A 144,179-nucleotide genomic window follows, 5' to 3' on the forward strand; every position below is an offset into this window, starting at 1 on the left:
GCTGGCCTAGAAAACAAGAGACTGTAAGTTCTAGTCCTATCTTGGGATATGAAAGCCCTTTGAGTCCCATCTCTCTCTGCCAATTTATCTCTCAGATTTGTTGTTGTGGGAGAAATAGGAGGAGGAAGGAGTATTATGCATGTTTACCACCTTGAGTAATAAAGGCAAGATAAAAATCAAACAATACTGCCTTTTTGCATAGTCTTCAAATATTTGCTGCTATATCAAGATTTAAATCCGTTATCTACAATTTTAAACTATTATTTCACAGGTATTTAAAATTATTTTATTATTTCACAGGTATTTAAAATTTTCAACAGTCTGAATCAAGTAGCAGCAGAATAACTTTGAACAATCATCCATCATGAATGTATTTAATGAAGGTTGAAAGACATAAAAGAAGGTAGTATTGTTTCCATATTTGTAATGCATTTATCATTGGTAACATTTTCAATAGCAGCAAGAGTACAAAAATATTTTGTGCCAATTTGATATAATTATGCTTGTATGAAGCTGTTATAATTAAAGGATTAATTTCAGTCTTTTAATTGAGCGCACTACTCTTTTAGCCTTTCTTTTATGTGCACTACTACATGATCGTCAAAATCTTTGAGGATCACCACTTAAGGCTTAGGCTGTGTTCTCCACAGTATGTAGGGACATCTGCAGGGCTCTAAAATTAAATAAAATTATTTTATGTTTTAAAATACTTTTCAATTGCTAAAATGTGGAATCATCAAATCTTGCAAGATTTTGGCAAAGCATATTGACAATGCCATGCTAATGAAAAAAATGGAAAGATCCATATGTTCACAGAGGAAACACTTGTAATACCCTTACTGATTGCCCGTTATTGCTGGAATATATATTGTGTACCATTGTCATAAAATACACAGATCTTGAAAATTATATTAATGTGTGTTTCTATGAAATCATGTGACATTAAGGTCATATTATAATTACTGAACTTTATGAAAAAATTTGGACTCTATTAAACTAGAAAAAGAATTCTATAGGTAGTCTTTATAAACTTAATTGAGCCCAAACTTTCTGTTGCTGAGTGAAACATTTGTTGAGTTTTGCCCTATTTTACAACCTTTCTTGACACAGCTGTTAAGTGAATTTCTGCAGTTATTAAATTAGTAACACAGTTGTTAAGTGAATCTGGCTTCCCTATTGACTTTGCTTCTCAGAAGGTCATAAAATGTGATCACATGATCCCAGGACACTGCAAATGTCATAAATATGAGACAGTTGCCAAGCATCTGAATTTTAATCATGTGACCATGATCACATGCTGCAAAGGTTGTAATTGTAAAAAACGGTCATAAGTCATTTTTTTCAGTGCCGTTGTAACTTCGAACCGACACTAAGTGAACGGTTATAAGTGAAAGACTACCTGTACTTAAAATGTTTTAATTTAATGGTATTACACCGTTAATAAAAGGTTAAGGGTCCTACACATGTCCACAAGTTCCACAATGAGAGCTGGAATAAAGAAAGCACTCTGAATTCCTATCACCAATTAAAATCCAATACTTGAATTAGAGTAGTGAGTATTCTCAAATCCACAAATGTGTTTTTTCAAAGGGAAAGCAAGCATCAATGGTAGGCCTGAGTTTTCCAGTTAGAAGTACTTCGTCAGTCTTGTGTAGTTTAAACTTCATTTTATTCACCCATATTTAGCATATTACTGCAATAAGTCATAGATTTAGAAATTAAGAATAAAATCAATTTAACAGCGAATCTGAGTGAATAGTGTTTTAGTCTGTTGAAGTGTACTTTCAACAACATAGGATACAATATTGATCCTTAGAGAGAGACATCCATGACTTTGAATCTTATGGGATGGTTTATATAATCTGAAATGAAACAGAGTGTTGAGAAACTATAATAGATGAGATGAAATGATGTCTTTTGAGGTTCCTCCAACAACTAAATTGAAACAGGTTTTATTTAAATCAGACACTTGATGTGCATGAGAGATTTTTGAATTTTTCTGTAAAATATATTCTATAGAAATCGAAGGGGGAAATGTAGAATGTGTTATTATTTCCACAAGAGAGGTCAAATAACTTATGATATGTTCTTGCTGTGGATTAGTTGAAGTGGCTTGACTTATTTTATTTGTAACATTGGACTCCTATTGTTCCTTGTTGTTCTTAAAAAAAAACAGTATTTCCCAGAGGCTGAAGATCTATTTCTGTTTTATGACCTGCTGTATCCTTAAGGCCAGGAGGCCCCATTGAGCATTCAGACCCAGTAAAATAAGAGGGTCATTGCCATCATCCAGGTCCTAATTGTTGCTTTCTGATTGCCAGATAGACACCAAGGCAGCTGTGAGAACATCTGGGGCCTAGTAGGGGGAGGGTGCTCCTGGCATTTTGTTTCACCAGGTGCTCAGTGGAAGCGGCCGTCCTCTTTTTGATATGGGAGTTAAGTTCTGTGGTCCCTGAAGTGAAGTTGCAACAATTGCAGAGGTCATAAGACAGCTGAGTGGGGGTCAGACACAGTGGGGTGTATTTTGTTACTTAGTAAAAGAAGGGATATCCTAAAACCTTTAAAGGGTTTTCTTGAAATCTCTGTTGTGAGAAGGTTTTATGAGTCTGATGCAAAAAGTGCTGGTTTAGGTAAGGAATGCTGCTTTTGTCTAAAAGACAACCCTTACCAAATGTTTGCAGCTTTGGTAGTACATTCAGCGAAAGGCAAGGAAACCAAAATTGCTTTTCAGACCTAGGCTTTAAAATAGTTTTTCATTCACTCTCATAATATTTGAACTCTCTTCACTTCAGATTAAGCATTTTAAGTCATTTGTTACTATAAAAAAAATGGAGCAGAATTCACTTGCTTTTTTTTGTCTTAGATGAAATGAGAATGAAAAATCGAAAGCATTTCAGCTTAAGTGAGCTATTTTTAAGTAGACGATGAAAGGAAGGACCTCAGTTTATTAAAGATAACAATTTAGAATGCAAGTCTGCAGCTCCCAAGTCTTCAGTCCCCAAATGTTTTATTTAAACTGGAACTTGGAATCAAATATAGAGGGACATGTGTTCAGATTAAAAATACAAGGAATGAATAAACTTTTGGCATTTGCCCAAAAAATATTGGAATATGCAAACCAATATAACAATGGCTATTTTTGTCTGAGGCAAATTTTCACTTTTTTAATGCTGTTTGCCTGTTCAGATAAGTGAAGAATGCATATATTGTAAAGTTCCAACATTTTCTTTATTTTCTTTAAATAATAAGGTTCCAAATGTACGTGGGCTCTTTTCTTTATTTTCTTTAAATAATAAGGTTCCAAATGATACGTGGGCTCTTTTTGCAAATACATCATTGACATAATCAAGACAGTGATAGGGGTGAGAAAAGGCATTCCTTTTTATGTGTGACAAAGGACATGGAAGAGGCACTTATGCATAAGTATAATGCATTTTGCTGTAGTTAATAAATAGGACCCTAATTTTCACTGTTAACTGAATTGGAAAATAGTAGCACTCGGGAAAAAAGAGAATTGTATAATTTTAAAATGGAATTTCCAATCCTCTGTTGAGAGTATTAAAAAATATTTTGTTTTTGTTGGATTGTTAAAATCTCTTTGTGAACCATAGATATCAAAAGTTGCTAACATATTTTTAATGTCTATGGAGATTCTCAGTCATTCAGTTGCCTCTTGAAAAAGCACCTTTGGGATAACATATTTTTAATGTTTTGCCCTATCTTTAGTTTCAAATATAGAGGAGAGTTAGTTGTGCATTGCTGCATTTTGTTTTCTTCCATATTCTTTCCATTATTATAATTAGATTGTTGGAAAGAAATTGGGGAAATTATCCAAGCATGAGAAAGGCATTATTTCTTTTCTGCTGATGTGGAATATACTGGAATTGGACAGTGAAAGATAGCATCTCTATTGCCATGGCACTGAAACATCATCACCTGTTCCCTTCTTTATCAACTTGTTTTTAAGCTAGAAAAACTGTTCTTTGTTAGAAGGCAATGTAAGTTCATTGGTAATGACCATGGAACTTTTCCAGGGCCTCAGATTTTACTGAGACACCTGCAGGGAGTCCTTGAGAAGTGCAGCACATAAAACTGACTGCAGAAGTTGAGAGTAGAAAGGTGTTTTAAATGGACTGTGTTTAAATGATCAGTATTTGCTAAATTAAAAAGAGCTGTAAAATATAAATGAGAATCCCAATGGATTGGCGTGGGCTGGGAAGGGTGCTCGTGGGCTCCTCCTTCCCTCCCTTCTTTTTCTTCCCAGCAGGCAGGTAACTGGTTGCTGCTGACTTGGGAAGAGAGTGAGGGATTGTGAGATTCATTGGGAAACTGCCACAGATCATTAAAAATGAAAGTTGTGTGACCACAACAGCAGCCATCAGCACTGAAACAGCTACAACTTTCCCAAACTTTATTCCCTTGGGGGTCATGGGTCCCAGATTTTGAAAACATTCTGTAAATTAAGGTACCTTGATTCAAAAATTGTTTCCCTATGATGTCTAGGTAATGGTTATGATAACAAGAATTTTAGTATTGTAGTACTGTATATAGATTGCATTTACACAAATAATGATTTGTTATGGAAGGTAGGATTACTATAAAATTGTGAATTTTTAGAAGATGGATATCAGATAAATATCATAGGTAGCAGTTTTAAGTATTTGAAAGGATTTATAGAATCTGGGAAGATATGGAAAAGAAGATATAAAGCAGATATATCTAAGAAATGTGTTGATTTTCAAAGGGCTTACTATCTTGGTAATTTTAAGAAAGGATAATAGTTTTATAAAGCTACTGCAAATTAAAAAACACTGAATTATATAATGAGATTATGTAGCTACCGTGTTACTGAAAGCATGGGTTAACATTACAGATATGCTGATATTGTAATTTAATACCTTGCATCCTATTAACTCAATTAGGGTTGCTATGGTAGTAAGCTAGAAGAATACTAGGAAAATTTGCTTCAGGCTTACAGTTACAGTATGTGGCTGTAATTCTCATGCCATTTCAATTGCAACGTCAAATGCAATGAATTATATTTAAAGCCATAAGCTTATTTATGTTCCAAAGACTATCTGGACTTAGTTTTTTTCCCCTAAGACCCACATTAATTATGCGGTGAGGTGTGTGCTAGATCGTATCTTCAACTCAACTATTTAGAAATGCATAGCAAAGTCTGTCCTTAACTGAACTTAACACATTTTAATGGAAATGTGCCTTCCATTAAGTAAGTAAGCATCTGCTGAAGTTACTTTAACTTGAACCCTGAGCATTTTCTGAGCTTTTCTTCAGGACTCTCTTTTTCATGACATAATGGTTATAACTTTTTCTTGATAGGCACAGGTTTCCTTTTCAATACTGTTTTTCTTTTATTAAGGTATTTGTTTTTATCCTTAATAAATACCTTTTATTAAGGTATTTGTTTTTATCCTTAATAAATACCTTTTATTAAGGTATTTGTTTTTATCCTTAATAAATACCTTTTATTAAGGTATTTGTTTTCCGTCCACCATTGCATTTTTAAAATCATTTTTCCAGTCATCTGAAGGATTTAACTTTCAACTCTCAAATAGCCATTGGGCTAATCTTAATTCACTGAGAAAGTTCTGCAGAGGACTTTGGGGAAAAGCTGTAAACATGTAGGAAACAAATGTTTATTTTAAGGCTTTTTGTTGTGCTTGCATATATGTGCATTTTAATGTTCTAACTTCATGTGCATAAATTTAATTGAGCTCTGTATGTGTGTATTTTGTACATATGTCTCTCTCTCTCCCTCCCTCTCTCTCTCTCTCTCTCTCTCTCTCTCTCTGTGTGTGTGTGTGTGTGTATGTATGTATGTATGTATGTATGTATGTATGTATAAAAGGATTGCCAGAAAAGAGAAAATTGTCTATTGTAAAGTAATCCAATAGCAATTTTAGAACAGGAAATACTCCAAGTATTTTTAAAACTGATGATTTAAGCAAGTTCTCTGTCTCTTAAAATCAATGTATTTCACTATCAGTTAATTCAGAGCTATTTAACTGGTTTGTTTGAGAATTATGTTCAATTTCTTTGATTTATTTCCACATCCTATTCCATAACCCTACAATATACATACATAATATGTTAATTAGCAATCCCTTGGATTCTTGACAACTGGGAATTCATGATAGTCCTTCATGACAACTAGGAAATTAAACTTGAAACAATAAATTATGGTTTCCCAAGTGGATCTCTGTATGACCTCTATTTCATTGACATTTTGCTGTTGGTTCAGTTGGGAGAAGAAGTCAATCCAGCCAAAACAAAATTGCTATCACATTTCTGTGAAATAGAGTAGAAAGGAAATACTCTTAAAACAGATAATGGTCTTAACTATTTATCTTTGAAGATCTCTACATACTGACTTTTATCTGAACATTCCCTGTGCTGCATCTGAGATCTGTCGTGGTTCATTTTAATTTACACTGATGCTCAGAGACATATTAAGTTAAAGAAAAAGTGACAGAAAAGAACGCTTATCAGTGAAAAGCAGACTGGTAAAATCAAGAAGAAACACTCCTTCTTCAAGATGGTTTTTTAAATAGTTTCTTTACCATTGCTAATACTTTATCCTTGCAATGTGCACTGTTGCAAAACACCGGTTTGTACTTCTGCTTTCCATAATAAAAGAATGAAAAGAATGAAATGAAATGAAATGAAACGAAACGAATTTATTTATTTATTTATTTATTTATTTGTTTGTTTATTTATTTGTTTATTTATTTGTTTATTTATTTGTTTATTTATTTAACAGATCATGGGGAATTCTTATGCAGGGCAACTGAAATCTGCCCGTTTTGAAGAAGCTCTTCATAACTCCATAGAGGCCTCCCTCAGATGTAATAGTGTGGTTCCTCGGCCCATCTTCTCCCAACTCTATCTTGATCCTGAGCAGCCTCCTATTTTGCCGGAAGGTAACCAAGCAAGTATGCCATATTCTAATTGTTCTTATGCTACATACAATGTTTATTTTTTTTTAAAAGATTTTTTTCAGAAGTATATATTTCTATTAGGCATATGTGGTTGACTTTTTTTTTAAATCATGCATTCCAGATGTGAAACCAAAAGTGGAAGAGCTAGACAAAGAATTGATGCATCGTTATACCCAGAATGGAAGTTTGGATTTTTCCACCAGCCAGACTATTAATGAAACAGAAGAAGATGACGAGGAGGAAGACATGTCTGATTCCAACAGTCCGCCAATCCCATATTCACAAAAACCTGCCCCAGAAGGATCTTGCACTACTGATGGTTGGTTTAAATCTTACCTATCTAACATCTCATGTAGAATCAGAGGTGCCCGTGGAAGGGCAGTTATCAATGATGAAAACAGTTTGCCTCCTTTGTATATGTTGTACATTGTTTTGTCACAGGCATACAGGAAAAGGACAGCAATTACTTTGTGATGGTTCTGTTACTTTCACTAAGGATACATTTGTGATATGAATGTATAACCTTTTTTTGTTTGTAACAAAATCTAAAAAAGTTATAAAACTTCTTAAAGACGTTATAATGTCTGTGACTAATTTGAAGCTAGTTCTATTTGATTCAATAGAATTTCTCCAAGTAAGCAGATACAGTATATCAGCTTTCCCTAATAAGTCTGATTTTTGACGTTAAAATATCAAGGGATCCCTTTATGAAATATTTTATTCAGTTAAAATTGGACTTGCTTGCATGCAAACTAAATGCAAGATTAAAATCTGAATCTGTTTATAATGTTATTTGGGCAATAAACAATATTGGAAATAGCTCAAATTGTTGTATTCTTCAAGGGCATTTTAGAAAGTGGTCCAGGAGGAATAGTTTATTTAAATCCTATATCATAAAGATTAATAAAAATTTTAGTTAACATGTTTAAGATCCAAAATATTTCTCATTGTCCTTTATGAAAATTACTTTTTCTTCTAAGTTATCTTCTAAATATCTTGTAATTATCTTCTAAAAATACGGAATAAGTCAGGCAGTATTTTTCTTAACCCAAAAATGGAATGTGGGCTATGTATTTATGGAATAGTACTATTCTGGTTAAGTTTACAATTAAAGTCGGTGGCACCAGACATAAAAATATTTTAACAACTTGTATGAAGAAAATGTTTTGTTCATTAAATAAAGGAATCTCCCTTCCCACTTCTCAAATCTGAAAGTTTCCACATAAAGTGCAGTTCAAATTGCAGAGAGTTCTAAGATAAAAATACACCTGAAGAGAGATTTCTTTACAGAAGTGAGATTCTTGAGAATTACTATGGATGTTGTTTTAGGCAACAAATATATGCTTCTCTTCAGACTGGTTTCATTTTAAACTTCATTTACTTCTGTAACCTTTGTATCTTGCTGCCCTTATTTCTCTTGCCAAAAGATTGACAAATTATTTGCACTGATTAAGATTGCAGTATGAAACATTCTTACCAGGAAACAGATTTCACTGAATTTACAGAGACCAAAATAGCCATATATTGAATGATACATATAAATCATAGCAATTACATTGCTGGGATCAAGACTGTGTGAAAAATTTAAGTTATTGCTATGGCAATTGTGAAAGCTTGTTAAAACAAATGATGCACTGAATGTGTTCAGCAAAAAACTGTTTGATAAGGTTAATATTAATCCTCTCTTGGATGAAAACAGCAAGCACTATGCCCTACATTTCCATGCACACAGCTCTGCTCTCCCTTAAACATCCTGCATTTTGTTTGGTGATATTGTAGCCTGTAGGCAGAAAAATCCAATATGGCAAGTCCAAAATATACAATTGATTTTCAGGAAAAGACTGCAGTACTGGATCAAATGATTTTTGACCTGAAAAAAAACACCAGGAACTTTATGTAGAGACCATAACTATATAGCATGTGATATCCCTCTGGGGCTATTGCAGCAGAATTGATCAGTTAGGTAGTAGATATGGCCCCATCATTGGACAGAATGTCATCTTGGACAACAAATGCTCAGCAACAGCACCAGTCTTCTGGTCTTTCCCCTCTATTAGAGAAGCAAGCTGTGTATTCTGGCAGCCTGCCTTGTAATCTTTGAATTAACGTATTGTCATCAGTTGCAGTGAATGCCGGCCTGTTTCCTGTGTATTGAAGGAATATCAACTGTGGACTTATTTATATTCTGAGGATGGAATGGTGGGATGGGAAAACTTTTTTTCTCTCTTATAATATATACTCATTTCTACATGATTGGTTAGATTGAGCGAGAAACATTGGTTGCTTTGGCACATGATTCTTCCTAATGGATTGCCAAAAAAATAATATGATAATGGTTTGGTAGTAGCATCTTTTGCTGTTTTCATTTTTCAGCTTTATTCAATTCCTCTGGTCTTTTTACTCACCTGTTTAGGGATTTTAATAGAGCCTCAAGAGTATGTGTAAAATAAAAATATTTATTTTAGTTTACATATTGCTTCATTTATAAGATATGATTTCTGTTTTTAATGTTCTTTTTAACAATCAGAGGTATTATTTATTACTGATGGTGTGGTTTGGTTATTAAGTGCAATATGAGAGCCAGAGAGCTAAATTGATGCCTGAGTTACTCACATACTTAATACCAGATCAGCTATTGTGAAAATACCAAATGGAAGTGACTGTGACCTGCATTTTTATGTAAATCTTAGTATGTAATTTCTAATGCAAAATCCTTATCGTAAAATAGCACTAAAACAGGTCTGTACCTCACAAAAGAGATGGTAATTGTTAGTGTTAAAGAAAGGGGAGATGGTGAGGGACAGAGAATTTTTGCTTTACACAGTTTCAAACCTTTTGCTTGTATTTTCACAGCTGTGTTGGCCAAACTCTTTTCTTCTTAGCTGCTTAAAAGATGATGTAGAATACAAAGATCAGTATTTCTGGAAAACGGCAGAAAAATCTTATTGGCAATTTATTAGAGGATATGTTGATTGAATTCTGAAAAGGAGCAAGCTCTTAAACTCCAAATAATGATTTATTGAATGGATACCATTGAAAGTGGAGCCTAATGAATTGCTCTGGGGGATTTGTATTTTGCATTTCTTTGGAATAAGAATGTAAGGGATTTTTTGTTTGTTTTTACTTTAGAGAAGTAAATTTGCATCCCTTAATTATTTGCTGTTTTGAGCCCATGCTGCAGTCCTTAATTCAAAATGCTAATGTCTTTTGCTGAAACAATAGAATTGTAAAGACACTAATTGAGTTCTGGAAAATAATATTGTATTGCCTTAAGACATCAGCTAGTGGCTAATGTTGGTTAAAATGAGCAATCTGCATTTTTATAGAGCTTTTCAATCTTTAATTTCTAGAATCTAATTAATGCTGCTCCTTTGATATTCACTAAATTTCAAAGGATCCAAGGACTCAGCTCTTAACTGTAGTTAACAGAATAATCAAATACAAAAATTATAAATTAAAGAACAGATAGTTAGTGCAGACACCTTGCTCCAGAATCTTTTGGGCTTGTACTCTTTAAAGAGAAAGTTGTTTAATGTCCTTGTTTTTTTCCCTCTATTGCTGATCTAAAATATTTTTAATAAGAAAGAAGAGTAATTTTAAAGACACTGCATCATATTGCAATGATTTCTGTAACCCAGTATATTACAGAATTTAAGGATTTCCAATCCCATAGTATGTATTCCATCCAGTTTTTGCTTAGACAAGAAATGTTTGTTATATTTTAGCTCTATCTGATGCAGTCTGATGCATCTAACAGCAATAATGTATGTGACAGAACTTAACAATGGTGGGGTGAGAAAGGTGAGTGCTAGCTCAGACAGAAATAGCTTACAGAGTGTATGATGGTGAAATGAGTAAGAAAATGCAAATAAGAATATACAATAATGTACTTTTTTAAAAAATCTAGTGTCTTAGAAGTTACATAAATAAAGAACAAAAATACTTATCTTTCCTAAAGGAATGAGCAAATATGGATGAAGAGATTATTTGTTTTATTTTCAGTAAATAATAGATTTTGGTATAGTGAGGTGTTCTTGAATGCATTAATGAAAGCATTAAAATGATTGAATTTTAGGGAACTTCAAAAATGGCTATTCTTCTTTCTCTTATATTCTGCTTTTATGATCAGTTAAATCTGTTAGCTCTTTGTAACACCATTTCGTCAGTTAATACCCCTTCTAACACTTTTCCAGCTAAGGTTGTGGGATACTGTTGGTTGTAATTAAGACCACCCTGCTCTTCCTTATCACTTGTGGTATTTGCTTTCCTTATCTTCATCTCTATGTGCCTCTGGCCATAGCCATTCTTTCTTATATACCATAGCAGTAATTGCTACTGTTCATTGTTCACTGTAATTGTTACTGCTGAGTGTTTGATCCCAAAAGATGATTGCATGCATAAGGAACATTTAGATCATTTGGTCACTAGAAAACTATATGCCCCAAATAGTGTTGGATGAGCACATTTTGGCAAACAAACAATAAGGTATATATGTGTGTAAGGCAATGTGACTTTTTAATTATATTTTATATAAAACAATAGACTCCTCAAAATGTTATTCAATCAAATATTCAAAGCAAAAACAGATTCTGCATGGTTAAAGCTGCAAAGAAGTAAGTTCAAGAAAGACATTGTGAGGAACTTATAAACCAGACATGTCAAACACAAGGCCCGGGGGCCGGATGCGGCCCGCGAAGTGGTTTCATGTGGCCCACGAAGCCATCCTGGAAACAGTGAGGGAACGGTCCCCACTGCCTTGTCCCTGGCCCAGGCCAATTTTGTGGTGGCCATCTATGCTGAAACGCATTCAGTCTTAGCTCCACAAGGCCGTCTGGAAACAGCGAGGAACCAGCCCCTGCCGCGTCGCCCCCTCCCCCTGGGTGCATGCTGGGGAGGTGTCACCCTTTGTGAGGAATGAAGAAATGCACCATGCCTTGGCGCTTGCCCCAGTCCCACCCCCTTCTGCCAGAGACCCTCAGATTTGTCCCACTCCTGCCCAGGCCCCCACAGGCCCCCCTTGATGCGAACGATATAGAGCTGGCCATGCCCACCCAGTAGGCCACACCCACTCCATCCACGCCCACCCAGTAGGCCACACCCACCCTGGCCACACCCACCCGGTCCCCCAAGGGCAACCACAATGCTGATGCGGCCCTCAATGAAATTGAGTTTGACACCCCTGTTATAAACTGTATTGTATGAACTAGGTATCAGCCAGTGAAACAGGTTGTTACATGAATCAGTTCTTCGCTGGAGAAATTCAAAGAGCTGCCTTGCACTAGAATTCCCAAACCCTTCCGCAAATTAACCCAGGCTGAACATTTGGCCATTCCCCCTTTGGTGATGTCACTGTATCAACAATCATATTTCCTACAGTCATAGGGTTCTCCCCCCCCCTCTTTTATATTTGTGATCCAGCTTTAAATTGAGAAGCAAATGGCCCTTGCAGTTTCAAAACTGAAGAGTAAGAAATAGTTTTGGAAAATACTTGTGTTCTGAATAATTCCTCTTCACCAAAATAGTTGCAACAAGCACACTGCTTTCCATCTGCAACAGAAAACAGTGCCGTGTATCTTTCTTTGTAGATGAAAATGTTGTGCATGGTTGTAGACATCTATGAGCCTGTGATTCACACTCGGCTTTCGTAAATGTTCTCCTGATGTATTAAAGCAGAGTTCCCATGAGATGCTATAGACTACTGGTAGTTTAATCCAAACAATCTGGAGCAGCTGGGAAAGCCTATTTGGATTTAGGAATTTAGAGGTGTCTTCCAATTGCTAAAGCAGTTTGCCCGTATTGCATCCAGACATGGCATCCTATTGAAAGTAATGCTGTTTAGGTTGACAGTACACAGTTGCACATTTGAATCACAAAGAGAAAAGGAAGGCGTCTTTTGTATTCCATTGTTCTTCAAGAGCAGGAAGAAGGAAGAGGCAAAATATTATCTTTCTATTTGCAATGACCATTTTTGTGTACCAGAAATAAACTCTATCAAACATATAAAGTGAAAATTACTAGCACAATACACTACTGCTATCTTCTCTCCCTGTAAGGAGCACAACACAGTGCATAAACTCCTAATTTTGTTTCATGAATCTATATTTGTTTTATAACTAATTCATCTAGTTTTCTTTGCCCATGATAAACTAATGAACCAGGTGGCTGTTTTGTGAAAAGGGAAGGGGTTAGAAATATGGAGCCTGGAGTGACCAGTGTACTTGGAAGTTGTTCTAAAACGCTGTTTCATGATGTATCATTTCTTTTCAGGTTTTTGTCAAGCTGGCAAAGATTTGCGATTAGTATCGCTGCGTATGGAACAGATTGATATCCCACCAGGCTTCTTGTTGGTTGGAGCCAAGTCTCCAAATCTTCCTGAGCATATTCTAGTCTGTGCTGTTGATAAAAGATTTCTGCCGGATGACCATGGAAAAAATGCACTTTTAGGTAAATGAGAATTCATTCCTTATTCCTCATAATATGACAGATGTATAGTGGAGTGAATTTATGTTATAGTGCAGGGGTGTCAAACTGCCGGCCCGCAGGTTGGACGCGTCACCAGGAAACCGCGCCCACCCCATTGCCAGCAATGGGAAAAAAGCTCTGATATGACATGTCTGTTATAGTGGATTGATTCACTTCAAAGCTATCTCCCTGTACTATTGTGAGATATATATTTGTCAGTATTAGCAAACCTATTAAGAGCATAATTAAAGAGATAGGCTTGAGATCCAAGGGAATTTCTTTCCTTCAAAGGGAAAGTTTATTAAGGAAATTACAGGCTTTACTAGAATCCTTGAGCTTTCTTTTTCTTCATATGTAGTTTCATAATTTACAACCATTCATTTAGTGACAATTTGAAGTTACAGTGACACTATAAGTGACCTATAACTGCTTTTCACACTGAGTGGATCCAATCTGGGTTGGTCACCCGGACCAGAGGTTTAGTCCTCTGAATTTTCGGACTTGTCAGCATTCCATGCAGGGGATCCAATAAATTACATTAGAAGTATCTTCCACTTCCATTTATGAGTATTGCAGCATCCCTATGATCGATCATCTGATCAAAATTTGGACGCTTGACAACTGGCATGTATTTATGACAGTTGCAGTGTCCCGGGGTTCATGTGATGACCTTTTGTGAACTTCTGTCAAGCAATGTCAATGAAGCCAGCTTCATTGCATGCAGGGTTTTGTTTTTTTTTAGCCAGAGAGAGCAAATACACAATAAATATTATTGTGCAACTGCAGTGATTAACTTAACAATTATGGCAAAGAAGGTCGTAAAATGGGATAAACTCAATATCTTGCTTAGCAATGGAAATGTTGGGCTCAATAGTGATTGTAAGTCGAGGACTACCTGTATACCGTTGTAGCATACATAATAGCTTCTTTTCATTTTTAAGGTGGGAGATGCTGTTTTAATCCATGCAATGAACTGGATCATAGTTTAGTGCAGACATGTCAAACTCGTGACGTCACATGACGTCGCGCAACGTATCAGGCTGGTTTTGCCATTGCCGGCAATGGGGTGGGCGCGGCTTCCAGATGACACGTACGGCCCACAGGCCGGCAGTTTGACACCCCTGGTTTAGTGTGATCAGCTTAGATGGCCTGGTTGAGCATTGTCTGACCGGGCTTGGTTGTAATTATTTTCTCCCTGTTTGGAATATAAATAAAGTGATGTTATGGCTTTTTTCTGTTAAACCACATAAGAGTGTCGTAATATGAGATGTATATTAGCTTGTACAAATTTTGTATAGCTTGGATAATTTTTTAAAGCCTCCAGATGTATTAGATTCTGTAATTTAGAGTTTATGGGAGATGGAACTCCAATAAAAAATGCAAAATATTTGGTTTTGGAAACCTTTAGGAATTAGGAGGTATAGCTGTAACTTTTTTCATCACATTCTTTTTCAGTATCCTGGAAATGATGGTATTTCTACAGGATCAGATCAGAATTATAGCAGTAGCTTAAATATTACTTTGTAAAAGCCTATTTGTGGCAGGAATGCAAGTATATAGGTTAGTCCAAGATCAAAGACAGATAACAGAACAAAGCAAGGACTTTGGAGATTGGCATAAACAATTCAACTGAGACAAGGCCCAACTGGATTATAGTGTTCAAGTTTGCTCACGTTCACATGGAAATTAATGATTCAGGGAAGAGTGAATTCCTCTCATTTGTAACAATCAGTTTCTAATCCTCTAAATCAGTCCTCTGTTCTAAATAAATGCTATTTTAATTCCCAGTTCAGCCATGAATAAGCAGACAATCTGAGGACCTGTAAAAAACATAGGTTTTACAAATACTTTCTTGGAATATCTGAATCTCTATACTGTGTGGGACTTCAACTTTTGAGAAATATTCTGTTCAACTGTCATTTAATTGCTTTGTAATCCAGTGTTCCAGTCTCTTTGTTCCTAGTATTAATGTAAAAATGATGACTTTTTAAAACCCTTTTTAATTTGTACAGTGGAATAAATTTTCAAAGATGTGTAAAGGAAGGAGTCTTCCAAGCATGGGAATGTTCTTTCCTATTTAGAATAACTTAAGATTTTAAAGTTTAAATGGAACCATTGATGATGGCCTTGGAAAGGTTTGAGGCCTAACGTTTAGACATCTAACAATTGGAATATAATCCACAAATTCAAGCAAGGACATCCACATGGGGAGAGTGATGTGTGACAAAACACTACAAACTAAATTCTGCCATTAATATTATGCAAGGTTGTAACAAGTACAAAAGAGTGGGTCTTCTGTCATGATTGCATGTTATACATTTTGCAGAACAGATGCATATGGCTACAAACCAGGGAAGTTTGATGATACTTGGAAAATGTTGATTTCATTATTCTTCTTTGTTCTTTAAACTATCAGTGTACCAGGGGAAATACATTAATAAGCCAAGTAGATTCCAAGAAGAGAACTTGAATAGAAACAAAATTATCAAATATCCAAGAAAAACTGTAAAACTAGCATGCTTTTCTCCAACCCTACAGGTTTTTCTGGAAATTGCATAGGCTGCGGAGAAAGAGGATTTCGATATTTCACTGAATTTTCAAACCACATAAATTTGAAACTCACCACTCAGCCAAAGAAGCAGAAGCACTTAAAGTACTACCTAATAAGAAATGCTCAAGGTGTGCTTTCAAAGGGACCTCTTATATGTTGGAAAGGTAAAAAATATCTTCTTTGATGTACTTGAGTGTTTGTGGGGAATAGTAAGAGAATTGAATTCTAGCATGGCTAAATAGTACATTGTTTTGGTATGCTTTTTCTTAAAAGAGGGAATTTCAGATGATATGATATAGTAAACCTAGCTTTTTAGTTTGTAAGACATTATATATAGTTTTAAGTGTTTCTTAACAGCCACGGAAGGACCTTTTTCCACATAAAATGACAGCCTTCTTCAATCCAAGGTTATCCAACTATCTTTAAAGGACATAGAATTCATCTTTAAAGTACGTTAATTTTTTCTTACAGAGTAGTTTACTTCATTTCTTCTTAATCTTACCCTTCTAATAAGGAACACAGAACAATTTTTGCCTCAAAGCAGTCCATAAAGTAATGAGGTTGAAAGGTAAAAGTTATGCTTATATTAGTGAAAAGACAAAATATATTTGAATGCTTCTGGAGTGCTAAGCCTAAGAAAATCATGTATACTAGTGTGTGATTTTTTTTTATAATTAGTATAAGATTGCATAATTGTTCCCCCCCGTTTCCCCCCAAAATTCAGCTATTTTTTTGTGTAGAGGCTAACTCCCAAAATATAGCTGCATTTTGGAGGTTAGCTTCTACACAATAAAAAATGTTGTAGAACAGGTTGCCTACCTCTGGTCTAGTGCAGTCTATAGCAGATCAGGTCATGGTAAATCAACACTAATATAACACCTATATGCATATTTACTTGGAAATAAATTGCCTTGGTGAAATTTCCTCCTAAATAGGTGACTATAAAAATACAGCATAAGAGATGTGTGAAGGTAGTAGAGATAATGAAGTTAGCCTAAGCTAATTAAAATATCAAGTTCATCAGAGACAGCATAGGGTAAAACATGGAATTCCAAGAATTCCATGTAGCAATTGACGACAATCATAGGTGGATATTTATTCCAGAAGTTGCCAAGAAATTGTGTTTAACATGATAGTCTTGTCACACATTTTTCCTCAAGAAAGGACATCTTCCTGAAAATAACCCTATAATCCAATCCTATGGCTGTTTAGACTATGTTTTCTATTCCAGCAGCTGCTCATTGTCATGGCCTAATTAATACAATATTCCTGTAGGTGTGGTTGTGTTTGGTGTACCCCCCTCCCCCATGTCTTGTGCAAGGCCTTATATATTGGAGCGATATCAATGGGCTTCTCTAGTGCTATGTCCTAGAAGTGTTTCTGTAGACAGTATGAGGAATATACTGATATTGCAGTTCTACAAGAGCCCTTTGTTCTGATGTTATCTTTTCTCCCATGCACAAGAAACAAGGAAAATAGTAGTATCAGACATATTTGATTTTAAGATCTCTCGTATGAAGGTATGCTTTCTTTGAAATTATTCTTGTATTCCCCATAACAAAGTTAGGGTCAAAACTGCTGCATGAATTTCCTAAATGTTTCTAAACTGAAAATAATTTTTAACAAATTCCAACAAATTTGCTTTTTAATTAACACTTTTGATTGCACAATAACTATATTTTGTTTTGTTTTTGCATACAATATCTGTCATGCTGCATTGTCTCACTGTCAACCTGGCTGCTTAAATATGTACTACTGTATAGCTGCTTTACTTACAGAATGTAGAAGCAGGCACTCTTCTGTTGCTAGCCATTCTGCTAAACCTAGTTCTTCAGCATCTCCATCTGTGACCCCTGAGAGTGGAACAGCCAATGGATACAAGCCAGGGTTCACCCAGACAGGTAGGAGCTGAGAATCCATTGCATCCTAGAATTGACATTTGTGAAGTAGTGATTATGATGCCATTACAGTTCCTTTGTAGCTGTAAAGCTCCAAATCATAAAATTTCAGGTTGCAATCAGTTAGGTAAGAGTGCTTTGTCTGAAATTATTATATAACAAAAAAAATTAAGTTATAACTTATTCTGGAGTCTGTGTCGAGAAAGAACTTAGTAGTTGCCAACCATCAAAGGGTACACTATGTATGGTGAAGCTTCACTCTATATATTAGGTTTAGTAAGGCTTACAAAGAGTTCCTACTGAAATACAGTAAAAACTCTTCGAGTACTTTCTTCCCTCAGGATTTTATGGCAGGTTATCTCTTCCTATTGTTTATAGATTAATGGGAGTTCTGAGTGGAGGTTCATGATTCATTAATACAGGCTCCTTGCATATTTTGGAGTCCTATGTGGAGATTTTAAATATATAGAGCAGATGTCTCACTTTGGGCCTTTGTCCTACAGTTGGATGGTAGGACTGAAGTAAAATTTTGCAAGGGTAGAATTCCTCAAAAGTACTAAAGCTGCAGAACAGCAACTTTAGATGGAGGATTAATTTGTATTTAGTGTGATTTGTCCCCAGACCATTGGGAAAATTCTTCTTTTTTGTTTTCTGCTGTTTAAGTGCTCCACTATTTTCATAAAATCAAGAATAGAATCTGAATACACAAATCTGTGATTTGTTGTTGCTTGATGAATGTATATGTTAATTTGAGTTGGAATTAAAATTTAAAGGAATGTTATAGCCAATTAAATTAATCTTTAACTGTGATTTAGAGAATGAAAATATTTCCAGGGAAGGTTTTAAAGTATTGTCTTCCAGCCTTATTCACAGAATTTTCAGTGGTTCTTTTAAATCTCTGGTGTATTTCCTCAATTTTTTTCATCATTTTCTTATCACAGAGAGGAAAACAACTACACAATTTGTTTTCATTGGTGGACTGATGAGTTATCCATCTCAAAATACCTGATGACTATGCTATTATATATGCAATATATACTATTTCTCTCTGTCTTCTCCATTTCTCCAGGGAGAAATAATTTATACCCATCTTAATGATGGTTAAGTGTTTAGTTGGTATTATTGTTAATAAGGATTAAAAATAGATTTCTCTGGATTACAATTATAAATTTAATAAAATAATTATATTTAAACACAACATGTATGAGTGAATAGATGTTTCCAATTCTGAGTAGTTATCATTTTAACACTGCTATGCTTGTCTACCAATATAAAGTGGCCAGATAGAATATTTAGTTTTTGTTCATTAAGACCACTGTGGCAATATCCGTACCTATTGACAGATTTTTGCAGTAAAAATATATCTTCATTATTAAACTAAATTAATATTAATTACCAATACTTTATCCATTGTTTAGTAATGTTAAGAAATAGAAAATACCATATCACAAGTGCTTAGCACTGCCTACTATGTTATCTGATGTTAATTGTGTTTTGAAAGTATAGAAATATATATACTGAACCTTTTTAACCAGCTTTAGAATTTTTCAGCACAAATAGAGAATGTTTAGAATGCTATTTTGTGAAAACTTTGACTTTCAGATAATGGGAATGAATAATGTGTAATAATATGTAAACTAAGTAGTTTGCTTATTTCTGCCAAGTTGGTAAGTCTATCCTCCATACTTTCCTTTTCCTTATCAGCTGATCATGGTTTTATTTACCTGGTACCTTCTATATTTCTGTTTATTGGTCAGGGCAGAGTTGCTAAATCCTTTTTACCTCCTGCTAGGAGTGTAATCTTTCACTAAAAAATTATCTATGTCAATCCATTTTCCCCAGCAAGTTGTGTGGGTGAAAAGAGGAGCTTTTTGTTTCAAAAAGTGCTGTGGGAGTGACTTGGCAGAGATTTTTTTAAATATGTCAAGGATTATTGATCCACATACTCACAGACACAAATCGGTGAGGAAGCTACAAGTAAGTAAATAGCACTGAAGGTTCTGAATAGCATTATAAGAACCATAAATAAATAATAGAGCAGTGTTTGGAATAGCCTTCCTCAGTTTGGTGCTCAAAAGTATGTTAGTCTATAACCCATATTTTCCCAAGGTGATGATGGGATATATCATCCAAATATATCAGAAAATCAACAAGTTAAAGAAGGTTAGCTGACAAAGAGAGTGCCTGGTAATGCAGTCTCCTTCTCAAACTCTGGTTGCTCAAATTCACTGAACATCACAACTATATTTTTAAATGAATTGGTTTATTATGGCATAATCTTCCAGGGATTAGAGCAGTGCAAAATATTTTGGATTTTATTTACCAGAGCAGTGAGATTCACCAACTAGAACTTGGCATAAATAACATGGCATTTAGATTTAAGGAATTTATTTTGGATACCAGTACCAAATATAAGCTGCTGTCTTTCCATACACAAAATCCATTCCCAGCCATCTACTCCCACACAAGCTTTTCTATTTCACAAATATAATTTTGAGTAGGTGGTGGGGAGGAGTCCTTTTATTATATAATTGTAGAAAAATGGAGAGATAAACAGAATTGGCCATTTCTGCTAATTGCTTTCAGATTTAATAATAATAATGCAGTCTGCCTTTGCATTTTTCTGGATTTGTGTCTATAAAACTCATAAAGCTCCTACATCAATAATAATTCCTCTAAGAGAACCACATAGTTTACCTCAGATGTGCCTAATTTTATCTGTGCAGTATGTAAAGTGAGTTGAGCTGAGAAAAAGTGACTAGTTCAAAGTCATAATAAGCAACATGGATGAGCAGAGATAATTTCCCTTTTAGAAGTAGACTTATATTGTATTATCACTACAGAGTAATAATGCACTTAATCTTCTGAATGATGTTGTAGTAGCAGTAATGAAGATGGTGATAAAATAATAATAATGTATTTATCCTGAGTGGAAGGACAGGAAGATATGCCACTCCTTCCTAGTGGTATGGTTAGGGGTATGGTTGGGGTTGAAACTGGAAAGGTTTGTTTAGCATGGCAATGCTGTTTCTGCTGAAAAGTTCTGCAGCACAAAACCCATCCAGGAATTGATTTAATCTATTAGAAAAGGTCAGTAGTGTGTCAGAACTGGAAAATCCATAGTGTGTCCTTCTTTAATGAGATCCTGCTAGCTGTTGTTCTTCTTGATTTTCTCTCAAGGGTAAGACACCCCCCCCCCCCCATGATTGCCTTTTAGGTGGACATGCAGATGAAATTAATCATATTGCACCTGACCCCTTTGTCAAGGTTTTCCTGCACTGACAAGTGAATCATTTCACTATTGATTGATTTGATTACATGCATTAAATTAATGTGTCCACGTAGACAGACCTTCCCAAGATGATTTGTTCCCAACCTCGCCCTTTAGGACTCAACAGTGCACCCATCATCACTGCAATCATATCTTCCACCTTGCTGCTGATTTTTCCTGTTTACTCTTTCTTTCCACCTTTTCTAGCATTATGGACTTTTTACGGGAGCTAAGTCTTTGCATAATGTATCCGAAGTATGATAATTTGAGCTTGGTTATTTGTACCTCAAGTGAGTGCTTCGGATTGATTTGTTATATGATACACGTATTTGTTTCTTGGCTGTCCGTGATATTTACAGGAGTCTTCAACACTGAAATTCAAAAGCTGTTTCTATTTTGCATCTTCAGAGTCCAACTTTTGTTTCCATGGATTTTACAGAAAAAAACATTCTGATCTTTGTAGGTATAGACGTGTCACAATATCTGAATATTTTTTCCAAGGTTTTCTTTGGTACCCTGCCAAGTGTGGTGTATTTCTTGACTGCTGATTAATTGTCAATTGTAAAAAGAAACTATTCATCAATCTTCATTGTCAGTTCTAAGAATGGTTTTGTCATCTGCTTGTCTTTTTATATGTAACTGTAATCTCATTTCTTGACTATGACTTTCTGTTCTGTGTATATGTTTGCATGAGGTGTAGAGAGCTATAGAGGTGACTTTGAAGCAATGTTGCAGAAAGAAAACATAGGATGGCTTTCAAGATTCTTTTACTATAGCCTATATCAATAAAGCATAATTCCAGTCAAACTTGTGAAATCTATTTCCTAACCTGGCCTGCTTTGAAGAGATAACATGAGAACAATGAGGTGTTCTGGGATTCCCATTTTCCTTAGGACATTCCACAACATGACAAGGTTGATACAGTTTAAAGACCTTTCTATCAAGAAAGCATATACTGACCTTGGTATTGTTTGACATTCTCAATTGCCCATTGTGCATAAGTAATAATGTATCTTGTTTTAAAGCCACTTTGAACATCTGGTATATCCCATTTCAGGTTGGGCTCTGATTTGCACTGGATGATTCTAATATTATATTCCTAGTGTGTGGAATTAATATATTATGTGGTAATTTGCATGGTCTGTTAAGCTTCTTTTCTTTGGTATTGATATGTAGACTCACCTCTTCTAATTTTTTGGCCACTGGGTCATATTCCAATTTGCTGGCGTAGTTTGGTTAGAACTCTCTAACCCTGTAGAGATTCCATCAGTGTAGCTGTTTGACTCGACAATGACTAGAGTACTGATCTAACTCTTCGCTATCTTAGATAACTTCGTTCAATATAGTAGGGATGTCAAACTCGATTTCATTGAGGGCCATATCAGCATTGCGGTTACCCTTGGGGGCGTGGGGCGTGGCTGGGTGGGCACAGCCGATTGGGTGGCATGGCCAGGTGGGCAGGCCAGCTCAACATCGCTCAGATCGGGGGGAGCACCTGTGGGAAGGAACAGGTGGGGTTGTGGGAGGGATCTGGGGGTCTCTGGAAAAGGGGGGTGAGACCAGATAGCCGCCACAAAGTTGTAGATCAGTGCCTGGCCTGGGCCAAGGCAGTGAGGGCCAGTTCCTCACTGTCTCCAGAGTGGCACCACAGGGCACATCTAACCTCATCATGGGTCGATGTGGCCTGCACACCTTGTGTTTGACATGTCTGAAATGCAGCATTCTAATGAACTTTTCCATTTTTCTTTGACTCAGTTATTATTTGTCCATTGACTTCCTTTAGGACAGGGATCCCCAACCCCCAGTCTGTGGACCAGTGCGGGGCAGCAGCATGCCACAACCAGCCCGCACAAACAAGCAAAGCCCCATCCGTGGGATGCAGGCAGCACACAAAACCACACACTCTCCGGTCTGTGGAAAAATCTTTTTCCACAGAACCGGTCCCTGGTGCCCAAAAGGTTGGGGACCTCTGCTTTAAGATACCAATTTGAGACTGGAAACTTTTGAGTTTAAAGATCATTTGAAAAGCTGTCCTTGTTTTTCCATGTCTCTATAGATAACCTACTTACAAATTAAAATACAGATATTTTAATATCTCTTCTAACAGCTTTTTGAAATTCTTAAGTTTCTCCTTGGGACCTTTCTCCTTGTTGGCTTTGGACTCTCTTTTCCTCTTAGTAACTTCCACATACTCTAATGAATCCAGTCTGCTTTCTTTTGTTTCTTAGTTTTTCTCAGTATTCACATTCTTCTTAAAATCTATTTAATTTCATTCCATAATTACAGAGATTCCCTCTCAGTAAGCTCAGGACTTCCAAAAGATTTCTGCCTGAATATGGTGGGTATATGTTTGAGATCATATAGAAACTGGTAGGTTTATTCTTCCATTTTAGCTTAACTTGTAATTTGTGCATGTTCCACAGACAGCCCCTGGCAATATCTTTACTTCTATATTTGAGTCTTCCACTTTATTCTATAAATAATACAGTTAATTTGATTCCCATGCATCCCTGTCTAATGATATCCATTTATGTGGACATTATTTTTTAATATAAGCCATTAAATATCTTATTTAGATGCATTAAATTATTTAAATGCAACTTGCTTAATATAATTACGAAGTTCAGAACTGAGTTTGTTGAGAAGAGGAAAGAATTGGAAAAGACTGACTACTGGTAAAATAAAATTTTCTTTGAGTCAAGCTCAATTCCTAGTAAAAATATCCATGCAGTTTTCTTAGCAACAACAAGCTCCTATTGCCTCATTTCAGTATTTTGATTTTTATTTCTCAATCCAGGATTTTTCTAGTAGCTTCCAATTCAATAATTAAAAATTTGTGACTGCTCAAGATTAATTAGATGCTGCTAAAAAGCTGAATGGCAAGCTATTTCAGCAATTTAATTTTAATCATATCCATAGGGAATATAAGGGTGGATGGCAGTATAGATCCTCTCCTTTTCCATTCACATTTGAGGAGAAAAATATGTCAGGCATCCAGGCAAATCATTTTGGAAAATAGTGATGGGAGAAGATTCTTCTCTGGATTCCCTGGTTATATTTCCATGTACTGCTAAAACATAACCATGCTACAGCTGTTGGTCCTTTGACAAGTGAGAGTTTTCATGTCATTCTCTAATTGCCCAGTGTCCCCTTTTCTCCCTTTCTTGGCATGCCCTCATTCCTGAAAGCTGTGTTTTGTTTCCAGGGTCTGTGATCTCGGCAGGACTTTTAGGCAATGTTCCTTCTATCTTCTTTCTGCTTTTTGCCCCTTGACTACTTTTAGTGGGATTGGTATAGTTTCAGACTAGCCTATTTGCTTTTCTCAGATTAGTTTATCTGGTGAAAACCAGTTTACATTGTTTCCAAGGAAGAGTTCACTATAATTTTAGACAAGTTGGGGATATCAATAGCGTTGAGAAGAAGATTGAAACCATGTTAAAATGTAACTTGGGGATAAAAGAAGTCATTTGTATACATTTGTATGAGCAGGAACTACCGTTCAAGTATATTGGAGCAGGAACTACCGTTCAAGTATATTGGAGCTGCTTATTTATAAAGTTGGTTAATCTGTCATAAAAATGCCAAAATTATACATCAAAGTTAGCAATATTCTGTGCCATGTAAAGCTGAATTCTGCAATTTAGAAGAATCTGCACACTTTGCATAATGTATAGATTGAATTATCACATGCAATTGATTCTGCTTTTGTCGGGACTATCTTGTACCATCAAGATATATGGAACTATAGCTTTCATTATCATGAACCAGCAAGGCCATGCTGGCTGGGAATTAAGCATAACGTTTTGTGTTCATCTGATTGGGGAACAGTATATTTTAGTTTAATCATACTTTAAGTAACAGAGAATTCTAGGTTGGAATAATGAGGGGGGAATTTACAGTGCTTTAATTTTAAGAGTTATTCATTAAGCATTATTTGGTAATGCCATCACTTAGAAATGCTTGTTTCAGGAAAGATAGAAGAAAGAGATACTAAAAAGTGGAAAGACCTGGAAGAACAAAGGAGTACCATAAATATAATGGAGCATAAATAAATATAATGGGACAATTCTCAGGCTTTGGGTAGTCTGAAAATATTTTGAGATCCACCCATTTAGTCTTGCCTCAGTAAACAATTAAACTTACCTTTGATTTTTTTTATTGCATGTCTGTTTGAAGTCAGAGACAGTCTCTTGAATGAGGGTGATATTCTGCAGAGAGACATTCAGTATTTCAAAAGTGTTCAAAGTACTAGAATCAAAATAGGAATTTCTCACTCTTCTTTATTATTCAGGGCCAATATTATTATTGTCTAGATATGCATTGTAAGCCGTTCTTGCTGGCTTCCCTGGGAGCAAGTAGGTTAGAAATGTAAGAAAAAAAAATAAGAGAGGCACCACTGAACAGGCCTACAACTGTGCTGTATTTCTAATGTGTCCCAATTGCTTCCAAAGTTCTGTAGAGTTTTAATGATGATTTTCCTACTTCCAGTTTCAACTTTTGGAAGGAAGGGCTAGTTTGCCATATTTTCCATGGGAGGCAGAGCTGTAGAATTCTCCAATTCACAGGTGCAGTTCAGAGATCCCGAGCTTGAGTATTTTAAGATTATCTTATCTTAACTCATTATACATTACAGGCACAGTCATTACTATGGTAGACAGAGATACGGAACATCTTTCTTTCTTGGATTAAGGAACAGGAAGAAATCTGCCCTGTTATTTTAGAGGCATTAGGGACTCAATAGTTTTACTGGTGAAATAAAGGCTTGAGCTAAGCTGCTAGTCCTGGTAAACACCAATTCAGTCTGTGCATTCTCATACAAATTCTCTTTATCTATTATTTTTCTTTCTCACTTGCTAAGATTCACTCTGCTGTACAGTACAGTCAGAGATAGCTCTAATCATTGTATTTGTCCTTCTCTCCTAGTGTTTTGTCTCTAGTTAAGCAGACTTTGGAAATTCTTCATAAACTGAATGGTTCAAAAGAAAAGAGAGTTAAGATAAGTGTATTGTATAACCTTATAGTGTAGTGTGACCATGTTTGGTAGAGTGAAAAAATATTTGACTTCAATATAATACATACTCATATTTGTTTCTGTTAGATGATTGGAATATGCAATAGTGAAGAATAAAAACAAATCCGCATTTTTTGGGAATATCAATTTATTCCTTCTTTATATATGTATTAATAGATATTGCATCTGCTGGTTGGATCTAGCAGTTCAGGTTGCAGTTCTGAATTCAGTTATTGAGTAGTATGTCTCACCGAAAAAAACAGGACTTAATTTTTTTAGTGTACCAATATAGGATTAAGCCATTTATCTCCTAACATGTGGAATTATGTGAAAAAATATGCAGGCATCTCTCGTAAAAATAATGGTAATAGTCACAGGTCAGTTGTTCAAAGATTCACTCTACTCTTTTGATTAATATTAACATAGAACAGAACAGAACAGAACAGAACAGAATAGAATAGAATAGAATAGAATTCTTTATTGGCCAAGTGTGATTGGACACACAATGAATTTGTCTCCGGTGCATAAGCTCTCAGTGTACATACAAACAACAAGGTGACACCCAGAATGGGAGAAGTGCATTATAAATGATAAATATGATGATTTAATAAATGTTCAAAATTCATAATAGTTTTGGAAAAAAAACTCTTGTGATGATACGTATCTTAGACACATTTTCAAAAATTATTGTAGATTTTTTTAAAAAAAAATAGTTACGATTATCTCTTTGACAGAGTCCTCAGTATTCAGTGAAGCACAGTCTTCCTCTGCTGTTAATTTAAGTGGAATTCAAGATTTGACTCGGAATAAGAACATAGTAAGACCACTCGCTTTGCCTGGGCAACTTGTAGGAAACACATTTGCAACAGGTAATATATTTTCACTCTAACTCATTGCAATCTACGACTACTTAGACTCTAGTAAATGTAAAAGTTATATGTAAATTATCACAAAATGTAAATAATTTGCTATAGAATTGTCTTTGTGGAACAAACAGATGATAAATACCTCATACTTCACATGTCCTTCTGTTGGTACCCTTCAAAAATGTTTAACTCTTGCCGTTCACAGCTAGATCAATCAATCAATATAATGGCACAAAGTATATTCAAAAGGCTTCAGATTAGTGAAGACAACTTTAAAAATATGTTGTAGTCAAATCAGGTTTCTGTGATACTTATTACTAACACTAGGATTACCAGATTTAAGTTGCAACCATCTAGTTACCCATTAGATGACAGCAAAGAATTAAAATTTTCTGTATTTCCTTTGCTGCCATCTAGTGATTGCCAGTTTTTTGTAGCTCAAATTTGGTAGCTACAAACAATACACAGTCCTATTGGAATTTTTTTTTTACTAAGTTTATGTACATGAATAATTTGCATTTCACCTAAACAATGTAGCCGATTTAAACAAATTTTTCGCTACCTCTGCTCTTCTTCCTTTTCTTCCCTATTTTATCTTTGCTCTAAAGGTAAGCTGGTAAAGTTAAGAGGTTGTAACTAGTCAAAATGTGACCTTCACTGCAGAACCTGAGTCTTCCCACTTTTAATACTTAATCATTGGCCTCATCATTTTACTTTTATCCTTAACAGATTAATATTTTATACTAATTCACTTATTTATTAAATAATAGACCCACTAAAATAAAAGATTGAAACACTACATCTGTAAAATGCATGGTTTCTATATTTGAAGTCCAATTGGCAGTTAAAGTTGTTGTTGTTAAACCTTTATTGTAGAAAAGTCCAAAAAAGTTGGGTGCCACCATATTGTGGTTTTTTTTACCCACCCTGTTGAATCTCCTTCTTTGTTATATTCTTACAGTGTTCTTCTAGTCCACAGTGCTATTGCTTGTTTTACAATTGTCTAAAGGTATTTGTGGTGTTTTTTGCATTCAGTTCTCCTTTCTCTCCAAGCCACTGATGTTACCAGTGGAAACAACATTGCAGGAAGGACTAATGTCATGAGCTCCACAGTTTCATGATCTGTGTATCACTTAATGTCTCCTGGCCCTAGTGTAGCTGCAGAAAAAAGTAAAAATAACTTCTTGACCTTGTTATTACCTATTTTACTATCATGACTTCAGCAATTATAAAGTTTCTGAAAATCAGAGTTGTCAATAAAAATGCTTTATTACATGGGGTGGACACTAAAGCATATAGAAGGTAAATATTTATCCTTTTTGTTATTTATATTTTCTTTGTGTGTATTAATTCTACTTAGCTACTCTGACAAGTTCTGGCCCACCCAAGAAACGACATCGAGGATGGTCTCCTGGATCCCCAGTCCCTCCTCCTGGTGTAATTGTGCCTGTTCCTGCCATCCGGTCTCTTCCGAGAGCAGGCAAGATTCCAATATATGTGTGTGTTCAGCCAGTGATCTGGTGTGCTTCATTGGTGGTTTATTAATTACTTGTTAAATAATATATTAGAAATACATGTGTATGTATATATATATATATATATATATGTATGTATGCATGTGTGTATATGTATGTGTGTGTGTGTGTGTGTGTGTGTATGTATATACTAGCCTTCCCCACAGCAGCACAGGGTAGAGAGCAAGAACTTCCATCTCCAAATTAGGTTGTACCAGAGTCTTTCATGACCAAATGGTGGATACGAATCTAAGGCTCCCAACTGATGTCTGTACAAGTTGTACTTCATTTTATCTCAGTAGATTATCAATACATGCATATTGAATGAGATAAACTAACTTCATTCCAACATTGATCTGTATATCATGACAGAAACCTTTATTCTTCTGTGTCATAATTTAAACTGATAAAATGCTATTTAATGCTGTCTGTACTATAGGTAGTCACGTGCCTTTTTCACACTGTACAACAACTTTATCCAATCTTGTGCATTCCAAATGGGTTGGATATCATTCTCAGTATAGTGAGTTATAGTCCAGCACAACCAAAGGAGTGATATGTAGAGGTCATAGGAAATGGCCTTGAAGGAAAGAAAGAAGAGCTGCTACCAAGGCAACAATTACAGGGCTGGGTATCATCAGCGTACTGGTGGTATCCCATGCAAAAGGTCAAAATGACATTCTCAAGAGATCTGATGTAGATGTTAAACCAGACAGGGTGGGACAGCATAGATCAGTGACCTAGTTATTAAACAGACTTCCCCAGCACCATTTTATGGAAGCATTCTGACAGGAAGGACCACAGTAAAGTACTAGTAACAAAGCCTGATTTTGCCAGATGGCCCAGAAGGACATTGCAGGCACTAGTATAAAAACTACCAGAAACCCCAGAGATTGTAGCAGGGATGTATTTCCCCCACCTTGCTTTGACATGGATCATCCATCAAGTGTTTGCTTGATGGATTACTTTGAAATAAAATGTTAATGGATAACAGTATTCCAGATTAGAGATTTTTTAAAAATGTAGATATTTCTCCTGGTGAATTACAAACTGTGTATTAAAGCAAGAAAGATTTCTGCGGCTTAAAAAAGATGTGTTTTTTTAAAATCTGTCCTTAATTATTGCATATCATTAATTAAGCTTTGCAGTAACAACTGAGATAAGATTTATACCTAATGCTTGATGTCACATCTTTATCTTTAAAAATCCCTATGGCCCCTTTGAGTCTAAAGTTTTGATTCGATAGATTGTGATTAGGATATGATAAATCAACATTCAATTAGTCTGTGAGATTGTTTCACTATTAATTTGCATGTGATAGTTTATAAGTTAGTATTGAATCTGATTCTTTGTACAGGAACATTTCAGTAGAGTTTTTGTGCACAGCTGTTATAATATCTGGCTTTGAGGAAATTGTATATGCATCCTTTCCTCTCTAATTCACCTCCATCAACTACAAACATTTTTTTTAAGTAACTTCTTTTGGAAGGATGAGCTAAGAAAAAAGAGGGCACCTTCATGGTTTAAAAGAATTTACTATAATTTCAAAAGGAAATGCAGAATGTAATTTAAATTTTATTGTGTTTAATGGTTGGTAAAACAAGAATGTTTTTTTTTCTTGTTAAATTGTTCATAAGGCCAGATCTCAGCATGAGCCTTTTTACTATAGATTGGTCCCTTTTCTGTATTTTTATAGAGCCACTTTTATCCGTCCCAGTTCCGCAATCAATGTTAACTGGAATTTTACAGCCTCAACCCATCCCTGCAGGGGAGACTGTAATAGTTCCTGAAAATCTGCTGATTAACTCTGGAATCAGACCAGTGATTCTAATAGGTAAGCTCTCATATAATGTAGTACAAAAATCTACAGTTGTTATTTTCCTGTTTTTTTGTTACTGTTTTTTTTATCTTTGGATTAAAATTCTAAAACCTAAATATTGCATCCATTCTATGCAAGCTTAAAAATAATCTTGGTAGAACTACATTTCCTTGAAGGAAAAAATATCTTCATGGTCCCAAAGAGATGAAAATTGACCTTGTAATGTATCTATACTTATATTACATATATTCCACACCACATTTAAGAAATAGTAATCTCATTCAAATCAGTTTTGCACATTGAGGTAAAGTACACATTTTAGAGCTAGCATTTAACATATGTATAAAAAAAAGAAGAAAGTAACAGAATGCTATTTCAGTTTCTGAACTTGAGACATTGGCCCATGTCAAGTTACTGAGACACACACACACACACACACACACACACACATCTGCAACTATGTCAGAAAAATATACAGGCAGTATGAAAATCTTTTATTGCCTATTACTTAAAATATTATATATTGCATGGAGATACAGGTAAATATAGCATTTAAACAATTCTGCATATAACTTTTAAATTTGGATTTATGGTAATGAACTAAAATTGAGATTTAGGAGGGATGTTAGTACTATTGTTAGTAGAGAAAGATATCTATATGTTACAACCATTACTATACTATTCTTCTTCATTTTTGTTAGACCTTAAAATGCATAGATCTCTTTGTCATCTAGGTTTATACAAGTAGTCCTCACTTAATAATTACTTGTTCAACAACAGTTTTGAAGTTATGATGGCACTGAACGAGGAGATTTACTACCAATCCTCATAGTTGTGGCTGTCACAGTCACTGCGATTTTATGATTACAATTTGAGCACTTGGCAACCAGCTCACAGTTCTGTGATACTATTTGTGACCTTCCTTGCTGGCTTTCAACAAGCAAAGGCAGGTGGTCACAAATGGTAATCATGTGATATTATGCTTAGTGACCACATGGGATTTGTTTAACAATGGCAACTGGAATTGCAGTGATTTCCTTCATAAGCTGCTATGGTCACATGATATTGCACTTTGACTGTGTTGTTTAGCGATGGAGTTGCTGATCCTAATTACCACTGTTAAGTGAGAACTACCTGTAATGATCTTTACATGAAAAGATTTTTCATATTTTTGTGGGAATATTTTGATTCCTTGCTTAACAATAATTTTATTTTATAACATTTTAAAAAAATGTAAAGCAATTCTGCAGTAATTTGAATAGAGCTTATATTTTTCTTTTTAAAGGTTATGGCACTTTACCTTATTTCTATGGGAATGTTGGAGACATTGTAGTAAGTCCATTGCTAGTGAATTCCTACAAGATTCCTCAGCTGGAAAACAAAGATTTGGATCTTTTTGGTTTAACTGGGAGTCAGTTACTAAGTGTGGAGAACATGATTATTTTAACAATACAGTATCTTGTCTGGCTAGGTAAGACATAAAAAAGTATATTGCTTTTTTTGCTGCATAAATATTATCTCCTACAAACCATTGTCATCTGCAGATAATAAACTTTAATTTTTGTAATAAGAGATTAATTCATTTTCTGTGTTCAATTTTTGTGAGACTAAATGTCACAAACATTATGACCGAAGTTATTCTGCCCTCATTCTAGGAATATTATCACCTTTTTCATTTTTTCAATTTTATCCTGAAATTTAAATTTCTGATTTACTTTGGGGCAACTTTAAATTATAACCATCTCTGCTTTCATTCAGAAAGGCCCTCTGTGTGAAGTTTTAATGGATAAATTCTACCCTGTAAATGTAAACAAGTAGGGCTAGGGCAGCTCTGACAATTCCCATTAGGAAAATAGAAAGGACTTAATCAAATAAACATGTTTCAGACAATTTTCTACCTTTTTCAAATTTTGCAACTTCACTATGGTAAGAACCCAAATGGATTGCTTGCTAGTTACAAATTTGTCTGACTCATCATTGGAATGGCACCAGTGTTCCTTGATGAGTAGATTCCCTCCCCAATACGGCTAATCTATATTTGTAAAAGCATTAATGGTTGATGTTGGATACTTGAAATGCCCTTGAACTGTATTGTGAAATCTGCAGGAGACAGGAATGCACATGAGGGCATGCACACAAATTATCTTCCTTTTAAGCACATTTTACGCAGAAACACACATGGGTGTTTTTTTAGCCAAAATTTTTTACAAATATTTTACAAGAGTTTCTCTCCTGAGAAAATGTAATAATAATTTATGAAATTCTTGTTTCAAAGAGAAATATGATGTTTCAAATAATTTTAATCTGAATGGTTAATGTGTGTAATTAAAAATTAGAAAATTAAAAAAAACACTTCTCCACAACCGTCATTATTTACAGCAAATGTAATATTATTTTATGCTTTGTATATCTTCTTTCCTGTAAAATTGCACAAGGCAATCACCATTCAGGGAAAAGGTTTAAAATCAAAGAAGCACTGTTGAAAATTGGGATGGATTGGCAAATATATGGCTATATATAAAACTTGGTTCTAACCCTAACTGAAAAACTCTGTTGGTGTAAAAATTGTTGAAATCTAACAGCTGAATATTAATGACACAAGTGGGAAGACAAATTTTACGTTGAGCTGTATATAGTACTGTGTCATTTGCGTTTATCTGTGTGTATGCTATTTTTAAAAGCATAAACACCCACAAATCAAAAGCTAAATATTTGGTTGAATATTGTACATCCTGGCTGCTTTTCTAGGGAAAAGTATGAAAAGTGCCAGTAGCAGGACTTTATATTCCTGGTAACTGACAATGGTCACTCCCTCTGTCCCCTTCTGTCCCAAAATAACTGAATGTTTTCTCAAATACAGGCTAAAATTCACAGGAAACAACTGAAGAGAATGTTTCAGGGTCATGTAACAAATGTGGAAAATGAAGATTAAAGAGTTGGAGGACGTGTTTTTTGAGGGTTTTTTTTAAAGTAAAAGCAATGTAAAAAATACATACACGTCTCCATGTGTTTACATATATGCATGTTACTTCATTTTTTACAAAATGTACACTAGTGATTTTATTTCCTTTGAAATTCAGATTGCCTATTTACAAGTACAGTAATTATCTGTTCAAAACCATAAGCACTGAATTTTGCTACGCGTCTGATTTTGTAATATGAACTTTCTCTTTCATATTAGATGGCACATATTACAAAATCAGTTCCGTAGCAAAATTTAGTGTTTCTGGTTTTGAGCAGGTAATTACTGTAGTTGTAAATATGCAATCTGGGATTCACAGGAAACAAAATCAAAATCAAAACAAAAACACAATTTTGTAATATGTACTCTCTCTTTCTGGGGCACAACGACTCAGCAGTTAAAGATGCTGAGCTTATCATCTGGAAAGCTAACAGCCTGGGTTCGAGACTCAAGCACTGCGCAATGGGGTGAGCTCCTATTCCTGCCCTAGCTCCTGCTCACCTAGCAGTTCGAAAGCATGCAAATATGAGTAGATTAATAGGTACCACTTTGGTGGGAAGCTAACAGCATTCCATTTTTCATGCTTTCCACCTGACCATAGAGACTATTTTTGGACAACGCTGGCTCCCTCAGCCAAGAAACAGATGAGCACCATTCAGAAATACCTTTCCTTTTCTGAGAAATGTGTTTTGATTCTAATATCCATGCTAGGGTATTGATCTAATTGAGCACAGATCAAAATCTGAGAGCCTTACTCCTTTGATTCCGCTGTGCCAATCAATATTCAGTGTCTATTTTATGTGCTAATTTGATAATGGAAACATTTCCTTGGTAACCTATCAGCTATTTCTTGCATGAACCATTATCTCCTGATGCAACTGGCTAGGTGAGACAATGTGAGGAAAAGCCAACTTCTGAACACCTCTGATCAAAATAAGAATAGCACTCATTTTAATGCCCTTACAAAAGCAAGTTTCTGTAATAATGGAACACCTCCAAACAGTAGAGCAGTGCTTAGTATCTGCTAACATTGATGGGATAAATTTAAGTTTCTTTAAATATTAGAACCAAGAGTGAGAAAATGGAGGAGGGTGTAGCTAGTCAGCAGTAAAGATGAAGCATTGGTCTCTTCTCAACCACTTTTTCTAATAACTTTTGCTATTCATTTTTTAAATAAATATTTGGCTAACTGGCATGACTAGTAATAAAAAGATGTCAAAGGTCATTCCAAAAAAGAAGAATTAAGGCTTACATGGTTGATCTCGACGTGCCAAAGTGGCATTCCACTATAATAAGGAAAAAGACATGGTGGGGGAGGATATTTTTACAAATGTAAGGAAAATTGAGCACCATTCAGGATGAAGCTTTTAAACTGTCTCATTGGGAAATCTATTTTAAGAACTCCACTCCAAGAACTAAAGATGTAAGGGGTTAGGTTACCTCATGCAATCTGACAAACCTTGGCAGTTATGTTTGAACAAGTTAATGAACAGCTTAAAGAATTGTCTTCTCAAGTTGTGGAGGTTGCCCAAATTGCTGGCAAAGCACATGAAGTTGCTACTAAAAATAAATATTGATATTGGAAAAGTTACAGATGTTATTTGGATTTTCTGTTATTCATGATCAGAATAGGAGAAATAATTTGAGTCTTAGAGAAAATGTAGAAAAACTGTATTTTTCATTGCAAGCTTAATGGGAAACTATCAGACATAAAATTTTCTGATAAAGATGTGGAAGGGCTATAATACTAAGATTTGTAAATGCTCTGGTGAGAGACAGAACTTAGCAAAACATTTGGGAGCTGAGAGACATAAATTGGGACAGAGATAAAGTATTACGTTTTCAAGGTATTAGTTCAACCCTGTTACAAAGAAAAAAAAGTCTTCAGCTTTTGATGGAAGAATGATAAAAAAACAAAATATAGCATTAGCCTTGAAAGCCAGCTGGGAGACCTTGGGCTGTCATTGTCTCTCAGCCCAACTCACTCACAGGATTGTTGTTGTGGGGAAAATAGGAAGAGGAAAGTGTATTGGATATGTTAACCGCCTTCAGTTATCTATAAAAATAATAATAGCAGGATACAAATAAATACATAAAAAATGGGAGTTTTGTTTCTAAAATGTCATTTTATCCATAAAGAAGATTCCTTCAAGAGATGAGTAGAGATTTAATGGTTATAAGATGTTTAATATTTTTCATATTACTTAAGAAATACGATCAGATATAGAGATCAGAGCCTTGTAAACAAGTTAATATCAGAATAAAAGGATCTGGGAATGGGGAAATTAGAGCTCAACTAGATTGTCTACAGTATTTAATTTTAATTTAATTAATTTAATTTAATTTAATTTCTCTGTCACTCAACTCCAAAACAACTCTGGTAGCTTTACAATGTTAGTAAACAACAATAGCATATAAAAGAATGTCTGAAGGAACAATAAACCGTTCTTCAACATCCTCCGCAGTTTAAAGGGGTCCACCCAACTATCCTAAGGGAAGGCCTGGGGGGAAAAGTCAGGTTTTTAAATTAGAGGGTTTAATGATCCTCTGTGAATTTCTTTTATATGTGGTCCAAATGGGTTGGGAAGTAGTTAGTGGGGGAGGGGGAGGTGAATGGAGAGAGAAACGGAGAAGGGTGAGAAAAGGTAAAAAAAAAATCAATGCAAATGTATTGACTTGGAAAAAAGTTTCACTGTTGATGAGTTTACTGGGTAAAAATGGTAGGAACAGAGAAGTGTAAATGGTCAGCAGGTGAATAGCATAGGATAGTTTTTCTAAATGCTAGGAAGTTAGGAGATCAAAGGAAAAGAATTAGAACTGATAAATATTTAATTTTTTCTATCTGTACTTATAAGAAACATATATATTGGTGGGAAAGACAAATATTTTGGAATAAAAAGTTTGGGCAAAGATGTAATAAGCTGAAAGTATTCCCTCTTACTTAAAGCTAATGTTGATTTCACAGTAGAAAAGATTCAAAAAGAAATATTTTTAATTAAAATGAAGTTTGATAATAAAACCATAACACTGATTTCTATATATATGTACTTAGTCAGAATCAAATTGAGTTTATACAGAAAGTAATGTCATGAATATATTTATTTGAAGAATTTATTTTAGGAGCAAATATTGATGCAGGCAAACCTGGGGGAATGGAGCAAGTTTAATTAAGAATTTGTGGCTTAAGTATAACAGAACAGGATCAATTAATCTATATAAGCAACTAAAATATTAAAAATACAAAATCTCTGGTCCTGGATGGGTTAAAAGATGAATTTTATAACTACTCTGAGTTTTTCTTGACACTGAGCAAACTGTAGTATCAGGGAGATTTTCCATTCTCTTGTAATTCTAAATAATTCCTAAATCAGATGAAATCCACTGAAGACTTTTTAATAGACCTATTAGACCTACAGTATTTTTTAATAGTCCTATTATCAATCTCTGGTAATCAATAATAAATACTAAACTGCTGAACATTCATTTCAAATTTATTATGGGAAAAAGTATATATCCTGATAAATCAGACTGTTTGCATCATCTGGTTAAGGTATATTATAACATGCTTAGACATATGTTTATGTATTTGTCCTTCTGAAAGCTTCCCTTTGGAGACTACACTATAGCAACTTTAAGATATTATAGGCATAGTAAAATGGCTCATAATTATGGGAGTTGTAATCCAATGCATCTGTGCTTTAGAAAGCTTGTAAAAATAGGGTTTTTTCATATTATATAAGTGAACCTTCCACATGTATGTGGATTTATACACATTCTTCTTACACTTCTGTATTTGATAAGGTAGAATTGCTGCCATCTCTGTCTCTGTTAGTGTACTAACACAAGATTGGAAACAACCTAGTGGATTATGCTTTAAGGCAATGGGACAACTGCTGTCTTCTTCTGTCACTGGCTCTCTCCCCCTAAAAACACACTGTGATAAAATTATTAGAATGGTGCAAATAGAAGAATCTTTCATTCCAATCATCTACCAAGCATTTGTGCAGATAATCACTATCAATCCAATATAGTGCAGACTCTGGAACGCCACTGAGATGAGAACAGTAGCTCACTGCCAAAAGGTTGGCTGCCAAGAAGAGAGTGAGAGAACATTGTAAGAGACAAACCAAGTGACATGTTGACATCTTATTCTGTGCCTTGTATCTTAATCTCTGCCAAACAGTTCTTATTTCTTGAATTTTCTATTATATAATAGTTAAATATTCATAGTGAGATGCTGGAGTTTTTTAAATGCGGAAACTTTCTATTTTGAGTGGATTATTTTGGTAGGATTCTGACCTAGTAACAGAACAATTTAGGTTGATGGAAGAGGTTCTTATGGTAAGTTTTGATCCTCTATTTAATGACATTGCAGGTCCTGATAAGATACCTCTCAGGGAAGAATTTGAACAAATCATGCTGAAAGCTATGCAGGAATTTACTTCAAGGGAACAGTCCTCACAAATGAATGTGCCGAGCATCTCCTTGTCACCAGCTCAACTTCCATGGCTTGCCAAGTTAATTGCTAGTGTTTCCCAAGACATGGTACATGTGGTGGTTACTCAGAATTCCTTGGCAGAAGGCATTTCTGAAACACTGCGGTCACTGACTGAAATGAAGCACCAACAGAGGGTGCCAGATTATGTGGTTGCTATCTGCACCTCGAAGATCAGAGGAAGTGAGTTCTGTGTAGTAGTTTTAGGTAGGTATTATTTTTTGTATAGTATCTCAACAGCTACATTTTTTATTGTAATACAAATATTTGGTGTCTCAGCATGCTTTAAATATATAGTTGCTGTGTTATTGTTGGATCCCAGTCAGAGAGATAAACAAACAGAAGGCTTACTGAAATCTAACCTGCTTATACTACCAACTCCAAACAAAAACCATAAATAGACAACATTAAATACTTACAAGACAACATACAATATTCTATATTCTGATATGTGGGTTATACCATCAGCTTTAATCATCAAAGACCTTCCACAGAAGTTAGTCTTCACTATCTTAGAAATGTATTCTAAGTGCATTCAGATTTCCAGAAACATTAAGAGTCAAACTGTTTCTCCAAATTTTCCACCCATTCATTGGTGGTAGGAAGAACATTGGTGCCTTTTGAGAATGGAGGGAATAAATGATTTCTCCAGCCCATTCAGCCATTGAATGCTTGTGCCTTTCCAGGTCCCAACCAGTTTCACATCCAGAGTGGTAGCCTGCAATAATATGCACTAGATTTCTTTGGTAAGAAATAGAACCAAAGCACGCAACCCCCCCCCCCCCAAGTGAGCAAGGTTTCATTTTAATTTTAAAATAATATACTGGAAGTTAACCCCTTGGGGAAAATAATAATGTCTGATGTGGAGGAAAGTAGATTTCACTCTGACTTGCACAGTGTAATCCCAGCCTTAGTTCTTTTCATTATTCTTGGACCACCTTAGCCAAAGAGTGGCATTATCATCATCATCATAGTCATCCAGTACAAATGGGTTTAGAAATCCATTATTTCTCACATCCCAGCTATTTCACTGATTCTAAGTACTATCGCAAAGGTGATATGTATGCAAAAGAAAATGTCTGGACTTTCACTGTGGATACATTCAAGGCAAGGAAGGTTGTTAGAAAGGGTTAGGTCTGAGTAGGCCCTTGGCTTCCTCAGAAACGGTTCACTGGCTTGGCTTGCCATCATGTAGTGTATATGAAAATTTGTTTTGGGTGCAAGATGACCCTTGAGAAAAAGAACTTATTTTCCAAATATCTCATGCTATTCTAAACAGCTCTTTTAAATAGTGCTCTGGCTCTGGCAGTAGCCATATTCAGATGTCATTGAACCTATGTAAAAACAAGGTTGGGAAAATGAGGTGAGTGAGGATAGTATTGACAGTTTCTCTTCAATGAGCAAAAATCATGAAATGCTCTGAAAATACCTCCACTTTTCTGACAATACTGAACATTTGCAAATAGCTGCATAGGAGGAATTTCCCTTTTAGAGATTTCATTTCTATACATTTTAAAGCATGGAAATAGGAAAGCTTTGGAGTTTTGGCTTTAAAGACACAATTCTTAGTCCCATCTCAAGTTCTTATTTGCTCACTTGCTTTTAACCATAAGAGTAATAACAGGCAGATCTGACCTTGAGGAACAGGTGGTGCTGAATGAATATGAAGATGTACTGTACTAATCTACTGGATTGGGAAGAACTTGCTTGCAGAATAATCCATGTTAAAATATTCTACTGTAACCTGTTGCTATTTTCGGTGCTTGCTTTACAAACATTCAGACTTTCTCAAATGGCGTTAAATGCAGTTAAAGAGCTGTGCGGGTTTTGTATACCATTTCTGTGTGTTTGATTTTTTTTTTGTTTAGATGTTTTTATTCCACTTTTATTATTTTTAAAAAATAACTCAAAATAACTTAAGGTGGAAAATATACCTACTGCTCCTTCCTCCCCCTATTTTCCCATAACAACAAAGCTGTGAGGTGAATTGGGCTGAGAAAGAGTGACTGGGTCCAAAGTCTCCCAGCTGGCTTTTATACCTAAGGCAGGACTAGAGTTCACAATCTCCTGATTTCTAGTCTGGTGCCTTAACCACTAGACCAAACTGGCTATTATTAATATAGGTTAGAAAGCAAATATGATGACAGAAAGAGACAGATTTGTATGTTCCAATCACTGCTTCGCAGATTTAGAGCGTTAAATGGTTTAACAATCTTACCAATATTTACTAAAAAATACCAGTGAATGGTTAATTTGTTGGACTTAGACCAGGGAGAGTCAAGTCCTGTTCAACCCCTGAGCCAACTGGATGACCTTGGACCAATAATACTGTGTCATCCACCCTGACCCCTTCCCTCTTTCTCAAAATGTACAACCTACCTCAAGATGTATTTTGGGGAGGATAAAATTAGGGGCAGGCGTCTAATTTATGCTTCTTTGAAATCTCAGATAATGTAATAGTTAAATACAACTTGTTTCTTTGTGAATGTATGTAGGATTTTAAACATTAGCACCACACATGAATATTTATAGCAATTGTAACTTAATTCAACCAGATATATGTCCTAGAGATGTGAGGAATTAATAATCTACAAACCAAATTTGTATTTTGATGATAGATTAGAACGCAAAAAGCATTTGTTGGTGGAGTGAGGTCTGAAGGCAGAGTTTCCATCAATAAATCCTTTTTGTAAATGTTATGTTTTATCTTTTAGAAGGTGAGCTACTGATAGGTTTCCGGAATAGTAGTTTTAAAAAAGCATTGTTATATTATGAGAGGCTACAAAAAGTTTACAGGTTTATATCCAGAAGTTTTAGATTTTCAAGATGGTTCGGTAAATAAAAAATATACAGGAGTCTTCATCACATAAGGCTAAAGTTACTTGGCTTTTCTGGGAAGTGTTAAAAAAAACACAGGAAGATAAAACTCACATAAGCAAAGTCTTGGTTTTTTTTCCTCTTGTTTCACTCCATGCATTGCTTTTTCCATAGGTCAATACCAGTCTAGAGCTCTTGCAGAGAGCATGCTTACCACCAGTGAGTTTTTAAAGGAGATAAGTTATGAGCTCATTACAGGAAAAGTTAGTTTTCTGGCATCACATTTCAAAAACACATCTTTAGGTGAGTGAATCTTACAGTCTGCCATTACTTTGAATTAATGATGTGGCCATTTTTACAAATAAAAAAAACCCATCTCAGAAATTTAACTCTTTAATGCTGATTATTGTAGGCTGTCATTTTAAATGATTAAGATAATCTTGATACAGAAAATTAGTTCAGAAAATGTTCAAATTTTATGAAGGAGTGCGTGTATAAAAGTAAAGAAAAGGAGATAATAGGAAGAAAATAATTTTACTTTCATCAATTCTTAAAAGCATCAACTTATTTCCTCTTAATGTTATCTTGTGCTGTAAGAGCTCCCACTCCTGTTTAATACAAATGAATCATTTGGTATAAATGTCATTACTTTAACATCTCTTTTATGAAGCTAGAAGCTTCTGTGTTTTGCCCAGGCAGGATAGAAATTGGAGGGCAATATTATTGCCCTCCAATATTATTTCTTTTGAATCAACAATTATTTTCAATCCTTTGATTCTAAAGTCTAATGCATTCAATCTACAGTATCCTCTTTGAAATTGACTTTGGCAGGAGGATCCTAAAGTCGCCCAATCATTGCCATGGCTAAAGAACAGTAATAAAAACAAAACATTGCTTCAACATTGACCGAGTGAAATGTCACATCACAAATGGTGATCTTGCCTTAAAGTTGCAAGTTTTTTAACTGAAACACCTGGCTTTAAAATGCTGACATTACCCTCCTAAGCAAACCTACTCTGATATGTCTTCACATCCACAGATTCATACCTTGAAGTAATGAAACAGCCAAGAATAAATGAGAGTCTGGGTCCTCGTGTTTAAAGTAATACATGACTTCACACCATTTCTTATGAAATATTTAATGAGATGAATAAATATTTATATTATGAGTGATTTCTCTACCAGGTGACGAGTTGGACAAGTTATTAGAGATGATGCAACAGAGACGGGGAGATAACGTTGTCATTCCATTCAGTGGGGATGTTAATGAGTGTGTATCATCTCAAGAAGCAGCTGCCATGGTTTCCACTCAAGTTCTGGGTAAGGATTATCTTATAAGAAATAATTTATGTCAAACATTAGTCTGTACATAATTTTGCATCACCTACTTAAACAGTGAAACCACAGAAAATCTGGAAACCAGATGCTGCAGTCATGAAACTACTGCTAGTGGTTTCCTCAAGTTTGGAAGGAGTTTGTATGCTGATGAATATGAAAGTAGAAAGAAATATCTGTATGCATGCATTTTGGATGTCAATAGTGCCATGTTTTTCTCTAGTTAGAATGGATTTTTTTTCTAAAATAATAGTATGGTATTTAGCCTATTGGCAAAAGGTGTGGGTGACAGCTTTAAATTTACATTAAATAATTCTTTTGATTTTACTGAATTTATTTCTACAGAAATGGACTACAGATTAGATTATGCAGTTGGTAGTAATTTAAATAAAAGAACACACTAAAAGTAGATAATGTGTTGTCACTAATATTTCTTATGTGTATCAGTATATCAGTAGCATACATGTTATTTTCATTAAAATATATTTTAAAAGTTTTCATGGAGTATTTTCTGTGAGACATAAAAAATCTGATTACATTTCGAAATCTTGAACTTCTAAAAAATGAAGCTCTTGGCCTGCAAAAGATCTTAGTCCATGGCCATGTCTGAATTTCTGTCAAACTATAAGTTATATTAAGCATGCTTGTTAAAAATTCTAGTACTGTAGCTGCACGGATTTAGGCTATTGTTTTAAAACTGAAGTTATTTATTTATGCTATGTATGTATGATGAAGCAAAATGGATGCATATGGTGGAATCAGAAGTTTTACGGGTTATTTCTAAGAGACTTATTTTGGGGGCACATATAGCAGTGGATTTCAGTGTCAATTTCTGGATTAGAAAATAAATGATGATTCTACTTTATCCTAGACTTGTATACAGAAACTTTCCAGATTTATCAGCCACAACTCACAGTTGCCAGAAAGCTCTTGTCACAGGTGTGTGCCATAGCAGATAGTGGCAACCAAAGTCTGGACCTGGGCCACTTCAACAAAGTAGATTTTATTGTTGTAGTTCCTCGTTCAGAGGTCCTTGTTCAACAAACCATCCAGCGGATTCGACAATCAGGTAAATAGCCAAGAGAAAATAAGCTTATTAAATCCAGCAGAAAGTTATTTTTCAGAATTCTATTTTTTCCTGTCAAGGGGAGATAGAAGAGCGATATAGGAGACTGTTCGTTGAAAGTCCTGTTAGGGCTTTTTCTTATGATTTATAATTTCATAGGCCTCTTGACTGAAGCAATTTCAGTTAAGCTTGAATAAAAGATCTCTTTCTGAATCGTATGAAGAAAACTGAACACCTTCTGAAGCAGTTGAATGAGTATTGCAAAAAGCACAGCTGTTTTTGTTGTTTTGAAAGAGATGCTTTGCTTACATATCACTGTGAAGCAATTTTCTAAAGCTTTACAAAGTGGTAGTACAAAATGTACAGTATTTAACACAGAGTGCTATTTAACACAGAAGATTTCATGGATAAAAAAATAGTCTCTGAAGCTGTTGAATGGCATCTGGCCATTCAGCCAGCTAAAAGGCTGTTTGTAAGAAAAATAAAACCTAATTCTCATCTATCATTTGTTGATGAAGTTTTTTCTTACTCTTTTCTTGGCAATTAGAGTGAGTAAATATGCCATTTACAATATTTTTGGTCTTGTAACAATATATATGATACGGCATATTATATATACAATAGCATGGATTTTATAGGCATATACAGATCGATAATTAAAATCATACCTTTTACATGCTGCTTTGACACTTAAAAAACGTATTCATTAATTTTGGATAAAAGCCTCGTTTCTTCTTCTAGGTGTTCTTGTAGACTTAGGGCTTGAAGAAAGTGGAACAGCTTACCAAAGAGCAGAAAAATATGTTGTGCAGCTTGACAATGAGATTCAAACCAAGTTTGATGGTTTCATGAGACGAGTGAAACAGAATCCATATACTCTTTTTGTGCTTGTACATGACAATGCCCATGCAGATTTAACAAGGTAAGGCATTGAAGTAAAGCCGTATAAGTTTGAAAACTATGCTATAGAATTCAGTGAGGATGTGCTTTTCAGGTTGCTTATAATAAGTTATGTAGCAATAAATGCCTTTGGTCATTGAACTATATCAAACCTTGGTTTTTCTGGATTGAGAAGGAGGCAGTTAACAACTGTAATTATTTCATTTGGTTTTGTTACCAGGATGAGGAGTTAAGATGTTTCCAAAATTGGTTTTCTGTTGTTCTAAATGTGTGGAAATATTTTTTATGAAATGAGGGTAAGCTTCATTGGTACCAATATTTAAGCAGGAACAGTGCCGCAGGTTTACAGAAGTGACTGTCGATGGTTATACTACAGGAGTGGGAAAAGATGTGAATTCATTATTTCTGAAATATGTTTTCGTGCTTCTTTTTGAACTGAATGAATCTTGCCATTCCTGTTTTAATCTTTTTTGTTTTGGTATACTAGACATGCATGTTTTGACTCTCTTCACAGTGCTATCTCAAGCTCACTGTCTCATGGTGAGCCTAGTCAAGGACTTGCTGATAGAGTGATAAACTGCAGAGAAGTCCTTGAAGCCTTCAATCTCCTTGTCCTCCAAGTGAGTTCTTTCCCATATGCACTTCAGACTCTCCAATCCCGAATCAACTCAGTGAATGAGGTGCACTGGATACAGTTTGGCAATATGGTAAGGGTCTAAAGGTTACAAATAAAATACTTAGGAAATGTGAATATATTCTGAATAGCATGGTTTCAAGTGCACTGATAATAAGGACGGGAATTGCTTCTTAGTTTATTTTGGTAGTTTATTATCAAAATCTGGTTACATTCAAGAAGGGAGTGGTTTCCTAAGGTAGTCATCTTATACAGTACTCAATGTAGTAACCAGCCAGATTATCAATGTATTGGTTTACCTTTGATATTTTAGAAATTATTTAGTTCCACCTTTATTTCCAGGAATTTAAATTTTGCCTTTCAATGATGAATTGGATTTCTGGATTGAATTACACAAGAAAAGAAATAAAATACTGGCTAAAATTTTCAACTAGTGGTATTTTAAAAGAATAACTCACTTCAAAAGGTAGTAATGTAGAAAAAGCTAAGAATATTTTTTAAGTCTTTAACCACAGAGGGATCCTCACTTCAAAATCTTTTCTTCCTATTTGTCTTAATTTTGAAGATAAGGGATACCTGGAAAGAAAATTCTAGGCATAAATCACACCATATTAGAAAAAATGATACGGAGGAAGATAATCTAGCATTTACTGTACCTAAATTCTAAGAAATGAAGACCTGTAAAATCATAATACTTAAATTTGGACTTGGAAGCCAGTAAAATGGTTTCAAAGTATGTGTAAATATGTTTGAATGCTTGATCCCTGTTAGCAGCCTACATTAATTGGAACATCCAGACCTATTGGCTGTAATGTAGCTTTCCCCCAGGAAATTGACTGACAGGAAATTGAAAATTACTGTGGTATAGTGGTTAAAATATTACACTAGGAACAAAAACATATAGGTTAACTTCCATCCTCAGATATGGAAGATCATTAGATTATTATGGGTCAGTTCCAATTTTTCTTATAGAGTTATGCTAGAAATTATGGAGGGAGTACTGTGTATGCTGCCTTTAGCTCCAGGATTAAATATATCTGGTTTTTGTGGTGGTATTGCACTGGCCTGTTTTTTAAATTGATTATACACCATCAATTCCTTTTCATTTCCGAGCAATTAATAGATTTTTTTCCCATGACAGTCTAACCCTAACTTGGTATTTCAGTTCTTCCAACAGTGCACTCATTGTCATGAAGTCCATCCACCTTGCTGCTGATTGTCCTCTTTCCTTCCACCTTTCGCAGCATTAGAATCTTTTCCAGAGAGTTAGGTCTTTGCCGAATATGCCCAAAGTACAGGCAATCCTTGATTTATGACCACAAGTGGGATTGGAATTTCTTTCAATAAGGATGCAGTCATAAAGCAAGATATCACATGACTGCATTGCTTAATGACCACAATCCCAGCAGTCCCTGTGGTGACTGTTAAGTGAATGCAACTGGTTGTTAGCCAGGAATCTACCACATGCCAAGCCATTGCAGGCTTGGTTGCTCCCAGTCCCATTTTCAATAAGGTAAGGGGCTGCCTCCTCCTCCTTCCCATCTCTGCCCTTTTGGCCAACCTGCACCCTGCCTGGTAGGACAGCAAGCAGTTCCAGAACTACACAGCTCTGGGGCTGCTTGCCACACTCTAGGAAGCTGTAGCTGCTTCAGCCGACTCCCAGCTGCAGTTGCCTTAGCCACTCTGTGCTCTGAGACCTCTGCCACCTGTGCTCCATTGCCCCAGCTGACCTTTATCATCTTTTTGCTTCCACTGTCAATCTGGACTTTGGCTGCATAAAAATTAAGGATGGGGGAATCAAAAAGCAGCCCTTGACCTGTGCACATCCTAGCGCTGCATCCTGATCTAGCACCTGAATCCTGGGCCAGCAGCAAGAGGAAGAAAACATCAAAGATTAGTTGGGGGAGGGGAGAGCACCAGGAGACAGCAAGGTTATGTGGCCACCAAAGAGCCATAGATGGGGAGAACATAGGAATGTTGGGGAACTTGAAGTGCCCCTGTGATTGTAAGTGAAGGTGGGTTGCCCGGTGCCCATATTTTGAGCATGTGATCCCTGGGGTATTTAAATGGTCATAATCTTGGGTGCTGGTTGTAAGTCCTTTTGTTCAGCGCCATCATAATTTTGAACTGTCACTGAATGAATGGTTTTAAGTTGAGGACCGTAGGATAATTTCACCCTGGTCATTTGGCTCTAGTGATATATTGGTTCCCTTTTGGATGGATGTTAATTCTGTTCTGATTTCTGTTCATAATTCTATTTTGAAGTTAATTCTGGAATAATATGTATGAAACATTGGAGATGTGTTAATTTTTATGTTGTTGTATATCTTACAATCTTTTATTTGGAATTTCAGTGGCTCTTCTGGGAAAAATAGTTCAGTTAAACAACCAGTTGTGTTTAACAGATGCATTTTTTACAATGGAGGAAAGTATTAATGTATAATTTTGTTCACTGTTAAGGGGGAAAGGGACAACAGGTCTATGTTTCAAATGCAGGATAAGTGTGACCTGATTCTGAGAATTGCTTTGTTTGAAATGTATCAAACAGGAGGAAATATGCGAAGATGAGAAATTCTACTTTGGCTTGAATGAATACAGCAAGTCTCTGCAGTGGGGAATCACAAGCCCTCTTCTGAGATGTGATGAAATTTTTGAAAAAATGGTGAATACACTCTTAGAGAGGTAAATGCTTTGGGGATATTACTTAGTCAGGGCTGTATTTTCAACACTCAGAAAGCCTCTTTTATTTATTAAATGCAATATGTAAATAGAGAAACAGTAAGAATGCTAATACTAGCTAGATCAATTCTTTCAATTCTGTTCACTTTGAAATCTTCCCAGTATAAATCTGAGGAAGGTTGTTAGAGGTTATCTTTAAATTACATTGTGAGTACTTTAAGAAGTGATCGCTTAAAAGAATAACACTTTTCTCTGTTCCAAAAAGAGTAGGATATGATTTTTTTTCAACTTCCCAATACAGTATTTACTTGGGGGGGGGGGAGAATGTCTTTCAGCCAAATATTAATCAGATCCAGTCCTTTTTAGCTTTCTAAGTTCAGCAGTATGATCTTAAAGTAGCTAGTATGTACGTAGTCTATCATTTATTATATTTACTTATAAATAAATTAATTCCCCATATATTTAAAAAGGTTCTTAAAATGGCTAATAATAAAATTGCACCAATTTGTTGTAATGCAATAATTAGTAATTAGTATGCTTGAAAATTGCTCCCCTGACATAATCTTTCAATGGTTCAAACTTAGTTAATTATTGAGACAGTTTTTGAGAGAACAATAAGCTGTTGAAGCAAAACAATGTGTCTTGTAACACTTTAAAGACTGACAAATTTATTAATTGGTTAATGTTTCCTGGATCACTGTATCAGATACATACAAGACACATACATGCATCTGATTAAAGAAGCAGTAGGTTTTTGTAATAATACATTTATTTGTCTCTAAGGTGCCAAAAGATACTTAATTTGTGATAAACTTGTAAATTATGATAAATCAAATCATGTTAGCTTTAATTGCACTATAGGTTTGCTTTCAAGTATCCATTTATTAAGGAGACTGCTGTTCATATACAGTCTAGCCTTTGGGTTCTTCCAGTACTCTTTGTATAAGTCAGGAATAAGTTCAGTTATGAAAATACTAACCTTTTCTAACCTTATAGTACTAGATGTGTTGGGATACTAATTCCATAATTTTCAGCCTGTATGACCATATTGATTGGAGGTGATATTAATAAACATTACTTCAGTGGGAATTTCTTATATTTGCTTAGATTATGGCTATTAGAGATCATCTGTATGACTGTGACCTTTCAAACTAAAAGATATATTTAAACACAATGCTTATGTGCCCACAACTGAGCATGCCAGATATGTTTATATCAAAATGACTAAAAAAGACCTCTGTCCTTTCAAGGTATCCCAGGCTGCACAGTATGGTAATTCGCTGCTATCTCCTCATTCAGCAATATTTGGAAGCCTTGATGGCTCTCACTACCATGTCCTCACTAAGAGATCACAGCACACCAGAAACGCTCAGCATAATGGATGACATCATCACTGCTCCTGGCAAGGATAAGAATGGCCGTGGCCACATGTTAGTGATACGAATTCCTTCTGTGCAGCTGGCAATGCTGGCAAAAGAGAGGCTGCAAGAAGCACGAGATAAACTAGGTCTGCAGTATCGTTTTGAGATCATTTTGGGCAACCCAGCTTCAGAGCTTATGGTTGCCAAGCACTTTGTGAAAAGATTAAAGGTTAGCTTCAAAGGCTTGTTTATGTGTGACTAATAGCCCAATCTGGTAAGCTTGCATGGAAACATATAGCTACCCATTGTTTGATTTCTCTGTTAAACGTCTTAAGGAGAAGCCATAGAGATGTTACGTTGGACAGAAGCAGGATATAGCAGGGGGATATAATACTGGCATTCTCTCTTTTTTTAATGAAATTGTATGTATTTTATAGAACAGAGGAATCTATCTAGCACAGGGGTGTCAAACTCAATTTCACTGAGGGCCGCATCAGCATTGCGGTTGCCCTCGGGGGGGCCGTGTGAATGTGGCCAGAGTGAGTGCAGCCTATTGGGTGGGCATGGATGGAGTGGGTGTGGCCTACTGGGTGGGTGTGGCCAGTTCTACATCATTCACGTCAAGGGTGCCTGTGGGGGCCTGGGTAGGAGTGGGACAGATCTGAGTGTCTCTGGCAGAAGGGGATGGGACTGGGGCAAGCGCCAAGGCATGGTCCACCAGGGCAAGTGCCAAGATGGCCACCACAAAATTGTACATTGGCTCCCGGCCGGCCAGGGCCAAGGCAGTGGGGGCCGTTCCCTCACTGTTTCCAGGGTGGCTTCGCGGGCCATATGAAACCACTTTGCGGGCCGCATCCGGCCCCCAGGCCTTGTGTTTGACATGTCTGATCTAGCAGAATTATGGCCACAAATTATGAATATTAACTGAGAGACATGTAACTCCAAGAACGAGTTATCCAATTGACCATTATATTCTGACCAGCTTATGTTTGTTCAAGTGCTAGTGATAGACTCTGATAATAGATCATCACACAGTGAATGTTTTTGTGTAGAGTTTAGTTATGTGCTTTTTGCCCTAAGTTTTGTAGGTTTGTATTTACATCAGATGAAATTCTTACCAAACATGGCAAGAAGATTTAAAGACAGATCACACATAATGCTAATTCATAAGCTTGCCTAGTGTGAATGTAGCCATTTTTACTGCCAACTCCAGAGCTACTTGTACCACAGAGAGCGAAGGAGAAAGCACAGAGATTCTCTGTCATAAATAATTTTCTCTGCCATGGCGTTTCTGAAGATTCTCAGTCATGTCTTGTGACCTTTAAAACAGCCAGTATGCCTGCATCATCATAAAGGAGGCAACGATATGGAAAATGCCATTAAAAAAAAAAAGAACTGTGAGATTTGGAAAATGCAATAACTTTATTTGTATAAGGAAGAAAGGATCTGCTGTTTGAAACTACCATAGTTTACTTTTCATTGTTTTTTGCGCTGGAAATTGAATTGTAGAAGATTTCTAAAGCAAGAGTTTCAATTTGTATACATTTCCTGCTATTTAGAGACTTTGTTAAACTGATGTTCTACTTTTTGATTGCTATCCTCTACTAGGATTTTTTTCTTTTTTGGTACAAAGACTGTTTCTGAAATAACCTTAATGAGATTGATAGCTTTCTTGTTATTTTTTCTCATAGGCATGGAGAGGAAATGAAGAAGAAGATTGGTTTCCTCATACTTACCAAGATTTAGAAGGTCTACCTTGCATTGTTGTTTTAACTGGCAAGGATCCGTTAGGAGAAACGTTTCCCAGGTATGCTGAGTTACTCCATAGTGCAAATATAAAAGCTTCCTAAAATATCTAGATTATTTCCAATTTCTTTCTTTAGCTGACAATCTGGGAATCTTCAACATCACATTTGTAATTTTTCTGTCTTATAGTTGAAAAAAACACACATTCAGACAGCTGTGAAAATAGACAGCATTGACTGAAAAAATATTTGATTAGTTTCAAATCTCTAAGATCATAGTGCACAGTTTGAGTTATAAAACTTAAATATAAAAATATTTATATAAAACATATAAAAATATAAAGCATGTCTTCAGTAATACAGATAGACTTTTCATCAAACTGACAGGAGCTATAATCTGGATAATAGAAATATATTTTCTTGTTTTCAGAATGTGTCCTAGAGGGCATTTCAGTGTGAAACCCCAGTTGTAAAAAGGCTACTTTTTGGCCCTTTAGCTTCAAATCAGTTTATACCAATCTGGTTGCTTCCTAGTTGTATGGGATTCAAGTCCCAGAATTTTCAGCAATGATCCTGATGCCTGGAAGATTCTGGGAAGAGAAGTCCATACATGTAGATGGCATCATAAAAGTTTGTGAACTTCTTTGAACTTTCAATATTTTGCATAAATATGACTTACAATCTGATCTTTTTCCACACAAATCCTAAAACTAGATGAAGAGAACATAATTTAACAAATTAATCAAAAACATTAGACTTCTTCATTGATTTAAGGAAAATGATCCAATCTAATCTTGTAATTTAAAACCCTAATTTAAGGAGAAAGAAACAGATGAATAATTAGACAAAATATGGTTTGACAGAATGCTGAAAAATCCTGGTGACTGCATCTGTATCCTAAATATCACAACCAAATAACCCTGAAAATTTCATATTTTATAAAGCACTACAGTTAATTTGTATTTGATTTTATTTGTATAAAATAAAATCTTTTTCTCAATAATTGTTTTGTTTTATTAGCAAAGTTAAAATACAAAACCCTCCTGAGTATGGATCTTTCATCACTTTAAATGACAAGAATTATAACCCCATCGTCCAGCAATCCTATCTATATTGCTTTTCCCCCAGGTCTTTGAAATACTGTGATCTTCGATTGATTGATTCAAGCTATTTAACTCGTACAGCCTTAGAACAAGAAGTAGGCCTAGCATGCTGCTATGTTTCCAAGGAGACAATTCGAGGGCCTATTGTAGCTCTTGACCTTAGTGAAAAGGAACAAGAGAAGACCAGCATTGGTGAGAATGATACTGATGAGCTGTTGATTGACTTGGAGAGGCCACAAAGTAACAGCAGTGCTGTGACTGGAACTTCAGGTTGGTTCTTAATTTTATCATTAACAGTGCTAGAGCTTGTAGAGAATGCCTTTTGTCCAGGAGGCACTGCTAATCCAGGAGATAGCAGAGCAAGTTTTGAAGGATATAAGAAAATGGAAAAGAACAGTAATTTTTAGGAGAGAATAGGATAGGTGGAAAAACGGAAAGGAATGGATATAGCTGAATCTTTAATATGATCCTGATTGATTATTTCAGAATGGAGGGATGGAGGTGGAAGGGGTATTCAAGAGGACCCATTATTTAAAGTGTTATAGCCATCCCCAGAGTTGCCAATTTCCGCTCTCACTTATTAATGAGACACTCATCCAATCAATACTCTGCCCTTAAGAGAGTGAGGCATTGTAAGGTGGCTCTGGGAGTCACCCATGTCATCATGCGAGAGGCAGCCACTCTAATCCTTTTACTCATTGCATTGCTATTAGGACCCTGGATACTCTTCAGGTGAGAACTGAAATTGTGACAGCTCTCTGGAGTGGCTGGTCAGGTCAAATGCCTGATTCTAAGTGTCCTTTTAACAGGCTGCATTGAATGGTCAGAGGTGGCCTTTAATATGTATTAGGCAAATGAGGACCATAACTGGCAAGGACTGTATCACACCTGTGGGTTACCCAATCTATTTCCTGGGTTTGGAGCAGTAATTTTGGAATTTTCATTTTCTTTCTTTGTTTTTTAGTCCAGTAAAAATGCTGTATTAAAAAAAAGCTCTGTTTGAGGACTTCCAGAATATTTTTGTGTATTTTTCACTTAAAATAGTAGAAAACTGTTGCCGGTTAATGGTCACTTAGGTTGATGGGGTCTTTGCTTCAGAAAAGAGTTCAGGAAATGCTTATAGACCTCAAACCTCAAGTTTTCTACTCTGTCTTACAACGAAGTGTTGGGATAGAGTGGCTATTGCCTGTTCCAGTCCATTATCTAGAATGGCCACTTTATCTTGTCTAGACATACCTAGCATTCAGTTGACTTCTAGGAAATTGGCAAGTGGGTATAATGGGATCTAAATATAGCAATCCTCTTGTCTGAGATAGTTTGAAGTTAACTGCATGATATTATTAGTAGTGGATATATTTTTGTTTATGCAGGATTTCAAATAGCCTTGAATGAAGGTGGAAGGCTGAAACATTCTTCCAATTAGCATTATGAAAAAAATGCTATTATTTCTTTTCTAAGCCACTATTACGTATTTTTTTTCTGATGTGGACTAATTTTGACCTTTATTGACTATAGCTCAGTGAGCAGGGATGGCACAGTCATTGCTGCCAGCTGAGTAGCAAAGAGAAGCCTGGCCTGTTGTGCTTTTCTTCTTGTCTAGAAAGTGAACATAGTAGCCAGGCTATGTAGAACTAATACTAGGGGAGTTTTTATTCAAATGTCTATTGAGCTCTGAAGTCAGTGGAAATCTCTTTCAGCCATGCCATAGTAAAAATAAAATATTTGTGGAGAGAGGGGAAAAACCTTGTACTTCCTTCAAGAATTATAATCTCATTGACAAAATAAGAAAGATTGACGTGACCATGACCCGAAAAATGTTTATCAAATCCTAACTCAGATTGGTTCTTTCCTTCCTGGACAGGTTTCCTGTTCTTATATTATAGGATTTGTGCTGGGTCTACCAAACAGTGCCCCAGGGCTCTGTTCTGGGCCCAGTGCTCCTCAACATCTTCATCAATGATTTGGATGAGGGGATAGATGGGGAACTCATCAAATTTGCAGATGACACTAAGCTGGCAGGAATAGCCAACACTCCAGAAGATAGGCTTGAGATACCGAAGGATCTTGACAGACTTGAACACTGGGCGCTATCTAACAAAATGAAATTCAATGGTGAAAAAAGTAAGGTTCTACATTTAGGCAAGAAAAACCAAATGCATGGGTATAGTATAGATGGTACCTTGCTCAATAGTAGCAACTGTGAGAGGGATCTCGGAGTCCTAGTGGACAAAAACTTAAATATGAGCTAGCAGTGTGCTGCAGCTGCCAGAAAAGCCAACACAGTGCTAGACTGCATTAACAGAGGGATAGAATCAAGATCACGTGAAGTATTAATACCACTTTACAATGCCCTGGTAAGGCCACACTTGGAATACTGCATCTGGCTTTGGTCACCACAATGTAAAAAAGATGTTGAGACTCTAGAAAGAGTACAGAGAAGAGCAACAAAGATGATCAGGGGACTGGAGGCTAAAACATATAAGGAACAGTTGCTGGAATTGGGTATGTCTAGTCTAATGAAGAGAAGGACAAGGGGGGACATGATAGCAGTGTTCCAATATCTCAGGGGCTGCCACAAAGAAGAGGGAGTCAAGTTATTCTCCAAAGCACCTGAAGGCAGGACAAGAAGCAACTGATGGAAACTAACCAAAGGGAGAAGCAACCTGGAACTAAAGAGAAATTTTCTGAAAGTTAGAACAATTAATCAGTGGAACAACCTGCCTCCAGAAGCTGTGAATGCTCCAACACTGGAAGTTTTTAAGAAGAGACTGGACAGCCATTTGTCTGAAATGGTATAGGGTTTCCTGTCTGAGCAGGGGTTGGGCTAGATGACCTCCAAGGTCCCTTCCAACTTATTATTATTATTATTATTATTATTATTATTATTATTATTATTATTATTATTATTATTATTATTATTATTATTATTATTATTATTATTATTATTATTATTATTATTATTATTATTATTAAATCTTGACTGCAAAAATCCAGATAAAAGCTTGCTGTCTTTTCTGCCATATAAGGGTCATCTGGATCCTGGCATCCCGGACCTGGTAGCCCTAGATCTGTGAAAATTATACTCTCATTATATGTTCCTTTTTAGATCATTGTATTTGAAATTTGGGAAAATTAGACTTGTTGGAGTTGGTTTTCTTCTGCTAATCTTTTACATGGTAATGCAAATAATCATAATTAGGAACTCGCAGCAGGACGTTATGAAGAGTTCCACAGTACAATAAAATATGGCTTGTGTATCCATAATTTATTAAATCCAAATTGTCAAATTATATACAGCGCACTAAGCCATAAACAAACTACATTAAAGGTTGGTACTCAAATGCTGTTTTTAAGTCCTTAATAACAATGTTTAGTTTCAGTTAATACTGAATGAGGTTATACTGACTAGTGGCACAGGGGAACTTATGATAGGGAGATCATAATTCCAGTGCCTAATTGTAATCTCATAACATCTTTTAAAAGGTTGAATATATACTGATTTAAATAAAAAGGAACTTTCCTGGGCCTAGACTTGGTAATCCAGTGTTCCAGTGATTTTCTGGCTGACAGAATAAACACTGCTGCTGTAAGATTTCTCTTTTCAGGTCTTGCTCATGTACTATTGACAAAAGGCAAAATGTTTTAGCTTCACAGTGCAAATTATTTTTATTTTTTTGCTGCCTAGTTCCTGTTAACATCACAGAGCTGAGTGAAGAAAAAAATTGATAACATTTTTTATACATGAATCCTTGTATACTAATAGTAAACATTGTATACTAATAGTTTGACAACATAGTGCTACAATGACACATTTCTAGATTACATGGCTGAAATTTTGTGGTACTTAAATCTTGCATGAATCTACGTTGTGATATTTCACAGATTCTGGCCATTTGTAATGTATCTTTTAGAAACATTTTTCATTATTTTTTAGAATTTTTTAGAAAAAACATTTCATTATTTTCTTTGTCAAAGTATTTTGTGGAATGAGGTTTACCCATTAAACATTTGCCGATTCCTGCCATATTTTTGCTGATGATAGACTTCCTATACCTTTTACAAATTGTAGGAATGTGATGATATGGACTGTTCTGTTTACACTTCCATATGTCGTTAAATGTGTACTATAGAACTCATTCTCTGTTCACATCTATTTACCTATCCTGTCCTGATCTTTTGTGCTGTTCCAAAGTTGCAAGTGTAAGCTGGATATTTTCAGTATAGAAGTTGCAGGACAATGTACTATGCGTTATATTGTTACTGAATATCCTTCAGCCCTTCCTTTTCCTTCCTTTCAATCTACCTTCCAGGTTCTATAGCAGAAAATGGAGTAAGCTCCTCTAGTGCCACAGACAAGTCTCAAAAACCGTCACTGTCTATGAACTTCCAGAATGTTGCTACTAGCTCTGTTGATGAAGGCTTTGCTGCTGGGGAGTCTTTGAAACAAGAATGTGACTCTCTAGCCAACCAGATAGCCAGCAGCACCACATCTAAATTGTCATCAGCTTCCCCTTCGATCAGCCAGACCTTCCGATGGCCTAACCAGCCAGTGAAAAATTGCAAGACATTACACATATGCTTACCCCGAATTGTGATCTTGTCAAAAGCTGCCTATTGCTTCCTTGGCTCACAGAAAAGTGGGCAGCCATCTTTTTCTTCTGCTTTGTTACCTCATGCCGACGTGTCTTGGGTGAGCTCACTAAGGCCTTTGCTTCAAAAGGATATGACCAGTGAAGAGCAGTCTCTTTACTACCGACAGTGGACTGCTGCACGGCAACACCATGCAGACTACAGCAACCATGGTGAAACCAGTAGCAGCAGGAGTTTTCATCCACGACGGCTACTTCTTACAGGGCCACCTCAGGTAAATAGATATTATGGGGCAGACCAGACTTCTCCAGTCTGTCTCCTTCTAGATGAGTTGGGAAGATTTGTCTGAGATTTCCCACCTTTGAATGATGTTGGTTAGGAATTCTGGAAGTAGAAATCCCAAAACATCTAAGTAGGTTAAGGAAGGTGCTGTTACAAAATAAGAAATAATAAAATGTTTAGTAATTCACACTTATTAATGATAAAATACAGTTTGAGAAATATAATTTATAAGCAACTGTGGCTATTTAGAGCATGTAAACTCCTTGGAATCTTTTATTCCAGGCTGTAATAATGTTTCTGTTATAGTGTGAATCACTACATCCTTGGGGTGAAATTTATGATTGTTGTGATGTCAGTTGGGCCCAAACCAATGACCTTCCAGTAACATTTGCACACTATGCTGGGTCTTTTCCCCTATTAACCTGTGTATAATCAAGCCATGAAATCTATGTTTTAGAGCAGATGTGGTTGCATCTTCATTGGATTCAGAGCAGAGCTGGTACCAGGTTACTTAACTGTGTGTTTCTTAATTGAATTTTACATGCTTCTGCATATTTGTAAGGATGAGCAACAAATTAGTGCATGCTGCTTGTTTCTATGACTATGTCCTTCCTTCATGGACATTAATAAAAATAACCAGGAAAGCTTGTCGTTCATAGATGTTTAGGAAAAATTGCAATGTGTAGTAATTCACAATTACTATAATAACTTAGTTCATGTTAGTCTTGTACTATTGTCATGTTCCTCCCTCAGGTTTTAATGAAAAGAGGTTTTTTTAAAAGAAGTGATGAACTTTACATGAAGCATAGGACTTGAAAATCTCTCTGTTCTTTTAAAAATGGATAAAAACGTGATTTAAATAAAAATAATTTCCAACAACTGATAATATATTTGCACGAATGAATCAGTCCTGTATTGATTAAAATATTTGATATTGGATAGTAAGGGGGAAAAAGAATGGATAAATGAATTAATATTGAGCATTTTATTCCACTAAGAGAAGAAGAGCTGATTATGTCTGACATTGATTTAAATAATATTAATATTAGCTAATAATATTTGAATCAAATAGTTGGAAGTCATGTGAAGGTTTTGTAATCTGAATCTTTGTTTTGTTAAATAAGTCAAAATGTAAGCATATAATTTTCTGCTCTAGAGACTTTATCTGCAAGAAATCACTGAATCTTCAGTAAATTACAGCAATGAAAGTTGGGGCAAGTAAGCATATTAATTAAAGAAAGATTTCTGTGACGAATGATTTGATTTTATAAGTTGCTCATGAATTATTGACATCTCAGATTTTTATCTGAAAGAACTTTAAGGCATAACTATTGCTTTTGAAAAATTCATTGTGCAACAAGCTAGGTAAATTTTTATTTAAAAAATTAATATTCTGAACCCCCACTTAATAGATACTTGGTGCTCTAAAATGTACTGCCACACATACATTTTGTTTGTCACAGCTTGAATATACAATGATTCTTTTTTGAAATGATTGAAGCAGGAGATTCCAGAACGAAATGAATACACTTTTCTGATAGTATATTTTTAGAAACTGTTTTTTTATCATTATTTAGGTTGGGAAAACTGGCTCTTATTTGCAGTTCCTACGAATTCTCTTTCGAATGCTGATCAGATTGCTGGAGGTAGACGTGTATGATGAGGAAGATATTAATATCAGTGAGTACTAAGGGCCTCTGTTCCAATTTCTGAAGACAATTCTATTTAATAGGTGTGAAGCTTACAGTACTCTGAAAAGAGAAAACCAACTCCTGTAATACAAATTTGGTCTTGTGTTAGCAGAAAAAAGTGGAAGGAGTAATGTCAAATCAGAACTAAGAATATCAAATTATTCTTGACCAAAATTCTCCCTGATACATTCCCTGATGATAAAATATTACTTTTAGAGACATTTGTCTAATTTCTCTAAAAGACTTTATAGTTTTTATATACTTAAAATTGTAATTGTGATAATTATTGAAATATCATTGTAATCTGTAAGAGGAATTTAGATAACATAAAACTATGATTTGGGTATTAACTAGTTATTCATATTTTGTTTTAGATCATACGGAAGAAAATGAAATTGCCCAGGCTAGCAGTGATCAGTGGCCTGACATTGAAATTGTCAGGAAAATGAATTTTGATCTCAGTGTGCATGATCCCAAATATGTTCTTATGAGTCCAGTCTACACAGAGCAACTGCAAAAAATAAAGCAGGGTGAGGGAACACTAAATTGTAGTTTCTTCTTTCTAACTAGTTTTTCAGAAATTTTATCGGCGTATTTTAACAAATAATTTTTAGGATGTATTAAGTTGGCTCTTTTTCCTTTTATTGCCTTTGTCCACAGAACCTAACAAAGAAACCAAAGTTGAAGAATCCAGAAAGCGCAATACTGTTTCTATGATGCTGACTAAGTATGCAGCTTACAATACTTTCCACCACTGTGAACAGTGCCATCAATATATGGACACAAATCCTTCGGCTCCGGTAATGCTTCTAACAGGCATTATTTTTTCCATCAGGGCCCCCTTGAGGAAAAAAAAATAGTTTCTAAGAGTAATATTTCATTTTAAGCTTAGTGGTGCTTCTCTTTTGGAAAAAGTTATTGTATGTTAAATACATGCTTGCAGATGCTTTGGCTTTCGGTGGAAAAGGTTCTTTAAAAAACGCAGAAATATGAACACAGCTCGATTACTCATTAACACAGTTGTGTCATTTTTTTGGATTGTACAGGTATCTGCTATATTCATGTGATGCTGGAAACATTTATCTATGTTGCAGTTAAATGCTATATTCATATTCCTGTGTGTTCTGAAAGTGTGTAGTGGGGTGCCCGAAGTGTGTAGTGGGGTACCCCAGGGCTCTGTTCTGGACCCAGTGCTCTTCAACATCTTCATCAACGATCTGGACGAGGGGATAGATGGGGAACTCACCAAATTTGCAGACGACACCAAATTGGCAGGAATAGCCAACACTCCAGAAGACAGGCTTAGGATACAGGAGGATCTGGACAGACTTGAACACTGGCCGCTATCTAACAAAATGAAATTCAGTGGTGAAAAAAGTAAGGTTCTACATTTAGGCAAGAAAAACCAAATATACAGGTATAGTATAGGAGATACCTTGCTCAACAGTAGTAACTGTGAGAGGGATCTCAGAGTCCTAGTGGACAATCATTTAAATATGAGCCAGCAGTGTGCTGCAGCTGGCTCATGTTTAAATGATTTGGAAACTAACCAAAGAGAGAAGCAACCTAGAACTAAGGAGAAACTTCCTGACAGTTAGAACAATTAACCAGTGGAACAACCTGCCTCCAGAAGCGGTGAATGCTCCAACACTGGAAGTTTTTAAGAAGAAACTGGACAGCCATTTGTCCGAAACGGTTTAGGGTTACCTGCCTGAGCAGGGGGTTGGACTTGATGACCTCCAAGGTCCCTTCCAACTTTATTATTATTATTATGATCTCTTCTGAAAGCATTACATAGCTTTAGCCCATATTCATTATGATGAGACTATGGGCAAGGTTTTACTAGCAATATGAAAACATTCTTCTTACCCTAAATTGTGATGCAAAATGAAGATGAGCCAAACAGCATGCACCCTATTCTTGCAAAATCTCATTTATTGAAAACAGACCCTATTTTGCTGATATTTTCATAAGAGTAATCCAAATATTCTGTCCACATATATATTTGATAATAAAGCCCAACAAACTAAAGCTGGTTAATACTGGCAGTTGGTCTCTTTAGTGTGTTACGATATTTTTTTCTCCCTTGTATGCAGATGTCTGATTCTACCCTACATGCCTTTACATTCTCATCCTCAATGTTAGGAGAAGAGATTCAGCTACATTTTATCATTCCTAAATCCAAAGAAAACTATTTTGTCTTCAGCAAACAGGGCAGGCATTTGGAAAGCATGCGTCTTCCTCTTGTGTCTGATAAGGTTAGTGAAATGTGTTTTGACTGAGGTGGTGAGCTATATAGATACATGCAAGTATAAAAGAATATATCTAAGAGGCCAATACTCAATTCCAGAATCTGAACTAGGTCCCTTTTTCATTACCTTCAATTAACCCATGGATGGGTTCGATTTTTTCAGCCATATAAGCAGCAACTTGTTGCTCAAGGTTGAGGCCACTAATATTTGGATTTTAATTGGTTTTTAGAAGGGGTAATTCTGTATATTGTTTTAACATGCTGTGAGCCGCCCTGAGTCCCATGGGGAGAAGGGCGGCATATAAATTTTGTAAAATAAATAAAATAAAATAAATGTGTACGTCCATATCCATGTATGCATGAAAAACCAAAGATATATAGGGACTAAAAAGTGCTGTGCAAGATTGTGGATTTCTTTCACTACTTTCAGTGGGAAACCAGCAAGCATTGAGAATGGATGCTGGGAGCAGGAACTATAGAGCTCCCTTCCCCAGCTAGTAGAGAAGTACAAAGATGGCAGCAGCCATTAGGAAAACAATTTTATTTCATAAAAACAGGAAGGCGGAGAAAGAAGCTCAAGAAACTTCATCTCTATTTAGTGTAAGAGGGTGGGAAATAGAAATGCTGCCATGCTTTCAATTTTATGATATTATAATTATATCAAGAAAGTAGAGTTTTGGTATTCATTGTGATATTTGTTTCTTGACCTAACTTGAAAGGATGACAGTACTACAGATCATTGTTAAAAAGTCTGCTTTCTGAAAATTCTGCTCCCCCCACCCAATTTTAATCTAGATAGAGGATCACAACCATTACAGGTGAGATTTTGCCATTTGGTGAGATTACATTCAGGGTGCACCATGAGGGTTTTCTGGATTCAAAGTACTGATACATTAGTAGGTACTTTAGATACTCACTATCAGCCCCCCCCCCCTCCATCTCTCAGTTTTATAAACTGATCTCAACTTATCCAGGTTTTCTTTTAGGAATAAAACCAACATACATGAATTCTATGTTATATAGCTACATAACGATTTAAAATTATTCTTCACAATATTTATGGGGTAGGAGAGAAGACAATGAAAGTTGAAGAATGTTCCAGTTGGCAGAATTCTCCCAGCATGATTTTTTTTGTGTATCACATAGTCCTGAAAGTAAGTAACATTAAAATCATGGACAATGAGTACATATATGAGACACATTATATCTCATTTGGCTTGTCATCCTGCAGAATTTGAATACAGTAAAGAGTCCTATTTTTACCCCTTCAAGTGGACGTCATGAACATGGTCTCTTGAATCTTTATCATGCTATGGAAGGCATCAGCCACCTCCATCTTCTTGTGGTCAAGGAATATGAAATGCCACTTTACCGCAAATATTGGCCCAACCATATCATGCTGGTTCTACCTGGCATGTTCAACAATGCAGGAGTTGGTGAGTAAGACGAGAGTCTAGAATATGGATATTTTCATTTTGTTTGCAAGCTGGAAAGAAGAGAGAAAAATCCATGATAAGGACAGATGAGTGTTTCTGCAATTGTATAAAAAGATTTCAATCTAGTTAACAGTAAACTTTTAAATAGTTATAATTTCCATTCTTTGTAGCATCTTTATGTCTATTGTTAAATTCATGTACATTTTATTACTTTTTAAAAACAAGAATTTTATTTTTTTTAAAAAAGTCATAGATGCACAATTAACCAATCTTCAAACTTTAAACTTAAAAAAACCTTGAAAAAATAGAGAAACAAACTAAAAATATAAGAAAGAAAGAAAAAAAACCCCCCTACTTTGTATCTTAAAGTTACTGAGATTGAGAAAAACAATCTAGCTTTAATTTAGAATCTGTTCCTCTTTGGACTTTTCAAGCTCTTTTTGCCACTCAGAAAATCAGAAAAATCAGTCTCCCTGTTATCTATTTTCAGGTGCTGCCAGATTCCTAATTAAAGAACTTTCTTACCATAACCTGGAACTGGAAAGAAATCGTTTGGAGGAACTGGGAGTTAAACGTCAGTGTGTTTGGCCATTTATTGTTGTCATGGATGATTCTTGTGTCTTATGGAACAGTCATGTTGTCCAAGAACAATCTAGGTAAGTTTGTCAAGGCTGATGTGGCACTAAGGACTAGGAGCAGAATCTTGGATCAGTCTTAATGGCATATCCACTGGTTCAAGGCAAGAAAGGGCAAGTTTGCTGTGATGATGATATTTGATAACATGAAATAGATATTCATTTAGGCATCTAAAATAGGATATTTTATGACCACAGGGTCGAATTAGTAAGCTGGCACCTTTGCTTTGTTAAGAAAGCATATAAGAAAGCTTTCATATAAATATTGCACCAAAGTGACTAAAATGCTTGAAACACTGTTCGGCACCTTAGCTGTATTTACTGTTTGAAATTAAGAGCTTTTTTAAAAATAAAGGGCAATTATGCTAAGAATAATCTCAATTGTATTCTGTGGTTTATCTTTCTGATTTTAAAGCCGTTATTCAATATTATAATGCAGTAGTATGTGCCCATTAATGAATTTAATAGAGACGTGATAGTATACTTTGATGGTTGCATGATTACCCTATATTTAACTTGGAACTCTATTGGTTTAAGATCCATGTTTTTAGTTCTGTGTCTTTTTCCCTTTTATATTTCTCATTCTTAGTTAACTGTCCAAATTGTGACTATAGTTCAGTGTCTATACTCACTGACCTCTTCTCTATGTACTTTATACACCCATTGTAAATTTACTACCATGGCAGACTAGTCCAAATGTAATTGTATAGAAAACATAGGTAACAACAAATACAGGTTCTGCTCTGATTTCTTTGACTTGGTTGTTCACCTTTCATTCCATCTTTCTTTCTTTCTTTCTTTCTTTCTTTCTTTCTTTCTTTCTTTCTTTCTTTCAAATTATAATTGTTTTGGAATGCGTTTTGTGGCATCTGTTTGGATGCATTCGATGGAATCTCTATCTTCTGAAAGTCGGTGGTCTTAAATTAGCATTATTGCATTGTCCATTTACAACAACCCTATACATTTTCTCAATTTTTGAAGACCTTACTACCTCCTAAAAGAGAGTGCATATAATTTTTTTTGTATGGAGTTGGTGTATGAGAGAGAAGATTTTGGGTGCTCCAATACTGCCTTCCCTCAAAGAACTCTGTTGCTAATGTCTGACTATACAGGCTGTTTATTGCTTCCCTACATGCAGTAACTTACAACAATGGCTAGAAGATTTGGGCAAAGTGCTTAGTTGCAAAATTCATGTCACAATCTCATGCCACTTTCACTGTTCCTAATGGTATATTTAATTCAGATGGAATGATGGCTTGGTATCATGCAGCTTCATTCTACAGTAAGATGTTTTGCAGGTGACTGAAAGCTCACACAGTGAATTGAAAATATGGATTGGAGGCTGCTGCGAGCAATTTGTTTTGTTTCCCTTTTCCAGGAAGTAGAGGGTGTAAGAGAATTTTGTTCTTCCAAAATGGAAAATGTTGGAATGATAAACTGAGGACATGATAATTTTTTGCATCCTTTTTTTGATCAGATATAAAACATTGATGTTCCTTGTCTATTTTCTACATGCTGAAATCTGAAGGAGACAACCACACAATCTGCTTGAAAACAATTGAGATATATTGGGCAGTGAAAATGGTGCTATCTGGAAGTCCCCTAAGATACCCAGTACTAGTATCTTCATAAAAATAGCCACTTCTTGATTAGCTTAAAATACTGAAAGGCCATAGAATGGCAGCTTAAGTCTAGTTCTCAGTGATCCAAGGAGATTGCTGCATTTGTTGTACCATTTTACATGTTTATTTCCTAAGCACATTATCTTTACCTATGTGTTGTAGATATCACTGTGATGTAATATAATCATATGTTTTGGCTTTTTGCCTTTCAGTAGTCAGTGTATGGATCAAGGATCAACCAGTAAAAATGTATCTCTAAAGAGTGTTCTACAGCATATTGAAGCCACACCCAAAATTGTCCATTATGCAATAGTGGGCATCCAGAAATGGAACAGCAAATTGAATTCTAGAGCACCCAAAGTCCCCTTTTCCAGATGCCACATACATGATTTTATACTGCTTAACATAGACCTGACCCAAAATGTGCAATATGATCTGAACAGGTGGGTAAAAGTATGCAAGTCAAATATGGTGCTAGCTTGGATGTCTTCATGTATTTTCTCTCCTTGTCCTTGCCTGCCTACATTTTCTCTAATAAGAGAAGTTCCTACATAACATTTTCCCTTATTAGTTATTTGAAACATGGTGAAGTAGGAGGTTGATATCTGCTGGAAAGAGGATTGCATAATGAAGGGCAGAAAGCTTGCCTCCATTCCTCCTGAGCACTTTGTAGAGATTCAGGCGCAAGAATATCATATTTTATCCATGAGATTTTCACCAGCATTTTATTTCATCAGATTGAATGAATATTAATAAGGGGTGGGGAGTGAGAGGAGGCAAAATAATTTTTCTGCCTGGTGTAATTGATACCGTACCTCTTTAGCAGCTTGCTATTGGGACATTGTGCAGGTGAAAATTGTTATTTGGAACTCATTTACTATCCAAGATTCAGAATTGGGACCGAGGAAATTCACTTGTCTTCCCAGGGGCTATAATCTGGTAGGAAGAAGGAACACATTGTGTTAGCATTGTTTTAAATGTTTTATTTGGGAGGCGATGTATGTGAAGCCTCTAAGCAAGTGACTATATCTTAGTGTGTAAATTATATGGAGCACTAACAGTAAAACATTTGTACATTTACAGTCTTTTGTTGTTATTTTGTATTGTAGAATTCTAAGCTAGACGTCCTAATTAGTTTCCTAAGCTTATGATTTCCACTAAGATTTCAGCTCTATAAAGTCTCAATGAGCATATCTAATATCAGAGAAAAATTCTAGGAATTGTAGTATCAACATATTAGGAGAGCATTAGGTTACATATAACCACATGTAAATCTGTGTTCATTTGTTTAGGTATTTCTGTGAAGATGTAGATTTTAATCTGAGAACAAACAGCAGTGGCTTGCTTATCTGTTGTTTTAACAACTTCAGTCTTATGAAGAAACATATCCAGGTTGGCGGTCAAAAAGACTTTGATATTAAGCCTAAAATCATGGTGAGTGGAAAAAGAAAATGCTTTTTTATATTCCCTTCTCTTCTCCCTATTTCCATTTCCTTATGAAGTCATAGATATGGGGAAAGGTTTCCAAGGGACAAATCATTGATCTTTCAGGGGTAGTGGTCCAAGGGTACATTCAGTGCTTGGCAATGGGTCACGGTAAGGTCTGGTTGATCTGATTGATTTGCAATTGATTGGCGAGTCATTGGGAGTCAGGTGACATACAAACTTAATGTAATTATTATTGTTATTTATGGCCTCTTTAATGAAAGGAGTAACCTACCTTCCTTTCCCAGTCATTAAAATACATTACTAAAATAAGAAATCGTAAAAAAATCATACAACTGCTTTTATAAATGGTACTAGTCCTTTTAGAACTTGATCATCTATTGATGGATACTCTTAATACTCTTAATGGTCTTGGTTCAACTCACAAATATTTGTTGTGGTAAAACTTCCCTAATAAAGAACTGGGTTTCCTCAATGTTTTCCTTCCATTTGTATCTAGTCACTTGATAGGGTTCTAGAAAAACAAAAGAAAATCAGTCCAGCAATCCAGAATCTGCACTTTTCCAGAAAAGGGGAATTTTCTTGTGGGAAGATCTCTGGAGAAAGGAAGGAAATCAGATGAGTGAGAGTACCCAGCAACTTTTTCTTCCCCCATCCCTACATAGCTATTGGCACCAACTCTCTGGTGGGAAAGTCCTGGAAATGTGTTACTTTGCATTGTGTTCTGCTCTAGGTCATCAACATGGATGTGCCTCAAGCATCTCGTTTGATGCCCAAATGGTATCAATCCCACTTGACTTTGTATAGGTGTCCAAATGACAAAACAGCTGGTTCATGTCCTGATCATCTCACTATCAGATAAACATGTTCACTGGATTATCCAGAACAGTGCAATTGGCACTAGATTCCACCCCACCACATCTAATGGGCTCTTCTGTAAGGTTTATAATCTCTTAGTTGATAGGACCAGATCCTATTAGATGAAAAGGGAGGGAAAGAATTTCTTGTTCTATATCAGTGTTTCTCAACCTTGACAATTTTAAAGCATGTGGACTTCAACTCCCAGAATTCCACAGCCAGCAATGCTGGCTGTGGAATTCTGGGAGTTGAAGTCCACATGCCTTAAAATTGTCAAGGTTGAGAAACACTGTTCTATATGAATAAGTTTTATGACTTATAGTCTCTGGTGTCCTTCCATTTCAAGCCATTGCTTTACTTATTAATTGGTTACAGTATATTGATATATGTATATATATATACAGTACTTGCTGACTTCTCCATGTGATGCAATCTTATTAGTCTTTTTTCCATCTATTTGCTTTACATATATCAGTGATGGCGAACCTTTTAGAGACCGAGTGCCCAAAACCTGGCCCGGCCCCCCGCTCCACCCCCTGCCATGCCCCTGCTCTGCCCCCACACCATCCCCCACCCTGCCTGTCCGCAGGGCCACTCACCACTTCCAGGGCCCGCCACAGATCGCCCAGCAGCGCCATGGCAGCCACACTCTGCCCGCACCCCGCAGCATCAACTGTGCGCGATGGGGCGTGAGGGCAGAGTCTTGTCTACACCGCCTGGCTGCCATGTCCTTGGCTGCGCTGCTCCACGTGGGCCACGCTCAGGGGTGACTCCTCCAGGGGGGCTGCTGATGAGGAGAGGGTCGTGGGGGGAGACAAGGCTGGGGCAATGGCACGTGTGCCCACAGAAAGGTCTCCAACAAGTGCCACCTCTGGCACGCGTGCCATAGGTTCGCCACCACTGACATATATCATGAAATATTTTAGCTTTGTACAGGAACTCTGTTTATCAATTGTGCTCTGTGCTCATCTTTTTCTATTCACATGGCCTTCTATTTCTTTCTTGATAATCATTCAGCTATTCAGATTGCTATCAAATAGGCTAATCATTGGATCCATAAACAAGAAATCAAATATAACCATATTTGATAGATATTTTTCCTTCTGCAGTTGGCACATGTGCTATTTGCTACCTGGCTGATTTCAAAGAATACTTCTAAGAAACTGTAGTGCAGTACAGGAATCAGGCCTAGGATAAAGGTTGCTTTTAAAAAATAATAATGAAAACTCACAAAAAACCTTTGGGGTTATAAAACATTTTGAATTTGAAATAGTTTGAGTTCAAAAGAGGTTGCTGCAATCTATAGCTCTCATTATTTTAGAAGTGTTTCATGTTTTAACAAGGCCTGTTTTGATTTTGACACAAGTGTTTTAAGTTCATAACTGAAAATGTTAGGAATAATTTACTATGAATGTGAAATTCACAGATATGAAATGTTTTGGGCACTCATACTAAAATTCTTTCTAAGGGGGATTTTTTATTTGTTTGCTTATTTACACAGTCCCTGTAAAAATATGAGTGCCTGTTATAGAATTATTTTAATTCTTTCTTACTGGTTCCCCCCCCATCTTGTTTATTTATTTTCCAATTTTATTAATTTTATAAATAATAGTTTTATAAATGTTTTTTCATGCCTAAGGTGGAACTAGAACTCATACCCTTCTGGTTTTTAGCCTGGTACCTTCACCACTAGACCAAACTGGCTCTCCTCCTGTGTAGGAAGTGCTGGCTGTCCAGCATCACTGATCTGTGTTGTTACTGTTGCTGGGTACCACTTCCAGTTTTATGTACTTATTTAGCATAGGCAACCACTGCCCACAAGAGAAGGTCCACAGAAGGATAGTGTGCCAAACACTGTTTAAGCTTGGCTCCATTTTTTTCTTATTTTTTTTCCAGTCTGCCCAACATTTTAAACTGATAGTTGAATGCTAGTTGCAACCTGAGCTTCCTAAATATATTCAGTATATTTCACATGGATGTATTGTTTTCCTGTCTAGGTTTCAGAAAGTTTGACTCCACTAATACCTCTTCAGTATGTTTGTGCTCCAGACAGTGAGCACACCCTGTTGGCAGCTCCAGCTCAGTTTCTTTTAGAGAAGTTCCTTCAATATGCCACATACAAGCTTTTCCCAAAGGCCATCTACAACTTTAAAAACCCTGTCTTAGCTGTTGATTGTTATTTGAATATTGGGCCTCAGGTATGTATACAGAAACTTTGTATTTTACAACTCAGTAGAAAAATAAAGGCTTCTCTTTGAAAAGAGTGAATGTGGGAAGGCAATTCCAATCTTGAGACTTTTATCTTTTATTGGTAAAGCTGAAGCACCGATATTACTCTTTTTAATTGCTTTATCGATATTTTGAATGTTGAGAACCATTCGCCCGGATATTTTACTCTCTCTCTTTTAAAACGTTTGGATAAACAATCTAATGCTCTTAGGCATATTGTAGATTCTTTCCATCTATTTTTACTGTTTAAACCATTTTTGCTCCAGTTTTCTTAAACTGACTTGTGCATTTTGGAAACAGTTATTGTTAACTGTTGATCCTTAAAGCGAATTTGATGAGATATTTATATTCATGTTGAGGTAGGAACATTTTAAAGACAGAAGACTTAAATGTATGTATCTGTTCCCATTTTCTGGTATAGGTAGCTCTTTGCTATGTAAGTTCACGGCCACATTCAGTTAATGTGAACTGCGAAGGGGTGTTTTTCAGTGGTCTTCTTCTCTACCTTTGTGACTCCTTCGTTGGACCAGACTTTCTTAAAAGGTTCAAATTCCTGAAAGGTAATGTGATTTCTGTATAGAACTTGCTGACTGGTCCCTAACAAGGATAGATTAAACTCCCCAAAATTGCCATTATATGCTGTGCAATGTTAATGTAGTAAAATGAACAGTTATTAGAATAATGGTTTGTCTGCATAACTCGAATAATGACTTGTCTGCATAATTGCTAGAATAATGTAATGCATAATCACTGGGAAAATTCACTGGGAAAGTTCTGTGTCAGTAATATGTGGCTAACCAAATGCGCATTGCACATGGATACTTTGTATGTAGCAAAACCTTCCATTGTATGCCCGTGAGAAACGGTCCAAATGTATTACAGTGTATTACCATGTGTAGTCCCTTTGTTCCTGAAAGAAGGGTAGTATAAAAACTGAAGTCTAATCCCGCCCTCCTCGTTCAGAATTGCCTATCTCTATATGCCTCTGAACCTGCGCAAATAAACCTCTCTGCTAAACCCCTCTGGAATTCATAAGAGTTCTTTCGTTTTCCACAAGAATGTAACGACCCTTATTTGACAAAGTTGTAGAAGAGTAATGAAAAGCAGCGTTGTCCTCCAGTTCCAGTCCCACTTTCACTTTCTGATTCTCCAGCACCTTTACACCTAAAACATGAAAAAGCCAGAAGCAAAATAGTCTCAACCTTGGTTCTTAAATGCATACTCATTTACGTACGGTCTGTTCTCTATTTTTTGGGAACATATTAAATAATTTTGAATTAGCTGCTTCTTAATATCCTAGAAGTTATCTATTTTTTTATTCCTGAAATACTGGAAAACCTATGTAAAGAGCCTGAGGCTCTGTCCATCAGCACAATCTCTCTCTGAAAACTGAACGGAATGTGATCACATTTGATATGCTTCTGTAGGAGAGAGGCAGTTGGTCAGTTCCCTGGAATGTAGCTGAGTTTCATCTTGAGCTCCTTTCCGTCCTTATCCCATGACCCAAAGGAGTCACTGTGCAGCCTGCCCTGAACTTTCTACTCATAAGTTGAGGACATTTGTATTGTCTCCTGTGGTCTAGCCATTTGACAGAAAAAAGGCAAAATATTCAATAGCAATAACAGAATTCTATTTCTCTTTAATATTAGCAATAGCATTTAGACCAGGGGTTCTCAACCTTGGCAACTTTAAGACTTGTGGACTTCAACTCTCAGCAAAGCTGGCTGAGGAATTCTGGGAGTTGAAGTCCACAAGTCTTAAAGTTGCCAAGGTTGAGAACCCCTGATTTAGACTTATATACCTCCACATAGTACTTTACAGCACTCTGGACAATTTATGTTGGCATATTGCCCCCAACAATTTGGATCCTCATTTTACTGACCTTGGAAGGCTGGACGGCTGAGTCAATCTTGAGCCAGTTAGGATCAAACTTCTGGCTGTGAGCAGAGTTTGCCTGCAATACTACATTCTGGCCATTGCGCCAGACCATTTACTATTACTCTTTAATATTACTTTCTTTTAAGGGTGCAATAATGTTTCCAAGCAATAGAGAGCAATCACAGAAGATAAATGTTGGGGAAATTAAACTGTGGTATAAACTGTATGCTATTTAATTTTATCTTTTAATTTTAGGTGCAACACTGTGTGTGATATGCCAAGACAGGAGCTCCTTGCGTCAAACCATTGTCCGATTAGAGCTGGAAGATGAGTGGCAGTTCCGTCTGAGAGATGAATTCCAAACGGCTAACAGCTCTGATGACAAGCCACTCTATTTTCTGACTGGGCGCCATATATAAGCTTGAGCCAATGGCACAGGACACAGGAGAACCTAATGAGCTGGATTATATCTTTTTCCTTATTTCAGTTAATGTACAATCACTGTGGAGTAAAGTGCAACCTAAGACTTGTGTTCAATCACTATTTTAAGGATTTCCCCAATTTCAGGCCTAGTTTTAGAAGTTTTCTCTCTTATTTTATGATTGAAAGAGCATTGATCTCAAGTTAATTCCTTCGGGATCACTGATTTAGAAGATGATGTACCCACTGTGACTAAGATATGGAGAAATCTTTTCAAGGGGAGGGGGGGATGAAATTACGTTCGATCTCTGCCAGCTTGAGTTACATGAGGCCCATACAAGACAAGTGGGATCATCTGAAGATAATGTATTGAGGAATGCTGTCCATTTCTCTTCATATCTGTACTTTTGGTACGGTCTAACTCAGGGGTTTAAAACTACAAAACACAAGATATTTGTGTTTGAAAGAATAATCTTTATTCACTTTCTGTGCAGTGTTAGGTGAAGGTTTGTTATTTTTTTTCTGTATTGAAACTGTTTTGGCAAAGTTTCCACAAAAGTTAAAACGTTTACTACAAAAGCCTGAACAAATCAGTGAATGTATGGCAGGCATTTATATAAAGATGCAGGTTTGGGCTATCGTTATTGATTTAAATCCAGACATCCTATGTGAAGAGAGAATCTGTGCAGGTGATACGATAACTTTTTTCCTTCGACAATATATATGGAACTGGATCCCAAAGGAGAGGCTGCATCCAAACCTGCTTTTTGCACTCAGATCATCATGGACCATAGTTTGAAAAGCATCTGCTCAGCCAGCCTAAATAGATAGCTTTTGCATATTGTTTCCTCAGTGTATTTAAGCTCCACCAATGATTTCTGTCCTCAGTGTGTATGGTATGTTGTTTTGAAATGGCTAAATAACCTTCTTGTTTCTTGCATAGCTGAAATTCCTGGAATTGTTTCTGCAGTGGATGCCTCACATGCTTCAGCTTTCTCAAGTACTGGGGATAGAAAATGTTAGTTTTGTGCTTTATGAAGAGCATTTTACTATTCTATGATGAAGAGACTGAGCACAGAACAGGAATAACAGGGCTTAGTACTTTATTATGTAATTAAATTATAAAAGTCCTTTAGGAATCACTTTCCATTGAATTGGGACCAGCAACAGATGCCATGCTTTCCAACTATCTAAAACACACCTAGAAAAGTGGGCCAGTCTACAGGATTTGAAGCAGTTGAACACTGGCCCAGTGGGGCTCATACAGCTCTGTTCCCCCTACTTGCCTGTGTGAGCAACTGGCCAAATGGAGGCACCATAACAGGGCGGTATTCCTGTCTGGATCTGCCACCTTGGCGCCATGCTTCTGTTCCAAAGCTCAAGTAATTTTAGATGGCACAGAATTGGGATATGGGAGGTAGGTCCAGAGTATCTCTTGCTGCAATGCCTCTTGCACTGCTTGCACAGGTGTGTACTTTGGTGGGGAATGGGAGAACTGGAGCATTCTTGAGCTTAGCACAACTCCTTCATATGCAAATACCGTGTATGTGCTTGACTGGATCAAGCCCTGTACTTTTTATTTGTTTGAATTAGAGAGAAAGAGATGTATTAAATTTTAAATAGGCATTAAGTTGTGTAAAAGTGAGGTTCTTTGCACCAGCACTTTGTGCTGTGAAATATGCTGAGTGTTTAAATGAGTCTAGTACAATCAGGTCTTCATATTGCAGTTAATAATACAGGTAGTGCTTGACTTATGACTACAATTGACCCCAAATTTCTGTTGTTAAGTGAGACGTTTGTTATTTTATGACCTTTCTTGACTCAGTTAAGTGAATCACTGCAGTTGATAAATTAGCAACTTGGCTGTTAAGTGAATCTGGTTTCCCCGTTGACTTTGCTTGTCAGAAAGTTGCAAAAGGTGATCACATGACCCTGGAACATAGCGAAGGTCATAAATATGAAACAGTTGCCCAGCATCTGAATTTTGATCACATGACCATGGGGATGCTGCAAAGTTTGTAACTGTGAAAAACGGTCATAAGCCACTTTTTTCAGTGCTGTTGTAACTTTGAACGATCACTAAATGAACTGTTGTAAGTCGAGTACTACCTGTAGACAGAATTCCCTTATTTCCTCCTTGTTAGTCAGTTTTCAATTTCTTTTTATGTTATCCTTTACTGTAGTTCTTCCTTTGGACACAAATCTTACATTTCTTGCACAGATATTTAAAGTTGTGCAGCCTATTTCATAAGATGGTGAAAACAAATAGCAATTTGTTTGGGGCTGTTTAAATACAAACAATGATACCTGCAACTTTCAAATGAAGCACCTGCCCAAACTGCATTTAGAACAAAGTGTTAATCATGCAACTTTTTTTACTTTGTGAAAGAGCTGTTTACAAATAATGAAAAGCATAATATATTGAAGTTGAAAGGGAAGTAATGGTTTTCAAATCTATTGTTTTTATTGTACTTTTACATAAATGTAGCATATTTCAAATGAACAATTGTTTACTTTAGTATATTCTTTTTTAGTACCCTTATAATATTTGCCTTATACTTTAATAAGTACCTTTACATTTGGGGAATAGAAATTTGCATAAAAGTTACAAGTAGGGGATGTCAGATAATCTATGTTTCATTGTGGTTTTATGAGGCTGAACATAATTTGTAAATGTTTCCAAAGAGTTGCCATTTTACTGCAAATTTTGCAGATTGAAAGCTTTTGAAATCTTCTTTATATATTTGAAGTTTGCACTATGTTCTTAAAATTCCAGGTGCTTTGACCCTTAATAAAGAGTATAAAAATAGAAGCTGAGAATTTAGGGATAAAGGGTCTTTTCACACAATCGGGGTTTGGGGCCATATCTGAAGGAGAATGTAAGTGGTTACAATATCTGAGTAAACACTATGTTTTATACATAAGAAAATGTATTTCCTGAGTAGCAGATTCTTATTTTATTTGATGCACCACATGGTTTTTTCTACTGTTGAGTTGTAATCACAGCATGAAGTGTTTAATTCACAAGCTATTCAAATTGTGCAGTTTTTATTTAGTTTACTAGTGCACTCCCTGTTGAACAAATTGTGCAGGAATATATTTTGTTTGTTTATCATTGATTGATGTATGAAAGCTGTACTCTCTCTTATTACTAAGCAATGTTTTGTGTGATTGTGTGGAAAGATCTTAAAAGATATTTTCTAAATTGGACAAGAACAATCGATAGTTCAACATAGTTTCACGAAAGCAAAGACAGAAGAGTTGTGGTTAAATATTTTTTGAAACCTCTTCAGTAAATGTCTTCACAACCTCAATGTTAAGTTTTCTGTAATACAGTGAAATAAATTCTGAATGTGATAAGTGGGATAGGAGATCAGAGCAAGATACCAAATGTTTTGATGATGATATTTCATTTACAAGCCTTGTAGCAAGGTGATATGAATGTATTAAAAGGCCAGCATTATTTTACCTGTGAGCTCGTTAAATATAAATAATTGACAAGTCCCAGGTTATACTGAATATAATCTGTAATTTTTTTAAAAAATGACTCAGATTCTATTTCTGTAATTTATACAATTACTTTATGTGATCTCTAAAAAAAATGTTGTTCTCTTAGGACTGCTTCACACTTGACCCGTTTCCTACTGAGATAAACTTTCAAGAAATAAAGCACGCGAATATATATATATATATATATATATATATATATATATATATATATATATATATATATATATCTCCAAATTCAGCTTGTCAACAATTCATGTTTATCTTGTTTCCTACATAGAGCTACTCGCTCTATAGGAAGTTCTTCAGATTTGAAGCAGTCCTTGGTGAAAACCCTTTCAACCAAAACATGGTGAATTTAGCTTCACTAGTCAGTCTACCTCACATTTATTTTAACTGAAGTTGTCTGCAATTATGTCTATAGTATGTTTATAATGTTCTTTCATTAAATTCAGTAATGTTATTATCTTTGAAGTGTTGGTCTTAATATAGTGCAAACTCTCTGTGGGTCTACATGAATGAAATACTTTTAAGCCTCTATTTCCATTATACAATCCAATCTTTTAATTTGGTTTTGCGTTGCTTGTTCTTCTAATTTTGTTAAAGGGAATTGATGTACATTTTTAGTTTAGAATTAGAATTTAAAAAATTAGAAATAATGTTTCACAATTATTTTGAGTAATTACACTTTCGGAATACAATAGCGTCTAAAATCAGTGGTTTTTCAGCTTGGCAACTTTAAAATGTGTGGACTTCAACTCTCCTGGCATGTGGGTTGGGGAATTCTGGGAGTCGAAGTCCACACATCTTAAGAGTTGCCATAGTTAAAAAACACTGACATATATTATGCTGTTTGTATCACTTCAGATAAAAGTATGCTAGGTTACTTTTTTGTCCATTTCAGAAGCCTAGCCTTATGTGAAGGTACAAATCCATATAAGTAGGAACCAGTGTATAAATATTTAAACTTTCCTTTATATTGGCATAGGTCCTCAAATATCACCAAGAAGTTGCAATTTTAGTATGTCCCCAAGATGCCCCTTTGTTGATGGAAAAAAGTATTGCTTGGGATTAGATAGGACTAAATGGACCTGCAGGATACATATTGGTGACATCAAGTTTTATCAAGCTTCAAAAAGAGTAGTGTAATTGTTGTCCACTCTGTGCATGAGGGAACTAACCTCTAATTGTAATTTAGAAGTAACCAGTTAAAGGATATAAGAGCCTTTACTGTAGGTCATCAATCCTACTGGAAAACAAATATTTAATATTCCCACTGTTAATATGTGTAGACCAATGTAACAGATCCTTTTATGGGGAACCTGATTCAATTCATATAATACACTTATTAGTCTAAAGCAGAGATCATATTATTTCTCCACTGTTGAAATAGCTAGATGTACTTCTGTTTTATGGTCAGATTCTGCACCATGTCAATAGTTAATCAATTAAATGCTACTTATGTTTATTAGGTTTACACTATATTGATTCCTCAGAATTTTTATTTTGATCAATTACTGATACAATAAACTTAATAATTACTCAAATAGCTGATACATAAGCTAATAGTTAAACTTGTACTAGCTAATCATTAATCCAAGGTGACTGTAGATGCTTAGTTATCTATGTCAGGAAGCAATGCTACAGCATTTGCAAGGAGTTTTATTATGCACAGGAGCAGAACAAAGCAGCTCTTTGTTAAAAAGCTATTGCCTTTTTCAAAGCTCATATAATGCTTCATAATTACAAAGACAGCCATAGCAGCTTCTAAACAATACACACAAACTTACAAAATACATGGCTGCTGTTACAGAAGAGATAAAAATTTCCTTAAAATTCAGAAAGTTGTGGAGAAACTATCTTCTGATTGAAGTAATACAAGAAGAGCTCATGAACTGATGGCTCAATACTACACAGTCCAAAACTTACAGTTAAGATCAATAGGCCTGCCTCAATATAGAGATACTTGTTTTATCCCCCTTGGGAAATATGAATTATGAGTGTCACCAAGATTTAAGGCTTAGAACCAACCTTAAGAATAGCCAATGGGAGTTCTAGCCCTCCATTTTAATTGCAATTCTGTAAAATGATGACAGAGATACATTAAAAAAAAGTTCAATAGAAGGAAAAGTTTTAAGAAATTCATGATTACAGCATTTCTTTTGCAGGCTCTATGAATGATTCCAGATTTTAAGTTTTAGAAAGAAGGTATGCTTATATTTTGGGCCTAGTATAACCTCAAATTAACAAGATAATAATCTACTTTATGATTTGACAATATCTTCCCGTGAAAAGGTGATCGTATTAGCATGACTAAGCATGAAGGTAGCCGTTCTGTCTATAACATATTCAGGGTAGGAAACGGCTTAAATACTAACCAGTACTATTTTTTTTTCTCACACAGAATTATCCAGGAATGGGACCACAAGCCTATTTTGTATGTAATGAACCTGAAAAAGTATTAACATTAAAATCCATTGTGTTACTGAAGAACAGATCTCTTGAAGACATTTCTGTAGCAAACATTGGAACTAGACTATTAAATTATACAAGGCATTGTTTTGAACTGGTCAAGCTACTTGTAGATTGTAATATTAAGTTACATGCTTGTGATCACCAAAATGTAAAAGCTACAACTGTTAACCACCCAAAATCATTATTACACCAGACCAGTGTTTCAATCAACTTTTAATAGTCAGTAATATCAAAGACATTGCTTAAATACATTTACCATTAGTAGATTAATTAAAAGTTATCAAAAGTTTTCTCTTTAAATCTACATTATATACATGTCAAGAAAGGCCACAGCAGTTTTTCATTATATACACCCTCTGAAATAAGAGGGGTTTTAGGCTAATGTATTGTGAAGTCCACAAATTAAAGTATATACCCAATTTGCTATTGCTAAAGTATAGTTGGAGGCATACTTTTCAAAAGGAGCTAGTATCTTTCTTTTTAAACTACTATTTCCATTCAACATATATAGTGAGCCAATTATACACTTTGATTAGATGCTATTTTTTATTGATCTTGAATACAGAATATTTTCACACCTCTACCAAATACAGATTGACTTTCTCATTGCCTTGGTATACTATTACATTGTGAACTTCAAAATATACTTAAAAGGCGACCATAGTTCTTGCACTAATTAACAGTCCACTATGAACAAATTATTTGCTGCATGTAAACATGGCTAGTGTACTAGAGATAATACATATTTTTTTATAAAAATATCTTTCAAAATTATCCTACTTCTGTGCTATTTACAATTTTAATAAAATACAACCATCATCTTTTTGGTTGTTACTACTCCTGAGTTCACTGCTAATAAAAGTCCAAACATCAGCAAACAAAGTTAATGATTTCTCATTACCTTTTATTATAAAGGTTACCACTTTGAGGCTGTTGTCCACTGAGAAAATTATATACCAAAAATTGACTAGTACCAAAATACTGTGTTGCAAACAATTTTCCATCCGGAGTAGGGTCAGAAAAAGCAATTTCTTCTTTACTTAAATATGAGCCATATATAAAATTGTTTCTGATTAAAGACAAGATAAAAAAAATCACTGTGACAAAATAAAACTGGCAAAGAAACTTTTTAAAAACATATACTTTCTTACTGGTCAAATAATACCTATGAATCAAGGTAAAAATACTGCCCTAAATACAATGTATTTTAATGCTTCTCAAAAGCCAGTATTCAGATGCTACCTAATCTTGTCTTCCTCTTAGAATTATCACACCTCTGAAATAGTCACATCTGCTCTCATAATTAAAAGAGTTTCCAAATAACAAGTAGTGAACAATTTAACAATTCTTAGTTGTGACTGGTCAGGGTTAGGGTTACTTCCAATTGATTAAATAGTATATGTATATACTAAATATGTATACATTAAATGCAGGGAAAGCGCCCCAGAGGGAGACCTGAGCTGGGATATAAGGATATCTGCAAGAGGGACCTAAAGGCCTTGGGAATGGACATTAACAGCTGGGAATCCTTGACCTCTGATCGTTCAGCCTGGAGGCTAAAGACGCAGCATGGCCTTCTCCAATTTGAAGAGACACTTGTGCAGCAGGCTGAGGCAAAGAGGCAGTCCCGGAACCAGTGAAATCTGGGGGCTGGACGGGGGACAGATTGTATCTGCCCTTAGTGTGGAAGGGACTGCCACTCTCAAATTGGCCTTTTTAGCCACACCAGATGCTGCCTTAGGACCTCCTTCCAGAGCACGATACCATAGTCTCTCGAGACTGAAGGATGCCAATGCCAATATATTAAATAGTATATGTAATGTAGGTGCCTGCTAATAGTTCATACTAATGCAAAAGGTCCTTACCTCAAGCATTCTAAAATCCGAGAAGCAATTTTCTTCCGTCGCATCATGCTGAACACCCAAATGCGACTAATGCCGCATATGGCAGGCTCAGGAGTTGTTGAGCAGCACCAGGCCTTTTGCCTTTCAAAAGTGAGCTTATCATTTTCTGAACTAACATCTGGAATCTTTTCTTCAATAACTCTGTACCCCTTGGGAAACAATAATAGCATACTTTATGATTGATCTTAATATTAACGTATTTATAATAACAAAGTCCTATTTTAACTATCTCCTTTCCAAATATGGTATTAATATCGGTCATATTTGCTGAGTAGCTCCAAACAACGTGATCATTATAATAGAAAAGAAATGTTATAGGAATGATTTATGTCAGCTGCTCCCCATGCCCAAGAATGAAATACCAACTGACAGCTAGTGCAGAGCTACAGTTCCGACGTGTCATGCACTGAAAAGGACCATTTTCCTTGGAATAGTTCTATAGATAACTACAAAAAAATTTATCTTCAGTAGCTTTGCTATTTGAAACAAAAGAGATGGCTAGAATTATGGGGAAATCCACTTGCCACACGCACTTCCTTTTCCAACAGATGGTTGAGGCACTTTACACACACCCCTCTCCCATAGAAGGAACATCTTTCTACAGTCATTACACAAGGAAATAGCTCAAAATGCAGACCTGCTGAGAGATCTTTCTCCAATGGATGAAAAAGTATGGCAGGAAAAATCAGCACAATCATTAGAAGACAGCAAAAGCTGCTTCTCTTTGCAGCCTTCTTCAAATGATAATGAATTTTGTACCAGTATTTGAGAGATTTACCAGCAGCCCTAAGAATTAAAACAGAACTGGCTGCTATAGAACGTGGAGTGCTGTGTTTTCTGCAACCAAGTGCTGCACTGCAGTTTTCAAATTGAAGCCTAAAAGTTGAGAAGATATCTCTGATACGTATTTCAGGTGGCTACTACAATAACTGCTGCCTTAAGAATTGGTATTTCTTTTTCCATTCTATCTCCATCCACTTTTTCCATTTTAGGTTATAAACAGAAATGGCCTTATTTTAATGATTAATTTTTCACAGGAAATAATCTCATAGGTTCCAACATTTTAAATAAAAATATATGAACTTTCTAAAAAAAATGTAAGTAAGAAAATAGTTATCCACAGTTTACTCACCCATTGAATATGTTCTGCAATTAAGCAGCCAATTACTTTTTTATCGTTAGAAATAAATAATAGGGTCTTAGTTCTGGAGCACGTTAGAGGAGCTTGTTGGAATCCCAGATCATTATCAACCATCTCTCTGATCTCATCAACCTGCCAAATAAATACCATAAAAAGCCTTAGTGTTTGACATGTCTGCTCTAGGTAATTTACAAAAATATTGTAATAAAGCTATCATTAAAATATTCAAAATCATATTTTTTAAAAAAAGAACAAAATATGCACTCTAACCAGAACACATTGGAAAAGCATAAAAGTATTTTTGCATAATTGATCAAAACTCAATACAGGTACAGATTTAGAATGTTTTGGTATGTAATTTGGAATTTAACCTAATTGGGGAAGGAAAATCTAACCCATCTACCCATATAAACACAAAAAATGTGCGTAAAAGAAAAACAAAACTGCGACAGTGGAACAAAACTTTAGAATATACAATGTACACTGGAATGTAACAGAACTAGAATTCAAATTATAGCATTAAGCTCTATAAACAAGCTTAATACAATCATAGAGACAGTAAGTTTGACACTAAGCCAAAATTTTCTGACATTCTGCATTCCAGTGATACAGTACACAATAGGTAAGCTGTCAATTTCTCTCACATTGCACAGAATAAGATACACTGGTTTGTTTCTGCTATTAAACTTGTCATGTCCTGCAAACAATTCCATTTAAATTCATTAGGGAAGATGGTTGATTTCTCACTATGATCTTTCAACTGAAAATTAAATTCATAGGCTCTACCGACACATTAAACTTGATATGCCCTTCTCATGCCTGTCTCATGTTAATAAGAACAACAGCTGAAATAATCAAAACGTGGAAAGTCTTGTATGTATTTGGCAACTTCAGTGATCAGAAAATGTGTAGGTTTTTATTATCACATTCTTAAGAATAACAAATCACTGTAAAAAGCTTATCAAAGCCTTTTCCTGTCCATGAAACAAAATATAGTTCAAGACATTTCACCTACCTTTCTCAGTGCATACTTGGGATCATCGGGAAGGACCATTATAATCTTACCATCAGGATACTCAGACAAAATTCTCTCTTTTTTCCACCCCTAAAAAGGGAAAAAAATGCTCAGCTAAACACAAAGCTTTTATACTTTTAGTCCATTGTTTAAAATTATACTTTTAGCTCGTGCTAAATAATTCACACTTCTTAGCAAACAACAATCCTGACTAGATGGAATTCTACTTCTCCTAAATATAGCTTCCACAGAAAATTATGAAAGTATTTTGCACTTTAAACTCTTTTAGGGCTGAGTGATACTTTGGGCAAAAGTTGGTTCTAGATACATAAAAGAGTTCAAACATAGCACATGCCCTCCATATCTGTTACATCATCCTAGAAAAAGGCGGCTGCTTTCAAGAGTTGTAGAGAGGTGCTGATCCAGCACTTTGTTGGATTGAAACATGAAGCATTGTGCAGCCCCAGTCTTTTTCCACCAGAATAATTATAAAATTCATCTATTAAGAATTAGGAAGCATATTTTCTTAATACAGCAAATTTCCCAAAAATCAATCCAGACCTTGTATGTGCAAGCAGGAGTATGTATATACATACACTATATAGCATTTCTTTAACACAGTTACCTCCACAAATATGTGTACATTTTGATAAGTGGCATGCAACAGACCTCCAGGAGGTTTTCAGTGAACTGAATAGCATGCAATGGTTCAGTGGTTCAAAAGATGAAATAATTTATTGTGTCACTAATTATAACTAATAGTCACAAAAATGAGACTATAAACGAATAGCTACCTTCTAACACCCTAAAGGGGAAAGTTGCTATGCTGTGTGTATCTGAAGTTAAACATACTCAAAAATGAGGTAATTAACTCTTCTTCAGATCCACACTGATGGTGATAAATGATCAGTACCTGCATGAAAAAACAAAACAAAAAGCCACTTAAGTCTATTAAGACTTAATTTTATCCATAAATTAAGAGTTCATGTTGTTTACAAAGGCTGCCTAAAGTGGTATTTATAGGAAGTCTAAAGAAAAGTACCATCACTAGGCTAATAAATCCAAAAGCCTTACTTATATTCATTAAAAAAAGGGAAGACAGAAAAAGAAAGCTCACTAAAAGTTAAACAATTAAATATATTCCACTGACACTTATATTTTCACTGCTACATACTGTTATAACATTCACCCAAGAAAGCAGGCTGAAATGACACTACCAATCTGTAGGAGAAGGAATGGCAGAACCTGGGGACAGGGTCAAAAGAGGAATTAACTTAAAGTTTCTTTATGTAATCACAAACAGATTAAATACAACTTTTGAATTCCGCTGACCCTTATCTAATGCCAAGATAGTGCTAACTAGTTGTATAAATTCTTGTGCATAGGCATGATTAGTAATAAATCAGTTTAATTGGAAGTTCACTTGTGGTCCTGGTCTTTTGAGGTTAACACAATCATTCAAATAAAGATCTTTCTGATATCATTTGTGATAACAATTACATTTGATCATTTCATTTCATCAGATTTCTATGCCCACCTATTCATAAATCAAGTCACTTTGATTTTAGAGTCCCAAAATATTATTTTAACATCTGAAAACATTAATTGGATGATACTTTCCTAGGATTTATTTTATTTATTTAGAAAATGTATATGCTACCTACTCCTTTAATGGCTCTAGGTCAGGGGTATCAAACTCAATTTAATTGAGGGCCGCATCAGCATTGCGGTTGCCCTCGGGGGGCCGGGTGTGTGTGGCCAGGGTGGGTGCAGCCTACTGGGTGGGTGTGGATGGAGTGGGTGTGGCCTACTGGGTGGGCATGGCCAGCTCTACATCGTTCGCGTCAAGGGTGCCTGTGGGGGCCTGGGCAGGAGTGGGACAGATCTGAGGGTCTCTGGCAGAAGGAGGTGGGACTGGGGCAAGCGCCAAGGCATGGTCCATTTCTTCATTCCTCACAAAGGGTGACAACTCCCCAGCATGCACCCAGGGGGCGGGGCCAACACGGCAGGGGCTGGTTGCTCGCTGTTTCTAGACAGCCTTGTGGAGCTAAGACTGAATGTGTTTCAGCATAGATGGCCACCACAAAATTGTACATTGGCTCCCGGACAGCCTGGGCCAGGGCCAAGACAGTGGGGGCCGTTCCCTCACTGTTTCCAGGATGGTTTCCCGGGCCACATGAAATCACTTTGCAGGCCACATCCGGCCCCTGGGCCTAGTATTTGACATTTCTGTTCTAGGTAATTTACAAAAATATTGTAATAAAGCTATCATTAGAAACAAATATAAAAGATTAAAAACTCAGACAATAAAAGGCAAATAAATATGAATATTTTAGCCTTCTCTTAGAGGGTAATAAAGAAGGACTCAATTCAGCTCCAGTGTTAATTTATTCCAAAGCAATGCCATATCATCCCTCAATCATTGATTTATAGTTTTGGCATTCTTTTGTTTTATTCAATTAATTAAAAAAACTATTTAAAAAAGAAAAGGCAGAATTAACTGTTCATGTCAAATACTTTTGCAATGGTAGCTACAGCAGTTAATTCACTGATGTTATAAGAATGAGGAAAAATTATGAGCATATGAAGTAAGCTTTGAACATTATATTTTTTATGGTATTTAAAGTATTTTATTTAAGTTGACAATAGTTTTAGGACCTAAACATTAATTAAATAAACAAAATAAATGGTTGCAACAATAATTAATTGAGGATTAAGGTTTTTAAATATATTGAAACAGGATTTAACTCTTAATTCAAATTATTATTTGTGATATAGAAGGACACAAAATTATATCACAGAAAAGATTTAACTTATTTTCTATAAATCCACCCAGTTTGGTTATGATGTTTCAAAAGTCCAGTTTTAGCTGGAAACAAATACCAATAAAAATTGCATACATTTGGATTGTAATGAAATATTAATATATGCTACTAAATAACAAGCAACTTGTGTTATAGCTTGACTGAGTTTTCTATTTTGAATTAAAGCCTAGCAAAAATATTTTTTTAAAAAATAGAAAAGGAATATACTATATTGAATTGAAAAGCAGAGGTTAAAAAACTGATGCCCAAATTTCACCTTAAGCTCTGATCATTTAATTATTCAATCATTTTTTTACTGTCCCACCACCACTGCTTTTCCAGATACTTTAAAAGTCCTGCTCTACAGAGCTTTAGTAATGTATTTCTTCTGTAAAGTAGGCAATAGTTTACAGGTAGGTCAGTAAGATCATGAAACTAGTAAGAGCTTTTGTAAATGATTAAATCACCAGCTAGATTTGAACCAGTTTGTATTTGTGTGGTAGACTTTGGAAGCAGCTGGGGGGAGTTCAATTCAATTATCCTGGAGGTCTTATCAATATCAATGCAAGTTATGGAAGGTAACATGTATGATAAAGAAAATAGAGTTTTAGCAGTCTGAATATAAATTGCAGGGGAATATAATGGTCAGTTCAACAATCTTGTATGAAATATGGTTTTTAAACATAAACTGTGCTATTGTGCAATTAAATGCTAATTATTTTCTACTAGCCAAACAAAATTTCACACTAAAATACCACTATGGCAATATTATTTTCACAGCGTATGTAAAAGCATAACATAATGCATGTGCAATAGGGCTATAGAGTGCTTTTGATCTGATTCCAAAAGTGGTTCAAAGCATTCCTTCTGCAGCTGCCACATGATTCCTGGAAAAGACACCGCTGTTTTAAAGGGTGGCAGACAGGTTTCCAAGTACTTTGAACACCTTTTTGGATTTGAACTGAATCCAAAGCACTATAGAGACAGTATTAGGTAACTTAGATGATATAATATTTACTCACTAAAGAATTAGTTAGGAAAAATGTGAAAAAGGATGATTCATTACTTTATTTAAACTAACAAGTAAAACATTTTTAAATGGATTTGACTGTTGCTTTAAGCATAATTTTGAATAATCCACTGAGACTATATAAAATACTTTATGCTTTGGAGCAAAGAAAAAAAATATTCTTACCACGTATTTTACTGCACTTATAAACTGGTTATGAAAGAGCAGATGTTGGGTTTCATCCTCAGGATTTGAAGCTGTATAAAGCATTCCACAAATATTACAGGAAATAGCACCAAACCGTTTTTGTCCTGCATCCTATATATTAAAAGTTAAAATATAGTTCATGAAACAAACTTTCCTAACCAAATAATACAATTTACTGAACAGAAATAGCTGCAAACCCATGTCATTAAAATACACAATTAAAGCACTTTCAATATCAAGGATAGCAAATTTGAAGAGCACTCAAAATACATTTGTTGTGATCTGAAGCAAATTAGCTCATGGCAATACTTAAGGGCTAATTCATCACCAGAAAAATAACATGATCTTTCCTGCCAATTAAAATATGTATGATAAAATAGCACATTCTTCTCTATTATTTTCTGTTAGTTCAGGGAAATCAAGAACTGGGGAACCAAATACTGAGAAACCAAGACAGGTAGTCCTCGACTTAACAACAGTTTGTTTAGTGACCGTTTGAAGTTACAACGGCACTGAAAAAAGTGACTTACGACCATTTTTCACAGTTATGACTGTTGTAGCATCCCCATGGTCATGTGATTTACATTCAGATGTTAGACAACTGGTTCATATTTATGATGGTTGCAGTATCTCAGGGTCATATGATCACCTTTTGTGACCTTCTGATAAGCAAAGTCAATGGGAAAGCCAGATTCACTTAACAACGGTATTACTAATTTAACAACTGCAATGATTCACTTAACAAATGTGGCAAGAAAGGTCATAAAATGGGGCAAAACTTTCTTAACACATTTCTCACTTAGCAACATAAATGTTGGGCTCAGTTGTTGTTAGTAACATTGCCTTCTCAATAATCTGAAGTCATGAAGCCATCATATTCTGTTGCTTATTTCTTTAATATTTATAGGAAGGTTCCTTGTTCTAGAGCAGACATGTCAAACTCACGACATCATGTGACGTCGCGCAACGTATTGGAGCTTTTTCGCCATTGCCAGCAATGGGGTGGGCGCGGCTCCGGTATGATGAAACCGGCCCACGGGCCGGCAGTTTGACACCCCTTTTCTAGAGTTTTCTGAACTCTTGTCAACGTACTGCTATAAATTGCTTTTCAGACAGATACACTTCATTGTGCTAAAAGATATGAAGGGCCATGATGACTGATATCCAATGCAGAGAAAAGACTGGGTCCTCCTTAGAAGATACTGGAGTCTCCTAGTGGCTAGGTGAGAATCAGTATAGCAAAGGTAGGGTGTTTATTTAAAAAAAAAAACAGAACAGAAAGACTGTACTAGTGAAGACAGACCTTTGTTCTTCTAAATCAGGGCTTTTCAACCAGTGGTATGGGTACCACCTGTGGTACATTGGCACCTGGCAGGTGGTACGCGACTATCCTAGAAAAGTGGTAGCGGGGGAGGGGAATGAGCTGAACCGGTGGCAGCACCGCACAAGCCTGAGCGAGAGATGGCTGGAGCTGCAGGGCTGTCAGGGCTCAGCGGAAGCGCCAGGATCAACGCCTGGCTCCAGCTGGAGCTCGGCGCTGATCCTGGAGCTTCTGCTGAGCCCAGAAGCGCCAATCAGCTGGAAAGCAGCACTGATCCTGATACTTCTGCTGAGCCCAGAAGTAGCACCGATCAGCTGGAATGTTGCAGCATCTCCAGGGTCTTGTGATTTACATTCAGATGCTTGGCAATTGATTCATATTTATGACGGTCACAGTGTCCCAGGGTCATGTGAAGTGACCAAAACTGCTGCAACCACCAGCAGATGGGGGGAATAAAAACCAAACACCCCTCCACCCCACCCCCACTGCCAGTCCTCAACAGAAATTCTCACAACAATGAAAACCTCGGACAGGAGAAAGAGCGCGGCCGGGCGGGCAGGCAGGTGTCTTGCTCGGCTGTGGCTTGGGGGGCACTTTTTTCAGTGCCATTGTAACTTCAGTCACTAAGCAAATTGTTGTAAGTTGAGGACTACCTGTACTATCACTTTTTTCCTTTTTGACACCTTGCTAGGCGACTGTTGGTACTCGGATGCTGCCATATCCTAAAAGTGGCACAATGAGTGAAAAGGTTGAAAAGCCCTGTTCTAAATCACATTTTGGGATTTTGGATCAGTTGGAAAAGGCTATTCAATTCAGACTAACCTACAACAGGTTGTAGTCCAAATGCAAGAATGTAAATTATTTTATTGCTGTTCTTTACCAGAAGTGGGATAAATAACAGAATAATAGAGTTGGAAGGGACTTGGAGGTCTTCTAATCCAACCTCGTGCTCGGGCAGGAACCCTACACTATTTCAGACAAATGGTTGTCCAATCTCTTAAAAACGTCCAGTGTTGGAGAGCACCTACAATGTCTGGAGGCAAATCTTTTCACTGATTAATTGTTCTGTCAGGAAATTTCTCCTTAGTTCTAGGTTGCTTCTCTCCTTGATAGTTTCCATCCATTGCTTCTTGTCCTACCTTCGGCTGCTTTGGAGAATAGATTTAACTCCCTCTTCTTACGGAACGCTGCTATCATGTCACCCCTAGTCTTTCTTTTCATTAAACTAGACATACTCAATTCCAGCAACCATTCTTTATATGTTTTAGCCTCTAGTCCAAGATAATGGTTGGCCATATCTGCTATACAACAATTACATATAATATGTTTCTTCACTACAATGGAAAATTATACTAGAACCTTTAAATTAGATTTAACCCATTTTTCTACTTTCATCATAACAGAGAATATTTTTCTACTTTATTAACATTATACTTTATTAACTTATAAGATAAAACCCTGACACACATTTAAGAATTGTTTTAAAGTAACAACCTATAACTTGCCAGACACAAATACTTACTATGATTAGCTGCTTATCGCCATCTTTTGCAGCTTCTTTTAATTTTTGAATATGTTCTTCAGATGTAAGAAAACCACCACATTTTGTTGTTAATGGAACCTTTGGCACAGATGCCCTTTATGCATAAAAATAATTCACAAGTTACTGTTTATGTATGTATTCTAATAAAAATGCATTTCTCTTCCACACAATTCAATTGAATTAATATTAAAGCTAAGTAGAACAGAGTGCAATACAAGACACCTTAAGCTCCCGGAGGAAAGGCAATCAAATAAATAATTTAGCTAAGCTTCTGTCAAAAAAAATGTTTCTCACATTTTACAGCAAGCAAAATTTGTAAACGAATAGGCCAATCACTTTTGATCTGAAAGACAAGGGCTGCAAATATCAGCTTGATTGTCCACAAAGAATGTTTTGTTTAAGATGGGCACAATCCTGTCTTATCATGCTGGGTTTTTAAAAAAAAATAATTAAATAAACCTGATCTGTTGAGATATGGTGTTTGCATGATGGTATGACAGACATATCATGCTCCTAGCAAAAGGAAAAAAAGACCCCCTCCATATACTCCATCATCAATCCTTCTTATTTCATGAATGGAAGCAATTACAGGTAGTCCTCCACTTAACTTGTTTAGTGATCATTCAAAGTTGCAATGCCACTAAAGAAAAGTGACGTATGACCATTTTTCACAGTTACAATCTTTGCAGCATCCCCATGATCATGTGATCAAAATCCAGATGCTTGGCAACTTGCCCATATTAAGACCGCTGCAGCGTCCCAGGGTCATGTGATCACCTTTTGCAACCTTCTGACAAGCAAAGTCAATGGGGAAGCCAGATTCACTTAACAACCGGGTTACTAATTTATCAGCTGCAGTAATTCACTTAACAACTGTAGCAAGGAAGATTGTAAAATGGGGGAAAACCCACTTAACAAATGTCTAACTTAAGAACAGAAAATTTGTGCTCAGATGTGGTTTTAAGTCAAGGACTACCTGTATTTTACTTAGATATCTATGAGGAGAAAGTTGGAACTATGCTTTCTTTTTTCTTCAGGGTAGAGAGGGAAGAACTACAATTCTGTTCCTACTTCATTTCAGCACTGAGAAGGGAGATATGTAGAGAGAGCAAATGCTCTCAAAGTAGTAATAATAGCAACAATAAAACAAAAACATGCAAAAATTCTTATCTATTGGGTGCAAAAGTCACAGCCTATTTAAAGTCTCTATTGAATATCTGCTTATTTCATTTTAATGCTGCCTTCTCTCAAGAGTTAGGCAGTGTACAAAACAATTAAATATGTTAAGTTGAGCCCTTAACAATAAAAACAGCATAAAATCCATTAACTCATATTACTGACAGTTATATGAAGAAAATGGCTAGGTAATAAATATCTGTTTAAAAAGTGAAGTTTTTGATTACTCATGAAATGTCAGAAGATTTACAGCCAGGCAGTTCTCTGGGGGCAATGTGTTTCCGAGGACAAGGGCTACCGTGGAACATCCCTGTGTCCCGGTCTGTACCAATCTTATGTTCAGTGGGATGGATCCCCTCCTGTACAACTATACAAGATGGGCAGAATCTCACAGGTTAAAATGGTCTCTGTTGTGATTGGAACTGCACTGTGTAGGGCTTTTCGATAATAATTAACTGACTGAATGGAGCTTGGAAGCCTGTGGGCAGCCAACATTGGTGTGGCTGCAACATAGGCATTATCTCCTTCTGACATCCTGGCTGCCACAATCCGATACAGCTTGGAGATTCCAAGATAACAAGCATATGATGCATTATACCAGTAGTAGTGCAATCTCACAAGAACTAGAGTAGAAGTGACAACAGCCAAGTATTTCCAGATCAAGTGCGGCTGTAACTAGCACACTGTCTCCCTACCAGGGCTTCCACCTGCTTCTCCTGCAGGAACTGCATATCCAAGAGGAATCCCTAATCATAGACCTGCTCCTGCAGGGGAAGCACAATCACTGTAACTTAAGTTCCTGGAACATATACTTACTAACAAACAATATCTTTTCTTACCAGACTTAATCTTGCATTTGCTTGTGTTCAAGATTTTAATAGTATCTCTAGCTTGGCCTTGAAGGTTATATATCTGAGTATCAATAGTGTACTGACACTTCACTATGACAGGAGACCCTATGATTTGATCATTTTCCTCCCAGAACTGACTAAAACAACTCCTTTTGGTACAAGCAGGGCTCCTGCAGAGCAGCACTCAAATCATCTGCAGGCAGTCCAGATGCCATTAGAATACAGAAGTATTTACATTTTGCCAGTCAGTGTCTGATTTTCAACATGGGTCTATACCATTGCTAGTTGAACTGACTTTTGGTATTGTACCACTGTTATACTAGGGTTTTTTTTCCACCTGTTTCATCTCTCTTAACTATGTTCAGGATCAACAGTCACTCTTATCATCCCTTGCAACCATTATCTACAGTGCAGTCCTTTTGGGCCCACTAGAGCCTCTCTGAAATTGCAGCTAGCCTTTCTTCCAAACCTTGGGATCATGGCAGATGAAGGATATGCAACCCAGAACTCATACAGGGCCACATCCCTAATTGTACTCAACCAGAGATGCCAGGTCTGTGTGTTTATTCACCCAAATATCTCCTTTCACAGAGATCCACCATTATCAAGAGCAGCCTGAGCTCAAGCTGTCTGATTATTTGGCCAGTTGAGCTCAGGGTATATAGGAAAGGGAATATTAAAGAAAGAATGTTAAGTGTGAGTTGATAATTCTTAGATATTTCTTAACACATGACTGGCAAATTTAATGCAAACTTGTAAAAGATAAAATATAACAAAATATAAAATAATTTTTAAGAATACTGTACCTGCTCTCATTTATCTCAGAGGTTTTATTAGCAGGAGCCTGAACCAACTGTTTATCAACTGGATCTATCAATAAATCAATATATTACTTCATTAGAAGAGAATATATGTGGCTCAGGGTTAAACTGTGAAGTCCTCAGTGTTCCTGAGCTTGGTTGTTTGTTTAAACATCTGTAATCACACAACCCAGCTCAAAAACCACCAAGGACTCTATATTACTGCATATTGAATATATATGAATATATAATAGAGACTAATGACTGAGAAATCCAGTTTTTTGAATTTGAAACAACTTTACAAAGTACCAGTGGTATTTCTCTTTTAACACATATCAAACTTAAGCAATCAAAATTAGAAAAACCAGGAATCAAGAGTTGCAATTTCTAAACTATATTATATTATGAATAAGTAATTACAAAGCATTTTTTTTCAAATGTATATGCCCACCCATCTCACAAGAAGTAACTGGATGGCATACAACAATTAAATAAAACAATTTAAAAATAAAAAATAAAAACAATTATTATTTTAAAAAAATCAGATTTCCCTACAGGTTTTCATTTTTGGGGGGATAATTATCTTTAGCCAAATTCTTGAATACTTGAAGCTTTTCCTTCAATTTTATATTATCTATGAATGCACATAAGATGAACTCATAAATAAATATAATGAAAGGCACACAGTTTGTGTGATTTAGAGCTACACAGCTAAATAGATTTTGAATTGTATCTTTAATGTAACAAATTATAGTTGTGTCATATTGTATACACAAAGAGCATAGAAAAGGGCAATAATGACCTTCAGGGTTTAGTGAATGTGATCTAGACCAGGGGTCCTCAACCTTGGCAACTTTAAGACTTTGCTGGCTGAGGAATTCTGGGAGTTGAAGTCCACAAGTCTTAAAGTTGCCAAGGTTGAGGACCCCTGATCTAGACAACAGATTTCCTTTATTTCATTGACAACTGTATGCTGGCATCTTTAGGAGCAAGATGGACTGCTATGCAGACCATAGCAACTGTGCAGGAACTGAGTAGACCCTGGCACTTAGCCCTGTAGCTCAACTCTGCCCAATAGATACCAGCTGTGAAAATCTATACCAATAAGATGATTTCATTAAAAAAAACCCTCAGTATTTCAATTTTGACTGGGGAGAATGGAGCAGCACCATGTTTTTACTAGTTTATAAACCATGATGTAACTGCATAGTTCCAGCAGCAATTTAATGCCTGGATTATACAGCATTAGAGTCACTGGGTCTAAATCTGGAATCTCATCTTATTTCTATTTAGTTTTTCTGATCTGTTTTCTTCCTGATGCTACAAGAAAAAAAAATCCCCAAGAACTGATTCAACAAGTTGTGATTACTTTGCCTGTCTGCAGTAAAATTGGGTTCATACATCAAGTTAATCAATGATACGGTTTGTTACATTTTGCCCTGTGTGCTGTTATGAATCTAATTCATTCTGACGTATCACAACTTATTGAAAATATGATAAAACAAATTCTGGCTTATTGTTATGAATTAATGCAGTCAGTATGTTAGTGAATCAGTTAAATTTAATTTGCCAACAGTAAGATCAGTTCAACAAAAGCTGTAAGTAGCTTCACTTTGGCATTTTTATGACAAGCCTTATAGTCTACTATTAGCAATCCTCTAAACACAGGTTATCCTATTAATGGAAATAATGTTGCATCTGATTACCCTTGCTTCCTCCCAAGTTCATATTCTACAATTATTTGGCCAGATAGTTTTTTTAATATAATGCATAAACTTGAACTTAAAGTATGAATTACTTTATCCATAATTAAAGATGCTTTAATATGAAATATAATTTGAAGTTCACCTTGAGGTTTGATTTCTGTTGTCTCTCTTTTTACTTGCTTCACTGATGCTTGTTCTGTAATTATTTTCATTGAAGTATTTTCTGGATGTGTATCGAACTCTAAATTGAAACTCTAAATATATACATATAAGAATCATTCATTCAAACGTACAACAGATCTTACCAATTCAAAAATTTAAATTTTTGTTCCTGTTCAGTTTAAGAAACTTCTACCATGTTTGCATAATTTAGCTGTCTAGATAAGATGCAATAAATTACAAGGACTGCTGCAATAGCTGCTCTAGAGGTAATTTATCTCATGAAAATATTAACCAGTTTCCTTGAGTCTTTGTGCACATGTATAAAGAATTTAGAAATTCTAAAACAATACTTTCAATCTTCAAGAAATCTTAGGGTTGTGCAGAGCTTCTGATTCAAAGCAAAAAGGTGCTTCGAAGCATTCAGGAACATGTATTTGGATCCAATGTAAAATAAATGTCCCTTTCCCTAAGATCACACAGCACTGCAATGGGCATCTAAACAGGCCCTGGAAAAGATGCAGCTGCTTTAAGAAGTTGCAGAAAACATGTTCACATTAGAAACCTTTTATGCTTTCAATTTTAGAAAATCATATCTAGTTATTTTTGCATATACCACCTATGGCTTCATGAGGTATAGTAAATAACTGTGTAGTCCATGCACAAACCCTATTTCAGAGATACCTCTAGCTCTCAATAAACTAGCAAAAAAAAATCTCTCAAATCTAAAAAAATACCTCAGCTTATATTATGTTGAGCTTATCTGTCTTCCCCACGATACTCAGTTACATATGTGAAGTAAAAAATGTAGACAAAACATTACAAACCACTTTTTTACAGTTAGCTTTTAGTAATTTGTTGCCTCTTAGTGCTACCCTGCACATGGACAGATCAGATGGAGTCAAGTGAGAGGTCTCACTCTCCCTTGTCAAAAGCCTGACCGCTTTTCTGAACATGAGCAGAGTGGAGGGCCGGGGGGGGGGGAAGGAGAGCTCTGGATCTTCCAAAGCGCAAGCACTGTTACAGAGAAGGCACACTTCCAGGGTCCCACTAGATGACACTATTTAACTGAAGGAACCCGGAACATGCCAACATTGCAAGATGAAAATGGTCAGGAAAATACAATGAGAGACAGGCAGTCCCTCAAAAAATCAGTCCTGATGCCATGTAAGATTTGTATAGAGAGCAACCAGCGCCTTGAATCACACCCAGAAACAAGCTGATTGCACTGGATGCAACCAGTATCGCTCACAAAGCAGAAATGTTACATGGGCATACAAAGACATGCTCATCATTGCTTAGGCCATTCTATTCTGGATCATTTGAAACTTCTGAATGGTCTCCAAGTGCAGCCCCATATATGTGTGTTGCAATAGTCAAGCTGCTATGTTATTAGGGCATGAGTGATAAATGATGTAATAAATGATAAATGCATGATAGTGATAAATAGGTTATTTTAAACAGAATGCACTGTATTATACTCATCCTCAAAGTACATATTGCCCCATAAAACAAACTAATTCTGCAATAAAATACCAAGTCATACTTTTATATCACAAAATTACAAAATAATTACCTTGTCTGGTATTGGCCCAGGACAATGCTTTGCCTCAGACAAACCATTCTGTATAATCTGTACAGTGGACTGCTTGGCATGCAGTATTCTATCTTTAATCTGGATTCCTTCAAAATCAGCTGTATTTAACTTCTGTTCACATATTGTGCTATCATTGTTTTGGGATAATTTCCCTTGAACTTCTGGAAGGTGTATTTCTACAGTTCTGGCTTGTTGTTCCTCAGGATAATTACATTTTAAAACATCAAGCTTTAAAACATCAAGCTTTGGAATGCTTGAGATACTATGGCTCACATGATTGACCTTAGTTAATTTTATTTTGGTCCATTTAGAATTTTTATTCACTGTGCTATGTCTGCCATTTACAGTACATTTAACAGACATCCCTTTTTTGCTGGGAAAAAATCGCTTACATTGAGAGTTCTGGTTAGTTTTCTCATCATTTAATACTATTTCCTGTGGCAATTCTAGTACTGGATTTTTTCCCTCTTCTCTTCCATGGTCAGAGTTGGGAGAAATTCTTTTTACCTCAACTGTGTCCGATTCAATCTCACCTGCAATTTCTTCGCACAGTTCAAGAATGCTAATCTTTTTGGATTTTACCACATCCTCTTGTTGGCAAACAGGTTCTACTGGCACAGCTCTATCTGCTTTTACATTGATTTTTCCATTTTTGTGCTTTGACTTTCCTTTGTTTACTATACTGCAAACTGAATTTATAGGACAGGAAATTGTGTTGGCAACTTCCTTTTCAGATTTTTGATTACTTTCAAAATTATTTCTCAGTTCTCTTGGCTTATCTTGAGATGTAGTTGAATCACTGATTTCAGAATCCACCTCATGTTTTTTGGGGGAGAAGCAACCCATTTTCTTATTATCTGATATTTTTCTTCTTTCAATTTGATAATCATTGTCTTCCACAGACTTTCCTGGTTTCTGGCGGACATGTTTCAATTTTTCATGTTTAAGTTGTGGTACCAGCTTTTTCCTTGGGTTACATTGCTTCATAACAGAAGCATGTGTTTCTTTTACTTTTCTGCTTCTCAAAGATATTGTAGAAACATCAGATGACTGCTGCAATCTTGGTGATCTTCTAGTTTGATGCCCATGTGAAACAGTATGTTGTGACTTTGGAAGGCCCTGCACTGTGTCCTTCTGAGATACTTCCTTAGTTTGTTTGACAGGTAACTGTTCTTGCCTAATTTTAACAGTTTTACCAGAATCAGTGCCCACTGACTTTTTGGCTATCTTTCTGTAGTCAGTATCACAAGGCTTTTCACTGGAAGTTTTAGTCCACCTTGCTTCACTGTTCTGAGAAGCTGACTTTTTTATAGAAGGGGTTTTAGAATTCTGAACCTCTAAGTTATTACTAATATATTTTCCAGATTTTGTAATTTTTTTGGTATTTTCTTTGATTGGTCGTGATTTTGAATGCAGGTTCTTATGACTCGTTTTACCACACCGGACTGCATGCCTTTTACACCGAGCTTCAATAGGACGGGTTTTAGAATCTACAGATGATTTATTCGGTTTCTTGTTTTCATAGGAAGTCTTATTTTTGACAATGTTGCATTTTCTCTTCCCCCTAGAACAGATTTTGGAAGAAGATTTTGAAAGATTCAGAGAATTGGCATGCTTTATTTTGGAAGATTTTAGTGATCTCTGTGCAGGACATAATTTACCTAAAGATGTTAAGGATGTCCGTTTAATGCACACCATTTTACATGCTTTCTTCTTTAACTCATTTAAAGTCTGTTTGGAGTTCCTTTGCGCTTGTTTATTTTGGGAAGATGGTAGAGAAGCTCTATTTATAAACTTATTGGCAGCTGACCTGTTAGTTGTGGCAGAGAGTTGGGACACTTCTTTCTTCAGCACTGCTTTCTTATTTGATATGCATTTACCATCCTGTAGTTTTCTTTCTTTGCTAGTAGAAACTGATTTATTACTTTTATCCAATTTCCGCCGCTTAGCAGAGGATTCTACCAGCACAGATTTCCTTTTCTGTGCTGCCATTTCTGAAAGAAAAGGATATTCAGTTATAACTACATTCTTGAAAAATGCTTTTTAAATGAGAAGTTTAACATGTTGACTTGGTTTACTCACAAGTACTGTTTTGTAAGCGAATTCTGCCTCAGTAGAAGTGTACTGATCTGTGAAAAATGCATTCCTTATGAATTTACATCCAAAGAGAGCATTATATATATCCTATAAACACAGGAACAATAAAGTATTAGTGGGAGTGCCACTAATATTAAGCACAGTTGTCTAATTTTTAGGGCATGCAACATATACTTGGAAAACATCTGGATTATATATCAGATTTCATCATTTTCATTTTCCTACTTATACAATATTCTAATATCAGCGAAGTTTAAATTGCACATATCATGAAAAATCAGCATGCTAACAGTTAGGTACATTACTGTATATCTAACAATATAAGGACCATAAATCTACTTTTTATTATTTTACACCCTCTAATTAAGGCTTATGGATCCAGAAATTATTTTTAAATTCCCATAACTTTGCCATTTTTATAAGGTTTTGGAAAAAATGAACAATTTTTCTTACTCATTAAGAAATAAATACAATCTGCAATAAATAGATTTAATATATTTGTGCTAAATACACTGAAAAAGAAATATATACATCCCCTGAGTGTTCTGTAAGTTTCTACTGTAACTTGAAACTTTCAGTGTCAAGAAATGAAGATCTATGCTCACTTTCTTGTTATACATAAAATAAAATAAAAATTCAGAGATATCCCAACTATAGTGAGGAGATGAGCCTCTAACTGTCTACTATCTTCCATTTTGAGCCTAACATATTTCCAATTTAAGCTTATTCTAAGAGAACTCCTTTGCTTTGTTGTGACAGCAGTTGATTTGGAAACTAAATCAATTAATACCAGATAAAAGTCTTTTCATAATTAAGTACATCATATAGACCAGGGGTCCCCAATCCCCGATCTGTGAACCGGCACCGGGCTACGGCATGCCAGAAACTGGTCCACGCAAACAAGCAAAGCCCCATCCGCGGGATGCAGGCAGTACATGAAACCACCGCCCCTCCAGTCTGCAGAAAAACCTATCTCCACGGAACCGGTCCCTGGTGCTCAAAAGGTTGGGGACCTCTGACATAGACATTATACATATAACACACATATTTCTCAACTTATTTTTTTCCTAAGAAGTTCTAGCTAAAAGGCAGTCTCCTTTTACCCATTTTGTTTTCAATTAATCCTGAGGCATATATGAGTATAGGATTGAAGGAATGGAGGAAAAATTAAGAATTTGAAGCCAATAAAACTACTGTAATAAGCTATTTGTTAATATAGTAATGAGTAAGAATCTGGAATTAACTGATGCAACACCTGTAGTAGAACTGACTATAGCCCTATTTTGTATATGTTGGATAACAATCTAGGGCTAGTGTCATATAAAGATGCTACCTACATTTTACATTGCCACTTTCTCAAACTATACACAGGTTCCACATACTTTACGCTATGTAAATGCCTAGAAAATTTAGCCAGATTACAGAACACTTATTAACTTACACATTTATCATGGAGAACCAGTAATACAGTTTCAGAGTGTATGTAAGATTTGGGCTTATTTTCAAAGTAGAACAGTGCATATTACAGAGAAAAGAAAGCACAATCCTATGGCAGAAAAATTACATTGTTTAGATCAAGATAAGCAAGAACAGCTTGAAGTCAACCACAATCCACAGAAGAAATTAGCTTCAAAGCCTTAAGATCTGTCTTAACAACCAAAGATACATGGTTTCTTTAAAAAAAAAAAAAAAGTTAGCTTGGGCATCTCTACAAATCAGAATAATTGGAATAACATTTGAACTATTTCCAGGGGACAGGAGAAGAGCCAGGAAGCTCTTTCAAATGCTAATGTCAAGTTAAGCTATTTTGGGTTTGACTTAGCAGAATGTGCACCCCAACCACTCTTGCTGTAGCCAGGGTTCATGATTTAACAGAGCCCGTGAAGCAGATTATTAGTGTTAACAAACTACGATTAAAACAAGGCCCACAGATTAACCATCCAAGGAATCCCCACAACCAGGTAAGAAAAGCAAACCAACCCAACCCACAGGCTTCCAAAACTTCACATTGAAAGAATCCCTTTCTACCTCAGGGAAAACTGATGCTCTGTAGGGCCTCAAAGGGAATCCCCTACAGCAGTGATTCTCAACCTTGACAATTTTAAGGCATGTGGAATTCTGGGAGTTGAAGTCCACATGCCTTAAAATTGTCAAGGTTGAGAATCACTGCCCTACAGACTTTCCTAAGAAAGTGGCCTTTTACCCAGTGGTTCTCAACCTGTGGGTCGGGACCCCATTTGGGGTCGATCGACCATTTCANAAGGGAATCCCCTACAGCAGTGATTCTCAACCTTGACAATTTTAAGGCATGTGGAATTCTGGGAGTTGAAGTCCACATGCCTTAAAATTGTCAAGGTTGAGAATCACTGCCCTACAGACTTTCCTAAGAAAGTGGCCTTTTACCCAGTGGTTCTCAACCTGTGGGTCGGGACCCCATTTGGGGTCGATCGACCATTTCACGGGGGTCGCCAAGCAAGGCTGTCTGCCATTTTTTTTGTCCGCCATTTTTTCCCCTTTTCCGGCGGGTGCGTTACTTCCCTTGGGCTGGGCCAGCTGGTGGTCGGCCTGCTCCGTCTCTGCCGCTTGCCAGCTACGCCTCGGCCGGCGCAGGGGGCGGAACCACGCATACGCGGCGCTCCCGGGCAGGGAAAGTCCTCGACTTACGACCGGTTGCGTAGTCCTCGACTTACCACCGGTTTAGTCCTCGACTTACGACCGGTTTAGTCCTCGACTTACGACCGGTTGGGGTCGCGGCATTAAAAAGGTTGAGAACCACTGCTTTTACCTAACACAGGGCTACAGGGAAGGGGAAACCAAAGGTAGGCCGAGCCACCCACCCGCTGCTGCTCCTCCTCCTCCTCCTCCAGCCTCTCCAACAAAGGCAGGTTCCGACAAAAGAAAAATATTTGTGGCTCAGAGTTGAACTGTGGACTTCTTGGTACTCTCTGAGCTTGGTGGTTTTCTTGCAGATAAGCCGATGAAGTTACCTAGTTTGGTAATGAAACGTCTGCAAGAAAACCACCAAGCTCAGAGAGCACCAAGGACCCCAAAGGCGGGTTTCTCCGAGACCCTTCGAGCGTTAGCTCCGCCGCTTACCGGGCACTACGGACGGGCGAGAAGGAGTAACCGAACCGGGCGCAGCAAGGCCACGGCCTCCTCTATTTCTCCCACTTTTTCTCTCCGCCCCTTCTCGTCAACTATATAAGGACCGCGAGCGAGCGAGCCCATCTTTTACCACTGGCAGGAGGGGGAAGAGCGGGCGGGCCGCCTCACCTGGCCAAAGGACCCACAAAAGGAGGCGGAAGAGCGCACGAACACAAAGTCTCCGGGAAGCAGCGGCTCCCGGCTCGCCTCAGCTTCCGCGTCAGCGCCGCGAACTCTCCATGTCACCCGGCCGGCACGAAAGAACGAGGAACAAGCCGAGGCGACCAGAACGCCTCCCCTATCCGGATCGAGGGGGGGGTGGGGGTCGAGCCTGAAATTCGCTTCCGAGGTGGATTTCCGGTTGTCAGTTGCAGGTTTCAAAGTCTCCCATATGCGGGGGAAAGCACGGGCCGACGTTTTTTTTTAAAGCCCGCAAACCTTTTAGAAACTCCGCTCCTCCCACGCACGGGGAGGCGAGAGACTGTTGCAATTCCCTAAAGAACACGTTTGCCTCGCCCCCCCCCCGCCCCACCCCCGTTATGGTACTTTTGCTTTTACGCCAAGGAGAAAGTCAGTCAGAAAAGCAAGCAAGCGGTGGGGAAAGGTTCCCGCGTAGACTCGATCGAGGGCCCTCGGTCTGGAATGCAATAAATAAATAAATGAAATCGGATGGCCGCCAGATGGCAAAAAAAAAGCATGCAGAAAACTCGGGTGACATCAAGGCGTCCAAATGTTCGCTGATCAAATTTCATAGCCGACCTATATCGGTTCATTTATGGCAGTGTTTCTCAACCTTGACAATTTTAAGGCATGTGGACTTCAACTCCCAGAATTCCACAGCCAGCAACGCTGGCTGTGGAATTCTGGGAGTTGAAGTCCACATGCCTTAAAATTGTCAAGGTTGAGAAACACTGATTTATGGATTTAGCTCTGTGTCCTGCCTAAAGTTTCACCTCGGTAGAAACTGAAATAAGTGAAAGTGTCAAAAATTCAATGGCGTGCATCAGCCTTAACCCGCTCCGACAAGTTCCACCCATACCTACCAAATTTGTGAGGAAAAATGAGACATTGGGAGTCGGGCGGCACACATGTTTAACATATTATGTTATTATCAACATCATCCAGGCAATGTGGCTAACAGTTTAACAAACTGATTCAAACTAGTGGCTGGTTTTTTTTTCTGTTCTTTGAGGAAATGTTGGAAGCTCAAGAATAGCGTTGTCATAGGACTAAAAATATTGCTTTACACGCTCTAAAGCTGCTAACAATAGGAGCGTCAGGTTATTAAAGTTTACTTGTATATATCTTACTGTAAGTTAAGGAAATTGAATTAATATAATAAATGCCCAATTTTATTTAAATCGATCTTCTTTATTTATATTTTACTAGTTTACTTAAAGATCAACAGCGGCAACCATCAAATTTTAAATTGAGTAAATATTATTTTCCAAAAGTTCTGCATTGAGGAACCAGAAGTGTATCAGCGATTGCCTTTTTCTTTCGCTCTTTACACCAACAAAGTTTCCGCCCGAGAACGGTACCAGCTGACACCTGACAGGCTCGCTTGCCTCCTTGAGTAGGAGTGACGTCAGAACCGGATTTCCGAGAAAGCAGTAGCAAAAGCAACTGTTGCACATGCGTTGTTGATTAAAAGCGCCGCTTAGGGAACCATAGAGTTCTTCAAAACGAGTTAATGCTAATTTTGTTTATTCCACCTTACTCTTGCAGTCAGAATTTTGTCTATTACGGAGCATGCTCAGTTTTCTTCAGAATGTTTTAGCTTCCTGTTTCTGACGTGACATTTAAGCGAGGTGCGATCACTGCTTTGCAGCAAAGAAATGCTAAATAATTCTGCGATATGATGTAATATGATTGGAATGCCATACTGCCTTTATTTCAGAAAGCTGCCCTTTAGATTTATTTTTTTTATAAAAACTATTATGTTCTCTATTTTAGTTGTTTAACTGGTATGTACAAATGGTCCTAATCAAGGCGGTCTTTCATGCGAAAAGTATGAAAATTGAATTGTCTTTTTTTTTAAAGTAAATTTACATGCAGTTCTCAGTTAATGACCATGTGTTCGTCAATGCTTCAAAAGTATGATGGCTCTGAATAAGGGGGACTTAACAGCCAGTCCCGAAGTTCTGGCTGTCCGAGCACTCCTGCAGTCATGTGATTGCAATTTGGCAACCACTTCACATTTATGATGGTTGCGTGTCTGGCAATCTCATGATTGCCATTTGCAACCTTTCCTGCTGGCAGGGAAATTTGCAAGTTGATCCAGTAAGTCGCTCAGAGTCCTGTGCCTGGCAGCAGCCATCCTGTCCCTTTCAGGCTCACACCATGTTTCTCTGGCCACCCACGTACCCCCCCACCCCCCAGCAGCAGCTGCTTATCTATCCACAAGCTTGCTAGCAAAGTGCCTAGGACTTGTGCATTCCTGATAGCTTCTCCATTTATTTGTTGGAAGAATACAGGAAGTTGCAAGGAGCTCCTCACTTAACAATCCCTAAGTCTCACTTAACAGCAATGGGGAATGACTGGATTTCTGATGTCTATGGAGATTCTCAGGCAACTGGACTTGTTTTTTCTGTGAAGACATTTTGCTTCTCATCCAAGAAGAACTGAAGTAGCTTCTTGGATGAGAAGTGAAATGTTTTCAAAGAAAAAACAAGCCCAGTTGCCTCGTGAAAAAGCATCTTTGGGACTGGATTTCCGATGCTAAACAGTATAGTCACTGTCATGCTTTACAGCTACTGTCATTAAGTGAGGTTATCTGTATAGGTCAGTGATGGCGAACCTTTTAGAGACTGAGTGCCCAAACTGCAACCCAAAACCCACTTATGCATCGTCGGGTGCCAGGTGGGTGTGGCCCATTGGCTGGGTGTGGCTGCAGTGGTAATGGCAGACTGGGTTGGACTAAAAAGTTCAATCAATCAATTCCAACTTTGCAAGATCTTTTCTTTTCCCCGAGAGAAGTTGAAATTGACTGATTGATTGAACCTTTTTTTTTTGTACCCGGCGGCGGAGGCCTAAAGCGAAAAGGTTTTATAAAACCCAGCTGAAGGCCTAGGACTGGGGCGACGGCGCGCGTGCCCAAAGAGAGGGCTCTGAGTGCCACCTTTGGCACCCGTGCCATAGGTTCGCCACCACTGGTATAGGTATTTCTCATTTACCGAACATCCCTTCATTAATTGTTCAAAGTTGCAATGGTGCTGAACAAGTGATATGACTAATCCTTGAAGTTCTGACTGTTGTAGTTCCCCCCACAGTCATATGACCCCACTTCCTTGGGGTTGAAAGATAACTTCTTGGGCTTGGAAGGTAACTTGTATAATACTAATTCTGCTAAAAGTACAGGTAACTCTTCAAAGAAAAAATAGGAAATTAAGAATATGTCTCCTTATAAAATGTTTCGATAAAGATACTCTAATATATCTTATCTGACAATTCTGAGAAGTTTGAATTTGTAATTTACTGTAATACTGCTCTTGGGCATTACAAATGGATTTTTTTCTCCAGTCCAAAATAAATTGGCATCTTAGTTTAAACTCAGCTCTTTCACTGAGAAACCTCAGATTTCAACCACAGTACACTTCTGAATAAAGTAAGAATGCTGTGTATGCATTCTAATCAATATAAATAATAGTGTGTTATATTGCATATATCAAGTGATCTGTTTATTTTAGGGGTCAGTTCAGAAATGAGACTCTGAATAGAATGTAGTTATGACTACAGTATTTCAAAATATTCCTTGAAGCCTTTCAAACAGATAACCTGCTTCTGCTTTATTTATTTTTTTCCTATTCTGAGCTTATAATTCACCTTAGGAAATCATAACTCCAAATCCCTGCTTGATTTTATAACATACATTTGGTTTTCATCCTCATCAATGTTTTGTCTTTTACAATGGAAAAGCTGATAATAGAACCAGTGTTAGAACATTTTCAAGATTTTATTAGAATGATTAATGAAAGAAAGATGGGAATAGGTAGAGGAATCTAATTCATCCAATGCCAACTAGAGTTATGGTAACTCCCCCTTTAATTCTGACATGGCTGTTCAGTGCCATGTGCTTTACCCACTGAACATTATAAAAGCATTTTGGGAGGAAGCAACTGTGCAGTCAGTTTCAGTGATCTCCTAAAATTGTAAAGAATCGCCTCTTTTTTTCTGAAGATATTGAAAATATTTTGTAGTTTATTCTAATCTAGACATAAGGACTGAGAACTGGAAAAAAAATCCAGTGGGAGGCAAATGTACAATTTATAGTATTGCTTTGTTTCTGTCAACTTTTATCCAAAAAACCCCTAAATTGTCTTTATATAAACCATATTTTATCTATCATGATCACATAAAACCATGTAAGCCTTAAATGCAAGAATTATAATAACTTAGAATTAGCTGTTTTGTTTTTTAAAAAGCAGTTTATTTCTGTTCTGCATTTTAAGATAAAATACCTGTTATAAATATAAATGTTATAATTTAATAACAATTTTAAAAATAAGACCTAGAGCAACAACTTAAATGAAAGCTTTAAACATAGTGTTGACAATGTAATTGTGTAACAGATGCAAAAATCAATAACTGCTACAATCTATGGCTTCTTGAACTTCTATTTTTATTACTTTTTAAAATATATATTTAGCATTTCCTAGCCATAGCCTGTGCCCATATAGAAGCTGTTCCTGTGCTCTCACTTATTTGTGAACATAAAGTGCATTAGAACAAGTAATAAAATGTCTCATTCCTACATTTGAATTACTGAAATTAAAGCACCTGAGTAATATCTAATAATTTTAGATGAGTGCAATATTATATGTGCAGAGTGCTTTTAATTATATTTTAAAAGGCATATGAAACAAAATACTGCAAAAATATTTAAGCAAAATTATATTTTGCTGTGAATCATGGATTCTCTTCATTTTCTGGTAGTTAAGTATGTGCATTAAGATTAATTACTCTGACACTGTACTGAAACCATCATTTGGATAAATTGCTATAGAGTAACAATTTTTCTCCCATGCTCAAACACAGCTTGAACAAATTGTTTGAAGATTCTGTCCATGTATGTGCACTTTCTTGGCCACAGTCCTTCCAGAAAACCAATATGGCCTCCACAGGAAGTAAGGATCAAAGCTATATTAGTATTTTGTTTTGCAATTTCGACTGGTATAGCTGAAGAAATAAAACAGGGTAGAGGGAGAGAAAAAGAATATTCTCATATTCTCATAAAATTATTTGCAAGTACTGGAACTTAATGATTTACTTAAGTGCAGTTCTGATTTGGGTGTAGGACACTGGTTAATAAAAGATAAGTACTGGTCATAACAGAAATTACTATATTTTTTAAAAAGAATATACAATACACATTCATTTGTATTACAAGACTAGAACTTGGGGGTGACAATTGAATACTTTGCATCTGGATAAAAAACTGGATCCCAAGAAATTATATAAAATCTTTCTTTTTAAATAAGGCTATGAATCATTATATAAAATCCCTCTTTTTAAATCAGGCTATAAACTATAGTTTATAAAACACTTTTAATTGAAATAAAATTTGGCAATCTTTGTGTTAGCACATCCAAATCCTATTGCACTTACTCTGTAAAGCCTTTTAAATTATACAATGCAAATTTATTTCTAAGGACAGTCAGTTCAAGAGCAATCAAGAGCATCATCATAAGAGAACAAAAAATAAAACTTGCCATGATTTGGTGAGAACGCATCATCCAGAGAATTTAAGCATAACACTGGAATTCCAATTTTCTTCAGTTTATGACATGGACTGGCATCTTCATAATAAGCTTCAACTGAAGGATAGCCAAACATGACTGTGGTAAACTGTTTGTCAAATTCCCTAATAGTCTTAGCCTACAATACATAATTCAAATTATGAACTTACATCTGTATTAATAAAAAATAAAGTTTAGAAACAAATGATTCACTCATACCTTCATTACAAGATTCATGTTAAATAGCTTATCAAATACTTGCCGATGTCTATAAAAAAAACAGAAACCAAATTAAAAGCTATCAAACAAATCTGAATTTTCACAATGTTCTAGTCTACATAGTGATTGTCTAGCTTGTGGTTCAATTTTCCAGCAACTGTGGCCAATGAATTAAGGCAAAAATGCTAATTTAGTAAATAAATCATGGATAAGCAAGTTGTGCATGAAGAAATAAAATTATAGTGACTGAAAGTTTATAACTTTGGCTCAGTTCACCTTGAGGATGTTATGATTGGATGCCTGAAAGAAATTATGCTCCATGCCATAAAATGGTACCCTTGTAAGTCAGTTCAATGATAAGTAGCTCAATGGCCATTCTGTACCACACCATAAGTGGTATTTATTGAAACTGGTGGGCAGCAGCATAATTGCAATGTTAAAGATCCAGGAATGTTTCAGAGAAATAATGTTAAAGGTAAAAGTTTTGATCTCTCCCTTAGCTGGAAGACATTCAGTTATAAGACTAAAACTTGTTTCTGGATTTTGTGATTGAGATGGAAAAAACTGAAACTTTGAGTTTGGGTTTCGTTGATTAGATGGGTTTGTTGTTATAGAACTGGCTAGTATATATTAAGTAAAAGTAAAAAGTTGAGGCCATAAGTTATTGTTCTATTGTCCTAAAGAGTTGGAAATCTTTTTTCCCCCTTTCCCCTACGCTTTTTCCTTTTTTCTCTTTCCTTTTTTCTTCCCTATTTTCCCATTATTTTTATTTTTGTTTGTATTTTGATAAACTAATGAAAAAATTTGGGAAGAAAGTTATGAGACTAAAACCAATTCTTCCTTCCTTGGTTCCTTTTGCTGGGGAAACAATGATGAGAAATCACTAATCTTCAGAATCTTAACATCTGTATGTTAAGGCAAAAGCTGAAATAATGGCTTGACTAAGGTCAGCTAAAGAATTCATTTCTGAATTGAGGTTGGAATCAAGTATTATGTAGTAGGTCAGACTGCATATAATTTTTCAGTGTATGCATACATACTCTATCTCTCTATCTCTTATATATGACTCTGATGCTGGGAAGGGAGGAAATAAAAAGAACAGGATGACCAGCAGCAAGGTGGATGGACTAAATTCCAGCGGTTGGTATACTCTTGGAAGACCTGAATGACCACACTGAAGACAATGGGTCACAGAGGCAATCTATCCATGTCATTGCTAGATGTTGACAGTATATAATCAAACAAATTATATTTGGAAGCCACTGCTGGTACATAAGAAAACAAATCAAATTCTTATATATTTACCTGGAAGGGGGAAAAGAAAGTTCATTTCATCTGAATTAGAACTTTTATGAACCTTTATGATTAATACTTCTCTGGGAACTTTAAGCACATTTTGCAGCAATGCTATTCCAAGTAACAAATAAACAATCAGAGGATTACTATAGATAAAATATATTATACACTTATAAAGCTGATACGATCCTTTAAAGTAACAGCAATAATGAACAGTAGTTTAGACGACCTGCAGAGATTAAGCCGAACCAGGATGTCTATAGGACCAAGTTCAGACAATGTTGGGCTTCTATCAGAAAGGACTTTTTTGCTCCCTGGCTTCCAACATAATTGTTGTTCTACATCAGGGGTAGGCAACCTTGGCTCTTTTATGACTCGTGGACTTCAACTCCCAGAATTCCTGAGCCAGCCAAGCTGGCTCAGGAATTCTGGGAGTTGAAGTCCACGAGTCATAAAAGAGCCAAGGTTGACTACCCCTGTTCTACATGGATAGGACAATAGACACCAATCTAAGAGTGTAGGCAAGATGATCTAGGTGAAGTTGATTCTTTACATAACATTTTTTCACTGGAATTGAATTTCATACTAATATACATTTTTTTTCAAAACGTACTTGCCTTTCACTTACCTAGTAACTGAAGACTTTAGACAGCTGGTTAAATAATAATTAAAAAGAAGCCAATTTACTGGTTTTTCCAGTGAGTCTGCAGATTCAAAAGCATTCCATCCTGCTGAAAAAACTGCAGCTGCTTTTAATGGTGTTCTTTTCCCAGTTTTGCCCAAATAGTTTAAAAGAAGCATGCTACAAACAGGAGAGAAACAGAAATCTGAAAAAAAATATCTCACAAAGTATTTGTAGCTATCCTGAATATTTGCATTAGCTTTTGTAACCTATGAGACAGATTCAATGGAAAATAATGCCAGTCATGTTAGATGACACTGCAGTGCTAATATTTGAATATTGTTCATTGATTATGATGAGGATGATGCCATTTTCAAATTTGGAACTCAAAAGGATTGCATTGAATCCCTAAGTTGGATCCAGAAATCGATATCATATAGTGAAAGGCTGGTATATCTGCCACACCATTCTATGCTGTTCCTAAAAGGGACACACTTTGGTGGTAAGATTGTTAAAGAAAGAAAGATGTTTCTAGTGAAACACAAGATAGGAAAGGTCATTCCAGACAGACCACCATTAACATTCTTTAGATCCAATTTATAATCTTTGTTTCTTCTCTAGATTCATTTCTTAGTATGTTTGCTCTGTTAGCAAGGCTGAAATAACAATAGACTCTTAGTAATATAATAACTATTTTTTAGTATCAATGTGTTCAAATGTGAGTTGCATACTAAATTGTGTTTTAGCATTAGATTCCACCAGTGGAAATTGTTCACAAGAATTTTGTGACTTCCTTCAGTGAGCTTATACAGTACTATATTCCTCTGAGGGAAAGAATGACATAAAAAACTCAGAGTTGGTTTTTGGCTGCTTGCCATAAGATACCACTAAGATTGGGGTGGGGGTGGGTGAATGGCCTTCTTCAAAATCAGGCTATTCCCCAAATGTGATAAATCTACAATTTTGGGATTTCAGTTACTTACCCTCCCATAGAAACACCTGCTGCCATCAATGCAGCTGAAGCGTATAACTTATGTATATAATCAATAATTGTTTCCAGATCCTCTGTATTAGCAGCACAGTATGTTCTTGGTGTCTACGGAGAGCCCCAAAATGAGAAACAGTACACTCATCATTTATGTTAAATTTAAATAAGACTGAAGCAAAGCAGGATGCTATCAAGGGCAATACATGCAGTATATTAATATAGCTCTAATGGCACTTCAGAAGATTGAAGGTAGTCATCCCACAGAGAAAGAGCTAGCATTAGCCCTTCATTGAAGAAGAATGTTTACTGATTTTCCCTTTTCCCTGCATTTCGTAAGCTGTTTCCTGAACTGCTCTCAAGGATTCCCCAAACTTCAAAATGTCTACAGGATAAAGGAAGGTTCATTAAAAATAAATCTTCTGCCGTTAGTAAATTTATGCCAATTATGTGCTAATAAATATAAATATATCCAATCTTAGTAATTCAAGAAGGTATAGATTCAAGAATCACCCTAAGCATGTGATTTGTTTGATAGTAGCTTAATGAGTTTAATCACTGTACTTGTTCAAAAAATGCCGCCTACAGAAAGTATATCATTTATATTTGTACATAAGTTGCAATATATATCAGGTACAAATAACAAGGCACAAATGCCCAGGTAAGGACTGCACTATAGTTATCTTACCCTAGGACAGAAAGGATTTCTATATATGATACTCCTTTCTTAGATAAAGGCTTTCATTTGAATTGCATCTACAAAAGCAAAGCAACTCAGATTTGCTCATCTTGCCTTGTTAAATAAGTTTGCCACATTTAATTTTATAGCCTACTAAAGCATACAATAATTCCTGATATTTATCTAATGAGATTTTATCTGAAAGTTCTAAATGCTGCATGTTCATTATTTTTAAAATCAACTCGTAAAACAAACAGGAGTGAGTTTCTCTATTTTTCAGTTAGGAAGCTGAAGAATTGAACTGTCAGAAACACTTCCTTTACCTATTCCTGAACCAAATGGATATCTCTTACACTCCTTGATCATTTATGTATCATTTATTTTACAATGTAGCAATGAAATAAAAGTGGAAACACCTGGAAGGCCCAGAGGACCGTACAGTCCTTTATGGACACCTTAAGCTACAAAACCAGGCTAAACTGAAATTTGAAATGCAATTTCCAGCAAATAGTATTAATGTAGTGATATTTTAAAGTTAGTGCAATAACTAAACTTCTTAATTTAGGCTGCAGATGGTAGAATTGAAGTTGATAAAGTTGATACTTGGGTTGTTTATCTTAAGTACTGTATTTTGTTAGGCTTTATATGATATGATATGATATGATCTGAGGAAGAAGAGAGATGGAGGACTAAAAGGAAGGATTAAGGAAGGTAGAGACAGAGGCATATAAATGAATGAGGATGAAAGATATTTGTACTAAAAATTTCAGAGGAAGAAAGAGTTTTAGAGGCGGGGGTGAGCCTAAATGAGAGTAAACTATGTAATCAGTTTGGATCTTGAGTCAGATCAAAACATGTATTTTAATTCATGTATTCAGGTAATTGAGCAAATTACTTGTCTTTTAATGTCATACAAGATCCCTATTTGAAATGGCTGTCCATAAATGGCAAATAACATTCAACCCCATTTAAAAGGACCTGCCCTCCTAAAGTAATTGTGCAAGGGCAAAGGAATATGTCTTCCTCAAACACTATTTATAATTTGTTTTAACAGGGGTATTTAAAACAAATAAGGATATTGCATCTGTTCACTTAAGAATTCTTAACTGTAATACCTGCCTTGATTATTTTTTCAAGCTCAATATGACAGTATATAATTATGCAGCAAATTCTGCATATTCATAGGTTATAAGTGCTCCTACTTTAGAATGAAACTTTAATGTTAACATATATAATTTCAAAATCCAGTTAAAATAGACTTTTGCTTCTACTGAAATATAATTTAAAAAATATTTGGTCTATCACTGTATATTTTTGTATATTCATCTCTTAAAAGAGACAGAAAATCCAATGACTGAATGATGAGAATGTATTGTAAGCACTTTGAAGCTATCAAACTGAACATGTAAGGCTATTCAATGTATAAACTAGTTTCACATATTAGTAAAACAAAACCCAGCTTAACATTTAAAATTATTGACTCAAAAGAATGTTTTCCCCATCCAGGCTAACACCATTGGTATTATTGGATAACTACTAATTATTCTGGAGCAAAGTAGTACAGGAAAAACTCTGTTGATTTGGTTTATAAACTATCATCCCTAGTCTAGGATATATAAAAGCTAAGAGATATTAAACAATAAATTAAGAGATTGATGTTTAAATTATGCAGGATTCAATGCCAAGCAGGAATATACTCTTTGATAATACTCATAGCAGCAATGCATATAATTTTCACAGTTGCAAGTCAGAGAAGAGCCTTCATGTGATATTGCTTAAATATAATCCCATCAATGGTGTCCATATGGAGATGATGAACTTCAGATGGTCATTAGTATGTTGCTGCCTTGTTTGTATTGTAGAGCTGTACCCTTACGCTATGAAAGTATTGTCTACTCACTAGCTTAGTTCTCAGAAAAATCTGAGGCATATTATCTAACTTGCAGTAGACCAATATCCAAAGAGAACAGGGTTTGCACTGAAGTTCTGTGCTAGATTTTGTGCAATACACAAAAAAATTATACAGATATAATATCTGTATTAACAGGTGATGGGATAAAATTATTTCACAATGAAGTAATGAATATTGAATAATGAATATACAAATGAATGAAGGTAATTACAGATAGTCCTCGACTTACAACCACAATTGAGCCCAACATTTTTGTTGCTGAGACATTTTTTAAGTGAATTTTGCTCCATTTTACGACTCTACTTGCCACAGTTGTTTAGTGAATCACTAGAGTTCTTAAATTAGTAACACGGTTAAAAGTGAATCTGGTTTTCCTATGACTTCGCTTGTCAGAAGGTCACAAAAGGTGATCACAAGATCCCGGGACACTGCAACGGTCATAAATATGAGACAGTACCCAATGTCTGTAATTTTGATCACATGACCATGGGAATGCTACAATGGTTGTGTGCAAAACAGTCATAAGTCACTTTTTTCAGTGCCATTGTAACTTCAAACAATCACTAAATGAACTGATGTAAGTCAAGGACTACCTGTACAAATATACATATATACAGTACAAATGAATGTATGGACAAATGAATTTACAAACCTGATATAAAGAACACAAAATAATCGGATTTATTTTACTGATCACAGATCACAATAAAGTTTTATCTATCACATAGATATACCTCTTTATAGGAAAGTTTGATTGTTGTTAGCAAAACAGTTACCCCATTTACCTTTTTATAATTGCTATGAGAAGGCCCTGTGATTGATACCAACTGCTGAGTAACTTAATTCTGCCTGGATGATCTATAATTCTATTACTATATTTTCCCAAACTTCCATCTCTGTCTCCCTGTTCCCTCAAGCAACTTTGCTTTTATTTGACTACTATAGTGCACTATATTTTGAACTATAATTGTAAATAAATTTTAATTTATTAAACTTTTCATCAACTGAAGTTTGGTTTACCCTCTATAATCATTTCCAGAGACAAGGCACCTGATAACTGTGATACATGCAAAATTCTAGAATTTCCAAGCTGGATAATAATTCTCTACACAGGGCTACCTCTAAAATCTCTATTGATATTTGAGATCGGAAGCAAGAAATTGGAATGGACTTAATTTCTATGAAGAACTTCACACTGTTTCTGGGAATGATTCAACATGTTAATTTTAATCTTAAAACTATCATAATTCACATTATAAAATAAATGGTTCTTTCCATAAAAACTGCTGTCCTAACTCTCATACAGTATATTACATATTTGGATGGAGACTTATCCAAACATTTATCTGAAGTTAGACCTGCAGTTTCCAATGTGATGCTTTGATTACCATTGTACAGGTAGTCCTTGACTTACAACCTTTTGTTTAGCAACTGTTTGAAGTTATAATGGCCCTGGAAAAAGTGACTTATGACCATTTTTAATACAACCATTGCAGCATCCTCATGGTCACATGATCAAAATTTGAATGCTTAGCAACTAGCTCATATTTGTAACTGCAGAGTCCTGGGGTCACGGGATCACCTTTTGCTACCTTCTGACAAAGTCCGTGAAGAAGCCAGATTCAATTTACAACTGTGTTACTAACTTAACAATTGCAGTGATTCACTTAACAACTGTGGTAAGAAAATGAGGCAAAACTCACTTAACAACTGTCTCATTTAACAACCGAAATTTTGGACTCAGTAGAGGTCCTAAATCAAAGCCTAATTATACTTACACTATCATTTTAGCATTTGTTGGGCTTCCATCCCTCCTATATTTTTAAAGCATATATTTATGCAGTGGTTGGTACGCTGCAAAATTAAATGCTTGGAGAACTGGAGTGAGAGCAACTGATTGGATATCATGAATTCCTGGCATCCTTTTGCTAACCTAAGCAAAACTACACACACATCCTGCCTGAGCTAAATATAATTCTCTAGGTCAGGAACATGCAGTCCTTTTAAACCAAGACCACTTATTTTTTATGTTGTTTGCTGAAGGCTACTGTAAAAAAAAATAGATCTTTTGATTGATTTTTCTTCTGTTCAATTGTACCCGATTCTTGGAGACTGTGTAGACAAGACCCTGCAGTTTTCTTGGTAAGGTTTTTCAGAAGTGGTTTGCCATTGCCTCCTTTCTAGGGCTGAGAGGAAGTGACTGACTCAAGATCATCCAGATGGGACTAGAACTCACAGTGTCTATAGTCTAATGCCTTAACCGCTAAGCTGGCTCTCACTGATTGAATTTAAATTATACTAAACTTAAACATAAATCATATGATTACTGCATATGATTAAATATGCATTTAATAAGCTTCCTATCTACTACATTAAAGATTAAATAATATTGGTCATAGTAGTTAGGCAATTTTTGGAGGAGATCCAGGTGCTGCATTTTGTCTTACATGCTATAAACTAAAGTTTTCAAACAATATGAGATGTGTTCAAGAAAACGGAAAATTTTCAAGTTTGCAATGGAAACTCCTATAACTCTACTTTAGCAAGATAAATCAAAATCTAAAGTACAGTTCAAGTTAAGGTCTTTTAATAGCAAATACGACTCTCACTGCAAGAGCCCTGCTATTGCAAAATCTTATTTTATCCTCATTTGCCTTGCTAACAAAGGAAATCCTTCAGCTTTAGATCAGGGCTCCTGATAGGTTGCAGAGATAGGAGCAATATAATAAATGTGCACGATTATGGCACATGGAGAAGATGAAGGAAACAAGGTCAATTCAAGTTTGCAAATTATATGAAAATATATCAAATCCTGCTACCTAAAAATGGCTGCTCATCGGACTGAGAACCTATAGGGCTCTATTCTGGTGATCCCTGTGTTTTCTACAAATCTACTTCAAAAGGTGAGATATAAATTTTATTTATATTACTCACGTCTTGCTCTTCTAGCTGTTGGACTCTCAGAATAAACTATAGTTCAGTAAAAACAAGGGTTGAGGAAATGCTATTAACTAGATGCCTTTGGTAGATTTCTTCTGGTGAGTCTCCTCCTAGGATGTGGTGGTTTCCCTCTCATCTTGTTAATTGCATAGAAAACTACCAGGTCTCATAACTACCACTCCACTCCCAGAGAGCAAGCAAAGGCATGAGGAATAACTGTTGCACCTCACCTGGTTGGTGAGCAGCAAAGGCAATTCCTCTTTCCTCTGGGTGACATGGAGCCTGGGTTTTCCATACCATTGCCCTGAAGGAAGCAGGCAACAGCAGCTGCTGTTACTTGGATAAGTAATTAATCTGTGGCAGAGACGAGGACCTTTGCCTTCTGCCCTTTTCTTCTGGGGAAGTGAACAATGAAGTGGAAACATCAGCAAAGGCAGAGAGAATGGAGAGTTCCCTTAATTCATGTAAAGCTTGGCAACTGGCTGAAAACACTAGTCCTTGATGCCAATCCTATTTCACTACTGTTTTCTTCTGCCCCATATTTTGACAATGTGTAATATAAAATGTAAGATCTGTTATTTAACGTTACAAGATGCAGCCTAAAGTATATGTGAGGAGAGATTTTTTGCCTTCTTTCTGGAAATGCTTAAGGAACATAGTATTAAATGGAATTAGTGCTCCAACTTAATTCACACACTTGGAAACCTGAATTGTTCTCTCCAAATTTGGCGATGTTCTGTATGGGTGTGAAATCAGTGCTTTTTTTGTAAAAAAAAAAAAAAAAGTGCCGGAACACACATATTATATAACCCATCTTGCCTGCCCCACAAGGTTCCATCCAAAAAAGGTGCCGGAACTCCGTTCTGGGTGTTCTATGACAAAAAAAAACACCTGGGTGTGATGATAAATTTGTCACTTACTCATTTCTTCACCGTTCACATTTTAGCTGTGTTCTCTTTAGCAATACAGTTAAAACATGAATGATGAAGAAGTGATTAAGTAATGCAATGTGTTATTTCTGTGGCACCATTCTTCCTATTTTGTACCATATTCTTGGATAGGGAGGCTCTCTGCTCGATCACTCATACCCTGATCATCTCCCATTTGGACTATTACAATGTGCTCCATATGGGCCTGTCCTTGAAAAAGTATCCTGAAGCTTCAACTGGTACAGAATGCAGCTGTGCAGGCAATTCTGGCTGCCCAAAGAACAATGCACATAACATCTTTGCTACGCAAGCTAAATTAGGTGCTAGTTTGCTTTCAGGTCCAATTCAAGGTGTTGATTATGACCTTTAAGCCCTACATGGCATGGGACTAGGCTACCTATAGAAATGTCTTCATCCCACTACATCAGTCCATCCATCCCACCAGTCAGGCAGGGAAGGTATACTGCAGATCCCACCAGCTAAAGAATTCTAACTGGTGGGGTTCAGGAAGAGAGCCTTCTCTGCCATTACCCCCATTCTCTGGAACACTGCCCCCCCCCAAGAGGTGAGGTGGGCCCTTATTTTCTTAGTCTTTTGCTAAGGCTAAGGATCACAGAGGAGCACACAGTTATGGGGATGATTAATGCCTTGAACCACCCACCTTTTAATTAACTTTTAACATTGATTTTTTTTCTTAATCATTCTTATCATTTTTCCAATTTTATATACTGTTTTTATGCTGCCGATAGTACCTCTGTGAGGTAGATGGGTGATTTCAAAATTTTATAAATAAAAATAAATTAAGAATGGTCACCCAGGAACTAAGTTTTTCAAAGCTTAAAGGAATTGTTACATTCTTTCAGTTATGCTCACTACATTACATTTCCTCAATGTTCTTACTTTATTTAAGAGCAATTCTTACCAAGAGATTTTCACCAGCAATTCCTCGATAGTTAAAAACCACACACCTTTAAAAAACAAACAAAGAGCACTGTTTACCAGAACTGTTCATTTGAGTATTCTTGGAAGTGAAGATCCACATATCTGAAAGCTGTTTCAATTTATATGTTTTGATTTGCCAAAAGATTCAGAACAAGGAATAAAAACATGTATTTTCCACAGAGGTATATGTTTTCTGTATCTGCCAAATCTTTTCCTGTAGCCCAAACTAAATCATCTGTTGCCGTATAGATAAGAACAGGAAGAAGGCTGAGAAACTGGATCAGGAAGAAAGGAATAATACGTTTGCCACTGGTGCACATGCTGCAGCCAATTTTGATGAAGATGATGAGGTACTTTCAATTGTCACTGAAAAATGCAGTGTTTATATTGTAGTGTAATACCTACAATGGCGTAAGGGTAGCAAACGCCTCTTAGTAACAAAGGATCAGTTCCATTTGGGCATGGTGGAAGTGGGCTTCAAGCTGAGAATAGTAACACAGTCTTTGCACCCAGAATGCTATGTCTCATCATTTTGTCCTTCTCTTTTTAATCTGCCTGCTGTTGCCAAGTCATCCCCTCTCTCTGCCTTTCACTATGTCTAAACCCCAAGCATTCACAATGTTTTTGTATGGAAGCAATCCAGTTTATGTTTGCAGCAGACTATAATCTTTAAGTCTCTCAAAAACATTGCTAGGGAACAAAGTTGGAACCATCCTCATAGGCAAAAGCCAAGCAGGTCCTAGAAGAAGATGAAGGGATGAGCGGTTTAGACCAGGAGGTGGAAGGGAAGAGGTAGGAGTGGAGTTTGGATGGCCAGCCCAAACCAGAATTGTAGGCAATGAGGATTTGGATGGAGACAGCACATGAAAAGGTCTTGCAAACCTATAGCTATTTTGCTGTGAGGGGTGGGGGTGGGAAGGAGGCATTAGAAGTACGGTAAGAAGCTGGCTGATAAGCAGAATGAGGGTGAAGGGCCACAGGAAGCCCCCCCCCCAAAGTCATTGGTTTATAGATGAGAGGAAACTTAGAATAAGAATAAAGGACATTGAAGAAATACATGGACTTGCAGTGAGATTTGTAAGATGAGAATTCAACTGCTGAAAAACCTGTAATTGGACTTATGGCTAATTTGACTCTGGGCTAATGCGCTTTGAAGATCCCCTGCACACAGCTCTAAATAACATTACAGATGGATTACTGCAAAATGGCATGGAGGAGGAAAAAACTTCAGAGGATGAAGCTTATTGAAGTGACAAAATGATCTGGAAACAAAACAGCAGTATTCAACATCCGGTAAAAACTTAGGACAATGACACCATTAGTTTGATCCTTCCTTTGGCTAACATGGGTCTGTGTTAGCCTCTGGGTACACTGACTCAGCTGAAAACCGTACTAGCTCAATTGTGCAGTGACTAATACACAGCTGGGTTAGTTTATGGGTGGATTTGAAAACTATGCCTGTCCAAGGCAAACAAAAGGCAGCCATGCTGCCATGTCAGCGGACAATTTGCCTGTCGCTGGTTTCCACCTGGTATTCTATTGGGAGGACCTCCATTTATCTGGAACCCAACACTGTTGGGCTGGCCCTGACTGACTCTTGAGAAAGTCACATTTAGGCAGGGAAAATCTACTTTATCAAATGACCTGACAATTAGTAATAGCTTTTTCAGAGCATATTTTTAAAAGGTAGTATCTTGCCCGTTGAAGCAGATATGGCATTCCTTCACAAACATGTAAGTAATCCATGCTTTCAGTTAGGATGATGCAACACAACAGGAGATTTCCATGCAGAAGAATGGGAGCAAACTGCAGGTGTGAAGCTCCATAGGAACTTTTTAAGTACTGTAAGCAACATAAAAAAACACAGTTGCAGCATCCCATGGCTGTTTTACATGCATGTTACTCTTTTGTTTTTGAATGAGTCCTATTATATGTGTCCTGTCAGAATGGATATTGGAGGAGGGCTCTAACATTAGAGCTCTAAGATCTGGATTGCAAAAATTCAGATAATTACTAGAGTTATTATTACAGAATTAAAATTCTTATTGTCCATATAGAGTAGCCCTAAACAAAGAGATGTAAAACTATATTTTCTTATCCAACACCATGTATGATGGCAAGCTACCATGTTCTGGAACTAACCTCAGATACTACAGCATTGTTATATCAGGATTGCTGACTAGGTTTGCTTTGTTTATATCCCTAGAATTCATCTCTAGAGAACTTTATGGAAAAGTTGCTTTTAAGCAGCTTGCAGATATAGCATCTTTACAAGAACATCTGGGGACAATACTGGCTAGATTGTAGGTATCAAAAATACATTTCTAGAGATGAATATGGAAAAAGTATGCATAAATAGGATGTGGCCTTTTATTTTAAAATTTTAAAGGACTTAAATACAAGATGGTGTTTCATAATGAGACCCAACCAGGAGTTTCATTTAATTTCCAATATTTCGTGGAAATGCAACATTCCTATTTGTTTGGCCTTTATTTAATTTGTAACACATTTCATCACTTCTAGCCTTGTACTTTAACCTCTACATTGAACTAGGTCTCTGATGTGGCCTAATTCTCCTGAAGCATCTCTGCTGTGAACCTTTTTCAAAGGAACAATAAATATTTGTGTGTTTATCATGCATGTTAAAAACATAATTGGGGATGGAGGTTTTCTCTAATTCTTTGTATCTTTGAATCACAATTTCCATTGCACAAACAGAATTCTGACAGAAATATCAAGGGCAAATTATTATACCTGTATCCCAGTGTTTTGCTCTGTTGAATCATATGAAGAATATATGATTCCTTGCTTGTTCCTGTGAGGCCAGGCAGCAATAGGATAGTAGGTCTGGTGCTAGAATCAGGGTACTGTATGCTATTGTGATTATCAAACCAGTCCATGGAAATCTGTCCTCCATCTGTAGCTGTAATAAGTTCACTGAGGGGGGAAAAAAAGTAAACAGCTTTACAGAAATGCAGTATAAAACCAGGCCCCCTATTCAATGTAAGAGTGCATATGATCCCCCCCAATTAGCTTCCAGATATGCCCTAAAAGTTGCCGTGTCATTGCATTTGTAAAGAAACTTCTTACATAAAGGGAAATAATTAAATACAGCTCCTGGGATATCGTCTAAATATCAGGCGTGGCCTTTGGTCATGTAAGAGATGGCATGGTCTGCTTTAAGGAGATGTGCAGGAGGAAGGAAGAAAAAGGAGAGGCCTCCCTTCCAATTAACTGACCAGTAATTAATACCCTGCCTGTTTTCTCCAATCACAGTAATTTGCAGGAGTGGCAGGGGAGCTGCTGAAAGGTGCATTGTGTTGAGCAAAATAGGTGGGAGAGCTCTTTCTTCCTTTAACACAGTGTTTCTCAACCTTGACAATTTTAAGGCATGTGGACTTCAACTCCCAGAATTCCACAGCCAGCATTGCTGGCTGTGGAATTCTGGGAGTTGAAGTCCACATGCCTTAAAATTGTCAAGGTTGAGAAACACTGTGTTAACATCTCATTGATTTTTGTGCTGAATGGGGTGTGTGTGTTTTATCTGCTGATCAACTCACTCACAAATGCATTTCTTTGAATGAAAATGTGTGTTGACTATGGTGACCAAACTAGAACCTACCAAAAGATTATTGTAGTCAACCATTTCTTCACAGTAGAATGTTAAGAAATTTAAAAAGGTTCTTTAAAGGCACTAGTTTTTTTAAAGCAGTATTATGGTTACAACTCTTCTCCAGATATATTTATTTAGTTAGGTAATTTATAAAGCTACCTACACAATATATGGAATATGATTTTTTTTACAAATGAAACTAAACCAAAGCCTCCATATTTTAATAAGCAAAATAACAATTGCATTAATCCCTTCAACATTCATTTTTGGGTAGTTTATTATTAACTAACCATCATTTGATACTAGCAACACTGGTGGGGTTTAACTGGCAGGGCAAGACAGGCATGGAGGGAGAAAGAATAAGCTCTCGTTTTTTTCTTTCCATTTCCTGCAATGAAAGGAAATTAACTACATCACTATCCCCAGTTCCTGTGGACAGTCATGGAACCAAAGTGGTTAAATTATAGAATTTTCTCACCCCAATTCCATATGCCCATTTTATTACATGTTAGACTCCCCACTATCACCATTTGGAAGCAGCAGCAACGTGACAACTTTCGAAGCTTTTCAGACTGTTAAGTTACTATTACGTAGTAATAAGAGGCATGTGAACAGACATGTGGCTAAAATTTTAAAACATAATGCAACTTCTATATAATATATGGGCTGATGGTAAGGTGTATAACCTCCTTTAGAAAAAAAATCCATAGCCTGGTATTTTGCATTGTAAAATGTTACTCTTCTCTTCTAAAAGCTCAGAAGTTATTCTTCAGATGTTCCAAGAATATGCTTGGAGAGGAGAATTTTACATTTGCATTGGACTGCTTCTACCAATTCCTCCCCCAAAACATTGCTGTACACCTTGTACACTAAGACTTTTATTTGATGTAGAAGTTTATGTGCGGTCAATTAAAAGCACAGATTCCAAATTTATCCTCTGCCAAAGGTACAGAGGTTTATGGAGTGCTTCTGCTCTCCTGTCTAAACATTTTTAGAACATGTGACAGGCAACTGCTGAAAGTAAATCCAGATGAAGGAAGGAAGGAAGGAAGGATGGAAAGAAGGATGGAAAGAAGGATAGAAAGAAGGATGGAAAAGGAAGAAAGATTTAAGCATACATTTGGTTATATATAGAATGGACATTCCTATAGTTTCTGGAAGGAACGACTGTGTAGGAAGGAAAGCAGCACTTACTTCCTATATTGCACATTTGGTTTAGATGTAATGAAAGGGCGTAGAAGTGTTTGCAAATGGCCTTCCCAGCACCATACAGTGGGATAGTATATTTCTGTCAACACAGGGCATTGGTCCTGCAGAAATTGGCAGAAGTTCTCATTGCCAGTTATCAGCTGAGGTTTCTAGCAAAACATTTAGGAAAGAGGAAAGGAAAGATCAGACAATATTAGAGAAAGTTTACAGGGAGGCACAATGAAGTTGCTGCTCTAGAAGTAGATCTGAGATGCACTGGGAATAACAAATCAGAAGTGCCACACTGTGGGGAAATTTGCTGAAATCCCCATTGAAATAAACAGGAGCAAAGCAGGGTAACATTTTGCGAATTTCAGGAATAATTGCTTGTAAAGATGCAGTTTGAATTAAGTCTCTTATCTCCAATACCAAAATGTTTTTAAATTTGCAGATAAGGAATCTATAACTGCAAAGCTCAACAGGCTCAAAAAAGGAAGAATACAGCAACTAAAGCAACTCTGTACATAACAGATATAACAGTACACATTTTTCCTAGAGTGTACCATTATTTAGGTTCCATGTACAAGGACAAATTGTGTGTGTGTGTGTGTGTGTGTAAGAGAGAGAGAGAGAGAGATTAACATAATATGGTAACTGTACTATCTTATATGATTCTTACTTATCCAAGGCTGCACCTGGCACATAGAACAGAGGTATTAGAAACTGCAAAAATGTCAAGATCTTTAACCCCAGGAATGTGTAATATGCAGGGAAAGATTTATAGTAAGTTAGGTCACAGCCTGTTTCTCTAAGGGAAGAATTTCAGTATCTTTTCCTTTATTTTCTTGCCTGCAGGGCTGTTACCAACATCTGTGGACACATAAGAGAAGTCTTAATAATGATTCACTTCATTTTCCCCTACATTGCAGAAGACAAAAGAGACATTTTACTCAAGACAATAATTTAGCAAGGTTTAGCAAGAAACAAAAACCCTTGCACTTCCAGTACAGTATGTGTGTTGGTAATGTGATTCACAGTGCAAATTCTACTAACCTACATAAAAATCCAGATGCTTTCCACATCCTTTTGTAATTTTAATGCAATTTTTTGGGAGGAATGTTGTTGAGGAGGTAGCTGGACTGCAACTTCACAGAGCCTTGAAAGAAGCAGATTATTTGACTCCTTTCAGTCAGGTTTCAAGCATCTTTATGCTTACTGATGACCTCTAGCAGAGCTGAGATGGGGCAGCACTACTGTCTTGGTTCTCCTAGACCTCTCAGAAGCCTTTCATACCATCAGTCTTGGAATTTTTCAAGTGTGGAGGGGCTGAGCCTGAGGCCCACAATTTGCATCTTGCTTCTCTTGTTTAACATCTGCTTGAAGCTACTGGGTGAGATCATTTATCAACACAAGGTCAGTATCATCAATATGTTGATGATACCCAATTTTATATCTCAACCCTGCATTGACCAAGTGATAAGGCTGAGTATACTTATCCCAGTGCCTAAGGGTAGTGGGGAGGGGATGGTAAGGGACTTTAAAGTAGGTCTGATCCTGCTGTCTTTTAAATATGCTCTAGTGCAGGGGTGTCAAACTCCCGGCCCATGGGCCGGATGCGTCATGCCAAAACCACGCCCACCCCATTGCTGGCAATGGAAAAAAAGTCACGATACAACACGACACGTCATGTGACGTTGCGAGTTTGACACCCCTGCTCTAGTGGCCTGGTTCTTTCCAGGATACTGTATTGGGAAATTTGTGCCTTCTGAGGAACTGCCTTGAATGTGTCAGCTACATTGGCTCGCAGGCAATCACCATCTTTTTCTCTTTATTTATTATAAGCTGGGCAGATTAATCAGTCAATCAAGGAAAACTGCAAATAGCAAGACCCAAAGAGAGCTGTCCAGCACCTCAAATTTTCTTGTGCATGCTGACATATGATTGGGCTCGTCTTCTTTTATCAAGGTTGGATTTTGACAAAAATCTCAGCCCAACCACATCTACCTGACCTGTGAACCACAGGCCCCCACAGAATACAGTGAACTTGGCCAGTAAAAAACTGACTGGCTCAGAAACCATGGAATGCTACCTAATATTTAAGGCTAACAGAAAACTAGATTGCAGGAGGATGGGTTGGAAAATAACTGTTTAAAGGCCCACTATTAATAGCTACCAATCATAATGGTCATATACACCTTCTAGAAGATTCAGGGAAGCCACAGTCAGTTATGGATGAGTGATATGGTCCTAGTGCTTTCCTTAGGGGCTACTTGGAAACATTTAATTGGCTGCTGCTACAGCCAAGATCATCCCGATCAAGACTCTTAATTTTAGAAGAAAATGGAATATTATCTCAAATCAGCTTATTTTATGTTTTCCAGAGGGATACATGCTGGAGTGGAAGGGATCCAAAAGGTAAAGATGGCAGCAGCTGCAATTCCATGGTTGTGTCTGCCATCTTGACTTTTCTGAATTTCTCTCACGTAATACTTTTCCTGCCGAAAAGTATTGTAATCTGGATACCATTGTTCCAAACAGCAAATTATTTTTTTTTACAAAATGCAGGATAGGCAAGTTTAAATATTTCCGACCATGATTTCTTTAAGACTTAAAATGGCCAATATTCATTCACACAACCATTCACCTTGCCCAGCAAAAGACTTGACAAAAACTAAAAATGGCAAAGACGGTAGTATTACTATGAATATTACCCCCAAACATCTGAATTGTATTTAGGGAAGAGACTAATGAATTAGGGGCCTTATTTCAAAATGTCAATACTGTAGTAGGAGAAGACAATACGGTACATCCCATTTATTTCAGTCCTTATCCTAGATGTTCTGCATGCATGCTCGTTTGCCCTCCCCTTTCCACAAGCTGGCGCCGGGTCCCTCTGCAGTGTATCCTGCGCAACCACCGAGGCACCAGGTTACACAGGAAAAACAAACTTAAAAAAGCAAACCGATTTTCGTTTTATTCATTTAAAGGAAATCGCACCTTGCTTTCTCTCTCCTAAAGCGCCTGGCTTTCTCAGACGCCAACATCCAAACCTGGTTTTTTTTGCGCTCAAGGCCTAACTATAACGTTAACTGTGGATAACTTGTCTCTTTCAAAGTGGGTCAGAGCCTGGTGTCGAGTCCTTCGGCCTTGTCCGCTTTCCGCCCTCCACCGGGTGGGTTTCCCGGACCACTTTTAAAAGGCGGAGGTTGCAGGAAGCCTACCTTGGCGATCGTCCTGAGATAATAGCAGACGTACGCGGCTCCAAAGCACAGCACCAGAGACCAGCCGATCCCCGAGGCCAACAGGCCCTCCCGGCTTTCCAAGTACATAGATAGTTCTTGTAAGTTCATTTCTAGGCGCGTCGAGGAAACCACGGGTCCCAGCTTACATTACAACGCCGAGGTGCAGGCGAGAGAGACGGTTGCAACGGTAAGGATGGCGCTCTCCGAAAGCGTGACAGCTGCCGGCTGCAACAGTACAGGAGCTGCTTTTACTTTACTGCAGCTCGTTTCTCTATAGGATAACAGCCCAGACTACTCCGCCCCCGTTCGTCCTTTCCTTAGCTGGGCGGCGGCGAGGGCGAGACGTTACAGAAATCCGGGCACAGCAAAAAGAAAAAAGAAAAAAGCGGGGGGGGGGGGGAGAATGGTATATAGTTTTACAACTAAACGTTCATTTTTTTTCAAGAGCCTAGTTTTTTATTAGTGAAGTATGCTAAGTGGAGAAAATAATTTTTGCCTGTTGACTCCAAGTCCCTTGCAGTTTTCTTGGCAATAGACTCACTTGGGAGAGATGAGCGATATAGAAATGTGGTGAATAAATAAATTAATAAAAACAAAGCATTATTTGCCGTTGTTTTCGAAGTTTACCAGTCTCCTGTTGCTTTAATCCTCCTTCAGGAATTGAGTTTGTTTAGTCTAGTGAAAAGAAGGACTAGAAGTGACATGATAGTAGTGTTCCAATATTTTGAGGAGCTGCCACAAAGAAGAGGTTCTCAACCTATTTTCCAAAGTACCAGAAGGCAAGACAAGAAACAATGGATGGAAATTAATCAAGGAGAGGAAGCAAGCTAGAATTAAGGAGAAATTTCCTAACAGAAAAATTAACGAGGGGAACAACTTACCTTCAGAAGTTGTGGATGCTTCATCACAGGAGGTCTTTCAGAAGAGACAGGACAGCCACTTGTGTGGCATGGTGTAGGGCAGGGGTAGGCAACCTTGGCTCTTTTATGACTCATGGACTTCAACTCCCAGAATTCCTGAGCCAGTCAGGAATTCTGGGAGTTGAAGTCCACGAGTCATAAAAGAGCCAAGGTTGCCTACCCCTGGTGTAGGGTGTCCTGCTTGAGCAGGGTTTTGGACTAGAAGACTCTAAGGTTCCTTCCAACTTTGTTATTCTGTTTTTCAGAGAGCAACCAAAGTCCCCTAGATCTTACAATATGTTCTGAAAATGCCAGTAGCTCAAATGTAGTCTTAAACATAAATATTACAATTGTATTTAAAAAAAGTTGTTTCTGTGTCATAATTTTTATCAGTTTCAAAAGCTGGTACATAATAGTTGTTTTATATATGAAACATCATTCTGTTGTGCTAGCAATCTGGTCAGAATCGTGCTGGCCTTTGTTCAGAAGACTATGCATAATATCAATGCATAGTTTCTACCCATTATTGCAATTAGTTTTATAATAAGTTCATTATTATAAGCAAACACTTGCAAGATGTCATGGACTGGCAAAGTCATACTGTTCCATTAACTGAAAGCCATTTCAGTTAATATTGATATTTTTAAACTAACAGGACTGGTGATCAAATAGATCCAAAAACATTCTATCTATACTTTTCACAGAAGCATACAAGAAGCTTCCGAATTCAGATCTACAAGCAGATTAGAAGATTATCCTATGGCATCAGAATTTCCCCAAATTCTAGCCACAACGTGCATTGAGTAACACACTGAATATGGGTGTTACAGAAAATTAATAAATTGCTTAACAAATAAATTAACTATAGGAAATAGCCTTAGATCAGTTTATACTACCAAGACCTATACTGTCTATTTTTAACTGGCAGGCACTTTCCCAGTGCTTAGGCAGATACAGATTTTTACTTGAAATTCCATGGATTGTACCTGGAATGATCTGAATATATAATGTGTATCTTGCCAATAAACATTTACCCTATTTGTTATGTCTATTAGAATAATTTAGTAATTTATTCTAATAGCATTGAATGGCACTCCATAATAAACATAAAAACAACTAGAATAAATATAAAATTATATATCATCCATTTTTGTCCTTTAAGTGTGGTTGCTGAGGCAGCTGTAGTCTGTTTAAGACTAAGAGCTCTTCTGCATAACCTGCTAATGTCTTATCATCATCCCTGTTGGCTTTGTTGAACTGCAAGGCTGTCCTTATTACAGGTGCTAATTTACTGAACAATTATAACATCAGTTACCATTCTTGCAAAAGATCATTGGAACAACTTTGTACAGTATACATTTGTATTCCGACTGAATAGTTACTAATTAACTGTACATTTTATTCAATTTAACATTTTAATTTAGCAGTTCATAGCTGCTAGTCCACCATAGACATGTCATAATGTGTACTGTTTATGAAGCTGCATGTCTTTTGCTTTTGCTGAAAGTTGTATTTTTAAAAAATACTGCCTTAAAATGTTTTTCAAATGTTGCTAATAAAGAGTACTGAAAAGAGTTATAAGCTATATCTATAATATTTGGTTTTCTGTGGCTATAAAGATGTTCATAACATCTCAATCATGAGAGGTGCAAACCATTTCATGACACTAAAAATAATGTGCTTGAAAGTTACAGAATAGTGAAAAACCAATTAACTATTAAAAAAAGATTGACAACAGCTAATGCTAGTGCAAAGCAAAAAGGAGGAGAAAAAGTTGTAGTAACATCTTCCTAGCCTCAAAATGTTAAAGGGATGGTGAATGAATAAAAGCCAGATTTGCCAATTGGGAAAAATAATGTCAAGACTAAAATGTTAAAGTATAGACACATCACATTGACAGATACGCTTGTCAAACTATGGTTTCCCCACTTGTAACAAAGTTATGAAAGATCACATTAAAACCCCCAATGCTTTTGAATTGTTGGAAGAAGGTTGCTGAGAATACCTTGGACAGAAAGAAAAACTAATATTAGATGAAATAAAATCTGATTTTTTCCTGAAGTACTCATCAGCTAAAGCTAAGGCATTCTAAACACAACGTGAGAAGGCTAGACTCATGGGAGAAAACATTAAATCGAAGAAGCAGCCAAGAGAAGGCAAGGTAATTTAGTGTCAGACAATCCTGAGATAATACATAGCCAGCTGCTCACAAAGTCTTGACCGAACGATTTTACAGTGTTTCTCAACCTTGACAATTTTAAGGCATGTGGACTTCAACTCCCAGAATTCCACAGCCAGCATTGCTGGCTGTGGAATTCTGGGAGTTGAAGTCCACATGCCTTAAAATTGTCAAGGTTGAGAAACACTGAGTTACAAGAACTGTATTGAAAGGAACGCCGGCAGAAAAGCTGCTCCGAGCAATAGCGAGAGTGTTATTGCCCTCCAGTTGTCCTTGCTCTTGTTGCCGGCCTGCTTCATCAGGCTCTTCTTAGGCTGGAGAGCTTTCAGGTGCAGCCACATTTCGCACAGCCCCCCACCCATTGCAAATCCAGAAGTTCGGCCCTAGGCGATGCAATACACTTCTCGTTTCCCTAGAGGTCCCTAAGGAGTCTTTCCTTTCTTTGTTCTGAATGGGGCCCTTCCCTTCTCCGGCTGCAGGATCGGAACATGCGCAGGAGAGCCCCGTGTCCTACCTCCACTACCAGGGCCGGGATGGCGATACCGCCGTAGTGCCCGGATGTAGCAGCCGAAGCGTCAGGTTCGCCCCCCTCCCCTTTCGAACCTGCATAAAGCGCGGCCAGCTTCTCCGGGTTGGGCGACACCATTGGGGAGGCGGGAGGGGGGAAGGCTATACATCGCGAACGCTGCGCTCCGCTGGCGGAGGCCGCATCCCATCCACCCCGCTGGAGGAGACCGGCCGGCCGGTCGGTCGGTCTGTCGGCTGGCTGGCTGGCTTCGCTTCTCAGGTCTTTGTTGTTCCGGCGTTTCGGGAAAGGCATTCCTGCGGCTTCGGCGACTCCGGTTTTCCCGTTATCGGCGTCAGCGACTCTCCCGGCCTCGTCGTTGCACCGCCAGGGACGCCCTCGGCGAGTTAAGCAACAATGAGCAACTCGAGGAACAACCGAGTGATGGTGGAGGGCGTCGGAGCTCGGGTCGTGAGAGGGCCCGACTGGAAGTGGGGGAAGCAGGATGGCGGCGAGGGCCATGTGGGCACCGTGCGCAGTTTCGAAAGCCCCGAGGAGGTGGTGGTGGTCTGGGACAACGGCACGGCCGCCAATTACCGCTGCTCGGGAGCCTATGACCTGCGCATCCTCGACAGCGCGCCGACAGGTGAGAAGGGAAGCGGGAGAGACGGGGCTCTTCCCGAGGCCGGGCTGGGGGTGGGGGGGAGAAGTGTGTGGGTTTGGACCCTCTTGAAAACCACTGAGTCTCCCTGCCGCCGCCGGCGCGACTGCCGGCGCCGTCGGGACACCGCTCTTGAGTTTCCCAAGACCGGGTGAGGGTTGTTGGCGACTCTCAGACAAGGCCTTGTTTGTCCGCAGGGCTCCTAATCATGGTGAAGGAACTCCCTGCTAAGAGGGGGGTTGGAACGGGGAAGCCCCTGGCAAAAGTTGCACGGGGACGTAAGAGCTCAGTCATCGGCACAGAAAATGTCGAAAGATCAAAACATAATAGGAAAGAGGTGTGGTATAGTGAAATTGACCCAGTGTGTCAATTGAAAATGCAGGTTATTACTGGTGATGAGAGCATCCCCCTCCTCCTGCCTACAACTAATAGGAGTAAATCCTACAGGTCTAGGTTTGCCTTTGGAGGTTAATTTCTATGTAAGAAGTTCAATTGGAACGTCTTTCTTCGTAAGATGTGGAGTTTTGCACCCCAGTTTAATAGAAAAACACCTTTATTTTATGGGACACGCAAACCTTTAGGGTGTATGATTGGGGCTGCAACTTTGGCTTGGATAAATATAAAAAAGATTTTCAGAAGCAGTACTGCAAATTGACTTTCCTCTTGCAATATATATAGTCATGCTCTTTTTCAAGAGACAATTTCAGCATCCTTTTTAAAAGAGTATAGTATTGGAGTTAAATATTGGGAGGGTTCTTTTTTGTCTTTGTAAAAGGTCATTATGTCACTCTGTGAGTTACTCATTGTTGGTTACTCATTTTTTAAAATAGTTTTTGATCCAAGTTTGGAAAGTTTTATCCCAATGCTTGATACATTTAGTCTTGGAGAAGATGTCCATTGTAACATATTCAACAACAGGGAAATACATTTATAATTACATTGCTATTTTACAATAGTGAGGAAATGTGGATTGTTAATGGCCTTATTTTTTTCCAATTATGTGAAAAACATTTCTTAGAAATAAGTAGTCACTGAATTAATGACAGTTATATTTTATTTATTCAATTCCAATAGCTGCCCATCTAAATGACTTTAGGCAGCTTACAATTAAAAAATATGCAATTATAACAACGTTAACCTTTTAAAACAAAAATAAAAAATGAAATAAAAAATATTTATCCAAAATAAATATGCATTCTAGCAGAGATACTTGACCAGTTAACAATAAAGCCAGGAAATGGGACACTTAGCACATTCAGTACCCCAGGCTCAGAAACACAGATTTTTAGAGCTTTATGAAAGGCTAATAGGGTTGGGGCCATTCTAATCTCTGAGTTGAATATCCTCTGATATTCCCACAAATCGGGCTACTGCAGAAAATGGCCATCTTCTAGTCCCTACCAGCCCAACACTTTTTGGCTGACAGGATCTGCAGCATGCCTAATCTGCTAGATCGAGTTGGACAAGTAGAGATTCTTGGAACCCGGTCCCAAGCCATGTAGGGCTTTAAAGGTGTCAACCAGCACCATGAATTGCACCTGGAAAAAATACCACTAAAAGTGTACCAGTAGTAGTGGTGTTACATGTGCCATAAATCTGGCACCATTTACCACATACGCAGTCGTATTCTGTACCACTTCTATACCAGTTTCCGAATGCTCTTCAGGGTGAGCCCCATGTAGAGCATGTTTCAGTAGCCTACACAATGAACAGAGCATTCCAGTCCAGGAATTGGTGTAGTTGGCGCACACCCCCCCCCCCTGAAAGTGTGCAAAAGCTCTCTTAGCCATGGCTGCCATCTGCCGTGTGAACAGGAGCTATGAGTCTAGGTCCAGGAGGACCCCCAGATTGCACAATAGGTCTGTCGGGGGGGGGGGTAGTGCAGCCCTATCCAGAAATAAGGATGGAAGAACCTGTATGTGCCTTTTTTATTGTTAAACAATTACCTATTAAAGGCAGCTTCATTTTTTATGATTAAGAGATAATCCTTGACTTACAACCATTCAAAGTTACAACAGCACTGAAAAAGTGACCTAACGCTTATGAACATTATAGCATCCCTGTGGTCATGTGATCAAAATTCAGATGCTTGGCAATTGGACATGTATTTCTGATGGTTGCAATGTACTGGGGTAATGTGATCACCTTTGTGATCTGACAAGCAAAGATAATGAAGTCAGATTCACTTGATCATTTTTGTAACTTAACAACTGTAGTGATTCACTTAAACAGTGGCAAGAGAGGCTGTAAAAGGGCAAAATTCACTTAACTGTGTGGCTTAGCAATGGAAATTTGGGGCTCAATTGTGGTTGTAAGTCAAGGACTGCTTGTACCTGATCAAATATTATTTCCTTGATCAATTATATAGCTTTTATAAACACATTTTGATTCATTGATCAAATACATACTTTTTAATGGTACTGTCTTTTTAAGTATAAATGACTATTATTAATACTCAATAGAAAATATAGAAGCTGGTGAGTATCTGTGATTTCATTTTTATGTTAGGGTCAGTGTTTTAAGCAATTAGTTTCAGATGAATCCAGGTTTATTTTAGAATAAATGAGAATCTCCATATATGTCTAGAATTATGTTATGAAATCCAGTCATTTTAATATCATTGTAATGATGATACTGAAGTTCTGTCAGTTCTAGTATCTGAAGAGTAGTGAATTTGCCTATCTGGCAGATTGGATTGTTTTTAATATGTAGTTATAGACCCAGTACCTTATATGAATTCATATTTGAACATTTGACATAATTAGTACCTGAAGCTATTATGTGATTAAATTGAATAATGTGGGCATTATAGGGTGAGGTTTGAAAAGTAATTGAAATTATAATAATGTACTCAATGCCTAGACTCCAGTATATGTTTTTGTGTTTGCTTTCATATGTTCTGTTTAAAATACTATGTTAGTTGTATATTTACAGGTATTAAACATGATGGGACTATGTGCGATACTTGTCGCCAGCAACCAATAATTGGTATTCGATGGAAATGTGCGGAATGTACAAATTATGATTTATGCACAGTATGTTATCATGGGGATAAACATCACCTAAGACATCGTTTTTACAGAATAACCACACCTGGAAGTGAAAGGTAATAAATATGTTTTATTTTAAAACTATAATATTTAGAAAAATTCCTGCATCTAAAATGTTCATTAAACTGAAATGTACTGTTTTAAGTTAAAGCAAGTTTTAGATGTTGTCAAACATTTTTTAACAACTTATTTTTGATTGGACATCTCTTTAACCTATCATCAATATTAAATTTTAGGGTATTACTGGAATCTCGCCGTAAATCAAAGAAAATTACTGCAAGAGGAATCTTTACAGGTGCCAGGGTGGTACGAGGAGTTGATTGGCAATGGGAAGATCAGGATGGTGGCAATGGACGCAGGGGCAAAGTAAGATTTCATAGTACCGTTAAGCTTTCTTTACTATGGACAGTTCATTGGACTAGTTGCAGGATATATGTATGATGTGTTCCTACCAGTGAAGGCTTCAGTTACAAATGAGTATTTGATCTCTCTTTGGATTTCTTTGTTCTCTGTGCCCTTAAAAAAATAAATATTGATACTGACTCATCCTGATGTGACTCACTGACCTAATGCAGTAATACTGTAGTATACTGAGGTGATGATAGTAATATTATTTGGTGAACAGGTAATAAAAATTCATAATGAGTATGATAAAAATAGACTATAGTATATTTCTAAGAGGTGTTTTATGGCAGAAAATGTGCTTGTCCATCTCAATTGCATCTGAACAATGACAACCCGTAATACTTCTTTCTTGGTAAAGAGCCTAATCAATCTTTCTCAGAGAGCCTAATGACATAATATTGAATGGATTTCTTGAATATTATGGTTGGGTTCATTTATCTTTGACTATGTAGTGTAAATTTTTATCTAATACTTTTTAACTTATGAGCAGACTACTTGAAAAAACATGACCTCCCAAAAATATACTCTCCTTGTTATTAAGTTTTGAGTGGGGCTTCATTACCTAAGTCATATACTATAAATAATACATAACACTAATAAAAATATTGCTGCCTTAAAAAGAAGCAATAGTGATAACTGCTTTTAAAAAATAAGAGTAGACATACTGAACATTGCTGATCACACTTTGGCCTTGCAACACATAGGTGGTTGTGGGTAAAAATTGCAGTCTTGTTTTTTTGGTTACAAGATAGAAATTTATGTAGTTAGCCTGACGGATGACTGTTAGGGAATAAAGAGTGTATTCCTTCTTTTTTGTTTTTGATTACTATAGTGTTTGCTAATTATAACCATAATATTATTCTAATAGCTTGCCAGACAAGACTTGGGGCACCATGTTTAAGTGATTTGGATCCTTTCTAAATGACCCAATACAAGGAATTGATGTGGAAAATGGGAGGGATGTCACTGTTGGTCTTTGCCTGCTGGTCTTTGGAGAAATCCATTGGTCCCTCATATTTTTAAACATCGGTGCAAAGGCATAGAATATTTTTTAACTGCTGCTTTAATAGTTTTTTTTATAGTTGTGTTCCTTGTTCTTTTTTTTTATTAGCAGGTTTTTTTTAAATGTAGCCAATTCACTGTTTTTAGAAAAACAACATAAGCATTTTTGCTGATTGTGAGATTGATTATGATTTTTATTTTTTTTATTTTTGGTAAAATATTTTTTTTTATTTTGCTAGGTAACTGAAATCCAAGATTGGAGTGCATCAAGTCCACACAGTGCAGCATATGTTTTATGGGACAATGGAGCAAAAAACCTTTACAGAGTTGGCTTTGAGGGCATGGTAAGAAGTAAAACAATACAAAGAACCAAAGTATTTCATGATGAAGTAATAAAAATGGCCTGTGCTTGCTATTTTCTTTTGTGTTGTCCTTCTGTCAGTTTGCATGCTGTTAGGCGCTTCATTGTTCCTACAGCTATAGGGATAACTAATGCATATGCATAAGTCTGATTTCAGACTAATTTTTAAGCTGGCTTCTGTCTCTGTATCCATAGTATTTCCTGTTTCAAATATGGTAGGTGACATTTCTAAAAAATAAAGTTAATATCTTTAATAGTAGAGATTGCTGTAAAACAGTTCTGTGTTTATTTCCATCCTTTAGGTAGTCAAATATTTGGAGTCATGAAATAATGCATTATGGACATTATTTTTTTGCTTAAGTAATTTTGGTTTCAGTGATGCTATAGAATAATTGCTACAGCTAACGTTTTCTTTTGTTCATTTCACATGTCCACGTGCGTTTGTTTTAAACAGCTAACTTATTTCTGCAAATATTACGTAACATGAATATAATTGGTACAGATGTATGGTTTCTGGACATTTTCTAGCATTAGTAAAATTACTCATTTCTTATGAAAATTGCTTTTATTGCAGTTTGTTGTCTTTATACAAACTGATATCCTAATCAAGATGCAAGATCCTCCCATTTTCTGTTTGGTAATAAAATAGTGTGATGCAAATGTTAGGAGAAGTGTACTTTGTTCAAAATTATGGATTAGTATAAATAAGCTTTTCTCTCGATCATGTTAGTCTTGCAACACAAACAGAGCATAATCAACCAAGGTGCTTCATTGATTTTAAAATTACTTTTTGAAAAGCTCTACTTTCAAAATTCATGATGTTGCATGTTCAAACATAACTATAGTTTACTTGTTAAAAATAGCTTAGTGAGTTCCATACATGTACATGCTTTCCTCCCATGCTTTGATTCTTTTTCTTTGCTCCTGTTACCAAATTGCAGGGTGTGAGTGTGCAAATGTAGAGATTCTGTCTGGGATGGTATACTTATGAATTTTTGAAGTATTATTCAGAGGAGAAAACATTATTCTTTGCATCTTCCAGTTTACGTTTTGGGGACTTTTTTCTCTTGATGAAAAAGAAATACAGAGTTCTTTGTAGCAACATATGGTTGGAATATACATCCACCTGTCCCTTTGTTTGTTCCCTGAGTGTCAGTTGATACGATTAAAACTCGGTTTTCTTCCTGTTTGCTTCCTATTTTAGTATATATGCCTTGAATGACCTTTGTCCAATAGGAATTGCTTCAGAGATAGAACCAGATGTCTGCTATTTGGATTAGGCATGGCAAGAACAATTAGGCAAGAGAAACTTAGAATTTTGCTAGGTATATTATGGAATTTTTGCTAGGTATATTACGGTAGCTGGAGGTACTCTTTAGAGTATGTATGTATGTGTATGTACAGTATGTATGTATGTATGTATGTATTTGCCACCATCTGCCCTACAAGGTGACCTGTATATACACTGTAAGCTTGCAAGATTGTATTATTTTATGCATTTTATTTGACTTTGCAAACACACACGTTCCCAAATGTTTAGGGAAATTGTGATTATCACTGATTTTATAAGAGATGAACGTGCCTAAGTTAGACAAGGCTTTCTATTTCTTGAATGTGGACAGAGAAGGAACTTGGTATGATTAAAATGAGAAAGAAATGAAACTTTTGATAATCATATCCATACTAACCAAGGATTTTAAGGATCCTGAATTATAATTGCAATGCTTGAATATTAATTTAAAATGATCCTTTTCCAAATAGTTTGTACAGATTTACTACAGAGTAAATGGCCGAATTTCCTAATCCAGTGATGGCGAACCTTTTAGAGACCGAGTGCCCAAACTGCAACCCAAAACCCACTTATGCATCGTTGGGTGCCGGGTGGGTGTGGCCCATTGGCTGGGCGCGGCTGAGGTGGTAACGGCAGACTGGTGGGACTAAAAAGTTCAATCAATCAATTCCAACTTTGCAAGATTTTTTTCCCCGCGAGAAGTTGAAATTGACTGATTGATTGAACCTTTTTTTTTTGCACACGGTGGTGGAGGCCTAAAGCGGAAAGGTTTTATAAAACCTGTGCCATAGGTTCGCCACCACTGTCCTAATCTTTTCTTTCAAATAGGGCAAAGGTAGTGCAGTTATGCTACAATTCCTTATACATTTATTGGTAATAAGCTCCACTTAAAATAATCAGGCTTACACCTGAGGAAACATAGTTTTTTCAGTCTCCAGAGTTATAATGGCGAAGTATGAATGCCCACTTAAAACCAGAGTCTATTTACTAGATAGTGTCCACAGTTTAGAATACTCTTAACATCTATAGTGAAGTATCAATCTGTTATGAATTAGTGAAAGCTTTCAAAGTACCGTGTATCAAGTCATAACATTATCTCACACAATCTTATGATGCGTTTATTGGTTCAGAGTTAAGTTCTCTGTATGATTTTTTTGTTTCTTCTAGTCAGACCTTAAATGTGTCCAGGATTCAAAAGGAGGATCCTTCTATCGAGACCATTGTCCTGTGCTTGGTAAGTTAGAACAGGGCTTTTCAACCAGTGGTACGGGTACCACCTGGCAGGTGGTACGTGACCATCCTAGAAAAGTGGTAGCGGGGGAGGGGAATGAGCTGAACCGGTGGCAGCACCGCACAAGCCTGAGCGAGAGATGGCTGGAGCTGCAGGGCTGTCAGGGCTCAGCGGAAGCGCCAGATCAGTGCCGCTTTCCAGCTGATCGGCACTTCTTTGGGCTCAGTGGAAGTGCCAGGATCAGTGCTAGGCTCCAGCTGGAGATCGGTGCTGATCCTGGTGCTTCTGCTGAGCCCTGAAGAAGCACCAATCAGCTGGAAAGCAGCACTGATCCTGGCACTTCCGCTGAGCCCAGAAGAAGTGCCGATCAGCTGGAATGTTGCAGCATCTCCAGGGTCTTGTGATTTACATTCAGATGCTTGGCAACTGATTCATATTTATCACGATCACAGTGTCCCAGGGTCACGTGAAGTGACCAAAACCTGCTGCAACCACCCAGCAGATGGGTGGAACAAAAACCAAACACTCCCCCACCCCACCCCCACTGCCAATCCTCAACAGAAATGCTCACAATAATGAAAACCTTGGACTGGAGGAAGAGCGCCGCTGGGTGGGCAGGCAGGTGTCTTGCTCGGCTGTGGCTTGGGGGGCACTTTTTCAGTCCCATTGTAACTTCAAACAGTCACTAAGTAAACTGTTGTAAGTCGAGGACTACCTGTACTTTATCACTTTTTTCTTTTTTTTTTGGTCATCAAGTTTTTGACACCTTGCTAGGCGACTGGTGGTACTCGGATATTGCCATATCCTAAAAGTGGTACAATGGGTGAAAAAGTTGAAAAGCCCTGAGTTAGAAGATACAGAATTCTGATACTTAGTGTATAAAACTAAAGGGACATATGTGTGGGCAATTTAATAGATGATTGATGACATTAATGACAGTGGTTTTAGGAAAAATGCCTGCTTACGTAAGGAACCATAATTCTTCAAGGTAAATGCAATAAGTATTGTTTATTGGGATTCACAAATACAGTGATCACTGGACAGGAATGCAAAAGAGCAAGGTTGCAAGGTCTCTGAAACGATATACAAGAATTAGAAAGGCAATGTATCATAACTTATATAGCCAGAATCTAACATCTGATAAGAATTTCTATTTCTTTAAAGTGGTTCCAAGTCTGCCCTTTCTACTGATGTTGGTACCACCTAACATACAGTGTCCGTTATTATGCCAATATATTGATTTCTTTCATACCAAGGAAAAGAGAAGAACCTGATTATCTGCATCCTTCCCCTCCAGGTCATCAGGCAGTTTGTCGTCTTTCATTGTAGAATTCAGAATCCTTTACAGCAATCATGTATGCAAAGATAGAACATTATGTGCCCCCAGAGAACATTTTATTTAATATTTATCGTATTTTTGTAGAGTATAATTGCATAAGTTTGTTAAATGAAGTGGTAATACTATTTCCTTTCACTATTAGTTATGTAATGCTGCTATGTTTCTACATTACTGGGATTAGATTGCTAAAATAGCAATGTATCCTTTTATATGATTATGAATTATGTGTTTGTTTATGGATCCAATTTCCAAAACATGCATTCTCCTTATATTCTTAACTTTAGGAGAACAGAATGGCAATCGAAATCCTGGTGGTTTACAGATTGGTGATCTAGTGAACATTGATCTTGACTTAGAAATTGTTCAGTCATTGCAACATGGTCATGGAGGATGGACTGATGGGATGTTTGAAACCTTAACAACTACTGGCACGGTTTGTGGAATAGATGAAGATCATGACATTGTTGTACAATATCCAAGTGGGAATAGGTATATTAATTTATTTTTTATAAAGCAAATCATGCGTTTAATTAGTATTTTATATTTACTGTTGTGTCATGCAAGATCTCTAAATAAGAATGGAAATGCTAATTCATATTGATGAAATGACTTCCAGATAAATGCCATGGGCAACAGTAAAAGTGCTGACATTTGGCTAGCTTTGCTTTATATTCATTGTCCTGTATGGTATTATGAGGAAATCATTCCACCAATTAATAGCAGCTTAAAAAATCTATAGTCTGTGAGTAATCTGCATTACTTTTTGTTATAAACACATCAAAATACTATAACAAATAAGAATGTGACACATTCGTTGTTCATTTCTTTTGATACGTTTCCATGCACATATCCTATAATTCAAATAGAATTCTCAGGAATATAATAATTAATATAGCACAGAAATATCTTTTTAGATTCTCCACTCTGCATTTTGTGTCATTTACCCATTTCTTGTGTCTTGCAACAGAACTATAACTATCAATAGCATGTTCATTAGTTTTGCTTTATATATACAATAAGACAGTGGTGGGATTCAGCCAGTTCGCACCAATTCGGCAGAACCAGTAGCTAATTTTTTGTTGCCTAGGCCCAGAATGGACTTCCGGAAGCGGCATCCACACAAAGAACCGGTTGTTCATATATTTGAATCCCACCATTGCAATAAGGATTATTTTTATTTTTGTAAAACTTTGTACGTTTGCTGTTTATCTTAGCTGGAGAAGCATCTATTTAAAACATTTAGTTTATGACAAAGTAAAGTAAGGTTGGTTTTAGTCAAGAGCATTACTTAAACTAACAGTTCCAATTGGAATAGTATTTTCATCCCTTTCCAAATATTTTTTGTAAAGAAAACTACCCAACTCCCAAATTGTCTTTGTTTAGGAATATTAGATCTACTTCTGTTTCCTGCTACAGTCTAACAATGCTGATAGCTTGAGCCTGAAAATCTGTGCAGTTTCTTAACTTGTAGGCATTAGGTACACAAAGACTTTTCAGAATATTGTCAGAAGCAGTATTCTTAACTTTTTGTACAGTTAATTCTCCTCCCTCTAGCCATAAACAAGTATTTGTTGGGATCATACTACATAGAACAAGCAAACATTTTTCTAGACCCTTAGACAGTTTTTACTTAGGGTACTTAAATATCAGATTTATGACTACATTCTTAAAAATTAATATATGAGCAGTTTTTAATTTCAAATATAAGACTAAATTAAAAGGCATGCTGAATCAGATCAAAGCTTATCCAGCATTGTGTTTTCTATAGTGGCCAAATAGATGCCTGTGTGTTGTCTTATGCCGTTAAATTAAATAATTACTTCATTGTTGTATTTTTCCTTAATTTTTTTCCCCCATTTAGCTTTAAAGGATGACCCTGGTTTCCAGTATTGTGAGAAAAAGTATTTTTTTTCTTTCTGACTTTCTTCACAACATATTACAGTAATTTGTTTAATTCCCACATTTCCAATGTTTCATCAAAGGGAAGATGGTTTAGTATCGTGGTCATGACGTTGGAAGGAGCCATTTAGATCCTTGATTCCAATCTCCTGCTTCATGCAGAAATCCAAATTAATCTACTTCTGCCACAAGGCTCTCTTGCTTCTGTTTAAACGTATCCAGTGAAGAAAAGCCTATCACCCATCTGTTCAATTAGTCAAATTGCTCTCATTCAAAAAAAAAATTGCTTTGACCTTTCTTTTCTGTGTACTTTGTGTACCATTTGATATTGGCAGTCACATATTTTAAAATCTTTTTTCTTAATTATTAGATGAGATATGCAAAATGTTTTCAGTAGGGACACCTTTTTGAGTTTAGACAATTGTTTCAGGTTTAAAACAATTCACTCTGAACTCATACAACTTTACCAGAAATGTTCCAAACTGAAACAGAGTAAGCTTAAAACGGCTCTGGTAAGGTCAACACAGATTGGTAAGATTTCTTTTTAAGTTGAAAAAGACTACATCGAATTCTGAAAATACCTCTAATACTTAACATGGCCACACGTTGAGTCAGTGTTCTCTTACCTGTGTTTTACAGCTTAAAATTCCTTTGCCAGTCAGTCATTACAATCTAAGATGCTATTTCATGTCTGTGTACATTTGTATATAAAATTATGATACTGTTTTTCCTTCTAGTTTATATTGAACTATATTTGCAATTTTAATTTCCATTCTCCAAGTTTGAAATACACTTAGACTTTGTTATTCAAGCCTTTGAGCTAAATTAGGTCAAGAAACAGACATCAGAGGGATTTCAGGAATGCTACTTTATTGTTATGGGTTATAATAACAGAATCAGAAAAGTCTTTCAGCCCTACTTTATACCAAACAAAATTAAGGCAGGATTATTCTAAGCTTCTTTGATGTTTTCCTCTTTCCCAGGACTGAGTTGATATATTTCCTCCCATAATGGTTCGTTCCTTTACCAAGTCTAGCTCTACATTCTTTTACACGTTTGCTACTGTTGCTGCTTATTGTTGTTGTTGTTAGCTTGGTATTTATTATTGTCAACTACTAACTGATAATTGAGAAACAAATTATTTTCAGCTCAAGTATAGTACAAGCACATTTTTGCAACATCAGTTCTATTTCTTTCATCCATCCATCAGTCTGTTTATTCCTAAATTGTGCTCTCTGAAACAACCAGCATCTTGTAAAACATTTTCTTTTGTCCATGACTATTAAATTTCTTTTAGTAAAGCTATAAAAAGTTTTTGAAAGTTCAGATATCTCTCAGTTTTATCCGTCAGTTTGCCCTAACTGCATAGTTAATAGTGCTTTGGAAGATTTATAAGACCTACCTTTTGAGAACTATCGCATTCTTCTTTAATAAGATTTGTTCTATTACCTATTTGATATTCACCAGTGTATCAGCTGGTCTATTCAGAATAAGCCTTAAATTAACTGGCTTGTAAACTACTGGATTGTCTTTAGATTACTTGATTAAAAAAAATATCCTTGATTATTCTCACTGCAGTTAATAATCTGTATCCTAAAAGCATTATTATAATATTTCAAAATCAAGCATCTTTTGCAAATGGGGAGCAAAACTGAGCAACGGTGAACTATGCAGTTATGCTCGCATAAAACTATAAAATCACTTGCCATAATAATATGTTATTTTTACTTTTTAGATGGACCTTTAACCCTGCTGTTCTTACTAAAGCCAATGTTGTCCGAAGTGGAGATGGTGTGCAAGGTGCTGAAGGTGGTGCTTCACAATTTCAAGTGGGTGATCTTGTCCAAGTTTGTTATGACTTAGAAAGAATTAAGTTGCTTCAAAGGGGACATGGTGAATGGGCTGAAGCAATGCTTCCTGTAAGTTTATATAAATATATTTGTTGTTTTGTAATTTGAAATTAAAATGTGCATAAGTTTATTTCAGGACTGAAATCCTTCAGTGAATGACAGTGAAACTTTAGAAAATTATGTAAATTATTTCCATTGGAGATAGGTTTCTCTTTCTGGGTAAATCCTATTGATAATCAGGTATAAGGAATCAAAAGGGAGGAAATGATTTTCTGCTTGGATAGTTTATTCCAGCAGTTACCATTATGACAAAAGTAAGCAATAGTAATAAACTTGGAATGAAGTTTGATGGAAAAAATTAAGTCTACCTAGTTTTTAAGCATTGTTGAGTATTGAATATGAATATTATTGAATATGAATTACAGGTAGTCCTCAGTTTGCAACCATTCATTTAGTGAGTGCTCGAAGTTACAACGATACTGAAAAAAGTGACTTATGACAGTTTTTACACATACAACCATTGTAATATTCCCATGTTCATCTGATCAAAATTTGGATGCTTGGCAACTGGTTCATATTTATAATGGTTTGCTGTGCCCCAGCAGCATGTGATCACTTTTGCAACCTTCTGACAAGAAAAGTCAATGTGGCTTCCCCACATTCACTTAACAACCATGTTACTAATTTAACAACTGTAATGATTCACTTAACAGATGTGGCAAGAAAGGTTGTAAAATGGGACAAAATTCACTTAACCAATGTCACACTTAGCAACATAAATTTGGGGCTCAATTGTGGTCATAGGTTGAGGACTATCTGTATAACATTCTTTCTCTCAATTATATCTTGTTTTATCTTCTAGGATTAGACATTTGTACAATCTTAAAAATAAATTTCTAGTATCTTAAAAATGTGAAAATCATCCGTAGTAGATCACTTAGCTAAAATGAGTTGGACTATTTGATTGCTGAATTTATTGAAAAATAATACAAATATTTTACTGAAATTATAATAGAAATGAGTTTATTTTTTTAGATAGTAATGATTGATCTGCAGTTATTCATTATTAGGTCAACATTCACAAAGCTTTATTGGAATATAGAATAAGGTGTGCATATAAAATGGTGATGTTATAAATAATATTAGATTTCTTTAATCTAGACCCTAGGTAAAGTTGGAAGGGTCCAGCAGATCTACTCGGATAGTGACTTAAAAGTAGAGGTTTGTGGAACGTCTTGGACATATAATCCCGCTGCTGTGTCAAAGGTAGCATCAGCAGGATCAGCCATAAGCAATGCATCTGGTGGTAAGTTAGAAGCTAACAAATACTACAGAAATTGAAATTTTGAAGTCTGTGTTGCTTAGTTTTAAAATTTTGTTGCTGTCTTTTAACAACACTTTCATTTAGAATAGTTCTAAAATACACAGTGCAACTTACTCTTGAATGTTTTTGTTAGATACATGAATTGTGATTTTATTTATTTATTTAATCAATTTACATGACCTCCTGACTCATAAATTGCAGCCTTGGTCAACTAACATATGGAACAAGAGGAACCAATGAACATAAAAACCACAAAACCACAGCACAGTACAACGCATTTGAGGCTAATTGCAGTATGTTCTCATTCCAAAAGCAGTTATCTGAAGGGCTTGTCTCCCGATCTTCAGAGAAAAAAACTATTTTTACAGAAGGGCGACACATGCTGTCTTCTGTTCTTTTGGCTCCATCAATTTTTATTCAACAACTTTATTCCTATTTGTAGTTGTTCAAATGATAAAATATTTTAGTTGGATTAGTCCTATCTTTTGTTTGCTACTTTCATTTTTATTCCTCACAGATTTCTGTAACTTTACTACCCCCACTCCCCTAGCAATATTATATTATGGTTTGTTGCACAGTTAGCCAGATGTTCAGACTGGATTTGGCTTTTTTATCCATCTATTGAGTACTTCCCAAGGACTGTGATAAGCAAATACTAATGTGTGATATAACGTGTTAGAGGTATTGTCACAGGTTGTAAGCTATTCTGAATAAAGCTGCCTTTTGCAATTGACTGATGGTGAATTTGTCAATGCTGATGATGTTCAAGTGGTGCTCCAGTTGTTTTAGAATTGCATTCAAGGTGTCTGTTACTATTGGTACTGCCTTTGCTTTCTTTGCCATAGTTGTTCCATTTCTAATTGCAGGTCTTTGTATTTTGTTATCTTCTCCAGTTCTTCTATTCTGCTGTCTCCAGATACTGCTATGTCCACTACCCAGACTTTTTTTGTCTTTCTTACCGGCAGTTGTTAAGTCTGGGGTGTTATGTGATAGGTGTATGTCTGTTTGAATTCTAATGTCGCAAAGCAATTTAGCTTCATTTTCTATGCCTTTTGTCTTTTATGGTCCCACCAGTTCTTGCTTGCCTGCAAATGGTATTTCTTACAGATCTTCCAATGAATCATTGTTGCTACTTTGTTATGTCATTGTTTGTAGTCAGTCTGTGCAGTCTTCTTATAATAGGTAACCAGGTGATCCATTGTTTCTTCAGCTTCTTTGCAGAGTTGGCACTTGCTGTCTTCTCAGTTCTGGCTTTGTACACATTTGTTCTTAAGACTTGGTCTCAGGCAGCAAAATTGGCTTCTCTGTCTCTTTCTTCAACTATTCTGCTCTTAGCCATTGCCAGGTGTTGTTATTATCTGCTTTGCCTGCTATTTTTTTTAATGAACTGGCTATGTAAATGCTTTATCTTCCCATGTCTTTTTTCTGTTTATTTGGTCTTTCTTGTAGTTTGGTTTCTCTAGTATTCATAAGCCTTCCTGGTATAACTTCAGTGCATCTTTCTTTCAGAAATTCTTCCAATGCCCTTTTTTTCTTCTTCAACAACCTAATGTATTTGCAAGATCCCATGGTCCCCTATTTTGCTTGGTAAATAGAATCTGGCAATATCGCTACAAAGATGAAGGGCGTGATTCATTGTCATTATTTTTTTGGTCTTCTTATCCAGGGCCTTTAGTTCTCCTTGAGTCCAGTCCACTATTCCAGTTGTGTATCTAATGACCGGAATTGCCCAGGTGTTAATTGCCTTGATAGTATTTCCTCCACTGAATTTGTACTTTGGATCTTCTTCACTCTCTTGATGTATTCACCTATAATCTTTTTCTGGACTTAGTATGCTTGATGGTGTCAGCTTGAAGGATGCACAGATATTTGTAATAATCATCTTCATCCAGACTCTTTGTGTTATTTCCACAGGGCATCTTGGTTCCTTCAGTTTTCACTACTTTTTGCCATTTTAATGGTGAGCATAGCACATTTGTCAAGTCCAAACTCCATTGCAATATCATGGGTAGTATGGACAGTCTTGAGAAGCTGTTCTATTTATTATGGTTCATCAGCCAGATGTTTAGACTGGATTTTGCATTTTTGTCACAAGATGTAAGCTATTCCAAGTAAAACTGCTTTTGCAATTGACTGAAGGTGAATTTGTCAATGCCGATGGTGTTCAAGTGGTGCTCCAGTTGTTTTGGGATAGCACCAAGGAATCTATTATTTTTGGTACGATCCTTACTTTCTATTGCCACAGTTCTATTGCAAGTTTTTCTATTTTGTTATCTTTTGTTATCATTTCCTGTAACAGGAAGAACTTTCTAACCTTCATTACTTAGCAGATGATAAATAACATTTAAGCTTGCACTTGGTAGACTCATGGATATCTGTTCCACCATAATATTTCCATTGTTGGAAATGCTAGTATGCAGTCACGATCTAGGCAAGTAGCAAATGTTAAAGCAATTTTAAATACTATTGCAATATTGATCAAGTTTGTTACATGTATATTATTTAAGTAAAAATAGTTTGTTCAAATGCAACACTACACCTGGTAGTATTAATTGTTTCATTTAATATTCTCAGAGAGATTGTCCCAGTTGCTGAAGAAATTATTTGAAACTCAGGAATCTGGGGATCTTAATGAG

The 144,179-nt window shown here is 36.5% G+C and overlaps 4 protein-coding genes across 5 annotated transcripts in view; 2 read left to right on the top strand and 2 right to left on the bottom strand.

Moving 5' to 3' along the window:
* The first annotated feature begins 385 nt into the window (after nucleotides 1–385).
* GREB1L (GREB1 like retinoic acid receptor coactivator) lies at nucleotides 386–70,887 on the top strand. Its single transcript, XM_015820543.1, has 32 exons — nucleotides 386–403; nucleotides 6,782–6,941; nucleotides 7,081–7,278; nucleotides 13,227–13,403; nucleotides 15,960–16,136; nucleotides 17,751–17,873; nucleotides 26,887–27,021; nucleotides 28,379–28,498; nucleotides 30,229–30,366; nucleotides 31,637–31,822; nucleotides 37,689–38,015; nucleotides 40,800–40,928; nucleotides 41,811–41,945; nucleotides 42,832–43,029; nucleotides 43,768–43,948; nucleotides 44,441–44,633; nucleotides 47,109–47,242; nucleotides 48,490–48,829; nucleotides 50,292–50,407; nucleotides 51,474–51,718; nucleotides 55,759–56,312; nucleotides 57,898–58,000; nucleotides 58,386–58,541; nucleotides 58,672–58,811; nucleotides 60,108–60,269; nucleotides 61,494–61,698; nucleotides 62,189–62,354; nucleotides 64,171–64,398; nucleotides 65,248–65,389; nucleotides 68,257–68,457; nucleotides 68,910–69,048; nucleotides 70,622–70,887. Exons 2-32 carry the CDS (start codon nucleotides 6,785–6,787, stop codon nucleotides 70,783–70,785), a joined length of 5,769 nt encoding a protein of 1,922 aa, XP_015676029.1. The 5' UTR covers nucleotides 386–403; nucleotides 6,782–6,784; the 3' UTR covers nucleotides 70,786–70,887.
* Nucleotides 70,888–76,963: 6,076 nt separating this feature from the next.
* ESCO1 (establishment of sister chromatid cohesion N-acetyltransferase 1) lies at nucleotides 76,964–96,515 on the bottom strand. Its single transcript, XM_015820656.1, has 10 exons — nucleotides 95,812–96,515; nucleotides 93,981–95,565; nucleotides 92,388–92,499; nucleotides 90,546–90,609; nucleotides 87,692–87,806; nucleotides 84,828–84,959; nucleotides 80,829–80,918; nucleotides 79,805–79,945; nucleotides 78,634–78,821; nucleotides 76,964–77,837 (listed from the first exon to the last, which is right to left on the bottom strand). Exons 1-10 carry the CDS (start codon nucleotides 95,991–95,993, stop codon nucleotides 77,666–77,668), a joined length of 2,781 nt encoding a protein of 926 aa, XP_015676142.1. The 5' UTR covers nucleotides 95,994–96,515; the 3' UTR covers nucleotides 76,964–77,665.
* A 7,239-nt stretch (nucleotides 96,516–103,754) lies between these two features.
* On the bottom strand, nucleotides 103,755–123,783 carry ABHD3 (abhydrolase domain containing 3). 2 transcript variants are annotated; one of them, XM_015822738.1, is made up of 9 exons: nucleotides 123,527–123,783; nucleotides 120,312–120,475; nucleotides 118,259–118,441; nucleotides 115,485–115,530; nucleotides 108,101–108,213; nucleotides 107,124–107,297; nucleotides 105,200–105,248; nucleotides 104,954–105,119; nucleotides 103,755–104,420 (listed from the first exon to the last, which is right to left on the bottom strand). In XM_015822738.1, the coding sequence occupies exons 1-9, from the start codon at nucleotides 123,653–123,655 to the stop codon at nucleotides 104,242–104,244; spliced, it is 1,203 nt and encodes a 400-aa protein (XP_015678224.1). In that variant the 5' UTR covers nucleotides 123,656–123,783; the 3' UTR covers nucleotides 103,755–104,241. The 2 variants fall into 2 exon arrangements, with proteins under 2 accessions (XP_015678224.1, XP_015678294.1); XM_015822808.1 differs by lacking the exons at nucleotides 108,101–108,213; nucleotides 115,485–115,530.
* Nucleotides 123,784–127,500: 3,717 nt separating this feature from the next.
* Nucleotides 127,501–144,179, top strand: part of MIB1 (mindbomb E3 ubiquitin protein ligase 1) — a 48,245-nt gene continuing 31,566 nt past the window's right edge. The window contains exons 1-9 of the mRNA XM_015820768.1: nucleotides 127,501–127,776; nucleotides 130,726–130,897; nucleotides 131,078–131,207; nucleotides 132,488–132,592; nucleotides 135,068–135,134; nucleotides 136,755–136,959; nucleotides 140,105–140,288; nucleotides 141,381–141,525; nucleotides 144,118–144,179. The exon at nucleotides 144,118–144,179 is cut by the window's right edge and continues 72 nt beyond it. Coding sequence (XP_015676254.1) covers nucleotides 127,548–127,776; nucleotides 130,726–130,897; nucleotides 131,078–131,207; nucleotides 132,488–132,592; nucleotides 135,068–135,134; nucleotides 136,755–136,959; nucleotides 140,105–140,288; nucleotides 141,381–141,525; nucleotides 144,118–144,179 — 1,299 coding nt within the window. The 5' untranslated portion in view covers nucleotides 127,501–127,547. The remainder of the gene's footprint in view (nucleotides 127,777–130,725; nucleotides 130,898–131,077; nucleotides 131,208–132,487; nucleotides 132,593–135,067; nucleotides 135,135–136,754; nucleotides 136,960–140,104; nucleotides 140,289–141,380; nucleotides 141,526–144,117) is intronic.

This window comes from Protobothrops mucrosquamatus, unplaced genomic scaffold (genome assembly GCF_001527695.2).
Source record: "Protobothrops mucrosquamatus isolate PMUCROS unplaced genomic scaffold, P.Mucros_1.0 scaffold_11, whole genome shotgun sequence".
Classification (NCBI taxonomy): domain Eukaryota; kingdom Metazoa; phylum Chordata; class Lepidosauria; order Squamata; family Viperidae; genus Protobothrops; species Protobothrops mucrosquamatus.

Excerpts from the sequence above, each read along its gene's own strand:
- GREB1L (XM_015820543.1), top strand. The coding sequence starts at position 6,785 with ATGGGGAATTCTTATGCAGGGCAACTGAAATCTGCCCGTTTTGAAGAA. Across the intron at positions 43,030-43,767 it reads CCAGCGGATTCGACAATCAG|GTGTTCTTGTAGACTTAGGG; the intron begins GTAAATAGCCAA and ends TTCTTCTTCTAG. Across the intron at positions 50,408-51,473 it reads TTAGGAGAAACGTTTCCCAG|GTCTTTGAAATACTGTGATC; the intron begins GTATGCTGAGTT and ends CTTTTCCCCCAG.
- ESCO1 (XM_015820656.1), bottom strand. The coding sequence starts at position 95,993 with ATGGCAGCACAGAAAAGGAAATCTGTGCTGGTAGAATCCTCTGCTAAG. Across the intron at positions 90,610-92,387 it reads AACAGAAATCAAACCTCAAG|ATCCAGTTGATAAACAGTTG; the intron begins GTGAACTTCAAA and ends ATTTATTGATAG. Across the intron at positions 79,946-80,828 it reads CCAAGTATGCACTGAGAAAG|GTTGATGAGATCAGAGAGAT; the intron begins GTAGGTGAAATG and ends TTTATTTGGCAG.
- ABHD3 (XM_015822738.1), bottom strand. The coding sequence starts at position 123,655 with ATGAACTTACAAGAACTATCTATGTACTTGGAAAGCCGGGAGGGCCTG. Across the intron at positions 118,442-120,311 it reads CCAAATGTGCAATATAGGAA|TGAACTTATTACAGCTACAG; the intron begins GTAAGTGCTGCT and ends TTCCCCCCTCAG. Across the intron at positions 104,421-104,953 it reads TGCGTTCTCACCAAATCATG|CTATACCAGTCGAAATTGCA; the intron begins GCAAGTTTTATT and ends TTATTTCTTCAG.